At 55.3% G+C, this 106,982-nt stretch overlaps 3 protein-coding genes across 5 annotated transcripts; 1 reads left to right on the forward strand and 2 right to left on the reverse strand.

Moving 5' to 3' along the window:
• Positions 1-17,002: 17,002 nt before the first annotated feature.
• Positions 17,003-44,577, reverse strand: TIPARP (TCDD inducible poly(ADP-ribose) polymerase). 3 transcript variants are annotated; one of them, XM_036389078.2, is made up of 7 exons: positions 44,129-44,577; positions 43,239-43,379; positions 30,937-31,934; positions 21,824-21,992; positions 20,751-20,932; positions 17,846-18,121; positions 17,003-17,689 (listed from the first exon to the last, which is right to left on the reverse strand). In XM_036389078.2, the coding sequence occupies exons 3-7, from the start codon at positions 31,869-31,871 to the stop codon at positions 17,242-17,244; spliced, it is 2,010 nt and encodes a 669-aa protein (XP_036244971.1). In that variant the 5' UTR covers positions 31,872-31,934; positions 43,239-43,379; positions 44,129-44,577; the 3' UTR covers positions 17,003-17,241. The 3 variants fall into 3 exon arrangements, with proteins under 3 accessions (XP_036244971.1, XP_036244972.1, XP_036244970.1); XM_036389079.2 differs by having other exon boundaries at positions 43,239-43,382; XM_036389077.2 differs by lacking the exons at positions 43,239-43,379; positions 44,129-44,577 and adding an exon at positions 34,414-34,656.
• Positions 44,578-44,626: 49 nt separating this feature from the next.
• Positions 44,627-48,132, forward strand: SSR3 (signal sequence receptor subunit 3). The gene is made up of 5 exons (XM_036389131.2): positions 44,627-44,841; positions 45,820-45,946; positions 46,387-46,485; positions 46,978-47,109; positions 47,741-48,132. The coding sequence occupies exons 1-5, from the start codon at positions 44,703-44,705 to the stop codon at positions 47,805-47,807; spliced, it is 564 nt and encodes a 187-aa protein (XP_036245024.1). The 5' UTR covers positions 44,627-44,702; the 3' UTR covers positions 47,808-48,132.
• Positions 48,133-50,422: 2,290 nt separating this feature from the next.
• KCNAB1 (potassium voltage-gated channel subfamily A regulatory beta subunit 1) lies at positions 50,423-95,766 on the reverse strand. Its single transcript, XM_036388821.2, has 14 exons — positions 94,722-95,766; positions 74,468-74,511; positions 67,138-67,175; positions 65,447-65,526; positions 64,590-64,634; positions 63,410-63,454; positions 62,804-62,847; positions 60,391-60,477; positions 56,496-56,581; positions 54,768-54,888; positions 54,229-54,323; positions 53,242-53,362; positions 52,337-52,425; positions 50,423-51,799 (listed from the first exon to the last, which is right to left on the reverse strand). Exons 1-14 carry the CDS (start codon positions 94,937-94,939, stop codon positions 51,710-51,712), a joined length of 1,203 nt encoding a protein of 400 aa, XP_036244714.1. The 5' UTR covers positions 94,940-95,766; the 3' UTR covers positions 50,423-51,709.
• Between the last annotated feature and the right edge of the window lie 11,216 nt (positions 95,767-106,982).

Genomic DNA, 106,982 nt, shown 5'->3' on the forward strand with positions numbered 1-106,982 from the left:
GCACGCAGCAGGCAGGCAGGCAGGCAGGCAGGCAGGGAGGGAGGGAGGGACGGGGGAACGGAGGCTGCTGCATCCCGGCCCCCCCCGGCTGTGCCCGCTGAGGAGGGGCTGGAGGGGGCTTGGCCAGAGGAAGCTGAAGGGATCCGGTCTTGGGGATCCCGTGTTTGGAGGGGCTGAGGGGAGCTTGTCAGAGCGTTCTGAGAGCATGCAGTTATTGGCAGGGACTGAGGGGAGCCTGTGCTGGAGGAGCAGGTGAGGGGATCCAGTCCTGTGGAGATGGAGGCGATCCTGTGCTGCTTGGGGACCTGAAAGAGATGAACAAAGGGGTGCCTGTGGATGAGAAGATCCAGTCCCGGAGGGCTGAGGGGAGGCTATCGTAAAGGAAATAAAGGAAATCCTGTCTTTGGGGTCTGAGGGAAGGTTGCACAGAGGGAGCCTGTCCTTCGGGAAGGCTGAGGGGATGTCCAAGGGGATCCGGGGAGATCCTGTCCTGAGGTGTGGAGAACCTGGCAGAGCCATGCTGGGCCAGCCGGGATGCTCCCAGGCCAGAGCCCTGTGGGAAGCAGAGCACGGGAGAAGCACTCAGCTCTGTAGCAGCTGTTTCCTCCCGGCAGGAAGCCCCGACAAACCCCCACTCCTGACGGAGCCCACCGCCCGCTCCACACATCCGCGGTGGCTCCGGGGGCTGAGGGGGGCGGTCAGCCCTGCCCGAGGCCTCGAGCCGCGGCCGGGCCGGAGCATGGCCGTGCCCGTGGCACGGTGCCGCTGTTCGTGCCAGCCCCGGCGCCCGGCACCGCTCGGGATCAGGTTCCAGGCGGCGCGAGCAGCTCCAAGGACAAACGAGCGGGCAAGAACCGAGTGCGTGACACGCAGCAGTCATAAGGCAGCTATTTCCATTGTTTTCCGGCAGGCTTTGTACCTTCTCAAACACACGTGGAAAGCCTCCCGCTGCTTAGAAATCCCAGCCCAGAGGAGCAAAGTCCGTGCCAGTGTGCAGCTGGGGAAAAAGGAAATAAACATCAACACCCTCTTCGCACAAAGCAGGACCGGCCGAGGGGCTGGGAGGGTGAATAGGTGTGTCCACACCTGCAGCATTCTCTGGACAGTGAGAAATCCAACTTTTATCCCAGCCCTCTGGCTTTAGGCTGCCCTTACATTGGCTCGGTACAAGGAACGGTGCGGGGAAGCGCTTCTGCAGCATTGTCTGCAAACAGCTCCCTTCTCCTCTGGGAAGCTCCGGTTGTTTTCCTAGGGAGGAGCAGAGCTCGGTTATCGCTCCGTAGGTACACAGGGGATTTGGGGAGGAGCGGGGGGTCCCGTGCCGGGCCCGCAGCACGGAGCAGCCGTGCGGCAGGAGGGGTCAGGGGAAGGACAGGGCTCGCAAGGCAGTGAGGTTATTTATTCCCGGTGCTCCCTGCACATCGCGTTGGTTCCCCTTTTCCAGCGGTATTTGCTGGGTTTGTTTGGTTTGCTCCGTTTGCCCCCTCTTTGCAAATGTCACAAGGACGAGAGTGAGGGGAGAGGGGCCTCAGTGGGAGGATGTTTGGAGAAGGGATCTGAGCGCCAGGGCTACCTGGGAGTCAAGGTCAGGCAGGTCGCTCTGTGCTAAGAACAGAAACTCTGCAAAGCAGCAGGGAAATGATAAAATCAGGGAGAGCAGGATGGAGCGGGGTGCTGGTGGTGTGTGCTGGAGGGCAGAGGGGAGGGAATGGTCCCACTCCCCAGAGGCACCGATGTGGCCCCACAGCAGAGCAAGAGGAGCGTGCTGGTGGCAGTGGGACATGCGGGGCAGCACCGGCATCCCGAGGGATGTGCTCCTGCTGTGACATTGCCAAATCAAAGTCAAGCTCTTGTCTGCAAGAGCACACGAGGTGACTCAGAGAAAGAAACCATATGATTAAGCAGCAGCTGAGTGCCAGAAGTGAAGAGCTGTCAAGGGTAATATCAGGAGTGTGTGCGTGGAGGACAGTGGGTTTATTTGCCACGATAGGAAAGGATTTGAAAGGGAATACAAGACGCTTGTATTGAGTCTGACTTGGCAGCAAGAGGAGTTGGGAAGGGTGCCAGGAAAAGCGTCAGGGATACAGGGCTGGAGTGAGGAGGGAATGCAGAGCACAGAGGCAGCTCTGGCAGTCAGGAAGGGGCACGGAGGGGCAGAGGGCACAGACCAGTCAGCAGGATGGAATCTGGAGAGGGAATCAAAGAATCATTAGAGCTGGAAAAGATCCCCAGGACTATGGAATCCGCCCTTTGACTGACCAAATCCTGCACTGTCACCAGCTCAGAGCCCTGAGTGCCACATCAGTCATTCCTTGGACACCTCCCTGGGCAGCCCCTTGGAGTGCTGAGAAACCCTTTCCATGAACAAATTCACCTGATGTCTAACCTGAACCTCCTCTGTCACAGCTTGAGGCTGGTTCCTCTTCTTGAGTCAAAAGGTCCAAGCAAAAGCCCAACCCCTGGGAAAAGGTGCAGAGGGGTGGGAGGTTTTGTTCTCTATTTTTAAGGCATTCAAGGGCATAGCTGTAAGATCTCCTAATGCTCCTGGGTGACAATGATGGTGGCACTCCTGATGGCTCCTCAGGCAAAACAGAGCTGTTACCATGAGGGTGAGGTGCAGGACTCAGCAGTTTCCCAGGAGCCTGCCAGGGAACTCCCATGGGATGGCAGAAACCCCATCAATCTTCCCTGTTCCCCCCAGCCACCAGCAATCTGCTCTGTCCTAATTTAAACACAGGAGCTGGAGGGAGCGAAACGTTTCTACTGCTGCCTTAAAAAAAAAAAAAAAAAAACAAACCTGAAAATCCTGCCAAAACAGAAACTGCACACAAAGCCCTCCCCACTGACTGGAAGGGGACAAGGATGGATGAAACAAGACAGATGTTACAGCCTTGGTGAGCTACTGGAAGAAACACCGGGCAGTGATGAAGGAACTGTGGAGTCACTGTCAAACAGGAAAAGATAAAGAGAAAACAAAAGTGAAGGAAGCCAGGATGTTTAGAGGATGGAGCATCCCAAGGAGGATGGTGGGGCTCACTCGAATCCAGGGGGCAAGATCAGTATGTGTGCATCATTCTGAGATCCAGCATGCAAAAACAATCCCTGGGTCTCCCAGCCTAGAAGGAAAGCCTCCAAGGAATGAGAATACCCATACAAGTAAGGACTAGTGAGGACAGTCTTTGCAAGCCCTGAGACTGTGTTATGATATTTACTGGTGACACAGCTCTGGAGCTTTGTTTGGGCTCCTCTCCATCCCCTTATAAACCCTTTTAAACAGCAGCATGCAGTGCCTGGCAGGAGGTCAGGCTGCTCCTTCCTCCAGCTCACCTTAGTGCCCAGCTCCTGCTTTGGGATTGCCCTGCAGCGTCCTGGCACATCCTGACAGGAAAATGCAAATGTTGCATTTCCATGGCATGGCCTGACAATGTAAATTTATCTCCTACAAAGAGATAACCGCACGTGTGTGTTGGTTGCAGGCTGTTGCTACAACAGACTTGTTGAGAAGCAGCCCTACCCTTATATGTGCGGAACTGGGATGAAAATAAGGCGGGAGAGGATTTTTCTTGCTTTGCTTTAGAACCTGTTTGCTCATCTGTCAAACCCACTGACTTCAAAAGGAGCAAGGGCAAGACTGCAGCTAACATCCAAACAGAGATAATGTTTACTGAAGTGCAAAAATGATTATTTGTGCTCTCTGAAGGTAGATACTGGGGGAGGTGATGGCCAGAGGACGGCCCTCTGTACTGCCCTGACCAAGAGCTCGGGCCGTCGTGTCCTGAGGACACCGCGGTGACCCATGGCCCGATGCCATCTCAGCTGGCAGCTTGTGGAGCCTGGGGATGTGCTGGCTGCTTCCTGAGGGCTCTGCTGCAGAACTCTGCACAGACCCCTCAGCCTGGTTGTTCTGGGGCTCATCTAGCACTGCTCAGCATCACAAACTTTGCCCCCATTCCTGGGGATCTGTCAGCACGTGATGGTTTCCATAAGCTGTTTGCTATTTCAAAGTATCCTAAATAGTTTAAGGAAGGAGATTTTAGATTAAATTGCTTTAAAATCTTTAGGTTTCTTTGTGTTTTATCCCAAATAAAAGCTATTGAAGGACTTGGCACAGCTGCCAGTAGAAGGCCCAGAGCTGTTGATGTGTTTGGGATCAAGAGTGGGGACTCCCTGCCGGGGGTCCCTGAACTTTAAGGTCCCTTGCAGCCCAAGCAGCTGTGACTCAGTTGTCAGAGGCACACAGAGAGGTGTCCATGGCTCTGGGGAAAGCAACCCCTGTGTGTGACCCGTGAGAGGCAGGGGAGGCTTGTGAAATGGGCCAGTGTTTCCTGGTCACCATGGAGTCACCGAGGGAACAGGCAGATTTTCTTCCTGTTTACACAACATGGCACCAGCAGCTTTGTCCCCATCTCTGGTGGCCTGCAACCACCATTTGGAAGCTGTGGTGACACACCATGGTGATAACACACTGCCAGAGGGTTTCTGAAGAGGTCCCCAGCTCACACAGAACCCAGCCCTGCCACAGGATGCTGCAGTGCAGGAGGGCTGGGAGGAGATGCAGCCCCAGCCTGCAGCCACCAGGGCACGAGGGAGGGCACACCAAGGGTGGCCCAGATATGTCACAGGGAATTGTTCCTCAGGGAATGGCAACAACGACCTGCATCCAGTCTGTCCTGTGAGGGGCTGAGGGAGCTGGGAAGGGGCTCAGCCTGGAGAAAAGGGGGATCAGGGGGGACCTTGTTGCTCTGCACAGCTCCTGACAGGAGGGGACAGCCGGGGGGTCGGGCTGTGCTCCAGGGAACGGGGACAGGAGGAGAGGGAACGGCCTCAGGCTGGGCCAGGGGTGGACCCCAGGACGAGTTTGCCCATGGGAAGGGTTAAACTTTGGCAGGGGCTGTCCAGGGAGCTTTGGAGTGCCCATCCCTGGAGGTGTCCAGGGAAGGGCTGGAGGTGGCACTCGGTGCTCTGGGCTGGGGACAAGGTGGGGATCAGTCACAGGTTGGACTCAAAGCTGTGCGAGGGCTTTTCCAGCCTCAGGGATCCTGGGATCTCATCACTGTGTGCAAGACCAAGCCTTGCTGGGAGCTCAGGCTGGACCTGGGGTTCCTGCAGGGATTCAGGCTGCTGCCACACTCTGTGGGTCCATCCTAAAGTGCAGCAGCTGATGGCTTAAAGCCAAAGGTGCCACTCAGGACCCCACAGCCCCGTCACACCACACAGGGACAGCGCACTACAGAATTCACTGTTTTCTCATGGCACTGTAGTAAAGTAAAAGTGAATTCATTCCCAGGGCTTGCAGTGAGTGCTTTCGTGAGCCCCCATTTCACGGCAGAAAATTTCATTCCCAAAGAGTTTTGCTGTCGTGTGGCGATGGTGAGAAGTGACAGAGTCCCCAGCTGCACCAGCAGGCGCCACGCACGGGCTGTCACAGGGCATCAGTCACGGCTGCGCCACGGGAACCACACACAGCCAGCCCGGCATCCCACACTGCAGCCTCCCCTCACGAGCCATGGCTGTCCCCCTGCAGGACCCACAGTTGCACACACACCAAGCTCCCTGACCTTTACCTGCTGGCCTTTCCCCCAGGGCTGAGAGGAAGGGCCGTGGGTTGTTCTGCAAGGTGAGAGCCACATCCCCCAGCAGGATTTGGGGTGCCCAGTGCTGGGATCAGCTCACAACGTGTCCCACTGTGCCTGCACTCTCCCTTCTCCCATTCCTCACGGGAGGGCACCACACTGAGCCCCCCTTTCTGGGGAGGGAACCTCCCTTTCCAGACCGAGTCAAGATCTGACTCCAAGCCTGCAATTTTGGGAGCTCTGCAGTGTGTCACCTGCTGACCTGGGCTCAGTGCCTGCAGAACAAAAGCTCTCCCTGCTGCTGTTTGCTCTTTGCACAATATCCCTCTGAGTACACTTCCCATATCTGGGCCGATAGGGTGGGAGATACTCGCTGTAGTATCTTGCACTCACACAGGGAGGATCAGCACTTCCTGCCGGGGGTACAGCACTCCCCGCCCCGAGATTAAGGGCACATTCAATATTTATCGAGCTGTCACACCTTGAGGCCCTGTCAGGATTGAGCTCCACGGTACCTGGTGCTCTAAAACCCTGATAAGAGCCAGTCCCACTCCCCCCGTGCCATGTGTGTCCCTGCTCACCACCAATGTCACAGTGCCCCGAGCTGCCACACCGGTTATTTTAAGGATGGCAATGACTTCCACACAGGTGTCACCTTTCAGAACTCTCAAAAATAGAACTTTAGAAAGTGCTTCACGTAACCCTTACCCTGTAACACCTTCCCAGTGGAGGGGAAGGGACCAGCAACAGGACACAGGAGTTTTGGGAATTAACTTGGACCCAAAAAGAAGTGTAATTGGAGGTTATTTATACAGAGCCTTTTTCCTTCACAGACTGCACAGAAAGTGGATTGAACCATAGAATCCCAGAACCACTGGGGCTGGAAAAGCCCTTCAAGATCCCCATCCTGTCCCAGCCCAGAGCACTGAGTGCCATGCCAGGCCTTCCTTGGACACCTCGAGGGATGGTGAAATGATCAACTGGCAGAATAATCCTCATTTTACACTGAAAGAAAGGTTTGCTCAGACAGGCCAAGCCGAAAGAGCATCCAGATCTCTGGATTATAGAATCATGGAATGGTTTGGTTTGGGAGAGACATTCAAGTTCATCTCATTCCACCCTGCAGTGGGCAAGGACACCTTCCTCTATCCCAGGGTGCTCCAAACCCCATCCAACCTGGCCTTGGACACTTCAGGGATTGTTCCATTGATTTCAGCCCACTGGATCACAGCTTTCCTGCTTTGTAATAAATCTATGATCAACAACAGACAATTCTGTCAAGGTGGTGAGGGCAATCAGGCAGGACCGATCACTTATGTTTGCAAATGTGTGAAGCTCCCTGTGGAAGTGCCTTTTGCCAGTTCTTTATGGGATCAGAGCACAGTCCCGTCCCCAATTCCCTGAAAGGCAGCACTTCCCAGCTGTGTGTGTCCCCAGTGAATCAGAGGCAAATCCTGTCTCTGCTTCCCAGCTCAGCCTCCCCTGCTCCATGGCGCTCCAGAATGTGTCAGGACAGCAGCACAGCTGATCTGGCACGTCACCGCTGCTCAAGGAAATGAAAATAAATACAGATTTATGAAGGAAGGCCCATTTCTGGCACCAGGCACGGATTTCCTGGCTGACTGCTAATACCAAAGTGCAGATCCTCTCTTTTAAAAACCAGCCAGGGGAAATCTCAGCAGTTCATGCCACAGCATTAAAACACAGGGTTCTAAAAATAGCATTACAGAGCTGGACTGGAAACAGCAGTAAAAACGAGAAAGGAAACCTTGTCCTTTTGTGTGCTTGGTTTTTTGAAAGCAAGGATGTTAAATTCAACCCCAAGAGCTCATTTCAAAGCAACAGGGTTTGGAAGGTGAGCTGGCAATATCAAAATAGCTACTGCACAGGGGCATTTCTCTGTTTAAATCTTACATTTATTTAAGATTTCCAAAACTTGCCTCTCTAAAAAGGAGGGCGTTTCACAACCTCCATGTTCTCCATCACAGTTCTGTCATTCCTGCTCAACCACGTTCATTTATCCCGTGATCCTGATAAATAATCCACATGGATAGACTTGAAATTCAGCTATTTCACTCTTTGACCTGCAAATTCACATTCTGATACAACCCAGGTTCCTCATGCTGTTGCATTCCCTCAAATTCACGGGGAAAAGGGGAAAGAGGGAAGAATCTTTCCTGCCTGAGGGCCCCTTGGGAGACCACACAGGAAAACACATCTCATTATCCCACCATAACGTGGGAAAAATCAAGCATCCCCAGGCCAGGGAAGTGATGTCAGGGCCTGTAGGTTTCTCACAGCTGAATTAAATACACAACACCCACAAAAATCCCAGCTCAGTTGGATGGAGGATGGCTGGGACTCGCAGTTATCCCAGGAAATCAGCAATCCTTGCAGCACTGCTGAGCCAAGGAGATCCCCCGGGCCTGCCCCCGGCTGTGACTCCCTCCCTGGCAGGTTGGGAAAGCAAAGTTTGTGGGAATTTCTTGTGGTTTTCCCCTGGAAACAGAGTTTCTCAGGAATTAGGCTGAGCGGGAGGAAGAGGTCAGTGGGATATTTGTACAGCTGGCCGATCAGGTTGCCTTGGTATGGATTTTCCAGAGGTCTGGTAACTTATGGACCTGCCAATCTGTTCCCAAACCTGACTCGTTAAACTCACTCACTAAGCACTTCAGTATGGCAAGAGCCAGCATTGCTTTGCCATATCTTTTAGCATTCTTGCTAATCCATAAAACTTAGCAACTCAGCATGAAAACCACAGGAAGAAAGAGCTAACGAGGTCCTCCTGTAAGGGTCTGTTTCTACAACTCCCATTAATGTTAATTGGCCTTATAAGAGACACAGCAAAAGGAAAACAGACGCTGGAAGATGGAAAAAAATCAACCTATTTGTGCAGCCGGGTACTGATCCCCTTTCCACAGCCTTGCTCAGTCCAACAGCTACAGCTCTTCTGGCTTTACCCCCTCAAAAGCCTCGAGACACATTGCAGATGACCAGACTGCCAAAGACACTCAGTCACATTACTTATGCTGTCACAGCACATGACTTAATAGGAAAAGAAGAATAAAATCCAAACCCACAATGGTATCGGGGGAGCACTTGAATTTCAGCATGTATTTGATTTGTAAGTAAAGTTTAAATTCTGAAAAACCTGGTCTGGGGAAGGTGTCCCTGCCCAGGGCAGGGGAGAATGGGAGGGGCTTTAAGGTCCCTCCCAACCCAAACCAGGCAGGGTTTTTGATTCCATCAGCCCTCGAGGATGAGGAGATCAGGACAAAGCTGGGATGGAGGTGGCTGCAGGCAGTTGGTGCTCCCGAGGTGTCCCGGGCAGCGCTGGGGCCGGCGCCATCCCCCCAGCGCTGCCAGGGCAGTTCCAGCTCTGCTGGGTGGGGCTGCAGCCAAACCAGCCCTCAGCTGAAACTCGTTCCCATAACTATTCAAATAAAGCATTTCCATAACCACAACCAACAACTGCCAGCACTCTGTGAAGTGACAAAGAAAGGCTTTCTCAAATAAATTTTGCGAGAAGGAAGGTGAAAATGAGGGTGAGAGGTTTCGTTTGGGCCCGCGTGAAGCCAGCTTTTGTTAGCTGATGTTTGTCCTTGTGGGAATCATAGGCTGTGATCAGATGGAATATGTTGGGATTGTGCTGTGCAGGGCCAGGAGCTGGACTCGATGATCCTTGTGAGTCCCTTCCAGCTCAGGATGTTCTGTCATCCAGTAAAACCTGACACATGCCAAACCCGAGGCATCAAAAGCCTTCTACATGAAGCCCACAACAAAATGTCAGTCACAGACAAGGCACATTTAAAATAAATCCGGTTTAGAGTGGTTTTTTTTGTAATTACTGTAACTACACAGCAACCAGCAGCAATTCCTGTGCCCTCCCATCCCACCAGGATGCCAGCAATGGACCTGGCACTGAGCTACCACTCCTCAGCCTCCTGAAGGAGATCATTAAAATTCACTGCCAGTTAAAGCTCAGGCAGGGTGGAGGTGCCTGCCCAGCCCAGGGGGCTCAGGGATCACCAGCAGTGGCCCAGCCTCTCTCTCTCCCTCCCTCCTTCCCAACCCATCCCTTGCATCACTCCGTGTCCCGAGGCAGCATCTGCATTTTCCCACATGGGCCATTAAACTGAATAATGCACTGGTGTTTCCCGAGCAGAGGAGCTCCCCAGCAAAGTGCTGATTCTGGGAATTCTGGAGGGAGGAAGGGCTCTGGCAGGAGGAGGGGAAGAGCAAAGGGCCCTTCCCAGCCCTTCTAGAGGGGTGCCAGGCACACACAGCACACACATCTGTGCTCCTGGGCCCTCTCCAGCTGCGTTCTGGAGAATGCTAGACAGGAAATTGATGCCACAGGGCAAATATTCATTCTTCCCGACTTCCCTCCCAAAGCAAGCCCAGATTTGCCCTGGCTAGACTGGCTTCCTGCGGCCTCCCCGGAGCACCCCCGGCAGAAATGACGAAAATGTGTGTGAGGTGGAAAAACAAACAAACAACGGCCTGCCAGATGTTTGCAACACCGAGCCGGGAGCACGGAGCTCACAGGAGCAGCTGATGCTCACGCTGCACTTCCAAGCCAGGCTCCGAGAATCTGCCGAGCCCAGCCTTCCACCAAGCACCCCCATTCCCACTAAATCCTATCCCCAAGGGCCACATCTCAAACCCTTCCAGGGATGGTGGATGCCCCAGGCAGGAATGGGGGGTTTGGTGCTGCCTCCCTGAGAGCCAGGGAGATGAATCCTGCCTTTTCCCTGCTCACATCCCTGAGAGCCAGGGAGATGAATCCTGCCTTTTCCCTGCTCACATCCCTGAGAGCCAGGGTGATCAATCCTGCCTTTTCCCTGCTCACATCCCTGAGAGCCAGGGAGATGAATCCTGCCTTTTCCCTCTTACATCCCTGAGAGCCAGGGAGATGAATCCTGCCTTTTCCCTCTTGTATCCCTGAGAGCCAGGGAGATGAATCCTGCCTTTTCCCTGCTCACATCCCTGAGAGCCAGGGAGATGAATCCTGCCTTTTCCCTGCTCACATCCCTGAGAGCCAGGGAGATGAATCCTGCCTTTTCCCTGCTCACATCCCTGAGCGCCAGGGAGATGAATCCTGCCTTTTCCCTGCTCACATCCCTGAGAGCCAGGGAGATGAATCCTGCCTTTTCCCTCTTACATCCCTGAGAGCCAGGGTGATCAATCCTGCCTTTTCCCTGCTCACATCCCTGAGAGCCAGGGAGATGAATCCTGCCTTTTCCCTGCTCACATCCCTGAGAGCCAGGGAGATGAATCCTGCCTTTTCCCTCTTACATCCCTGAGAGCCAGGGTGATCAATCCTGCCTTTTCCCTGCTCACATCCTGGTGTGGGAGGTGATGAGGGTTTCGGAGGCACCACGGTGCCCCAATCTCCTCGGTGCCTCACCAGCTTCCCTGCCCCTGCCTGGCACACTCAGAGGAGCCCAGGCTGAGCTGTGTTTCCCAGGGCTGTGTTGTGACCGCCCGCGCCGAGGTTTGGGCCAGCCCGAGCCGTGCAGAGGTCGGGGAGAACAAACCCCGGCAGCGTTTGTACATCCCGTGCTGCTCTCGGCGGCGTTATCGCAGCCTTATCAGTGACAAACGAGGCATTGGAGCTGCCCAGCTGTGCTGCAGCCCCTCGGGAGGGCCGCAGGAGAGGGGCAGGACGCGGGGAAGAGCCGGGAGGAGCAGCCAGCGCTCAGCGCCGGGGATGGAGCGGGGCAGCTCCGTGCGATCCCAGCCAGCCCGGCCGGCCGCGGCCCCTGGAGCAGCAGCACGGACACGGATAAACCCCGAGATCAGCAGGAGCGAGCCAGGTCCCACAGCTCATCACCAGCCTGGCAGGACACCGACCCAGCCCCAGCTGCTCTGGGAATCCCATCCCAGCCAGGAATTCCCAATTCCCAATCTCCCACCCATCCCTGCCCTCTGGCACTGGCAGCCATTCCCTGGCTCCTGTCCCTCCGCAGCTCTCCTGGAGCCCCTTCAGGCCCTGCCAGGGGCTCTGAGCTCTCCCTGGAGCTGCTCCTGTCCAGGTGAGCCCCCCCAGCTCTGCCAGCCTGGCTCCAGCCCCCGGGGCATCTCCTTGGCCTCCTCTGGCCTGACCCCTGCAGCCCCAGGCCAGGACACACGGGGTGCCCTGAATGCAAACCAATATTCCTCCTTTCCCTGCTTTGCTGCCTGCAATAATTATTGCTGTTTGTGCACTACAACGGCCTCCAGAACGTGGTACAAATGTGGGCACTATAAACACTTGTGTGGTTTTATCAGGCAGTTCTGAAATGTGCTTCCCATGCCTAATGCTCTGGAAAATGGGCAGGAATGAGACAGAAAGCACCTGGAACATCTCTGTCAGCAGGAGACTTCTGAGCTCAGCAGATCCCAGCTGAGATTATCTGGAAGAGGCATCAGTGGGTGCCTTGGCCTCGGAGCTGCATCCGAGTGCAAGGCAGAGCCCTTTGCTCTGCCTGTGCAAACACCGAGTTCATGGGAAACAAACAGCAACTTGATTCCATAGTGGTATTTACTGCAGCACTTCCCTGTCCTGTCCTTCCTGTGACCCGGCCGAGGGGGTCTGGGGTGGCTCTCAATGAACACCCGGCCTGGGGGAGCAGCACGAGCAGGCCAGGCTGGACAGGGCTTGGGAAAACCTGCTCTGGAGGAGAGCTGAGGTGGAACAGCCAGGAACTGCCCCACCACTGGGGATGGACTAAGAGAGGGGCCCAGGCTCCAGGCTGGGCCATGAGCTGGGCAGCAGATCCATCCTCTACCATGGGTCACAGAACCACGGAATGGTTTGGGCTGGAAAGGACCTTAAATCCCATCCCATGCCCCCCTGCCATTGGGGACCCCTTCCACTGTCCCAGGCTGCTCCAAGCCCCCTCCAGCCTGGCCCTGGGCGCTGGCAGGGACGCAGGGGCAGCCCCAGGCTCTGTGGAGGATCTCGCCCAGGCTGGGCCCCTGTCCTGCCAGGAGCCCATCCCAGAGCAGCTGCAGCCCAGGCTCTGGATGGATCCTGCCCCGTGCAGCTGCAGAGGCCTGGGCGAGGCTGGCCCTGCTGAGCTGCAGAGGTACAGGGAGTGCACAGAGTGCACAGACAAACAAACCCCAGCGTGGATCAGCACATGGGAATGTGCTCCTCGTGCACGGGGAGAAGGCAGGAGATGATTTATCACGGGCTAATTACGCATAAGACAACTTGTACCCGGCTGGTTGGACGAGAGGGAGCCCAAAGAAAATTGAGGCAACAACAACCCTTGGGTCAACCTGACATTTGTTGTTGGGTCTGTGGGAAATTATTCTCATAAAAACAGACTTTGTAGCCATAAGAGAAAAATAAATATTAATGCAGAGGATGTGCTGCGGTGGTTGGATGGGGATGACACGGTGGGGATGGAGGAACCCCAGGGGCAGCCAGAGATGCTCCCTGTGTCCACCCCCCAGTTCTCACTCCTGTGTGAGAACCTCAGATTTGCACATCAAAAACTACAAATAAAAAGATCCCCGCCCCCAGGCTGGGCAGGGGTTTGGTGCTGGGATCACGAGGCTCTGGTGTGTTGTGCTCTGTGCCACCCATGACTCAGCCCCTCATGAGGGACCAAATTCCCCTCCAGCAGAAGGAAACCCAGGGCCAGGCTGTGCCCATCCTGCTGTGACACCGAGGCACCCTGGCCTTGTCTCACTCTGCTTCTCCCAGCAGAAAGCAAAGGGATTTTTTTTTCCAGGCAAAACTCTGGTGAGCTATGGGAGAGCCACAGAAATCCTATGGAAGTCCTGGCAGAGCCACCCAGCCCTGGCATCCTGCTCCCAAGAAACCTCTCACTGCACCCATTTATGGTCCCACTCATCTCCAGCCCCTCTCCCAGAGCCCCTGCCCCAAGCCTGGAGGTCACATACCCAGGCTGCAGCCCAGGAGCTGGGGTGTGTCATCCTGGGCCACCACAATCCTGCATTTAAGGGGGATTTTACCCCTCACAGGGACATTGCTGTGCTTGGAGGCTGTGCAGGATCTGGGCAGGCCCAGCCCTGCAGTTTCCCAGGGCTGGTTCAATGCAGCCCTGAAGGACCTGGTGTGACCTCAGAGCTGACCCTGCTTTGAGCAGGACGTTGGTCCAGACACCTCCCAAGGCTCCTTCACTCACAGGAACCTCCCCAGGAACCTTCCCCTCCTCTGCCTGCGCCTTCCTTGGAGCCACTTCCCCAAAGAGCCCTGCAGAGCTCTGCCCAGCAGCCCGGGAGGAGGGCACAGGAACATTTCCCACTCCAGGCTCATTCTCTGGTGAAATCCCGCGGCTGGACAGCCCCAGAGTCACCAGAACAAACCCCAGGCAGGGCAGAGCACTGTGTGTGCCCCTGGCCAGGGTGGCTGCCCCGGGAGCAGCGCTTGTGCCCTGTGGGCAGGGGCACAGTCTGGCTGCTCCTGTTTGTGCCCTGTGGGCAGGGGCACGGTCTGGCTGTTCTGTTTGTGCCCTGGGCAGGGGGCACGGTCTGGTCTGGCTGTTCTGTTTGTGCCCTGGGCAGGGGGCACGGTCTGGTCTGGCTGTTCCTGTTTGTGCCCTGTGGGCAGGGGGCACGGTCTGGCTGTTCCTGTTTGTGCCCTGGGCAGGGGGCACGGTCTGGCTGTTCTGTTTGTGCCCTGGGCCAGGGGCACGGTCTGGCTGCTCCTGTTTGTGCCCTGTGGGCAGGGGCACGGTCTGGTCTGGCTGTTCTGTTTATGCCCTGGGCAGGGGGCACGGTCTGGCTGTTCTGTTTGTGCCCTGTGGGCAGGGGCACGGTCTGGCTGTTCTGTTTGTGCCCTGGGCAGGGGGCACGGTCTGGTCTGGCTGTTCCTGAGCACCTTCGGGCTGCTGACACTCGAGAGGCTGCTCCAGGAACAGCTCCTGCCCTTCTGCCCAGCTCCCAGATCAGCTCCTGCTCAGGCTGTTCCTTCCTCCCGGCCTCTGGGGCACCTTTATCCCGCTGTCCAGAACAGGCTGTTTCCTGACACATCCCAGGCACGGCACTGACCGCGGCAGGGGTGACCTCACCCTTCACTGGCACCGCCCGGCTGTGCCTCCCTGACCCGGCAGTCCCCAGGTGCAGGGTCCCCTGGGGCACCCCCACACCCCACAGCCCCCCGGGGTACCCCACACCATCCCAGGCTCCTGGGGCACCCCCACACCCCACTACAGGAACAGAAGCACCGCTCATGGCCCAGCCAGCCCAGCCGGTCCCCGTCAGGGGCACCAGGTCCCCGATGGGCTTTTCCCAGCGCCGGCCTTGCCCAAAGGAGTGTCACCACCCCGGCAGTGACACAGCGAGATCCTTATCGCAAACACTCCTTTGTCACTTTGTCACCAGGTCCATCCTTCCCCCGGTGACAGCAGCGAAAGCAGGGCAGGGGCACGGCAGGACTGACCCCAGAGGGGCTGGGGGCTCCAGAGGCTGCCCGGGGTGGGACAGGGCAGGGGCTGGAGCGGGGCACTATTGCTCCATCCATGTCACCGCCCTTCGTCACCTGAACAGGCACGAACAGAGCGGGGACATCCCCTGGCAGAGCCGGGGTCGGGCCCGTTCCGTGTCAGGGTCCCTGTCAGGGGCAGGATTTGGGAACGGGCGATTTCTCAGGCCCTGCTCAGGTGTCCCTCGAGCAAACGGTGCCACGGCCGGCGCACGCGGGCCGCAATTAACAACTAACGTGATTAGGGGCACGCTCTGCCCCTGCCCAGGGAGCTGGGAGCGATCCCACAAATCCCCCATGGACCATGGGGGTCAGCAGCGCTCGCTGGCCGGGCCCTGCGGTGACGGTGACACCGGGACAGTGACACCGGGACACGGCTGTAGCCCCCATGCCCAGTCCCGGGACCATCCCCGGGCCAGGCTCAGGTGGCCCAGAAGGGAACCCCAGGCCGTGTCACCGAGGCGGAGCCGCCGTGGGCTCAGCCCTGCAGGGTGGCTCAGACACTCAGCACGTTGGCAAGGAAACACCATAAATATTTTCAGTGCATTGTCAGCGGCGCCTCCCGCCCCATCCCACAGCGCCAGGGAAGGTGGGAAGGGAAGGGAAGGGAAGGGAAGGGAAGGGAAGGGAAGGGAAGGGAAGGGAAGGGAAGGGAAGGTGGGGGCAGACCCTCCCAGGGAGTGTCCCCAGGCACTGCAGAGGAGAAGGACCCAGAAACGCAAAACCCCACGACAACATCCAAGGAAAAGCACTGCTGCCCGTGGGAAGTGGGAGAGGAGAGGGTGTCCCCACCCGGGGGGAGCAGCTGTGCCACCTCCCGCTCCCATCCTGCTCATGCCAGGCCCAGCCTTGAGCGAGGAACGACTCAGCACAACCCCACAGAACAGCAACCCTCGTTCCAAGGCTTTGGCTCTGAAGTCAACCCAAAATCTCCATTCTGGAGCCACCTCAGCCCAGTGCTGACCCCTTTGGAGCTGCACAGAGCCCCCAGTGCCACAGCTTGGGCACCTCCAGCCCGTCGGTGACTCCACCGTCCTGAGGCAGCCCCCAGCCCTCCTCCCTGGCCCCGGTACCTCTCTGCAGCCATCCCGTGGGGCCTGAGCCATGGGCAGGAGCAGCTCCACGCTGCCCATCCCTGCTGCAGCTCCCACCCTCCGGGCCGGCGTCTCCACCTCCCGTGGGCGCTGCCCACGCTGGGGTCACTGGATCCAGCTGGTGGTGCCTCCCCTTCTGCCCAGCTGCAGCTGATCCCAGGCAAGCAGGAGAGAAACCAGCTCTTGGTGCTGGTGGGAGCTGGGAATTCTCTCCCACGGCAAAACAGGTTTCCCTGAGGCCCCAGGAAGCCGACTGGAGCAGGGCACAGCTGAGTTTGGGGAGAGCCCCGGGACACAGAGCCTGAGGGTCCCTCCCCATCCCCTGAGCCCCACAGGAGCTCCCTGAAGGAGAGTGAGGGCTCCCAGCCACACCTGGGCTGCTGCAGGAGCTTCACAGGGACACACAATCCTTGGAAAAGGTCCCAGTGAGGACAGGGCACCTCAGGTACATCCAAACCACAGGCCTGGAGGTGAAAATTACAGAGTGGTTTGGGAGGGGAGGGACCTTGGAGCCCATCCTGCACCAGCCCCTGCACAGGCAGGGACACCAACAAGTGACAGACTGTGTGTCCCTGCTCCTGCTGGGAAGCCATCCCAGGTTTTAAACCCTCCTCCCAGACCATGGTATTCTCTTCCTGATTTTCCTTGCATTTAGAAAATGATCTATTTGTGTTGTCCTGTTCAATAATGCAAAGCATGAGGAGGGGGTAGTTTTGTGATCTCTCCCCCAGTCTCTCGGATATATGATAATAAGAAGTAGTGGTTGGGGAATGTCTTATTTAATATGCTTGGGATGAAATGTGGTTCTGAGTCCCTGGAAACAGCCACACTGAAATGCTGAGATCAGGGCGTGACAGGCACAGAACGCCACTGAAATGACAACCACAGGCACATTCTGAAACATGAATATTTACTAACATAAATAAACAGTGTTTTATAACAAAAGGCACAGATTTTCAACTATAAACAATGGAAAAATATGTACAATTTCCACATAGGGAATCAACCGGCAAGTGCACAGTTGGTCACCTCAGTGACCTTCCTTCCAAGTCATTCCACCAGTTAGGAAGTGTCCAGATTTTACCTCTCCCACACAAACTGAGAGGTTTGTGGCAGGGAGGAGCACAGGCCGTCAGATGGACACGGTGCTGCTGACCTCCTCATACTGGATGATGAAGTAGGGGTAGCTCTGGTCATCGTTGAAGATGACAAAGATCTGGGGCTCGAAGTAATTGTCCACGCAGGAGTCGTACAGGTCGCTGGTGATGCTGCCGGGCTCCACGGGCGGCGGCCTCCTCATGGTGTGGTTGCCCACCGTGTACCTGCCCGTGAGCACCTTGGCCAGGAACATGAAGTGCACGCCCTTGGGGGAGCGCTTGGAGAAGTTGTGGGAGTAGCTGGCCTTCCTGGCAAAGTAGCTGCCCTGGCCGAACATGGTGGCGTGCTTGCCGCACACGCGCGGGTCGAAGTTGTGCTTGCAGATCCCGTCCACCACGTCCTGGGACGTGCCGTGGAACAGGTGCCGCTCGTTCATGATCCTGTCCAGCCCTGACATCTTCTTGGACATGTACTCCTTTTTCCTGGAACACAAAATGGGAACGAACGTGAGCGTTTGCTGCAGGTCTCACCACGGTATCACCCTCTGGGAGAGCTCAGCTGTGAGAGGAGATGCAAATCCCTCTTATACAATTCCTCCTCTAGGAATATCCATTATTAAAGAACTGCAATTCTCTTACCTTTTATACTTCTCCCAAAGGAACTGGTTCTGCACTCGCAGGATTTTCAAAATCCTGTATTTGGTCTCTGGCACAGTCTTGTGGAACAGGTTGTAAATGGTTCTGTAGCTTTTGTCTTCCTTCAGAACAGGCACTTGGATGAAGTCCTGAGCTGGATCCATTCCAATCCAGGTCTCGGGGTAGAAGCTGGGACAGGTGACAGCAGCTGGGGACAGGTCGTGAGCGGCGGCGGGGTCGGAGCACGGCGAGGGCACGGCAGAGCTGCCACCCAGGGTCCTGGGGAGGGACAAAGGTTGTGCTCAGACACCCTCAGCAGCCTCCAGTCACCCCCAGTTCATCCCCAGCGGGGCTGAAAAGCCTCTGATAACCATGGGAATGTCCAAGGCCACGTTGGCCAGGGTTTGGAGCACCCTGGGACAATGGGAAGTGTCTGCCTGTGGCAGGGGGTGGCACTGGATGGGATTTAAGGCCCCTTCCCAAACAGGCAGATTCTCACTGCCATTTACACAGCCCGAGGTGGATTTGCATTTGCAGCTGGTTATTTTCCTGCCCCTCCTCTGGGAATGCTGCCTGGAGAACAGGCAGGGCCGAGGGAGGGAGCTGTGGCCAAGATGCCCCATGGATGCCAGGAAAAAGCCCTTGGGAAAACCAGCAAAGGAGACCAGCAGGACCCTGCTCCTACCCCTGCAGCTCTGTGCAATCCTCACACTCTGGCAGCTGCTGAACTGGGAGAAGTGCCCTTGGTGGTTCGTGTTCCCTGATCCCACCTGAGAGAGCAGCCCTTACTCAGCTGAGTAACTCCTCACTCCCTGGATTCTCCCCCCTGTGCCAAGGGGACCATTGGGACCGCGTGGCACCTGCAGGGCCCTGGCTCACACCAGCACAGCTCCTGCAGCTGCAGGAACACGTGGGGCCAGCTCCAAAGTCCACCAAGGAGGATTCTCCCAAAGCGTTTCTCTGGGAAAAGCTGCCAACCCTTCAGTGCCCTGGGGCAGGCAGCAGGAGAGAGCCTGGCTGCTGCCAGCCCAGGGTGGAGCTGCTCTCCAAACCCCACAGATGGCCAGAAACCAAATCAAGCCCAAGGAAAAGCGTTGGGAGGGGAAGTTTAGTGGAAAAAGGTCTATTTTTAAACCAACACATGGAAAGCTGTGACAGCCCTCCCACTTTTCAGGGCAGAAACACTCTCTGAGTGTTCTCTGGCTGTTCCCTCCTGCTCCAGGCCAAGGCCAGGATTCCCTTCATTTGCATGGATTTGACTCAACTCCAAGTTCTTCTCACTGGTTATTAACAGCTGAGCAGAAACCCAGAAACTTGTTCTACAAATTGCTAATAAAATAGCAATCCAATACCAAAGTGGGCATTTGTTTTTAATTTGGTGTTCCTCTTTGATGGGCAAATGGGTAAAAAAATATTCCTGTAGGGCCTCACTCACACTGGACTGGAAGAGCAAGCAGAGATTGCCAGTAAATTGTGGATTAATGAGGAAGAATCAAATCCAATAAAAATCCTGCAATCCCTTGTTGTACTTTGTTCAGTTCTTCTGACTGGTGTAAAATATTTATGTTATTTATTCTACAGGGGAAGCCATTAAAAAGTCAACATTTTTCATTCCTACTCAAGGATTCTTTTCCAATTCTAGAACAGATTTAAGCAGGTAGGAGGTGAGGGAAAGAACAAATCTCAGGTAGCATCATGTGGGAAGCGGAGGCAACACTGTCTCCTGAAGGATAGATCCAAGGATAGATCCCATAAATATTTAAAATACTCTTGTTCTTGCCAATAATCCATGATTTTAAGTGAGCTTTACAAGGCCTTTGGATAAATAAAATCAGAATGAAGTTTGGTACAGAACAGAATCTCAGATTTTAGCCTCTAGGTTTGGTAGCTGGCACAGACAGTTGTGGTCAATCCCTCACCAGTGTGGAGCCCTCAGGGTCCAAGAAAATTAGCTGGGAATTAGTTGGGAATTGCATAATTTTAGCAGTGGTAAAACAGGAGCCCTGAAATCCTCATTTTTCATTAGGATGAGAAGCAGGACTGCTCAAACCAGCAAGTCCACTGGTGTTTTACTGGCACCCTCCAGTTTCTCTCTTATAACCTGGGGTTTCCTTCCTGTAAAACCCTCAATCTAAAAAACCCTCAATCTAAAAACACCTCTCAGCCCACGTGTGCTGAGGCTGTGACCAAACCCCAGAGGGGTGAGGGCTCTGTGAGCACACCCAGTGCTCCCACTGAAGCAGCACGGGATGGTTTGGGATGGCAGGACCTCCAACCCCATCCAGAGCCACCCCCTGCCATGGCAGGGACACCTCCCACAGCCCAGGATGCTGGAAAATGGACGGGAATTGGGCAAAGCCAATGTTCCAACATCCACAAGGCACATTACACATTTAAACAAGGAGTTCTTCAGATAAATGTTCCTTTGGAAAGTGGCAGAAGGGGAAAAAGCTGCCAGCATGACCCAGATTTTGGGTTCTCGTTCCCATTTCCCACTCAACAGACCCTGCTCCATGTTACAGCCCAGAATTAAACTCCCCCATCCAGCCCCACGTGGAGCAGTGGGAATGGCCCAGTTTTGGGGATACTGCAGGAAGGGCAGTGGGAATGGCCCAATTTGGGGATACTGCAGGAAGGGCAGTGGGAATGGCCCAGTTTTGGGGATACTGCAGGAAGGGCAGTGGGAATGGCCCAATTTGGGGATACTGCAGGAAGGGCAGTGGGAATGGCTCAGTTTTGGGGATACTGCAGGAAAGGCAGTGGGAATGGCCCAATTTGGGGATACTGCAGGAAGGGCAGTGGGAATGGCCCAATTTGGGGATACTGCAGGAAGGGCAGTGGGAATGGCCCAGTTTTGGGGATACTGCAGGAAGGGCAGTGGGAATGGCCCAGTTTTGGGGATACCTACTGCAGGAAGGGCATGAGCAGCAGGCAGGAGCGCAGCAGGGGCCTCCTCTTGATCTCCCTGCGGAAGCAGGAGTTCTGCTGGAAGCCATCCTTGATGTTGAGGATGTACTGGTTGTGCCAGGTGATGAAGCGCACCTCGCGCAGCCCGCGGCAGCTCGCCTCCTCAATCAGCCTCACCACGGGCTGCAGGGGGAAACGGGGGGAAAAGAGAGGGGAAAAACGGGGGGAAAATGGGGGGGAAAATGGGGAAGAATGGGGGGAAAATGGGGGAAAAACAGGGGGGAAAAACGGGGGGAAAATGGGGAAAAAATGGGGGGAAAACCAGAGGGAAAACCAGAGGGAAAACCAGAAAAAACCAGGGGAAAACAGGGGAGAAAAGGAGGGAAAAACAGGAAGAAATGGGGGAGAAAGGGGGGAAAAGAGGGGAAAACGGGGAAGGAAAATGTACACATGAGAAACCACACGCTCCAAAATTCATATTCCTGTTCTACACTGCACAAACCCAGCTCTCCTCGCAGCTGAAACACCCTCACTGTGTTATTTGTGGTGTTTCTGCTCAGCTCTCTGCAGGTCTCACACTCAGGAGTTATTTCTGGGACTGCCAGCACTGATGAGGTTTCACTCCAAACATCAGCCCAAGGGCTGCACCCCACAGCTCGGGCAGTGCATGTCCTGCCTCAGCAGAGCTCTGGGGACAGGGAAATCAATTCAAAGCTGCCAAGGTCAATGGAGGTGCTGTTCTGAAGGCTGCAGAAGCTGTCCCACTGCCATAAAACCAAATCAGGCTCCAGAAGAGCTTCCCTGGTACTGCCACAAGCTGGTTTGTCCCCTGGAGGGACAGCCTGGCCAGCCCTGGTGTCTCTGATGCTTCCAGGGTAACTCAAGTCACAGGATCACAGACCCACAGCCCAGGCCAGCAGAGCTGTCCCTTCACTGCTTTCTCAGCTCAACACTGACTCCTCGTCCTCACAGGATCCCCAAATCTGCTCCCTGAGCAGCTGCAGAGGAACCAGGCTGAGCATGGATGTATCAGAGTGTGCTGCAGCCCAGCAGCAGGGCTGGGAAGGGCCATACCTCGGAGTACTCTCTCCAGCCAAAGTGGTCCCTGCAGAAGTACTTCCACACCGTGTAGCAGTTGGAGCTGGAGCTGGGGCAGGAGGCTGTGGACAGGCGCCGCATTTGGTCGAACTCTGCGCTTTCATAAAACTTCATAAGGTTCAGATCCACCCAGCACTCCTGGCCCCTGGGGAAAATGGGAGAAAGAGGCAATTCTCACCTTTTGTATGCCATTAAACACGTGGTTTTCAGCACAGAGGGACAAAACCTCAAACCCAGCAGATGTCTGAGGTGTAGAATCCCAAAATGGTTTGGGTTGGAGGGAGCCTAAATCTCATCCAGTGCCACCCCTGGGACACCTCCCACTGCCCCAGGTGCTCCCAGCCCCTGTGTCCAAGCTGGCCTTGGGCATTGCCAGGGATCCAGGGGCAGCCACAGCTGTGCCAGGGCCTGCCCACCCTCCCAGGGAACAATTCCTAATTCCCAATATCCCATCCAGCCCAGCCCTCAGGCAGTTTAAAGCCTTCCCCTTGTCCTGGCACTAAGTGCCCTTGTTAAAGGTCCCACAGAGACTGGAGAGGTGAGAACAGATTTCTGAAGAATTTCTCCTTACCAACTCACCAAATAAAGGTCTCTATTTATAAAATAAAGCAGTTCAGTGGAACTGTTTGCACAGCGAGAATGAGCACGTTGAACTTTCAGAAGAACAGGGCACACAACCCAAATTTGGTGCTGCAGAACAGCACAATTCAAAATAAAACCCCACAAGCTCTCAACAGCAGAATGTAACCCCAATAATAAGTTTCATTTTCTCTGTTCCCTAAATGTAAGAAATAACAGAAGGTGTAAACTTTGCAGGACACTGGACTGAGCAGGTTCCTTGACTGGCAAGTTTTAGTACTGATAGATGTTTTCAGACTGGTGCAGCCACAACAAGGATATTTGGGCTCTTCCTCCCATCCTTCTGCAGAACTGCAGCCCAGTCTGTGAATCCCCCGGGCTCTTTCCCCCCAGCAGGACAAACACTCTCCAGACATCACGTACACAGAGATGAGCACAGAAATCAGTTTGTGAGTGCTCTGGGAGGAGGATGTGTGGTTTGCAGCTCCTCTCCGAGTTCGGGAACGTGGCGCCAGTTACCGCAAACAGGTTCAGAAAAACAGAAACGCTGCGAGCAGCAGGGCCCAGCAGGAAATGAGAGCTGCTCCCAGCAGAACAGCTGTGAGACACAGCACGGCTCACGGCCCAGCTCCCTGCCTGCTGAAACTGCTGAGCTTCTCTCTCTGACTCAACCAGTTCCTCCCTGCACCAGCAACAGCCCGGCGGCCCCCGGGGCTGCAAAGGGCCCCCGAGGAGGCACGAGAAACGTTTGTGCTCAGGGCTGGGGGAGCCACGCTGAGCTCAGCCACTGCACAGGCACTGACACTGCTGCTGACACCAAGGCAGCAGATCTTATCTCCTCGGTGCACTTGATGGAAGCTGCAGGGGAAGGGCCCTCCCACAGACGGGCCCAGCTTTGGGTGGGGGGCTGAGTGTTCAAACTCCTGTATGAAACCAAACATCACTTAAAGGATATTGGTTTCAAAAGAATCATGGAAATCACAGATTTGGTTAAATTGGAAAAGCTCCCGCAGACCATTGAGTCAAACCATTCCCCCAGCAGTGCCAAGGCCACCACTGACCATGTCCCCAAGTGCCACCTCCCCAGGGCTGTCAAACCCCTCTAGGGATGGGGCTCCACCAGGCAGCCTGTGCCAGGGCTGGGCACCCAACCAAGGGTTTAATTTGGAAGCACAGGTACTGAAATAGCAACAGCAGAGCTCAGACAGCAGAGCCAATGTGCTGCCATGGAAAGGCACAGCAGGAGGAAAGGCCAGGAACGCTCCCAAGGGATGTTCAGCAGCAGCTCTTCCCAACACAGCAGTGGGAGCACAGCAGGAACCAGGACTGGGCTGTGCCAGGCACACAGGAACGTCTGCAGCAGGGCAAGAGCACAAACAACCCCCCTGAGCCTGATCTTATCAGGGCCTCTCAGTTCAAACCCCAGAGAGGGGCACCAGGGCCAGGGCAGCACGTGAGTTTCAGATTTTACTGCATCTGCCCTCTCATCAAGTCATGCTGCTCTCTGTGGTGACCCTGGGCCACGTGGGAGGTGACACCTCACACTGGGGAAAGATGCTGCAGACACATTTCCCTCTCAGCTCAAAGGCTCTGTCCTCAGGGGACAAAAGAACCCAAAAGCAGTGACTTTTCTGCTTTTCCTGTGTTTATTTTTTCAAGGCTGGAAACACTGTTTTCCCCTGCCTTTACAGTTGGTGACTGGGGTGCTTGCAAAAGCAATCTTCTGGAATTTTCACAGCCAGGGGGGCAGTTTGTGAACCTGAAACAACTGCTGACACACTGGCCTGCATATGTAGGTGTACATGTACAGCTTGGATGAATGCCTGGCAGGGGAAAAAAAATTAAAAAAAAAAAAAAAATAATGTTCCCCCCACTCTGGATCAGGAAGTCCTTGAGGCAGGGCTGCTGGAGGAGAAGAGGCTGTACCAGAAGTTGTTTGTTCTTCCCAGGAACCCACTCCTGGCCACTCCTGAACATGAGGTCCTGGGACAGGGGGGCTGGGGTGTAGGCATGGGTAAGCTCTCAAACTCCACAGCAATGAGGATGTCGAACACATCCCCCCCTGCCAAGGATTGCACAGGCACCCTATTTCCTAATTGCAACCCCAGCTGTTTGCAGGGCAGCACAAACAGAGTGTCCTGTGCTTGCTGGGCTCCAGGGCTCTGAGCTGCTCGGGATGTGGATGAGTTTGGGATGTGGATCTGTTTGGGATGTGGATGTGCTTGGGATGTGGATGTGCTTGGGATGTGGATCTGTTTGGGATGTGGATGTGTTTGGGATGTGGATGTGCTCAGGATGTGGATGTGCTCGGGATGTGGATCTGTTTGGGATGTGGATCTGTTTGGGATGTGGATCTGTTTGGGATGTGGATGTGCTCGGGATGTGGATCTGTTTGGGATGTGGATGTGCTCGGGACGTGGATGTGCTCGGGACGTGGATGTGCTCGGGATGTGGATGTGCTCGGGATGTGGATGTGCTCAGGATGTGGATGTGCTCGGGATGTGGATCTGTTTGGGATGTGGATGTGCTCGGGATGTGGATCTGTTTGGGATGTGGATCTGTTTGGGATGTGGATGTGCTCAGGATGTGGATGTGCTCGGGATGTGGATCTGTTTGGGATGTGGATGTGCTCGGGATGTGGATGTGCTCAGGATGTGGATCTGTTTGGGATGTGGATGTGCTCAGGATGTGGATCTGTTTGGGAGGGGTTGCTTTGTTTGTTTCATTGCTAAATCGGTGGAAGATGCTCCTGGCAGGGGTGGGACTCGATGACCTTTAAGGGTCCTTTCCAACCTAAACTGTTGGTGTTTTAGAGGAGCACAAGCACAGCTCTGAGAGGCTGCAGGGCTGGTACAGGCACGGAGCCTAAAGCTCACCCAGTGCCACAGGCAGGGACACTTCCCACTGTCCAGGGCTGCTCCAAGCTGGCTCTGGGCACTGCCAGGGACCCAGGGCCTGCCCACCCTGCCAGGGAGGAATTCCTTTCCAACATCCCACCTACCTCTGCCTTCTGGCAGTGGAAATTCATTCCCTTTGTCCTGTCATTCCAGGCTTTTCCTAAAAATGAATGCTCCCCATCACGCCTTCCAAAACCAACTTCCCCAAAGAAACCACTCCTGTGTACACATGACTACAGGAATCAGATTCCCAATTATTGCTCATCCTTCTGATTCAACAACTCGGAGCACCCAGCAGGAAGGAGCCTCCCGATCACTGCTCCTGCTGAGCACAGCATTGTCACAGCCCTTTTGTGTCCCTGGGTGCAGGCAGGGCACTCCTGTCACAGCACCCAGCCTGCTGCCCTACCTGGGAGCAGCTCCTGAGAGCAAGCCCTGATCTCCGTGTCAGGAGGGGCTGCTTTATGGCCAGGCCAGGCTGACCTCAGCCAGGTGACAGCTGTTGCCCAAAGTGCAATCTGTTTGTTGACAGGAAACAAGAGCAGGGATGGCAGCGATTGCCGCTCCTCGCGGCTCAGGGCCTCCCTGCCTTTGTACAGCTCCGAGCCAATTAGTTCCATTTCATATGGAAATGGTGCTGCCAAGTGCAGCAAAAAGGAACCCACACAGCACAAGGCAAACACTTCCAAAAGCACTTCAGGAGTTTCATTCGAGGCTCTGTGCCTCGCATTCCTGCTGGAAAGGAATGAAAAGCAGCTCCCAGCCACTCAGAGGGTGTAGCCAAGAACCTCCCCCAAACTCAGACACAGGGACTCTCAGCTGCTTTCCCATCTCCCTGTTATCACTAACACACGCCTTATCTCACACGCTGTGGCACTGTGTGGATGACACGGAAAACTCCTGAAATTGAACTGTTTGATGGGCCAAGGACCTGCAGAACTCCCCACACAGCTGCTGCCCCAGAGGCTGCGGCCTCTGCCCCATCCCTGGCAGTGGGAAGGTGGAAGGTGTCCCTGCCAGGACAGGGGTGGCACTGGCTGGGCTTTAAGGTCTTTTCCAAGCCAAAGCACACTGTGGTTCCATGATTCCATCCTGAAATGCCTCCACCGTGCTCTGTATGATTTTAACACGTCAGGCACATTCTGTCAGCACCAGAGGAGCAGCCATCCCACACACAGAGGAATGAAGGAAAACCAGTTTCCTGTACATTTTGTTGTGTCCATGCCTCTCCTTTCCCAGTCCCTTCACATGCCCCTGATAACTGCAGTGGAACACTCTGTATTTACAGAGTCATGGAATCACTGAGGTTGGAAAAGCCCTCCAAGAACACCGAGTCCAGCCCAGCCCAGAGCACCGAGTGTCACATTCATCATTCCTGGGACACCTCCAGGGATGGGCACTCCAAACCTCCCTGGACAGACCCTTCCTGTGCCTGGCCACCCAATCCAGGAGAAATTCCTGCTGATACCCGAGCTGAACCTTCCCAGGACAGCTCGAGTTTCCTCCTGTGCTGTCATTTCCTGACTTCACCCAAGGGCCAGGGGTGAGCACAGGGAGAACAGCTCCCAGCAGGACACGTCCCGCTGCAGAGCCACCTGCTTTTCCCCACTGCAGCCATTCCACTCTGGCCCCTCTCCCAGCAACAAGGAGCCATCCCATAAACTCACAGAAATTCAAAGGAATCCCATAAACTTACAGAAATTCGAAGGAAAATGGGAAAAGGAAAGAAATCAAAGCAACAGCAAGAAGCTGCTGTGTCAGGCGAGTGGGGAGCCCTTTTTGCCAAGAGGAAAAGTGGAATTTTCAGCCAAAGCAGGGGGAACTGATGGGTCAGGAACTGCAGAGTTGTTTTAAACAAATCCTGCTGTAATCTCTAATGCTGCTGCTTGTTTTGAAAAGCAATGTGTGCATGATGGGACAGGTGTGTGAGCGTGGGGAAACCTGCTCAGCTCCTCAGCCAAGTATTTCACCTTAGCAAAGAGCATCTTAAAATATCCCAACGTGGGCATCTCCTGCTGGAAAGCAGCACTTGGCACTGCTCTCTCTTTGCTGAAAGCTGGAACTTCTCCCAGGGCCTCTCCTCACATCCATGAAGAAAACTGAGTGCTCCTAAGTACTTTAACCTGCTTAAGCTGATGTTCCCCCATTTGTTTAGATAGCTTGGTATGTGGCTCGACATACTTGGCAGACTCAAGAATACAAAAAAACACATAAGTAATTTATGATTGTAGTTTGAGGCCAAACTGCAAGAAGCAGCTGAAGGAGTTGCATTACAAAGTAACTAAACAAGGTTTACCACTCCTCTGAGATCACATTCCCTTAGGTGAGAGGCAACAACTTAATGTGTATTTTACATTACTCATCTCAATAACTTATCTCCATCATTACTCATCCCAATAATTAAGAGGAAGGTAGGTTTATATAAATAGCTCCTTGAAGATCACCCTGATTTAGAGCTCATTCCCTAATTGAGCTGATGGCCAACACTTTGTGGAAGGGCCCAGCGCCCTGGGGGCAGCGGCGGTGCCAGGATCATTGCAGCCACCACACCCCAGAGCTGTGGGACACGGAGCAGCACAAACAGCAGCCTGGCTGGGCAGGCAGAGTGCTGAGCAGGCGTTTCCTCTGGCTGCCAGGGAGCAGACAGGCCTGCAAAGCCCGTCTGACCACGGCAGATTAATGGCTTTAACAAATAACGCTGTAACCATGGGACGCGGCGCTGGCGGGGCACGGGCACAGCTCCGGGCTGCCACTGCCAGGGCACACAGCTGGGGACACTGGGCACAGGGACACAGGGACACTGCCACCAGCCTGAGTACCACAGGGCATGGGCACAGCTCTGGGCTGCCACTGCCAGGGCACACAGCTGGGGACACAGCACAGGGACACAGCACAGGGACACTGCCACCAGCCTGAGTACCATGGGGCACGGGCACAGCTCCGGGCTGCCACTGCCAGGGCACACAGCTGGGGACACTGGGCACAGGGACACAGGGACACTGCCACCAGCCTGAGTACCACAGGGCATGGGCACAGCTCCGGGCTGCCACTGCCAGGGCACACAGCTGGGGACACTGGGCACAGGGACACAGTACAGGGACACTGGGCACAGGGACACTGCCACCAGCCTGAGTACCATGGGGCACGGGCACAGCTCCAGGCTGTCACTGCCAGGGGACACAGCTGGGGACACTGGGCACAGGGACACAGTACAGGGACACAGCACAGGGACACAGCACAGGGACACTGGGCACAGGGACACTGCCACCAGCCTGAGTGACCACCAGGCACCTGGGGCTCCCCACACCTTGCCAGGTGTTCCTCACAAGGTGATGTTGCATAAGAAGCAGCTGCCGATGATGCACACTAAAACATTGACCTCCCACCTCAAAACCTGGCTTAAAACCTTGGCAAGCCAAAGATCCAAGGAGGATTAGACTCAAAGCTTGAAATCAGAAGCTCTGGTCCTAAATAGAGCTTCACTCCAAAGGTCTCACTGACACATATCCAGCCATGTAGCTCTTCCAAGGTTGGAGGGGATGTTAAACATCAGCTGATCCCACCCCTGCCATGGCAGGGACACCTTCCAGGGATCCAGGGACAGTCACAGGCCCTGCCCACCCTCCAGTGAGGAATTTCTCCCCAACAGCCAGTGTGAATCCGCAGTTTGGCAGAACCCACTCAGCCCAGCAAGGCCAGGTCTGTATGCCAGGCTCTGAGGGCTGGGTCCCACGGGGCTGTGCCCAGCCCAGGCTGCTCCTGTCCCTTCCCTCACGCTCAGGGAACGTCCTGTCCCTGGCACACACCTGTCCCCAGCTGGATCAGACAGGCAGAAAGCCATGTGCCAGCAGCCCCAGCAGGCTGGGACCTGCACAGCCAGGGCAGGGAGATGTCACTGCACAGCAGCCTCCCAGCCCGGGGGTGACTAAGCCATGACCAAGCACTGTGTCCTTTCCCATCAATCATTCCCAAGTCCATCCTTTAGGACACAGAGCTCATGTGCATTGATGGATTCGGTGACACAACTTCTAAAAGAAAACCATTTGCTCATTGACACTGAATTCAAAGTTAAATCATTTAATGGGCTTGTTTCTGGCTGTGCTGTTTTGTTTTCAGAAATAATTTCTAACACTTGAGAAATAAAAGTTCCTCTGTTGTAAAATACAGTAAATTTTATCTGCTATGCACTTAGAAGATTTTTCAATTTTTATTAAAGACTGGCATATTTCTTCAAGACAATTCTATAAAATGTAGTTGTTCCCTACTACATACCCTACTTCATTTTCACTTCAGTGTGGGGCATCTATATTCTGATATTGCCATCACTAAAAAGGCCCTGGCACAGGATGCCTGGAGAAGCTGTGGCAGCCCCTGCATCCCTGGCAGTGCCCAAGGCTGGGCTGGACACTGGGAGCACCTGGGACAGTGGAAGGTGCCCATGGAAGGGTTGGCATTGTGTGATCTTTAAGGTCCCTTCCAACCCAAACCAGTCTATGACAAAGGCTGAATTCAGTGTCTAATCCAACATCAAATTAAGTGAAAGTAAAGACTCACGCTGACTTTAAGCACTAGATTTGGTCTGGCACCAAATGAGAAATCTCAGCTGAATAAAAGAAAATAAAATATTGAGAAAGTAGGGATATACTTCAGGAACTGAAAGGAAGAGGCAGTGAGCAGAACCCCCACGGGCTCAGGTGGCAAAGGCAGAGTGAAGTTTTCACTCCAGAAATGTCACTTTGAACTGGAGTTGTGCCAGCCTGGCAAACTTCTCCTCTCTTATCTGCCCTGCCACAACGTGCACCACACACTTCCTCCCAAAACAAAAAAAACCCAAACCAAACCAGTCTGCACCCTGCACTAACTGGACCCTGCAAACATCACTGTTCCCCACTGCTCCTCGGACTGGAACATGCAGAGGAGGAGCTGAAGAATGAGCTCTCGGGGTGCAGGAGCCCACACAGGTCACACAACCACATCAACCTAACAGCTGCTGGCTAATTTTAGAAAATGAGTCAATAAACAAGCTGTACAGGGAAAACAATAACTTCAATAACTGCTTTAACAGTGGAGATGATCAGCATTTCTGACCGTGTGGCTCAGGCTGCTCACAGGGAACGAGCTGGAACATCCCCATTTACTGACAGTGATGTGACCCTTCCCAAGGGCCCTGCAGAGCTCCCCTCTGCTTTAGCTGCTGGGGAGGGAAGGATGCAGGCTGTGCTCACAGTGACACACAGCAACTGCTCTGTCATCCCTGTCCCCAGCGCTGCCAGGGCTTTCATGCTGCCACTTTGTCCAACACAGAGGAAACACTAATTAGGAACGCCAAGAACAAGCACAGCATTCCACAACAGTCTCTGAATTCCTACTGAGCTGAAGCTTTCTTATTTCACACACTCCAAGTCCTCCAGCTTCAAAGAACACATTCCAGATGCTAAATTACAGTTTTACAAGTGTACAAAATTTTTTGTCCAGTTAAACTTGTTGGATATAAATCAAGAAACACCATGCCAGTGTTTATAACACGCTTGGACACAAGTATCAGGAAAAAAAAGGCACATCCTGTTATATTTCTGCACCCTTCCCAGCAAGGGAGTAGATTCAGTTACCTACCGATACTTGACTTTGATCTTGTCGTTGTCAGGGTTGCAGTAAAGCCTCTCCAGGTGCTCCTGGGAATCGTTGGTCACACTTTGCCACCTCTGGGTTGCTGTCCTCCTCACCTGCCAGTGATAGGGTAGCACCGTGTGATGCTTGGGACAATCACTGCCATAAACACAAGCGCCCTGGAGAAAATCCACACAGATTTCAATCCCGTCCTCCTGGTGGGTGTGATACTGCAGCTGGTTCAAGAGCTCAAACACCAGGTCAAGGGAAGCTTCTTCACTTTTGTCCTGGAATATCCCAGCACTGAATTTATTGCTCGGGGTCAAGTTGTATTGCATTGGACAGCTGTTCTCCTGGAGTAAGCCAGATGTGTAGCTTTCCAGAACCTTGTCAGGGAACAAAGGACAAGCTGCACCATCAGCAGCACTTGGGTGCAAAGGATGATCCTGGAATGATTCATTACCATTATCAGCAGCAGTTCCAGGAGTTTCTGGGGAGAAACCTTGCTCTCCTGACTGCACGTCCTGCTCAGGATGCCCAGGGGAAGGACGAGCTCCTGGCAGCTGACCCTGCACATCTGGAGCTGCTGGCATCAGCACAGTCACATTATTTTCTGTCTGAGGGCAAGAGGTACCGAGGTCCAGAGTCTTTTTCACAGCAGGTTCACATAAATCACCATGGCCCCCACGCTGGCCTCGGGGCACAAAGACCCTGTCCAAGGCCCCAGCTCCCAGCAGGCTGGTGAAGATGGGCCGCAGAGCCCGCAGAGTTTGTGTGTCCAGTCTCTTCTGCACTTGCTGCTTCTTCTTGAAGCAAGGCTTCACCGGGGGGATCTTATCAGCCAGCCTCACCTGGGGAGAAAAGTCCTCTGAAGGAGAGCACTTCATGGCTGGGCAGGGAACCTGGGGCACCACGCACGCCGGCTGCGGCTCGGTGTCCATCGGACACAGACTTTGCTCTCTCCAAATCACTTTCAAACGTCCCAGAGCCTCCCAGGAACCAACCTAGGGCAGAAAGGAAAACAAGACAGTTAATCTCTCTAATTGCTCATGGTTGACACGAACAAGATCACCCCTGGAGAGGATTTTGAGCCAGCAACAGCAAACTCCTCCCCTCGCTGTGACTGCGGGTAGCCCTTAGGCACGTAAAGCATGAAAACAGCTAAAGTCAGGCTAATTAATCCCAAACCCACACTCCTCCTCTCCCGGCACATGCAGGCTCTGAGACACTCCGGCACGCACACGCAGTCCCCCGAGGGTGGGCAGGAAAGGGGGATGGTCCGACGCCTCCTCCCTGTCAGGATGTTCCACAAACGGGAGCGCTTGGCTTCGTTCTATCCCACAAAAGAGAACACGACAGCGCTGATTCCTGTGCCTCCCTCACACACAGACCTGAGCAGCATGAGACACGTCCCCCGCCCGCATTTCAGACATTCCTGCACCGTTTCCTCTCCCACCGGAGGAGCAAACCTACACGTTCCCGTTCCACTGGCATGTGTCCTCCCTCGTGTCACCTCCCACGGCCCGGCGGAACCGAACCGCTGCCTGCGGAGAGCCACGGCCAACTTCCCACGGACTGCGCCGTGCGGCCCTGCCGGGGCTCCCGGGATCGCAGAGTACCCAGCCCGGCCCTACCGGAGCTCCCGGGATCGCAGAGTACCCAGCCCGGCCCTGCCGGGGCTCCCGGGATCGCTGAGTACCCAGCCCGGCCCTGCCGGGGCTCCCGGGATCGCTGAGTACCCAGCCCGGCCCTACCGGAGCTCCCGGGATCGCTGAGTACCCAGCCCGGCCCTGCCGGGGCTCCCGGGATCGCAGAGTACCCAGCCCGGCCCTGCCGGGGCTCCCGGGATCGCTGAGTACCCAGCCCGGCCCTGCCGGGGCTCCCGGGATCGCTGAGTACCCAGCCCGGCCCTGCCGGGGCTCCCGGGATCGCAGAGTACCCAGCCCGGCCCTACCGGGGCTCCTACCGGGGCTCCCGGGATCGCAGAGTACCCAGCCCGGCCCTACCGGGGCTCCCGGGATCGCCCCCAGCCCGGCCCTGCCGGGGCTCCCGGGATCGCAGAGTACCCAGCCCAGCTCTGCCGGGGCTCCCGGGATCGCCCCCAGCCCGGCCCTGCCGGGGCTCCCGGGATCGCTGAGTACCCAGCCCGGCCCTACCGGAGCTCCCGGGATCGCCCCCAGCCCGGCCCTACCGGAGCTCCCGGGATCGCCCCCAGCCCGGGATCGCTCCCAGCCCGGCCCTGTCCCTGTCCCTGTCCCCGCCCTGTGGCACCCGGCGTGACACACCGGCTCCTCTCGCCACGCTGGGCACCAGGAATTAAAACTGGGCAGGGAAGCAAACAGAAGGGTGATGGTTACTCAGGAACCGAGAAAGGCATCGCTTGCAAGCTGCAGAATTGTATTATTTTAAAGCACAAATAAGCAGTGTGTCTCGCACGTCACCAAAAGCAAGTGCTATGCCTTTTAATCAGGAATCCTGTAATATTTGATTATATCTAATTAAACCTTCTTCAATCTCGCATGCAGGCTCAATGCTCAGAGTGGAGCACATTAAGGATTACTTCCTGGATAAATGCATTCCGACCAAAGTTACTCCTCGCTTCAAAACAAAATCCAAAACTGCAGAGAAAATTTGGAAATAATCTCTTACTACTGATGATTTCCCCTGGAAAATTTCTCATTGAGCCTCTGTATTTTGGAACATTCATTTATAAGGCTTTTCCATTTCCCTGGGAAACAGCACGTCACAATTGCCAGGAAAAAGAAAAAAAAAAAGTTGTGCCTCTCCAGTTTTCCCATTTTTAGATTAAATTTAAAGCAACTGGTACATCTGTTTGGCATTTAACCCCAAAGTAATCGGCGTATCTTTTATTCTTCCACAGACACCAGGCAATTCCTCCAAACCACCAAAGGCACCTTCAGGTAACTCCAAAGGTTTAAAAATCCTCGACTCCGGAGAGAATGAGACGTTCCCGTAGTTGCAGCCCAGGTCTCCCTGCCCTGGCGAGGAGCGAGAGGATCCGCCAGGGCTCAAGGATCCCTGCATCGCCAAGGTGCTGAGCAAGTGACTTCTGATCTCCTTCAGCCATACCTTCGCTGCCATTTCAACATTCATATTCCTCGCTCGACCAGCATTTAAGTTTGGCTGCTATTTTTACAGCAGCGCCTCAGTGAGCAGAGCCGGATCCCCCAACGGCTCTAAAAATAAAGCGGCAGGAAGGACGAGGCTCAGCCCTGCCGCAGCAGCAGCAGCAGCAGCAGCAGCAGCGGGAGCGCTCCCGCAGCGATGCTCCCGCAGCCGCCGCTCTCTGGCCGGGGCTCGCTCCCCGAGCGCTCGCCATGGCACGCGAGCCGCGCCTCCTGCGCACTGAAAGCCGCTCCGCCGGTCGCACACGCTGCAACAACCAACAAAGGACGCGGAGCCCAGACACAGACCCTGAGCGCGGCCGAGCTGCCGGGCAGCCAGCCCGCAGCTGGGACCTACCGGCGCGGGCTCCCTCGGCGCTGCTCCCGCCTTCTGACCCAAATCCACGGTAACTCCAGAGCGAAATCACTTTTCAGGTGGGGGGGGGAGCTGCAATAAACGCGGCGGGCGGTGCCGGGACACCGTGCCCGCGGCCGGTGCGGGGTCAGCACCGCCGTGTCCGCACCGAGGGCCGCGTGCGGCCGCGCATCCCGCCCTGCCTCGCCCGGCTCCCCCGGCTCGCTCTGCCGCCCGTTTAAATAGCGCTGCCAAGGCAGCCGCGAGGGCAGCGCGGCCGGGGCGGAGCGCGGGCGGGCAGGGCCGGTTCCCCGCCCCGGGGCCGGTCCCCCCGCGGCGCCGGCCGGGCTGCAGCACGCCCCGCGCCGGTGTCAGCGGCCTGAACCGAAAGCGCCGCCCGAGGCCGTTCCCGAGAGCGATAGGACGGAGAGGCCCCTTCGCGTTTCGTTTATCACGCACCGAGCGTTTCGTTTCGGGCCGGCGGGGAGGGAGCGCTGTCCCCGAGCACGGCGCTGCGTGCGTGGGGCTCGCACGCGAGCCGGGGACGCGCCGTGTCAGCCCGGGCGCTCCAGTCACGCAGCACCGAGGAACACTCCGTCCTCACGGAAGGCGAGCACGGCTCCCTGAGCCTCCCCGCGCCGCCGAGCTCTCCTCTCCAGCCGCGCTAATTAATGAGTAAGAGACAACCAGGGAGCCCGTCCCAGAACAAAGTCACCCTGACTCACTCGGTGCACCCACACGCAGCCCCTGGCACGGCGCTGCCCCGATCGGGGCCGTGCTCCTGCCGGTGACACACTCCGGAAAAGCGAGCGTGGAGTGGAACTGGTTTCCCGGAGAGGCTCTGCCTGCCCCAGCCCGGAAAGTGCTCAAGGCCAGCTTGGAGGCGGCTTGGAGCAACCTGGGCTACGGGAGGTGTCCCTGCCCATGGCAGGGAGTGGAACGAGACCGGTTTTAAGGTCCCTTCCCAACCCAAGCCGCGCTGTAACAAGGCACTGGAGGCAGCTCTTGTTTGTTTACAGAGTGTTTTATAGGTGGGATTGGTTAAGAGCAGCCAGCCCCACTGTGTCCCAGCCGTGCCCGGGCTGTCGCCGTCTGGCTGTACGTGTGCGGGAGCACGGCCGGTTCAGCTGTCCGTGCCGGCCTGGCATGCTTCCCTGCTGAATCACCGCCTGCTCCCGGAGAAACCCCAGCGGGGCACGGCCAGCCGCTCACACGGACACCAGCCACAGCCGGCGCATCCACAGCGCTAATAACGGCCAGATAAGATAACTTGAAAAGGAGGCAGTAACTTCAGCGTGTAACACTGGTGTTGATGACACCTATTGTATCATCTGCCCGGAGAGCCTCTGACTCCCCATCCCTGGAAATGTCCAAGGCCAGGTGGGACAGGGCTTGGAGCAACCTGACCTTTGGAAGGTGTCCCTGCCCAGGGCAGGGGCTGGATCAAGATGAGCTTTAAGGTCCTTCCATCCCAAACCGCTCTGGGCTCCCTCCCACAACTCGTGTTCTTGTTTTCTTTCTAAAGCCAGTCTTTCATTCCTTGTGCCCAGTGACTTTATGAAATTACGCACACAGAAAACAAAGGCAGCTGGAAGGAAACTTGTTTTAAGGTGGCACAAACTGTACAGCACAGTTGGAAAATATTGCACAGCTGCATTTAGAGTGCAGGTAGGATATGCCATTTCCCCAACAAATTACAGAAATGGAGCTCCACAGAATCACAGACTTTCTGGGGTAGGGAAGGACCTTATAGCCCATCCAGTCGCACCTTCCACTGTCCCAGGCTGCTCCAAGCCCGGTCCAACCTGGCCTTGGACTTCCAGGGATGAGGCAGCCACAGCTTCTCCATGCCAGGGCCTCCCCACCCTCAGAGGGGAGAATTTGATCCAATCTAAACCTACTCTTTGTCAGTTTGAAGCCGTTCCCCCTTGTCCTGTCCCTCCATGTCCTTGTAAATAGTCCCTCTCCAATGCAGCTGGAGAGAGAATGACTCAAGAGAGGCTGAGTAAAGGTGGCATCTATATCTGCAGGAGCTGAAAACAAATTATCATCTATAAATTAATTGAGCTCTTGAGTGTCTGAAGCATCAGACAGAGCCTCCCAGTCTGTCTGGACTGGAGCGTTCCTGAGCAGGGTGACTGGGATGTGTCACATCCTCGTTCAGGGAGAAGGAGCTGCTCACACACACTTGTATTTATGTGCCACCACCAGAACAGAAATTACCACTTTGGAATGGCTCCCTTCACGCATGAGCTATAAATAAGAGGCACATATGGCTGATCTGCACAGTGGGATGGGCACAGCTCCCGCTGCACTGGGGCTGGGAGGATGGAACCAGGCAAAGACAGAGGCTGGAATAGCCATCCTTCCCCAAACAAATATATAATTAAAGGAAACACAGCACACCAGACCCTTGGACACCCATTTCTGAGGCCACCCAACACAAATATAGAAAGAAACTCTGACCACCATGAAAGCATGATCTCATCTTTAAATACATGTTTAAATCTTAAGCAAGAGAAAGAAAGATTTAATTATTTCTTTCAGATGGTAAACGGCCCCAGCTGAATACAGCAATTTACAACTCTGACTTGCAAATACAGGATAATCAGTATGCACACTTGGATTCGCTGATGAAAAGAGGGGAAACATCTGACTTAAATGTTTGTGATAAAACAACAAAGCTCTCAGGCTCCAACACATTTTTTTCTAATGACAGAACTCCTTTTCCACCTCAACTCTTGCACAATGAACATTCTTCACTTCCTAGAACACATCCCAGCACAGGAAAGTTCATTGTCCTTTCTAGCGTTTCACACAAGGCAACAAACAGCACCGTGCTGACAACTAACAAAGGGATCACAGAATGGTTTGGGTGACAAAGACCTTAAATCTCACCTCATTCCCACCCCATCCATGGCAGGGACACCTCCCACTGCCCCAGGGTGTTCCAAGCTCACTCCCTGGCCTTGGGCACTGCCAGGGATGCAGGGGCAGCCCCAGCTGCTCTGGGAATCCCATCCCAGCCAGGAATTCCCAATTCCCAATGTCCCACCCATCCCTGCCCTCTGGCACTGGGAGCCATTCCCTGGCTCCTGTCCCTCCATCCTTGTCCCCAGTCCCTCTGCAGCTCTCCTGGAGCCCCTTCAGGCCCTGCCAGGGGCTCTGAGCTCTCCCTGGAGCTGCTCCTGTCCAGGTGAGCCCCCCCAGCTCTGCCAGCCTGGCTCCAGAGGGGCTCCAGCCCCCGGGGCATCTCCTTGGCCTCCAGTGGCCTCTCTCCAGCACCTCCACATCCTCCTGATGGTGTTCCCCAGATCTGGGGGCAGCTCTGCAGGTGGGGTCTCACCTGAGTGGGGCAGAATTTCCCCTCCCCTGCTGCCCACGCTGGGGCTCAGCCCAGGGCATGGGGCAGGGAAGGTTCTGGGCCAGGTCAGGCCATGTGGAGCTCCCAAATTCAAATCCTCAGGGCAGCTCCCAATGCCTGGATTTGTGCTTTTTCATCCCAGTGCTTGATGGCAAATGGTAATGCCCTGCAAACACCACCCCAAGCTCTACCAGGGGAGGAGAGCACCCAGGGAAAGGAAAGGTCAAGGATGCAGACATTAATTCCAAGTTAACAGGAGGGACATTAATCCAAAGTGAACAGGAGGGACAAGGGAACCTGTGATGTGCTGGCTGTGTCTCTGTGCTGGGAAATGATGCCAGCCAGGTTTCACTGATGGGAAGGAAGGGGCAGGAGGGCAGCAGAGTTCATTCACAGCTGCACTCAGGAAGCCTTGGCTGGACTGACACCTACTGGGCTCACCCTGCTCTGGTCAGTCCTCAAGACAAGGAAGGCAGAAACGTCACAGTCAAAACATGTCAAGATGAGATTCTCTATTTATTAAATTCATTAATTAATTTCTATTCATGATAATGATTTTCTATTCATTCATTTGGTTCTGTTCATTCATTCTATTAATCTCCAGACCTTATCTGTTTATACCTGATAATCTAGAGCAGGTCAATGGAAGAAGGTGGTGCTAGTCTTTAAAATAAAAATTGTCTTGCTGGTTACATATTCACTGGGTGTTGGGGATTTTTTAGTAAACCTCATATTTTTCTTTTTTACACTGCTCAAAAGAAAAGTCCCAAAACTAGAGTGGTTCCAATTAATCAATGAAACCATTTGAATTCAGACCCAGCTTTTACATTTGCAGCTGGCAGTAACCAAAGTAATTAATTTGGTTTCAAGTTCTCCCTCTTTTAACATCTTGTACTAGTAATTAAAAGTTTTGAAAGCACAGCACGCTGTTTCTCCCACTGAATATCAAGTCTGGTAAAAACAGCATTTATCAGTCATGTATTGTGCATGAGTATCACCACACCTCTGGTTATTTCACTGTCAAATAATCTTATCTCAGGAAGTGGTTAGGATAGATGAATTTGGACAGGGAGCACGTGTTTCCGAGGTGGGCCCTTTTCCTGCAAATTTGTCAGGAGTTAATCATTTCTGCAGAGGTATTTTAGTGGCCCAGGCAGAGGAATGGACCCTGACCCTTGGCCATGAGCAGACACCACCTCTGTGCTTTCAGGATGTCAGCACAGCAGCACCATCCAGAGAGCTGGGTCACTCCTGACTATCTCATGGAACAAGAAATCATTTGGCACAGAGCTTGTTTCTCTTTCTGTTCTATCACTCACACTCAGGTCAGCAGTTTCTCCAGAACTCAGCCTTCTAGATAGAGTTTCCTTCTGCAGCTGGACCAGTCTGAGGGGAAAATTAATGATGTTTCCAAACTAAAACAATAATATTTAAAAAAAATCCCTACACTTTATTTTTAAAATGCATGTAGTGAGCACTTGCAGGGAATCAGGGACAGACTGAGACCAGGTGACACTGGACACCAGAAAGTACCAGACTGGAGGGACACTCTGGGACATTGAACTGATTTGCTGAAGCACCCACCCGATTTGGAAGTTGGTGTAAATACCCAAATTAATACATGAAATGAGTCAAAACATGGCCACAGTGGGGACAGGCTCATCTGGTTTAGATGGGATTTTGTTGAACTGCTGCACCCTCTCGTGGAAGTCTCTTAAATCCTTGTAAACCCTGGAAATTTATTCAAGGCCAAAGCAACACTTACCAATCCTTAACAAACTGATTCATAAAACACCACTGAACTTTTGAGACTTTTTAAGGATAATGATGATTCTGGACACTTCCCACGTGGATCCTGCCACCACGTGGGCAGTAGGGTATGGATGGCAGTGTTTTAGTCCTTCTCCTTTAGGCCAACTCCTTTTCAAACTAAACAAACTGGGAATGTTCCTTTACAATGCAGTGTTGGCCAGCCAAAAGCAAAATATTTTCTAAAATCACCAGCTAGTTCTACCTAGCACATAGACAGGTCACTATCTACATTCAAATAAATAATGTAATTAACACTTAGCTCCGTTTTACTAACAGGTAATTTACTACGTACATGCAAATAAAGTTCATTCTTCAACCCCAAATTCCATCAAATTAACAAAAGGATGCCTGGAAGGTAACAGCACTGGCCTGTTTTACATGTGACAACCAGCTAAGAGCTGCTGCTGGAGAAGCTGAAGGTGTGAATGAAGATCCCTGTAGATATCCCTGGAAAAGGTCAATCCTACAAGAGTAAAGGGAGAGGCCTTGTAAATTTGAATTCCTCCCAGGCTCTGCAGGAGTCAAACAGCAAGGAGGGAAACAGGACAGGAGTGTAAACACCTTAAACTGAGAATAACATAACTGAATGGACAAAATCAACGCTAAATCCAACAACACTTTTTCTTGTAAGATGAAGGAACTGAAGGACCAAAATGTGAGGCTCAGGGAGCAGCTGGGTGGGCCCAGGCTGCAGAACACCTAAATAAAACCAGCCCTAGGATGATGCAGAAACAGCCAAATGCCTGCTCTGCTCAGCAGCTGTTCTTGGAAACAGCCTGAAGCGCTGTGAGTAGGAGATGCTCTGCTCTGCAAATGAGAATCTGGATTTGGACATTTCTTTCCACAAGAGTTCTGTGTGGGAGCACACTAGAAATGCTTTATTCCTGGGATTCATCCATCTGTGTGTTGCTGGATCCAGCATTCCTGAAGGGTACAGGATACTGCCTTGCTGTGTTCATTCTGTTCATGACTTTTTATCTTTCCCATTTCCTAAAGTTTTTAAAATTAGGAAAAAAAAAAAACTTGGAAGGTTTTTTTTCTAACCAGGCTCAGGTTGAGCCACGATTGGTCAGCTGGATAACACAAATTTTCTGTGGATGCATAAATCCCCAACTGTTCCAGGAGATGAAGCAGTCAGTAACACCCCCTTCTATTCCCCCAGCCAAACATTCCTCACGTGGCACTTCAGCTTTAGCTCATGCTTCTTACTTTAGGTATTAGCACTGTAGGAGCACTCAGCACAAGGGTGCTCAGCTCTTCTGACCACACACCACAGGCCAAAATGTTCCTGTGGCTCAGGCCCAGGTGCTTGCCAAGCTGGAGGCTGCAGGAGTGGGGAAGGCTGGAGAAGACCCAGGTGGGAAGTGGCAGCAGCACCCCGAGCCCTCCATCCCACAGTGCTGAGGGATGGAGCACAGGCGTGGGCGGGTGCCAGGATGACACATCCTGCCTCAGCAATGCCATCTGCCTGCTCCCTCCCACTGCCAGGGATCCAGCCTGCTGAGCTGCACTAGGATCCTCACCTCACCCATCCCAGCGTGGCATCACACGCAGCCACTGCGGGGCTGCTGCCCAAGGGACACAAGCTCACTGTCCCCCATGGACATGGCTGCTTGACTGCCTTGGTGCTGTGGTTATTTTCCAAACAGTGCCTCTGATGCTGCTTTGCAAAAGTGGCCAGTTCCAAACTGTTCCCAGAATAAATGCTGAGCAAGGCTGAATCTATTCCTAGACATGATTTCATTCATGTGGTCCACAGGCACAAGAACCTTAAAAATGCTAAAGAAGGAAACTGGAGCAGATGAGACCATTTCAAGACATCAAAAAATGGGTCACATATGCTACACGCTGAGCTTCCCTCACTGACAGCAAATGCCACAGAAATCCAGCATTTCCCCAGATTTAAGAAATGATTGGCACCTCTTTGGGGGGCTACATTCCAGTGGAAAGTGTCCCTGCCCATGGCAGGGCTTGGAAGGAGATGAGCTTTAAGGTCCCCTCCAACACCAATCAGTCTGGGATTCTAAACCACATGGAGGGACTGATTTGTCTGGAAAATAACACAGATTATGGCTCCAATTTTAAACCTCAGACACCACAGAATGTTACAGGGAAAGCACAGCACACAGGAGAACTGGAAAGCCTCTCACTCACCCAGTTCTCACACACAGGGAGAAGCTGCTCAGCTCATGAGTGTCACGCTCATCCAAAGGAGGTTTTCCTTGGTATTTAAACAATTCCCCATCAGCTGATCCCAAACTCAGCACATTAATCCCTTCCTGCATCATAAATTGCAGTAATCTGACACAAAGGTGCTTTGACTCTATACACAGGTAAGTGGCAACAATAAAATAAACAAAGCAAATCCTGCCTGGAAATGTCACTGCCCTCGTTTAAATTTTCCAGCTTAGTCCACCTATAAATTTGGAGAAAAAGCAAGAGGAGTGAAGACAAATCCATGTATTTTCAGAATATTTATCACTGCTGCTGTGCTTCAGAAGAAATTTGATAAGAAACCTAATTGCTAAGTTACAAAGACAACAGCATTCATTTTCCTATTACCAAGAGAACTTTTGCTTCTTGGTCAAGGAGCCATTGCTCCTCTGACCTTGATGCCTCACATTTCCAACAGCTTCTGAATGAGGATGTAGCCAAGATACAAATGTAGGCACTTAAACAAAACCTGGAATTGCTTTATTTATTGTCAAATAAATAAAGTTGTGGCCCTGTGTATTTTTGGGAAAGCATCTGTGACACTCAGGGTATGAAGCTCTCACTGTACACAGAGTTCTGCCTGAGGCCACACTTTGCCAGTGGCAGGGGCTTTAAAAAAGCAAAGTGCTCATTTGTTTTTTCAAGAAAATCTTTCATCATTCCACTGCCTAAATCAATGTCCTGTTTCATCCCAATGGGGAGACAGATGGTCACTGGGCAGATTTCATTCCAAAATGACAGCATCCTTCCCATGTAAGCCAAACCAAGAACAAAAACACTTAATTGCATCCCACCACAACACAAAACAAATTTAGCCAGATGAGAGGAAGGAAGAAATCTGGGCAAGGGCAGAAATAATGACTAATCTAAATCTTGAAACCATCTTAAAGTTAATTTACCCCACAGTTTCCAACTACTTTATACAACTCCAAGCATGCTCTTTAATAAAAAAATCCATCATTGGCAGCATTGATTAATTACTGATGTTTTCTACTGGAATCACAGAGTGGTTTGGGTTGGGAGGGACCTTAAAGCCCATCCAGTTCCACCCCACAGCCATGGGCAGGGACATTGTGGGTTTAACCTGTTTTACAAATAAACCAGATCTCCACTCTTGCTGAAGAACCATCCTCAGCACACGTCTGGGGATGCCACCTGTGGGCAAACTGCCTTTCCCAGTTCCTGTGCATCCAGGAACTGCTGACAGCACTTCAGGAGAGGCTCATCCATCCCTGGCAGTGTCCAAGGCCAGGCTGGGCAGGGATGGTGGAAGCTGTCCCTGCCCATGGCAGGGCTGGCATGAGCTGAGCTCTAAAGCCCCTTCCAGCCCAGGCCATTCCACGATCCCGTGCTGAGGGGAGGGCTGGCTGCCTGCTGTGGCAGCAGGGGAGCTGCACACCTGCCCTCTGTGCACAGGGGTGGCCACAATGGTACTCACAGGTGCTGTTGCTGCTCCTCAGAGCTCCTGAGCTTCATCTGACGGGCTGGTGCCTCCGCAAACGCAGCCTGGGCATCCCTGCAGCAGACAGATTGCCCAGCATGGGGGAAGGCCTGGCTAGCAGAGGTGTAACTCCCATAGCTGCTGCAGATAACATGACATCAACAGATCCTGTTAGCACACTGCATCAACACACTCTCCGTCTGAAAATCTGCTCTGCTTGGTCCTGGGGATTTATTATGAGCTCAGAGTCCTACTGCACTCGAGTGTTGTATAAAGCTCTATCACAATGCATTCCTTCTGATCTTATTTAACCTCATTTAAATTTAATCTCATTTCCATGTAACATTTCCTCATGGCATGCACAGAAAGTGTTTTCTTGGAAGCAGAGAACGCTAGTAACTGGAGGGAAATAAATGGGGGAGATTACTTGAATTAAATTTTAGAGAAATACATGCTTTGCTAAATGAAGTTGACACCAAAACGTTAAAGAGATGAAGAGAATTGGCAGTCCAGGGGACAAGGAGTGCTGCAGCCAGCCCAGGCCATCGGGACAACGCCTGTACCCCACTGGCAAGTGCTCCCCATGATGCTGGACACTGATGTTCATCCCCAACACCTCTGCGGGCAATCTGTCACCACAAACTGCAGAGGGAGCGTTAAAAACAGTGAAAAACAGGGCACTCTGCACTGCCCCCCAAGCCGGGCTGGAGCTGTGCAGAGCAGCAATGGTTCTAAAAGCCTACAACAAGACAGAAACACGGCTGTGGGAGCTGCAGGGTGGGGTTTATCACAGCGGGGGAAAACACGAGAGAAAACAGGGCCCATTTCCAGTGCTTCCCAGCAGAGCTGAGACAGCCCGGAGGGATCCCGGCCCGCCGGGAACTCACCTGCCTCGGCCACGCGGGCAGAGGGGCTACATCGGGACGGGATGGGAACGGGATGGGAGCGGGATGGGATCGGGGTGGGACTGGCACAGGGATCGGGACGGGATCGGCACTAGGATGGGGATGGGATCGGGATGGAGATCGGACCTAAAATCGGGGCCGGGCTGAGGGAGGGGAGCGGGCCGGGCTCGGGGCCGGGCTGAGGGAGGGGATCGGACAGGATCGGGCCGGGCTCAGGGAGGGGAGCGGGCCGGGCTCGGGCCGGGCTGAGGGAGGGGAGCGGGCCGGGCTCGGGGCCGGGCTGAGGGAGGGGATCGGACAGGATCGGGCCGGGCTCGGGGCCGGGCTGAGGGAGGGGAGCGGGCCGGGCTCGGGGCCGGGCTGAGGGAGGGGATCGGGACAGGATCGGGGCCGGGCTCGGGGCCGGGCTGAGGGAGGGGATCGGGACAGGATCGGGGCCGGGCTGAGGCGGGGATCGGGCCGCGCTCCGGAAGCGCTCCCGGCCCGCCGGGCCCGCCCCGCCCCGTGGCGCCTGACCCGGAGCCGCTCGGCCGCGCTGACGCTGCCTTGTCCCGCCATGGCTCCCAAGGGCGGCCCCGGCGGCCGGCAGCAGTCCGAGGAGGATCTGCTGCTCCAGGACTTCAGCCGCAACCTCTCGGCCAAGTCCTCCGCGCTCTTCTTCGGCAACGCCTTCATCGTCTCCGCCATCCCTATCTGTGAGCGGGCGAGGGCGGGCGGCAGCCGTGAGGGGTGCTGAGGGGAGAGGGGGATCAGCAGCCATGGGGGGAGCAAAATACCCTGGGAGAGGGAGATCAGCAACCTTGGGGGGAGCAGAATACCGTGGAAGAGGGGGATCAGCAGCCCCAGAGGAGATCAAGAGGCTCAGGAGAGGGATCAGGGCTCCCCACTGCCCACCGCAGGCTCTGTCCCGCTGCCCGCGGCAGATCCCGGGGCCTCTGCTCCGAGCGAGCCCCGGCGGATCCTGGCTCCGGGCAGTGTCGGGTCCTGGTTCTGAGCGTGTGGGATCCTGGCTCCGGGCCGTATCGGATCCCAGCTCCGGCCGTGTCGGATCCTGGCTCCGGGCCGTATCGGGTCCCGGTTCCAGCCCTGTCGAGTGCTGGTTCCGAGCCGTGTCAGGTCCAAGTTCCGGCCCTATCGGATCCCGGTTCCGGCCGTGTTGGGTCTCAGTTCCGGCCGTGTCGCGTGCTGGTTCCAGTCCTGTCAGATCCCGGTTCTGAGTCCTGTCAGATCCCGGTTCCAGCCGTGTCGGGTCCCGGTTCCAGCCGTGTCGGTTCCCGGTTCCGAGCCGTGTCGGGTCCCGGTTCCAGCCGTGTCGGTTCCCGGTTCCGAGCCGTGTCGGGTCCCGGTTCCAGCCCTATCGGTTCCCGGTTCCGTGTTCGGTGCCGGTTCCGGCCGGCAGGGCAGCATCACTGACGTGTCGCCGCAGCAGCGCTGCCCGCAGGCTCGGCCGTGCTCTCACAGAGCCCCTTCCAGCCACGCGCAAAGCTCATTTCCCCCTTCCAAAGTACTTTCAATGCAGTTGAAAGAGCCCCGAGTGATTTTGGAGGAGTTGGCTTTGCTCAGCCAGAGACTGTGGAATTACAGAGCTCAGATCCTCTATGGGTCTCCAGTATGGGGCGTTTTTCTTGGAGAGAAACTGCTTCAAGTATCGTTGTTCTTTTTTTTTTTTTAAGGGCTTTATTGGAGAATATGGCATATGGATCTTGTTCAGTCTGCAGTCCTGTACAGCGTCATGACCCTCATCAGTACCTATCTCGTGGCTTTTGCATATAAAAACGTCAAGTTTGTCCTCAAACACAAGTAAGTTTGGTGCCTCTTTGAATTTATCATTTAATAATTGAACAAAACTGCCATTTACTACTGTAGTTTTTTATTAATGAGAATGCCTGAAATGTTACTCCAAAACATATTTTCCAAACTTATTTTTAGAAGTATCTCCTAATTGGTTTCTCTTGTTCTCTTGTAATTATAGTCAAATCTTGTCAGTTAAGAGTATGGTGAAATAGTAAATCCACCATCGTGCTCCCTGGGTATCACCACAAATTATGTTTAAATTATAAATTATTTTAGGTATTAGATGTGAATTATATTACTAATTCTTATCTCTTCACCTTGACAAAACTGTCGGGTATCTTGGCTAAGTTGTATTCTTCACTGTGCATAAAACTTCCTGTAATGCCAGGGCTGGGCTGTGGGGTTTTTTCCTGTCTGAAGTGTGACACGAGTGGTGGTACTTACAGAGTAGCCCAGAAAAGAGAAGATGCTGTTTCCAAGGAGGTGACTCGCAAGCTGTCTGAGGCGGACAACAGGAAGATGTCCCGCAAGGAAAAGGATGAAAGGTGATCTCTCTGTCCTCCTCCTCCTCCTCTCCCTTGTTGTAGGAGTGCCTTAAATGTCTTGGAGGCTCTGGGTGGGGCAGTAGGGACTGTGCTTGCACTGTTTTTCTGTATTCTGGGAAGCAGCAGCTGCAGGGTAGCTCGTGGTTCAGCTTTTGAGGTGAGTTGTCAAGGGAGGGTCTCAGATGCACTCGGTGTTAGAGGGAATCCCCACTGGGACTGTGCAGGAGGGGAGCTTGGGAGCCAAACTCTGTGTCTTCTGGAAAAACTACTGCACACTTCGTCATGTGGGTGTCCAGGATATCCCCATCCCTGGCAGTGCCCAAGGCCAGCCTGGACAGGGCTGGGAGCAGCCTGGGACAGTGGGAGGTGTCCCTGCCATGGCAGGGGTGGAGTGGGATGAGCTTGAAGGTCCCTCCAACCCAAACCATTCCAGGATTCTGTGATATCCATTGATTTAAATATATCTGAAATTTTATCTCCACTTGCTCCTAGGATTCTGTGGAAGAAAAATGAAGTTGCAGACTATGAAGCAACCACTTTCTCCATCTTCTACAACAACACCCTCTTTCTGGTGCTGGTTATCATCGCTTCCTTTTTCGTGCTGAAGAACTTCAACCCCACTGTGTATCCTTTATCCCCACCCTGGAACCCCCACAGCCCCGCTCCTGTCAGCTGTCACCACTGGCTGTGGTTGTCCTGTGGGCTGTGGCATTCCTCTCTTGGTACCTGCAGCTCATGGTTAGTACAGCAGCTGTTAGAATGTTGAAAACAAAATAAGAGTTTACCAAACTAAAGTCTTCCACTTAAAGTCCCTTAAAACATGAGATGTTTTCAGCATATTGCTTGGACAGTGTATAAGAATTCTCCTGGCTTTGCCATTTCCATTGTAATTTTGGAGTGAGGACACAGCTCAGTTTCCTGCAGACACTGTGTCAGTGTTGGGTGCCAGGAGCTCTTCCCTGACAGGATGCTTCAGCTCCAGTAGCTCACAAGTAAAATGTTTTGTTCCTGAAGGATATTAGTTTTGCCAACAGGGCAGCTAATTCAAGGTCTGTATTTATAAAACTTGTAAGAGAAAAGGCTGAACCTTATGGATGCCTTAATTCTGAATTTGAGTTCTGAAGCTGTGTTTGCAATATTCCAGTTTTAAAACTCCAGAGAAAGATCATTTTGATTCCTTCATTTTCATAAAACTCCTACCAAATGTTGTGTACCAAAGAAAGATCTTGACAATTCCTTAACCTGTTCCCTACAGAAACTACATCCTTTCTATCAGTGCTTCCTCAGGACTGATTGCTCTGCTGTCCACGGGATCCAAGTAGACACAAAACCCTCAGCAGTTCCTGAGAGAGGCTTCAGCTGCCATGAAAATGGCTAAGGGTGGAATAGGAATATTTTTGGTTTTTAGCATGAGGAAAACGTGGGGAGGGTTTGAATCCAAAATGGTTGAATTGTATTTACTTTTGGTATCTTTACATGGTATTTGATATTGGAGTTACTCAGTTTTTTTTTACTTAGCAAGGAGAGGGAGTGGGGTGTGTGAGCTGTGAGCAGACATCCTCTTTCTGCAGCTCCACCCTGGGGACAATCCATTTATCATTGTAACTTGAAAAGTTGTAATTAAAAGGAGCTTTTTTTGCCATTTGATTCCTTGTATTTTCACTCTTCATTTTTTAAAAACCAGGGATTTTCATGTCTAGGTTTGTCAACTCTTTCTGCTTCCAGAAGAGAGGAGACATCTACAAGCTAATATATTCCTTGGAAGCACTCCTCATTTCTGAGTAACATGGAGTCAGGACAAAACCTGAATCTCCTAGGAAAACACTTTTGAAGTGGTTTGAAAGCACTTTTTTTTCCATTAATCTTCAAAGTTGTAAATAAATAAAAAACCCTGCCAGTCTCCCTGCACAGCTTAAGAAAAATGCTTTAGCTGGCTCTTCATAATGGGTTTATCAGACAATCCTGTGCCTTATTTTCTGGCTACCACTGGAGCAGCTGTTCACTTAAATGCCAAACTCTACTGATACTAATGGAATTCTAGTTCCAGATCCTGCCATTACAGACTTGGGATCCTAAAGAGAGAAGAGAGAGAAAGTTTTTAATCAGATTTAATGTAACAATTACTCTGCTAATCTTGGCTTCAATAAGATTAAATGGAAAATAGAGTAAAATGGAGAGAATGTGATGAGCAGGAGACAGTAATGGCTCTATTTCTGACAAATTCAAGTACTTTTGCTCGTTTAATACTCTTTATTAACTGTTTTCTCTCAAAATACATGGATTTCTCTTTATCCCTTCTGCCTGACTATTCAGCACTGGAAGGACACATTCCCTAAACTTGCTGCCTGCCTTGGCCAGTTTCCCTTTCCTTGGCCTCCCTTCTTATAAGGGATATAATTGCTGGGTTTTAGCTGAGTATTTAGCTCACATAGAGCAGATTTTTAACAGCCCTCTCCAAAATCCAGAGCCCAGCTCAAAGCCAGGCTGGCTCCTCTGGGAGCAGCAGGACTTTGATGTTGCTGTTTCTGCTCTGTTGCTCTCAGAGCCCCCAGAGCTGAACTGAAAGCCTTGAACAGACAATGTTATACTCACTTTCCTGGCAGGGCTTTAGCAGGTGTATTCCCCAGGAAATCTGCTGTCTGCAGAGTGCTTGGAAGCAGCACTTTCTTCTGCCATTACTGTCGGCTCACTGAGTCTTTTATTACCAGCTTTTCATCTTCTCTTAAGGCTTTTTTGGTATTGACAGTTGCTGAGGCCTGGAGCTTAGCATGTCACAATTTTCCTGGAGAGGGAACATTGAGCACTGACAGCCTGAAACAAAAGCAGGTGGGTGGGTGGGGTGGGATGTATTCTGCAAAAAAAACTAATCTTGAGCTTTCACAGAAAAGTTTGGGACTTTTTTTTTGGTTGGCATTTGGATTTTTGTTCACTTTATCAGTTTGGGTTTTTTTGTTCTTTAAGAAGCAGTGTTTGGTTTTTCCCTTGCAATCCCCACTACAAGCTGCAATGATAAATAAAAAATTCATTATAAAACATTGAAATTATATTTCTCTAGTCTAATGCTGAGGGTTAACCTGAAGCAGGGCTGCTGCTCAGCCCCACATTGCCCTCAGAGCCTGTAAGGGACAATGCCATCTCCTCAATTAAAGTTGGGAATTGATCTAGTTTTAATACATTACTAGATTCCCAAGCACATGAGAAGGGGAAGAGAGAACATTAAATTATACCTCCAGGGGGAGGAAAAGGAATTAGTCTGTTACTGGGAGGATAATTATATTAAATTAATAAAGCTGTTAACTGTGAAATGGTTGAAGCTCTGTAAAAATTAACAGGAGTTAGTGGTAATGCAGCAGTGGGGATGTTCCCAGGGCAGGGCAAGGTGGGCTCCACCCCAGCTGGCTGGGACTGGCAGTGTCACCTGGGGAGGCTGGGGACAGCTGCACTGGGCTCCTTCCAGGCCAGATCACAGAACATGGCTTAGAAAGGAGCTTAAATCCCACCCAGCCCCACCCCTGCCACGGCAGGGACACCTCTCACTGCCCCAGGCTGCTCCAACCCCAATGTCCAACCCCAATGTCCAACCCCAATGTCCAACCCGGCTCTGGGCACTGCCAGGGATCCAGGGCCTGCCCACCCTCCCAGGGAGGAATTCCTTCCCAAAATCCCATCTGATCCAGGAACTCCAGAATCTCATCCATCCCTGTCAGGCCAGGACAGGCCAGACCTTACCTGGGACTGCTGTGCTCCTTGGGGACTGAGGGCCAGCAGCACCTTGGGGCCAGCCCAGCTCCCTGCTGTCCCTCCTGGGCACAGCTGGAACATTCTCTGGGCACAGCTGGAACATTCCCTGGGGAACATCACCCCCATCCTCAGCAGAAGGCCCTGCTGCTGGCCCAGAACAGCTCCAGTGTCAGTAACGGGTCTGCAGCTCTCAGGGTAGATGCACAAAATGCTTTTATTGTGTCCAAGCAGAATTCCAGTCAGACCGCATTTCTCATGTACAGCAGGAGTCATTTACACACACCACAGCTTCAAATACAGGAGGAGAGCACTCGGGTGTGGGGAGCTGCTCACCTAGCCCAGGTGAGTGCAGCAGGGGGGAGTACAAGGGTCCTACAAATACTGTACAGAGCTGAGTCCCAGCAGGGACGGGAGAAATACAGACTGCAATCAGAGGAGCATGGTACAGAGCAAATCCTTGGGAAGGTACAATGTGGGCTTGAGCTGGGCAAATCCAGATCTAAATTCTTCCTGTCAACTCCTGTAAATGCTCACAAAAATCTGTTTAAAATGTGTCTGCATTTACTTATCCCCGGTTCCAAAGCAAGTGGAAGCAGGTGTAGCCTTTTGGAGTACATACCTGATTGTTCCTGCAGCTCTTAGCAGCTATATATTGTATATATTTAGAGTATCTAGATCCTTAAAAGCTCCTGAATATTGAAATTTGCAGTAGCTCTGTCTACAAGCAGGCAGAAGTAGAGGCAGGTTTCTATAGATGCAAAACCCAATATTTAATCATGGCTTTCTTGTCTTAAGGTTTATGGAGAAGTAGAACTTTGCAGAGCTGTCGTGCTCAGTAACCTGACATGCGTGTTTGGGCTTCCTAGCACTGCTCCAGGAGCACTCCACAGCTGGAACAGCTGTAAAATTAGGAGCTGAACTATCTACTTGCTAACTAGTTCTCTGTCTCACAGCCTTTATTCAACTACAAAGAAATCCTAGAGCTTATATTCAGCATAAAAAAGCAATGTTTGAGCTTGCCCCTTCCATCTGTTAACCTGAAGAAACTTTATAGTTGAGATTTCCCAAACATGGTTTTATTAAAACCTGAAGTTGTATCTGGCTTTTCTTCATTGAAAAAATAGATCTGTACATCCTTCTTTAATTACCAAGTACCTGAAGGTTATAAATTATTTCTTTTTTTTTTTTTTTTTGCTTTACAAGTGTTTGTCACAGCACAAGCATGAGGTGCAAAGAGTAAAGTAAAAATTAATGAACTCGGTCAAGAAGGTAAGAAAATACAAGGTTATTCCTGGTTAGAAGAGAGATCAACTGTGCTTTTAAATTCACTGCAGAGTAGTAGCAAGAGCACACATCTCGAAGGATCCAGTGACAGTAGACACCGAGCAGCAAGTGCTGAATGATTCTCATGAGAGTAATTCAGGGCTGTACTGGAGTACAGAGCACTTCTAAACCATGCAGTCCAGGAAATTCATGCATTGCATTAGGATCTGTAGTCCTTCTTGCTGTAGGGCTTGTTGCCCAGGATATTATCTATTTCATTTACAATATGGGATGTCATCTTTGGAAGGACCTGGGGTGGAAGAAAGCGATGCTTAATTGAGATAGTTCCAAAATGAAACCTAGATTTTATCAAAGTACATTTCCTCTGGGCTTTTTGTGTGACAGATATTAAGCATTCATCTAATAACTTTCTCCCTTAAAAGAAAAACCTCTGGAGGATCTTTACTCAGTGAGAGAATCACAGCAAAGCCTCTCAGCTTTGTGTGTGGAATGTTGCTCGGCTGCACTGGGACACGAGCTGGTGGCAAGGACTGCAGAGGCAGAGGCAGCTCTGACTGGGGAAAAACAACAGGGAATAATTAAGGAAGGTGCAGGTGACATGTGGCAGCACAGAATCTGTCACAACATGCCCTGGACTCACTCGCATTTTCAGGTGCATGACAGCTGCTGATGCTGTCACTGGACATGTCTGCAATGCCCCAAAAGGTGCTAAGCCATGGTGACAGCAGGGATGGGCCTGATGAGGGTGCATGAATGGAGCTGAGAGACAGAACCCTGTGCTGAGAGAAGGGGGGTGCTGAGGTCTGGGGTGTCTCCCTGCACTCACCTGGATGGCTCCGAGGTTCTCAATCAGCTGCTCGGGGTTGGAGGATCCCAGGAGGACAGAGCTCACCCCCTCATTCCTCAGGCACCATGCTGGGAACAAAGGCACAAGGTGGTCAGGACACAGGGGGGCTCACAGGGCCTTGCTGCAGTCCCTGGTGTTTGACAGAGCCTCTGTCTCTTCTTGGCAATAATCTCATTCTCTGTCTCAGCTTTGCTCCTCTGGCACTATCCAGAGGAAGATGCACAGATCAAATATCAAACCCCATAAATCTTCCAGGATCCTGAGCCTGCTCCCTGCCCCAGCACTTCTCTGGCTGTGGGGTTTGGATTTTCCCCATCACAAGGACTCACTGCAGGGATGTTGAACCAGGGATCACCTTTCTGACAGACATGTGGTATTTTACAGCCTCAGCTCTCAGCAGCATGGAGAGAATTATTAGAAAAAAACCCCAGATCTCAATTAGAACAGCATTATCTTGCCTGCCAGCCCAGCACCATAAAGGTGATGGCTTCATGGAGGGGGGGATATCCAGGGGAACAGGGAGGTGGGACCCCTGGGGATGCCCAGGACACTCTGACCCTGTCAGTCACGGCCTGGTGCTGCTGCTGGAAACAATCCTGTTTTAATTAATTCTTACCCAGAGCAGCTGTGGCTGCCCCTGCATCCCTGGGAGTGTCCCAGGCCAGGCTGGACAGCTTTGGAGCAACTTGAGCTAGTGGAACCCCATGGCAGGGGCTGGAACAAAATGGGCTTTAAATTCCTTTCTACCCCAAACCCCTGCGGGATCAATAATTTTTGACACATTTTAAACAACAAACACATCTCCAGCTGCAGGCCCAGCCCAAACCACGGTGGAAAGGGAGCAGATTTCCTGTGTTAGCCTTTGGCAGCTGTGAGGCACCCACCAACAGCCAGCTGTGGCAGTGTGCAGCCCAGGCGCTCGGCGATGGGGGACAGGTCCTTCAGCTTCCCCTGCTGCTTCCTGCCCTCCTCGCTGATGATCTTCTCCTTCAGCCACTGGTAGCACTGCAGGGCAATCACAGCACATCAGGCTGTCAGCTTTCAGCCTCCAAAGTGGGGAGTTTAAGGCGATTTGTAATTATAATCTATAAATAGCAGCACTTGGTCCAGCCCAGAAGGTCGTGGGGCTGAGTAACACAAAGCTGGGCTACCCAAAGCAATTAGGGCAGGACCAGAATGTCTCCTGTTGTCCTCAGCTCTCTGGCTTTATTCTCACTACAGAACCTGGAATCTCCCCAGTTTTCTTTTTGGATCCCATAACTCTCAATAAGAATAAAATCAGGATAATTGTGGAGATTCCACAATTAGTTGTGGCGACACCAGAATCCCAAAACCTGTTAGAGAGGGCAGCAGCCCATGGGTGTTCAGTGGGCTTGTCCTTGGCCTGGGGGTCTCTGGGGGCATCCTGGGGGGCTGAGCACCCCCATGGCCCAGGCTGGTACCCAGGGAAACGATGTCCAAGCCTGTTGGACCTACGTGGTTCAGGGGGCTGCAAGTGGCAGCAGCTGCATCCATTCAGGCTTGGACTCTGTGACCTTGGAGGTCCTTTCCAACCTTAAAATTCCAGGGTTAACATCAGTGAGGAGCCTGGAGCCCCACAGAGCCCCTGGCTCGTGGTGATGTCCCACAGGGCAGGGTGGGGACAGCAGCCCCCTGCAGCCCCCAGACCTGCCCCAAGCCCCCTGAGCTCCCTGCGTGGGGAGCCTGGGCTGGCTCTAACCCAGATTCTGCTGCTCTTTGGAGTGTGGTTGCCAGAGAAACCAAGCTGATCCATGCAAGCAGAGCGCTCCTTCTCACGAGGGAGCCCTTTCCCCTTTGTTGTTTTCCTGCCCTGACAAAAGCAGCACAACTCAAAGGTGCCCCAGAAATACCTTGAGTGAAGCCCTTGAGCTTTCAGGGACCCCGTTGCCATATTTCCCTGAGATGATCCCACAGGCCAGGGGAGACCACGTCATTGCTCCCACCCCTGCAGAGAGAACAGAAAAAGGGCTTTGAGGGGAGTGGGACAGATCAGAGCTGTAGCAAAAATACAGCTTCCACTCAAAACCTAAAGCAAGAGCAAACTGGTGGCTGCTTGTTTCTGCTGCCACGGGCAGCAACGCTCAGCTGACCCTGCTGATGTGCTGCTGATGCCCTGAAGGATTTATTTCACTTAATGAACCACATGAATCTCAGAGGGCAAGGAGCAGCCAAGCCAATTAATACTTAATATGTTCATTAACGTACTTTAGTTATTAACAGATAATATTAAGCAATCCATCAGAGGCACAGTAAGCTGGTTTTTCTTTTGGGTCACTATAAGATAGAGACTTGGCTTTGTCACAGGTCCCACCTGCAGGCCCTGGCCATCTTGCCCTCCATTTCTCTCTGGGAATGCCCCAGCCAGAAGGCCCAGCAGGCTCAGCCTCACCGATTTTGTGGTAGAGCTCTGGCAGCTGCACCTCCACCTTCTCCCTCTGGAACAGATGGTACTCGGCCTGCTCACACACGGGGGGGATCATGTTGAACTGCCTGGCCACAGAGTAGGCTTCCTGCAGAGGGCAACCAGGGAGAAAACCCTTCAGAAAATGGAAACGTCTGCAGGACACGCCAGGCCATGTTCTAGGAGGGTACAGGAGATGGCCAAGGCCAGGGCAAGTGGCACCAGAAGGATGCTGCAATGCTGGCATCTCCTGGACTCACAGCCTGGTTTGGGACATTAGAGCCCATCTCATTCCACCCCCTGCCATGGGTGATATCAAACTGAAGGGCTTGCCTTCAGTCAAACCAAAGTGACACAAACCCAAACAAACCACCCAAACCCCCACACGTCAGCCCATCTTCTCCTAATTAGCACTGGGCTCATTCTGGGACAGCCTTTTAAATTACTTGAGGTGGAAAGCCTGGATGGAGAGGAACCCAGTGTGCCCCGGGTTACCATGCCATGACCTCTGTGGCCCTCACCATCACCTCCATGCTCCTCCATGACCTCCACACGCCTCACCATGATCTCCATGGCCCACCATGACCCCCAAGCTCCTCACCATGACCCCCAGGCAGGCTCCTCACCATGATCTCCATGGCCCACCATGACCCTCACCATGATCTCTATGGCCCCCAGGCCCCTCACCATGATCTCCATGGCCCCACCATGACCCTCACCATGATCTCTATGGCCCCCAGGCCCCTCACCATGATCTCCATGGCCCCACCATGACCCTCACCATGATCTCCACGGCCCCACCATGACCCTCACCATGATCTCCATGGCCCCCAGACCCCTCACCATGATCTCCATGGCCCCACCATGACCCTCACCATGATCTCTATGGCCCCCAGGCCCCTCACCATGATCTCCATGGCCCACCATGACCCTCACCATGATCTCCACGGCCCCACCATGACCCTCACCATGATCTCCATGGCCCCCAGACCCCTCACCATGATCTCCATGGCCCCACCATGACCCTCACCATGATCTCTATGGCCCCCAGGCCCCTCACCATGATCTCCATGGCCCCACCATGACCCTCACCATGATCTCCATGGCCCCACCATGACCCTCACCATGATCTCCATGGCCCCCAGGCCCCTCACCATGATCTCCATGGCCCCACCATGACCCTCACCATGATCTCTATGGCCCCCAGGCCCCTCACCATGATCTCCATGGCCCCACCATGACCCTCACCATGATCTCCATGGCCCCCAGGCCCCTCACCATGATCTCCATGGCCCCACCATGACCCTCACCATGATCTCTATGGCCCCCAGGCCCCTCACCATGATCTCCATGGCCCCACCATGACCCTCACCATGATCTCCATGGCCCCACCATGACCCTCACCATGATCTCCATGGCCCCACCATGACCCTCACCATGATCTCTATGGCCCCCAGACCCCTCACCATGATCTCCATGGCCCCAGCATGACCCTCACCATGATCTCTATGGCCCCCAGACCCCTCACCATGATCTCCATGGCCCCAGCATGACCCTCACCATGATCTCCACGGCCCACCATGACCCTCACCATGATCTCCATGGCCCACCATGACCCTCACCATGATCTCCATGGCCCACCATGACCCTCACCATGATCTCCATGGCCCACCATGACCCTCACCATGATCTCCATGGCCCCACCATGACCCTCACCATGATCTCCATGGCGCTCCAGCGGGACGTGCCCCAGTACATGGCCATGCCCTGGTTGATCACATGTGTCATCGCCCGCACGATTTCTGAAGGAGAGCAAAGCACAAAAAGGAGTGTGAGAAGGGCCCAGAGGCCACATTTCCACCAAGCCCACTCCCAAACACCCCACACTGACAGTCCTGAGCACACTCCTGCTCTGCTCTCCTGCCCAGGGGTGGCTGGAAAAGCATTTTCAGTGCAAACATCGAGACACTGACCCTGCAGCTGGGTAAAAACTGCTTTTCCCACCTGGCTCCTGCCTTCCACGGCCTTAGGAGGACATCTCCTCCTAAACGGAACACAAGAGGGCAGCACAGTGGAAAAATAAACTTCAAAATAAATTCCTTTTTCTTTTTTTTAAATTTGCTTCCTGAAAGCACATATCTGGGTCTGCCTCTCTTTACCAGGGACAAAGCTGCAAGAATGGCTGATTGAACCTGACTCCACCGAGGGCCCTGTCACCCTCAGGTGTCACCTCTGCACCACAGCAGTGCCCTGGTCCCCATTGCTGCTCTCTGGGATGTGGAAGCTTCCAAGGCCACACACACCAGGACAGGATCTTGAATTTCACCCCTCAGACCTCCCTGCCTGCCTGGGGGGTGAAAAAACCCTCGAGAACTTGAGTTTAAAGGAATCCCAGACTGGGTTGGGTTGGAAGGGATGTTAAAACTCACCCAGTGCCACCCTGTCCTGGGCAGGGACACCTCCCACTGTCCCAGGCTGCTCCAGGCCCTGTCCAGCCTGGCCTTGGGCACTGCCAGGGATCCAGGGGCAGCCCCAGCTGCTCTGGGCACCTGTGCCAGGGATTTCCCCATCTCCCAGGGGAATTCCCAATATCCCATCTCCATCCCTGCCCTGTGTCACAGTCCCCATGAGCAGCCAAGCCCTGCCCTGGCTGTGGTGACAAACTCTGTTTCTGACAGGGCTGCAGCAGGGACACGACCACTGCCCACAGAATGGGGAAATGAGCTGAGCTCACATGGGAAGTGACAGAAAGCAGCTGCTGCCTGTGGCACCCCATGGTCAGTGGGCACTGCACCCACCCCAGCAGCTCTGAGCACCCAAACCCCTCTGAGGGGCTGCCCTGGAGCCTGCAGTGCCCAGAGCACCCTGAGGATGAGGGGCAAGGTGAGGGCTGCAGGCACTGCTGCCCCGAGCCCACCAGGGCTCTGCCCTCTCACCCTGCTTATGGCAGGGGAGCAGGAGCCTGGCACAGAGCAGCTCCAGTGCCAGCCTGGGCACTGCTGGGACCCTCCTGCAGGCTCCAGGCATAACCCACAGGGCTGCTCTGACACACAGACCTGCCTCAGACCCAAACACAAACCCGCTTTATCCGAGGCAATGAGGGAAAGAAATAAAAACCCCAGAGGGCGTTAAAGCCAGCACTGACGTGTAAAGGAAACTTCCAGGTCTTCCTGAAAAACACCAATTCATTTCAGTGAAGTGTAAATATAGAATCAAAGACTGGTTGATTCTAAGGTCCTGGTAAAGGACCTTAAAGATCTTCTTCTTCCAACCCTTGCTGTGAGCAGGGACACCTTCCACCTGACCAGGGCTCCAGAATTCAATTATGAGCAATTGCAAGCTGCTCCATCTGAATATTTAATTAAAATTTGTTTTTCATTTCCTACCACCATCAGCCTAAGCCTGTAAGTGATCCTTCCCTTCCTCCCTCCCTCCCTCCTCAGCAGCTTCTCCCTGGGTTTAGTTTTCTATTTTTGCCCTGCCACCATTTCAGAGTTTTGGAAAACATTTCGTCACACGCCTCTTACACATCTCAGCCTGGGGTTGTTTTCACTTCTCCAGCCTCTACTCCTTTCAAAAAAACTCCTAAGTCAACTCAGAAACTGTATATAAATATATTTATACACATACATCTCCTTGTTGAGAGAGCCAGGGGACAGCAATGGGATTTGGGAAGGGCACAGGCCCACATCTCTTGTCCTGCCAGCTGGATGCCCAAATGGCAGCACTCAAGAACAGGAATTGTTTTTTTTTTTAAGATAAATCAATGCTTCAAATCCCAACACCAGCCCCTGGCACCATAACAATAATAACTCTGGGGTAGGATAAAGTTCCCTGGTAGGAACCTTGCCACCTTCCCTCCCTGTGTGGCTGCTGGGCACGCGTGGGCACCTGGCTCTGTGACACTGGGGACACACCAGGGACGCTCCTCTCCCCTGCTGGAGGAGCCCCTTGGGATGAAGGACAAGCCCTGCCTGCCCACTGTGGGGCGAGATCTTCATCCCAAGGAACAGAGCACACAGGAGTTGTGGAGAGGACGGAGCCATGCCACCGGCCATGCCCTGAGCAGGGACAGGGCTGGCAGAGGGTGGCAGGGAACTCACACACAGCTGAGCCAGCCCCAGGGAGGGTGGGCAGCCCTCAGCCCCAGCCTGGGCCTGGGGCACAGGGGGCACAGCCAGACCCCCGTGCCATGAGCTGCCCAAGGTGCTCCCCTCCAGCTGCTCCCTGCCTCCAACACCCCCTGCTTTTACTATTTTAATTTGCTCAGAGACCTTTAAGAACATGAAATACATTTGGGGGTTAGGTTAAGCAGCTTTGCCAGGTGCCCTGAGGCCCAAGTGAGTGCCAGCACAGAAATCCCCATGGATGCTCATCTGCTCCTTCCCCAGGGCAGGAGCAGAGCCTGGGCAGAGGGATCTGCTCTGGCTGGTCTCACAGAAGGATCTGGAGAAGCAGCAGGCAGGGAAAACAAACAGGACATTCAGGTTTTGGTTTGGTTTGGCTGTGCCCCCCTGCTCACACCGTGCTGGCTGCTCCAGCCTGACCCAGAGGTGCTGCCACGAGTAGGGAACAATTCAAGGTCACCTCCTCCTTCAGGAGGGGCTGCCCCACCCCTGGCAGAGCCCAGGCCAGGCTGGACAGGCCTTGGAGCAGCCTGGGACAGTGGCAGGGAGTGGGATGAGCTCCAAGGCGCCTTGCATGGCTCCCTGTGGGAGAAGCTGAGGCGTGTGTGGTGCTGAGCAGGATGGAGTGGCTCAGCAAGCAGCACTGACAGATGGCCCAGCAGATGCTCTGGGATGGAAGTGCCTTAGTGGGTGAGCCATAAAAAAGGCAGGAAGAAGATGGGAAGTATCTCCAGCGTGCCATTCATAAGAGAAATGTCCCTTTTTTCACCCTGCTCAAGCCTCAGCCAGTGCCAGGGCCTGTGCCTGGTGCCAGGGCTGGCGCTGGGGTGTGGGAGCAGCTGTGCCCTGGGCAGGGGAGCCCCTCCACGCTGCTCAGAGACAGCAGAGCGAGCACAGAGGGCACAGCTCCCTCCCAGACACAACACAGAGTCTGCCCTGACCTCAGCAGCTCCTGGGGAAGCTCCTGAAACCCCAGGCTGGTCCCTGACCCACCCTGGGTGGCACAGCCCCACATCCAGCAAAGTGCCAGCACTCCTGACACGGAGCTCCAGCCCTGTTTGATTCCCATGGATCATCCACCGCAGCTCCTGTGCCACCTGCCATGGACACCTGCCTCAAATCCAGCCACAAATCCTCTTTGTCTGAAGGAACTGGGAAAGGAAATACTCCAAACATTGAAGCCACTCCTGGGACAGAAAGGAAACTTCCATTTCCTTCCAAAATACACAAATTCACGTCATGGCAGGGTAGACATAGAAACCCTAAATAGGTTGGGAGGGACCTTAAAGGACACTTAATTCCAGCCCTCTGCCATGGGCAGGGACCCCTTCCATGGACCTGGCTACCACAATGAGATATTTCACATTTAAACTGCCCCACCTGAACAACTGATTACAAATTGCCTTTCCTGCCCTCCTCAGTGCCAGCCCTTAGGCCAGAGCAGGCACTGAGGGTTAACCCTTCGCAGTGCAGCTCCCACCAACCTTCCATGGGGGTGTTGTTGTCCGGCCGGTTGGCAAAGACCACGTCCACATATTCCAGCTGCAGCCTCTGGAGAGAAGCCTTCAGCCCTGGGCATGGGAGAGCAGAGACAAGGACAGGCAGGGTCAGAGGGAGGCAGGGAACAGACCCAAAACGGGATCAGACACAGCTGGCTGTGTTTAAATACATGTATTTTTATATAGGCACACATTTATAGAGATACACACAGAGGGGTGCTGAATGATGCTGTCCCACGTCCCTGCAGCCATCTGGAGAGGAAAGCACCAGTGTGGCCCCACAGAGAGCCCCTCCTTGCCCAGGAATGTGCTTTATTCAGAGCTCCAGGGTTCGTGCTGACCAGCCCTGGTTACAGAGCTGTCCCTGTCAGCCTGGCAGAGGCCCTGCTTCAGCGCCCTGCAGGGAATCCAGTCTGCATTGTGCCACAGAGCCTCTCCTGCTCCAGCCCCAGCTCCTGAGGCCAGGGGACACTGCAGGGCTGCAGCCCCAGAGGGCAGGGGATGGCCATGGGCAGCAGGTAAAGCATCAACCTGCCAGGTGAGCTGTGCCCACCCACGCTGCACAGGGACCTGGGCACAGCAAGCCCCAGCCCTCTGCAGCTCAGTCCATAAATGTCCAGGTTTTCAGAGCCTTCCTGTGAGGATCTGATGGGAGATGGCATCAAACCCTGCAGATATATTTATATATCCATGTATGAGTGTATGAGAGAGGGCGAGCAGAGGATGGGCATTTTATCCAGCTCAAAATTCAGCAAACATTTCCAGCCTGCTCTATTTTGACTCATTCTTCATGAACATTCATAAAAACATTTTGTTCTTGGGAAGATTTGTAGAAAATAACTGTTCAAAATCCTCTTCTCTCTCTCACGCACACAGATATATATATATATATATAAAAATATATAAAAATATAAAATATCTCTCATTGACCTTAACGCTGTTTGCTGGGTGTTCTGTGAAATTATTCCAACTCCTGCCAGTGCTTTTCTGTCATTTCATGAAGCAGCTCCACAAGAAATGGGAAAGGATGGGTCTGGAGTGCCTGTGACACATCTGCCACCTCCCTGAGCTCCTTCAGTGCCACCGCCTCACTGAAGCTTATTCAGATGAAAATCCAACAAAATGTTGCTACAAGAAAAGCTTTCTCCAGCATTACCTTACTGGGCAAGTCCCAGGATCCTGCAAACACTCCAAGATCAAACTCTGCAGGGAATTCTGGATAAAACTTGCCAGGAGCAGGAAGGAGGAGGATGGAGGGAGCCAAAGCTGCACCCCAGGCAGGGGCTGCTGACCCCACCCATCCCACCTGAGCCGGGCACTGCCCTGGGGCTCCCATTTCCCAGGTGTGCAGCACAGAAAGGAGGAGCTGTGCCCAGAGGATGCCATCCCTGAGCCCCAGCAGCGGGTTCTGCACATCCCCTGGGCAGGAGGCACAAATGGGGCACACAGCCAGGGAGCTGGGGCAGAAATCCTCCCCTGGGGCCGGCACTGCCCTGCTGGGGGCTGGCACTGCCCTGCAATGCCCCTCCACAGCATTCCCCTGCCCAGGAGCGGCAGGATGCTCCTGCTCCAGAGCCCAGGCTGGCTCCTCGCACAGGGACAATGTCACAGGAGGTGACCCTCAGGTCCCCAGGCACGGTTCTGTTCCTGGCACTGCTCTCCCTGTGCTGTGAGCTGAGCCCGCAGAGCCAGCTCTGGGTCCAGCCCAGCACACACAGCCAAGGCTTTGCTGTGGACAAACACAACACAGAGTTCCTGCTGTCCCCTCCCTGCAGGGACACAGCCACAGGGACAAGGCAGAGTTGCAGGGAAAGGGGATGGGGAGCAGGGACTGGGGTCAGGAACCCCAGGATGGGATGGGGAGCAGGGATTGGGAGCAGGAACCCCAGAGGGGAGCAGGGATTGGGGTCAGGAACCCCAGGAGGGGATGGAGTGTGAGGGAAGGAGCAGCAGAACAGAGCCCTTGAGGAGCAGCAGCACCAGGAGCAGAGCTCAGCTGTGCCAGCTGGGGCCTGGCAGCCCTCCAGAGGCTATTTCTGCAGGCTGACATCATGCCACATCCTCATCCTCATCCCTCCCAGCTCCAAAGGCAGCCCAGGCACCCCTGGCCACGTCTGGCCCCATGGGGAAGGGCTGGGGTGTGCAGAGAGCTCCCCAAAGCCAGCAGGCCCCAGGGAGTGAGGGGGCTGCCAGTGCAGTCCATTCACTGACACTTTCTGAGGGGAGCCAAAACAATCCTTGGGTGCATTTTGGACATTTCAGGATGAGTTTGGGAACTGCTCTGAATTGGGACTGGCACAGGGGCAGTGGGATCAAACAGCCCCAGCTGTTTGAGAGCACTGGGATCAGGTGCACAGAGCCCAGCAGGGCAGCCCCAGCCCCAGCCCAGCCCAGGTACCTTCTATGATGTGTTTCCTGGAAAGGCCTCGCTCTGTCTCTGCTCTGCAAGGGAAAAACAGCAACAGCTGGGAGAGGTGCCAAGAGCCTGGGAGCACTGAGCTGTGCTCTGATTTAAACATCCCCAAAGTTACAGAATCCCAGACTGATTGGGCTGGGAGGGACCTTAAATCCCATCCATCCCACCCCAGCCATGGCAGGGACACCTCCCACTGTCCCAGGTGCTCCAGCCCCAGTGTCCAGCCTGGCCTTGGGCACTGCCAGGGATCCAGGGGCAGCCCCAGCTGCTCTGGGAATCCCATCCCAGCCAGGAATTCCCAATTCCCAATCTCCCACCCATCCCTGCCCTCTGGCACTGGGAGCCATTCCCTGGCTCCTGTCCCTCCATCCTTGTCCCCAGTCCCTCTGCAGCTCTCCTGGAGCCCCTTCAGGCCCTGAGCTCTCCCTGGAGTTCCTCCTCTCCAGGTGAGAAACTCCAACTCCTTAAAACACTTGGTAAAATAAACAGAAATGCAATGACAGCAGCAAAGCACCCCAGGTGCCATTAACCTCCCCTGGCTGCAGGGCTGGGCCAGCAAAGCCCAGGACAAGTGACTGTCACACTTACTTGCCACCCCAGTACAGCTTTGTGGTTATCACCAAACTGGACCTCCTGCAAAAAGAACAGGAAAGTTAATATAATTTCTTTAAAATAATAATAATAATAACAACAGCAACAATGTAGATGCTGCCCATCAGCAACTTGTAAAACCTGGGTGCAGGGTTTCTGCTGGGGATGCTCAAACAGCCAAGAGCAGCTGTGAAATGTTGAGGAGACTGACTCCAGTGTTGGTTTGGGGGGAATTCCCTGCAAATGGAACTCTGGCAGACAGGGAGACCCCAGGAATCACCAGGTGCCTCAGGGAATGGCACCACTGTGCTCAGGGCATTGTCTCTCTCCAGTGGGGTAAGCTGCACAGGAATCCAGGCTTTAGCTCCTTCAGAAGATGGAAAGTGAAGGAGGTGTTTTGGTAAAATATGCCCATAAACAGTCAGGGCACGAGGAAATGGAATGAAGTCAGGGGAAGTTTGGATTGGACATTGGGATAGAAACCAAATGGAATCCAAGTGAGGTGACCAAAACCCCCAGACATTTGTAATCACTGAGTAAGCAGCACCCAGCCCTCTCTCCAGGGGCTTCAGTGCTGTTCCCTCCTGCCATCCTGCCCTGTGCCTCTCACTGCCAGGCAGCACTCCCAGAGCTGTTAAACTCCAGTGTGAGACATCTGAATTAATCTGTAAACTCTACACCATATTAAATCAAAGATTTATCATCCTCCAGCTACCTTGCTGCATAACCAGACATGTACAACACAATTTCCCCAGCTTTTATTGGACTTCATTTTATTTCCTCCACATCACCCAGAGTATTTCTTACCAAGTAATCGCTCACCCCTCTAATCCCCTAGGCTGGGTGTGGAGAGAGCCCTGCTAGAGCCCCCTTCAGCTGAACCTGCCTAGGACACACACAGGGGAGGCCTTTGAGGATTATGCAAACCCCTTAAAACCCACAAGATATGCTAATGTGCATCCTTTAAACGAGGTGTCAGCCCCTCCCGGGCTGGCAGGGCTCTGCATCCCTTACCCCAGCAGGCATGAGGTACCACAGCCACCCTCCCACCCAGGAGGGCATGGACAGCCCCGAGGGGTGGGATACCCCAAATCCCAGGGGAGGTGTGGCTGCTCCTGTGGGACCAGGGCAGCCAAGGAGGGAAATCCCCCAAGTCAGAGGGAGTGCCATACTGTACCTCCAGCCCTTCTTCTTCAGGATGTTGCCCAGGATCACCTCGGCCCTGTGCAGGAAGAGCCCGGTGTGAGGGGGGCAGGGGATGCTCAGTGCCCCCAGCCAGCCTGGCTGCAGCTGCCCTGCCCTCCCCTGGTGACAGTGACCCCGAGCTGGGACAGATCCATCCAGCACAGAGCCTCTTGTCCCCCGGTGCCCCTTCCCAGGCCCCTGGTGCCTGGGGCTGGGCTGGTCCCTCAGCAGGACACGCTGTCCCAGCCCAGCTGGGAGCCCTGTTGGTCACCCCAGGCCCATTTAGCACGGGTGGTGTCCCCCACCCCACGGTGGCTCAGAGAGCAGCCAGAGTGGCTCCCCCCGGGATTCCTGCCGGGATCTGTCCCAGCCCCAGGCACCCAGCAGCACTGGGATCCACAGTGATCTCCCATTTGTTCAGGGGGTTTCTCTCCCTGTGCCAACACTGGTGGTGCTCTCCAGCCTTTGCTGGGTACAAGAGGCTTCAGGTAAATTATCTGGGTTTCTTTGACGGGTACCCCAAATACAAAGGTTCTCCCGTCCCACTCAGGGACAAAGAGGCTTTCCAAGCATGGCCAGAGCCCAGGGAAGGCAGGTGCAGCTCTGCCAGCCCTTCTGGGCACACCTGCCCAGCTGTGGCTCTGTCCCAGCCCTTTCCGGGCACACCTGCCCAGCTGTGGCTCTGTCCCAGCCCTTTCCGGGCACACCTGCCCAGGTGTGGCTCTGTCCCAGCCCTTTCCGGGCACACCTGCCCAGGTGTGGCTCTGTCCCAGCCCTTTCCGGGCACACCTGCCCAGCTGTGGCTCTGTCCCAGCCCTTTCCGGGCACACCCTGCCCCCGGGCACTCACTTGCCGGCCGCGTACACCTCGGCCGTGTCGAAGAGGTTCACGCCGCTCTCGTAGGCGATGGTCATCAGCTGCTCGGCCACCTGGGGAGCACGGGGGACAGCGGGTGACACCACACCCAGCAGGGAAAGCCCCACAGCGGGACAAGCCCAGCCGGGCTGTGACGGCCCCTGCCCAGGAACACCCTCGGCAGGGCACCAGGGAGGGATTGAGGGACACCAAAACACGGATTTACACCAACTCCCCCCGGAGCCAGCCCGGCAGGAACTCCCCTCCTCCCGCAGGAGCTTCCCACCAGGAAGGCAGCCAGGAATTGAACAGGGCTACAGGAGATGCTCTGCAGGGTTTAACACAGAATTTGGGGGGTTAACATTCCTCTGGCTGCCTGCCAGCCTTCCTGCAGCTCCCCAGAGATGCCGTGGGGTGGGGAAATGCCTGAGGGTCATTTGTGGAGCCCAGAGGAGTCCTGGGGCTCCTGCTGCCCCCGGGAGGATGAAGGCTCAGGCTCAGCATCCCGAGGAGGGCAGCCCCAAGGACAGGGCTGTGCTTCTGTCCCCATTTTCCACGGAATTTGTCCTGCTTTGCACGGAATTATGGTGAGCAAGGGGGGCAGGAAGACCAGAGAGCAAAGTGGACATCAAAACTGGCCTTGACTGAGCACCACCTGACTGGTCATCATCCCACAGTGCCATGACATGGGACCAAAGCCGGGGCAGCCACCGGGACCAAAGCCGGGGGATCCATGGGACCAAAGCCGGGGATCCATGGGACCAAAGCCGGGGGATCCATGGGACCAAAGCCGGGGGAGCCATGGGACCAAAGCCGGGGATCCATGGGACCAAAGCCGGGGGAGCCACCGGGACCAAAGCCGGGGGAGCCATGGGACCAAAGATGGGGATCCATGGGACCAAAGATGGGGGATCCATGGGACCAAAGATGGGGGATCCATGGGACCAAAGCCGGGGATCCACGGGACCAAAACCGGGGGAGCCACCGGGACCAAAGCCGGGGGAGCCACCGGGACCAAAGCCGGGGGAGCCACCGGGACCAAAGCCGGGGGATCACCCGGAGAAGCAGTGACACCCTGACAGATGGAGTGAATTTAAAGGAAAATCCCTTGGAATGGAGGCCCCTGGGCTCTTTTCCTCACGCCAGAGTTGTTTTGGGGTTGTTCCACGTCCCAGGGGCAGGCAGCTGCTGGCCCTGGGCGCTCACATCTGTGACACCTGGGCTGCAGAGGAGCCCACATGCAGCCCAGGCTCCGGGGGTGATTCCCTGCATCAGGAGCCATCTGCTCCAGGGAAAAGCACGGGGCAAACCTGAGCTTGTTTGCAGCTGTTTCAACTTATTATGTCAAAGATAAATCACCTTGGTAAGGCCAGCCATGGCTGTATTTAGGACTGTTGTCCATTATGTCCACACACAAAAATAGTTCCCAACTCCACTGCAGGAGCCCAGGGGAAGGAGGGGACATTGCTGGGGACAGCACAGGACAGGAGATGGCCCTGAGGGGTGGATGGGGCTTGTGAGAGTCCATCTCTGGAAAGGTCAGGCTCATCAGGGGCTTGTGGCAGAGCTCTGTGTAGTGACTCCCTGCTGTCTCTCCATGCAGGAAGGCTCCAGGAGCCACAATTTAATTTAAAAATGAAATTAACCCCTCCCCCCCCAGAGTGTGGTTTGTTCCATGCACTCACCTCATCTGAGATCTGACCTCCAAATGTGACCCAGGTCCCTGGAAAAAGCAAAATCATCTGTTACTGCAAGAGGGTTTCCACATCAAAAATGAGACTTCACCAGAATTCCCTTTGGGATTAAATGGGTTTTAGATGGGGTGAGCTGGCTCAGGGGGGGTGCAGCCCCGAGAGAGCTCCTGCAGCCAGGCAGGACAGGGCACCTGCTCCCAGGTGGGACTGGCACAGGCAGCTGCCCAGGGCAGCACCCAGGGGATGCTGTGGTGCCAAGACACAGAGCTGGATTCGAATCATGGGATGGTTTGGGTTGGAGTGACCTCAAAATCCATCCAGTGCCACCCCTGCCATGGCAGGGACACCTCCCACTGTCCCAGGGTGTTCCCAGCCCTGTCCAAGCTGGCCTGGGACCCTTCCAGGCCCTGAAATCTGAAGCCCTTTCCAAGTCAGAAATCATTTTCCAAAGCTTCAATTTGACAAATTGGAAAAAATCTGTGATGCTGCCACCGCACATCATTTGAGGAATGAAACTCTCCTTAAATATGTACTTCAGCATTTAGCATCCTGAAAGTCAAAATTAGAATTAAAAAAAAAAAAAAAAAAAAAAGACATTAAAAAGAGAAATATTTCTTCTGACAGGAAAGATTTCCAACCCAAAGTGACTTTTCCCTGGGAGCTTTTCCATGAAGCCAATGTGCAGTGCCAGCCCAGCCCAAGGGCACTGCCTTCCCTAGGCTGGCTCCTAAAGCTGCTGCAGTTTAGGCTCCGTTGCTGACTCTGGTCTATTATTAGGAAAACTTGGGGCATTATCTCTTTATGATCATTGCTTAATAAAAAAAAATAATTTAAAAAAATGGTGGAAGCAGCATGTGGATTTAACCAGATCATAAATCAGTTTGGGTTGGAAGGGACCTTTAAAGGTCAGCTGGTCCAACCCCAAGGAATTCCCATAGGAACAGGGTTTCTGTATCTAGATTTTGCATGCATGTACTCCTTTTAGGAATACAGCTCTCCCCAGGCAGCGGGCTGAGGCCGCGGGGAGCTGGGCAAGCAGCAGGTCACAGGTGCCCAGACACCCCTGCTGCCCTGGGCTCTGCAGGCTGTGCCAGCAGCCCTGGGCCTCCTGCCAGCCTGGCCCAAGGTCCCTCTGAGCCCAGCACAGCCCCTCCTCACCCCTGCAGAGCCCCGCAGAACCCCAGAGGCCAAACTCAGCCATTCTCTGGATGGATGGGGCAGAGCTCACGTGGCCTCACAACTGCCCAGAACTGAGAGCTCTGACTGACAGAGGGGCTCAGCTGGGAAACCCAGGGAGATTTCCCCAGCCCTGAGGTGTCCCAGGCCAGGCTGCACAGGGCTGGAGCAGTGGGAGGTGCCCCTGCCAGGGCAGGGTGGCACTGGGGGACCCCCTCCCACCGCACCTGAGACGCAGGGATGGAGCAGGACGGGGACTGCAGGGCCAGGGCTGAGCTCTGATGCTGCCAAGGGACAGGAATTGCAGCTCCCCTGCCTGCCTGCACTTGAGAAGATGCAAAAGCTGCTCCCAGACCCTCATCAAAGAGGGATGGGGTCCCTGGGTGCCAGGACATGAACCCCGAGCAGGGGTGGAAGGGCTGGGGTGGCTTTGATCAGCCCTGCTCAGAACACAGCCCCTCCTCATCTCTGGCAGCAGCAGCTCGCTCCCTTTCCCTCAGAAAAAGGCCAATCTGAATTTTTTTAATACGTCAGGTTTCTCTCAGTGCAAATAAAGCTATTTAAAGATGCACAAAGTGTGAGTTCAAACTGCAACTCCTGACTTCCTGCAGAACAACCCGAGCTGGAAAAGCCGAGTTTGCCACAGAACAGAGATGAAATGGAAACTAAACAAATGAGCAAAGAGCACACATTTTCTGGCTAATTTTATATTTTCTTTAGCTCTGTAAGGACAACAATAATGGGACAGGAGTACCCCTGCTGCACCTTGCTGGCTACAGAGCTCAGGAGAGGTATTTTCTCTGATTATTGGAGTTTAAATGCTCTGGTCCTGCACAACAAAGATAAAACTGAAACCTGTTTTCATTTTATCTTTAAGCTTCTTCATGCAGATAAAAAAATAACCAAATGAAGCCTGATTTCCATGTTAAAGCTTCAGAGGTGTTATTTTTACAGGAATACATTAAAATGTGTTTGTACCAAAAAATGGGTTGAGACTGTTTATCTCAAAGTGATTTTTTTTTCCCTTTTGCATAAGCAGCACACAGGTGCACAGGTGAGAAGGAAGAGGATTATTCATCCTCCCCACAGAGTGCACATCCTCTCAGAATCCACCTTGTGACACAAAGCACATCCCACTGAGTGACAATGTGCTCGGGGCACAGGGAGAGCTCGAATCAGAACAACAGGCACCTGAAAGCCCCTGAAATGCAAGGAATAAATGTCTGTGCTGCTGGGCAGCCCTGCCTGAGCCCCCCAGCCCCAGCTGGGCACAGCAGCACCAGCAGGAGCACACGGGTGGGGATTCCAAGGGGGTTTCCCCCCATTATTATCACAAAGACCAGGCAGGGATGTGAGTTTGGGCTCAGCAGGGTGAGCTGGGGAAGCGGAGGGCTCTGCTCCAGGAGCAGGGAAGGCACCCCCATCCAGGCAGAGGCACAGGCTGCTCCCCTCCCTCTGCACATTAAAAAAGGCAAAAAAAACAACAAGGAGCATTTGGCATTTCAAACAACAGCCAAGGATGATTCACAACCTCAGCCAACACACTCATTTGGGAAGAAAAATATTCTGGAGAAAGACATATATTTTTTTAAATTGCTCCTTTCCCCTGTCCAAGTGAGTGTCTCTCTCTCACCCAGCCCAGCTCATGGTTTGGAAAGGCATCCCCTGCCCCAGGGCAGACAGAATTCCACCACTGCCCCTTGCCCATCACCTTCCTCCCTCCTGCCTAGAAAGGTTTTCCAAGTGGATTTCCTCACCCTCAAGGTGAATTCCTGCCCAAGGCCCAGCCTTGGCTCCCACTGCAGCCCAGCAGGGCGTGGTGCCAAAGCAGAGCCCACCTGAGCAGTGTCACAGCCCCAGTGTCACCTGTGCAGGAGCAGGGCTGAGCCCCAGCCCCTGCTGCTGCTGGCAGGGACGGTGCCTGTGCCAAACCTCACCCCAGAGCAAGCACCAAGGGGACAGCAGCACCTGTCTGTCTGCCCCCTCTGGGCTCACAAAACACCATTTCTGCAGCCAGCTGTCACCTTCTGTCCATGGGACTGGGATGGCAGCTTTGCCCTGCTCCTTTCCCTGCAGCCAGGGCCCATCCCCTCTCTGGAGGTCAAGGTTTTCTCAAAACCTGCAGGAGCCCACAGGCAGGGTCCCCCTGAGCTGCACAGATGAAAACCATGGCCTGGCTTTCCCTGGAATCACAAGCACATTTTGGATCCAGCACCAAGCAAAGAGCCTGGCAGCAGCCCAGGGCCAGGCTGGCAGGTCCCTGAAAGGCTCACCTGGAGCAAACTCAGCCAGGCAGGAGGGCAAAGCTCAGCCCAAACTCAGCCAGGCAGGAGGGCAAAGCTCAGCCCAAACTCAGCCAGGCAGGAGGGCAAAGCTCAGCCCAAACTCAGCCAGGCAGGAGGGCAAAGCTCAGCCCAGACTCAGCCAGGCAGGAGGGCAAAGCTCAGCCCGGGCAGGAGCAGGACCCAGCACTGGGCTGTTCCCAGGGAAGCTCAGCCTGGCTGAGCAGGCCCAGCTCCACGGGAGCTCAGTGCCCCAGGAATGATGCTCAGCTCTGCTCTGAGGGGCTCAGGGCCCTCCCTCGTTCCCCTGAGCCAGGAGGAGCAGGGTGCCACCAAAGGGTCCCTGCCCACCTCGGATCTCTGTCCCCCTTCACCTTCTCCTGCACTTCCCATCCCGCAGGATGAAGCACACTCCCACCTTGCTGGGATTTTGCAAGGCTTTTGAGGAAGACTGCTGAGCCTTCAGAAACTTCAGTGAGCCCTAAATTCGATTGTCATGCTGCAGAGAACATAGGGAAACACATTTATCTTTTGGGGAGCTGCAAGAGAGAAGGCATTTAGGAAAGTCAGATAAAGCAGAGGTGGGAGCAGAGGATGTGCAGAGGGGCAGGAGGGACAAGGGGGAGGGTTTTAAACTGAAAGAGAGGAGATTTGGATCAGATATTGGGGAGAAATCCTTCCCTGGCAGGGTGGGAAGCCTGGCACAGCTGGGGCTGCCCCTGGATCCCTGGCAGTGCCCAAGGCCAGGCTGGACACTGGGGCTGGGAGCCCCTGGGACAGTGGGAGGTGTCTCTGCCATGGCAGGGAGAGACCAGGATGAGCTTTAAGTTCCCTCCAACCCAACCCAAGCAGCCAAAAGAAAAGGTGCTGTGCAGCAGGAGGAACACCTGCCCACCCCAGGGAATGTGGAATTCTGGATTTCAGGCTCCCAGCTCCCCTTCTCTCCCTGCACAGGGCAGGGGCCCAGGGCTCCCTGTGCTGGAGCAGGAGGAGGTGCCCAGCAGCCCCCCCAGCCCCTGCACAGCTGCACTCACAAAGGCTCAGTATATTTAGATGCTGCTGCAGTTCCACTTGAAATCAAAGAAAAGCTCTGCAAAACTGTTTTTGCTTTTTTTTTTTCTTTTCCTGCTGCTGCTTCCTTCCCGTGGCTTTCTCCTCCACCACAGCAGCAGCACCTGGGGAAGCTGTGAGGCTGGTAAATAAAACTGATAAATAAAGCCTCTGCACAGACCAGACGAGTCCCTTCCAAGGCTGAGGCTATTTTAACCAGAAGAGCTCTTGGCAGAACGGGCCCTGCTTGTCCCACTTGTGCTACAGGGTGACTTTCACAATTCCCTCCAGTGTGAGCCCCGATCCCAAAGGGCTGAGAGCTGCCCTGGGAGGATCCCTGGCAGGGGTGATCAGGCAGAGCCCCCCAGGTCCTCACCTGCCCCAAGGCAGCAGCACCTCCTCACCCTGGCAATGCTCACCTGGGCAGGTGACCCCTGGAACTTACCCCAAACTCCCTCTGCTCTCACAGCTTGTGCTCTACCACACTCCTGGTTTCCAAAAAACGGCCCCAAGGCCTTATTTTCTGTCTGAACAGCCTGAGCAGAATAATCACAGAATCATGGAATGGTTTGGGCTGGAAGGGCCTTAAAGCCCATCCCATTCCACCCCTCTGTTGGGCAGGGACATTGCCCACTAGACCAGGTTGCTCTGACCTAATAATAATAATAGAATTGTTAAATAATAATATTATTATTATAACTGGACTTCTCAAAGAAAATTCCAGTAACTCCCAAGCCAAATTGCACCCAGGATGGAAATTTCCTGATGACTAAAGCCAAGCATGCCATAGGTTGTGAGTCTACAGACAGCAGTGTTTCCCTGAAGTGTTTCACAGGTTTAAAGCTTGCTGCAGACTCCTTGGATCTGTGGGTACATCAATTGATTTAAATACTCTGAGTAAGTGTAGAATGAACCTTGCCATCTTAGATTGGTAATTAGCTTAGATTCATAATTAAGCGCCTGTTGTGCTTATAGCAAATCCTTTGAGTCACTTTATAAATGTTAAATTAGTCAACTGATTAAGCCCTGCTATTGTGGTGTTGATGGAGCATTGCTAAACCCCCCAGGCCTGAGGCACTGATCATTCTGAAGCTGAGCCTGGTGCTGGGGCTGCTCTGAACCCCAGGGCTCCAGGGGAGGCTCTCCCTCCTGCTCTGCACCCCTCCTCCTGTGGCCAGCATCCACTCCAACCACTGCACACTGATTTCAACCTGACTTGAACCTGATTTCCCTCCACATGCTCTGCCTAGGTAGCAACAAACCAAAACGTGCCATCAAACTGCACAATTTGATCAATTCACACTCAGCCTGGGCCCGCTGCTACCTTTCTCAGCCATTCTTTAGGGAACCTGAGGTGGTGCCTTCACCTCCCTGCAGAGCACTGTGACCCCCAGGCAGCAGGAACAGGGCTGGAGGGGCTGTGCTGGGGCAGAGCCCCCATCCCTGGGCTGCTGCAGGGTCCTGGTGCCCAGCCTGGCACTGCGGGAGGAGCTCAGAGCACAGCTCACCCTGCTCCTCCTCCTGCAGGGCTGGGTGTCCATCACAGCTCAGTCTGTGTCCAGGGGCTGCACTTCAGAGCATTGCTCTGAGTAAAGGCAGCAGGAGCTGAGCAGAGCCCTTCCCCAGGAAACAGCACACGGGGTGGGGGATGAACCATTGGTGTGGAATTGTGGGCTCTGGAGCCAGGGGAAAACAGGGCACACAGGGCATGGCAGCCATGGGAGGGGACAGAGCTCTGCCCTAGCCCAGGCTGGCCCCTGGAGCTCCTGGGGACACTCCATGGGATGGGATGGGATCCAAGGGATGGGATGGGATCCATGGGATGGGACTGAGCTCTGCCCCAGCCCAGGCTGGCCCTTGGGGTTCCTGGGGACACTCCATGGGATGGGATGGGATCCATGGGATGGGACTGAGCTCTGCCCCAGCCCAGGCCGGCCCTTGGGGTTCCTGGGGACACTCCATGGGATGGGATGGGATCCAAGGGATGGGACACAGCTCTGCCCCAGCCCAGGCTGGCCCTGGCCCTCAGGGCTCCTGGGGACACTCCATGGGATGGGATGGGATCCATGGGATGGGATGGGATCCATGGGATGGGATGGGATCCATGGGAGGACACTGAGCTCTGCCCCAGCCCAGGCTGGCCCTTGGGGTTCCTGGGGACACTCCATGGGATGGGATGGGATCCAAGGGATGGGATGGGACACAGCTCTGCCCCAGCCCAGGCTGGCCCTCGGGGCTCCTGGGGACACTCCATGGGATGGGATGGGATCCAAGGGATGGGATGGGATGGGATCCATGGGATGGGTCTGAGGTCTGCCCCAGCCCAGGCTGGCCCTTGGGGTTCCTGGGGACACTCCATGGGATGGGATTGGATCCATGGGATGGGATGGGATCCATGGGAGGACACTGAGCTCTGCCCCTGCCCAGGCTGGCCCTGGCCCTTGGGGCTCCTGGGGACACTCCATGGGATGGAATGGGATCCATGGGATGGGATGGGATCCATGGGATAGGATGGGATCCATGGGAGGACACTGAGCTCTGCCCCAGCCCAGGCTGGCCCTGGCCCTCGGGGCTCCTGGGGACACTCCATGGGATGGGATTGGATCCATGGGATGGGATGGGATGGGATCCATGGGAGGACACTGAGCTCTGTCCCAGCCCAGGCTGGCCCTGGCCCTCGGGGCTCCTGGGGACACTCCACGGGATCCCTGCAGGCTGCTCCTCCCTGGGACTGGGCACACCCCAGGGTTTTACAGCACAAACCCTCCCACAGCTCCCCCAGAGGGCCGAGCACAGAGGCCAGAGGTACTCACCCAACCCCAGGCATGACACTCTCAGCCCAGACTTGCCAAGGTTTCTGGAAGGAAAAGAAAATAATTAGAGACTGCAGTTCAGCCCTTGAGGGACACACAACATAACCCCATGGAGAGCCAGCAGCTGGAGGGGACAAGCCACAGCTTTTGCCCAAAGGTGGGTTTTCCTCCAAAAGGGGCACATCTCCCATGGTGGGCACCCAGGCTGGGGAAGGGTGGATGTGCTGCCATCCTCCTCCTCCTCCCTGAGTGCTCAGGGCTGCCAATAAACCCAAACCCTTCCAGCCCTTGGACAGCACAGCCAGGCTGTGACCTGTGCTTCCAGCCCGTCCCATTTTCCACACTGGATTTCCTGGCTGGTTCAGGTTTTCATTCCTACAGCACCATTTCTCTGAGGAGCATCCTGGGGTGGCAGGAGGACCAGCCCAGCACCAGCCCGACCCTGGGGCAGGACTGCCCACCCTCCCACCACTCCAGAACCCCTTAACACACTGCTGCACCCAAAATTCAGTGCTGCTAATGGGGATTTCAGCTGCTGGGAGACACAGGAACCTGACCTGCAGGTCTGTTTGAAAAGCTGCAGCTACATCTCCAGCCCCATGAGCCCCCAGGCTCACAGCACAGCTAGGGCAGGCACTGACCTCTTTTTTTGTCTGTGTGTTCTATTTTTTCTTCTTTATTCCTTTTCTAGTTTTCCTTCCTTTTTTCCCTTTTCTTTTTTTTTTTTTTTTTCCCATCTTTTGAGTGCAAACACAGCTGGAGCCTGCCCACCAGCAGCACAAATCCTCCCCATCCTCCCCAGCACGTCTGGAACCCTTGGGAGGTTCAAAGGCAAAGCCCCAGAGCTGCAGCACTGAGGGCAGGAATCCCACACTCCCAGACCCATGGGATGGGGATTTCTGCATTCCTTCTGGACACAGACCACCCACCCCAAAACACCCCTTGGAGTCAAGTGCTGCTGCTCATTCCCTCACAGCTTCCAATTATTTTATAGGTTTTTAATCCTATTTCTCACCAACCTGATCTTTGCTGTTCAAAGTCTGTGGGCACAGCTCAGCCATGAACTCCTCTCTCCACATAAATATAAATACACATCTACACATGCACCCTTTATATATATTTGCACATATATATATATATATATTTTACATACCCTCTTTGCACACATGCCCTTCAGCTCTATGCATATACAGATCCTTTATGTGTAACCTTTTATGGAAATACCCACATATACCCTTTAAATCTCTATATCCATGGGCACACCCTTTATATAAACCCCTTTTTATATTTACACACAGAGATATTCCCAGTACCTATGTGCAAACGCAGATCCTCTCCATACACCCCTGTATATATCCCTAGATAAGTCCATTTGTAGGAACACACAGTGTGAGTGCATTTCTGAGCTGTTTCCCTGCATTTACAGGACTCACCACCCCTGGCAGTGGGATCAGCCCAGCCCCCAGTGATGGTCCTGTCCTTCCCCACAGCTCCCCTGTGCCACCACGCCAGGGCTGCTCCCTCCCCCTCCAGGCAGCTTTTGGGGTAAAACACACCAGGTTTGCTCCAGGGAGCAACACCCAGCTCTGTGAGGAGCCTGCCCAGCCAACAAATGCGGGCAGAAATGCTGTGTTTGGATTTCCAGAGCTCTGCCATTTGCTCAGCACACACCTGACCCGGATATTTGGGAAATTGATGCTGGAAATGCCAAATCCCCGCAGGGCCAGGTCCCTGTGCAAAGGGAGCTGGGAGGTGCTGGGCAGGGGGATTGCTGAGCCCATGGGCCAGCCTGGAGACACCCCCAGGTGTGCAGAGAGGCCCCAGCAGCACAGGGAGCTGGTCACACTGGGGGAACTGGCCCCAGCCCTGGGGCTGTGTAAGAGCTCACTGAGCCCAGCCCTGGTTCCTCCTGCAGGGCAGGAATTTGTCATTCAAGACCTGCTTCTCCTCTGCCTCCCAAAGCAGAAGAAACAAACCCACACAAACCCACCACGCAAATACTCACATATATCTCCATCTACACCCGTTCTGCAGCAGCCAGGAGGATGCAGATGGAGATAGAGCAGACAGACAGACAGACAGACACACAGACACGTGCCTGAAGCTGCACAATTGCCAAGTACAATCAATGGGCTGTCTCCAAGTAACGGGGCAGTAAAAGCTCTTTGTGCTTGCCTTGCACTTATTCTGGGCTCGGGGACAATGAGGCAGCTCCATGCCTGCAGCTGAACTGGCAGCAGCCCCACAGCTCCCCGAGGGTGGCTGTGCTGGGTGCAGGGCCTGGGAGGTGCTGGGAATGGGGATGGGAACAAATCCCAGCCCATCAGGACCATCTGCTCTGGCTGTGCACAGCTGAGCATCCTCCTGGGAAGCTGCTGGGTGCCTGTGCCAGTGAGCTCAGGGTGCTCACCTGGAGCTGCTGGGCTCAAGGGGCTCCAGGAGAGCTGGAGAAGAGGGAATGGCTTCCCATTAGTGGGAATAGTGGGTTAGTGGAATATTGGGAAGTAATTCCTCTCTGTGAGAGAGCAGCTATTAGAGAGGACAAAGCAGGAGCCTCTGGTCTCTGAGGATCAGTTTGCCTGGCCAAAGCAGCTGATTGAAAGTCAGCTCTGATCCATCCTCTCCTGTTTTCCATTAGCACAGCCATCGTGCTGCTGCTGCCGAGAGCCCCCTGTGCTTTGTGATGGCTCTGCTGCCACAGATCAGTGCCCAGCACACAGAGAGCACAGGGTTTATCTGTGCTGGGCCCCAGCCCTGCAGCCACCCTGCTCCCACCCCCAGGCTGGAACTGCCTCCTTTTCCTTGCCTTAACCCCAAATTTGCACCACAAGCCAGGCCTGGAGGTGCTCAGCACCTCAGCTTGGAGTTCTTTTAAAGCCAGAGCCCAAAGCCAAGCAGCATCACGCTGCTGTGCTGCCCAAAGCTGGGCTCCAGCTGAGCCAAGCCTGGCCCTGCAGAGGCCTCACAGGGGGATGGGGCAGGGAAAGGGGCAGCAAGGAGAGGTTTTGGGGCAGAGCATGGCACAGCCCCTCTCGGTGCCCTCAGTGGAGCTGTACAAACCTCCTGAGGCCACCAAAACCTCCAAGGCAGGACAGCTGCAACCACCTCAGCCCACAGAGCCTCTCAGGGCAATGCTTTATTCTGGGGAGAGAAGGGACACCCCAGGCCTTCTGCTGTTTGTAGCTCTAAGATGCATTTTAACTTCACTTCAAGCCTTTCCAGCCTCCTTCCCCAGGGAGCAGCCTTGGGACAGGTGAGCACAATGGCTGTGCTGGTACCTGGCACTGACCAGGGGACAGCCAAGGACAAGGGGACCTCAGCCCCCCAGAGCCCTGCTCCCCAGGCCCAGTTTAACCGGGCCCCTCCGCTCCCCCAGGCCCGGTTTAACCGGGCCCCTCCGCTCCCCCAGGCCCGGTTCAACCGGGCCCCTCCGCTCCCCCAGGCCCGGTTCAACCGGGCCCCTCCGCTCCCCCAGGCCCGGTTCAACCGGGCCCCTCCGCTCCCCCAGGCCCGGTTCAACCGGGCCCCTCCGCTCCCCCAGGCCCGGTTCAGCTGGGCCCCTCCGCTCCCCCAGGCCCGGTTCAGCCGGGCCCTGCTGTGCTGGCAGCACCCAAGGGTGCCATTTCCCTGCCCAGCAGCAGCCTGGGCTGGCAGCAGGTCCCTGCAGCACAGCCTGGCGAGCAGAGCCAGCTCTGAGTCACAGCAAACACAGCCTGGAGCCTGGCACGCTGCTGGAAACGCCCCGGGGCACCCAGCAGGGCTGGCATCTCCCTGGATTAGGCTTTTCCTCACCCCTGAGGGATCCTGGCAGGCTGGGCAGGAGCCCTGCAGGGAGCCAGGGCAGCATCCCCAGGAGCTGTGCCAAGCCCACAGAGGCAGGTGCCAGGCAGGGAAAAGGCTGGTGAGGAGCTGTGAGCCCAGCCCGGGTGGCACCTCCCTGCTGACAGGATCCCCAGGGTGGCACAGCCCCAGGGCTGGTCACCCCCTCTGCCAGGGACAATGCCAGTCATGCTGCTCCTTCCTCATCCTCACCCACAGCAGGGCCTCCATGCCCACTGCCTGCTGGGGTTTCTTGTTCCCTGGGATGAGCTCAGGGTTTTGCCCCAGGTGGGCACCAGCTCTGCAGCTGGAGGGGCCATTCCAGCTGCACAGAGACCTGGAGAGCCCTGGCCAGGCTGCAGCAGAGGGCAGAGCCCTCGCTGGCAGCAGGGATCACATCTGGGCTCGCAGGCTCTGACCCACCCTGCCTGTGACTCAGTCCCAGCACACACACAGCTCCTCAGCCCCCGTGGGGACCACAGCTGGCCCCCACAGAAACACCACAGCCCAAAGCCACCCCAGCCCTCCCCACACTGCAGAAATGCTGCTCAGAACAGACACTTTGGCTCTGCTTTAGAGCTGGAAAAGCCCAAGTTAATTGTTTTGTTAAATGCAGGGGGCTCAGGGGCTGACACCACCCTGTGCAGGACACAGAGGCACCAGATCCAGCCCTGAGCTGCAAAACCCTCCAGCTCCTCAAATCTGGGGGAAAAGCCATCATTTTGCTTGTCAGCCACCTAACTGCGAGGAGATGATGGGCAAAACCAAGAAAATCCTACAGAGATGCACCCAGTCGGGAGTGCTGGGTGAGGGGGGGCCCATTCTGTGGCCAAAGAAAGCACCAGGGTCCAACATGCACACCAAAGGGCAAGGTGACCATTTGTGGCTTCAGGAGCCCTGAGGGTCAACATCAGAAAGTCAAATGTGGCACAAAGGGAAAGGGAGAACTAACATCCTGCAGCAGCACAGAGGTATCTGGGATAAAACCTGACAGCAAAAAGACAGGGGGAAATATCACAGGTTTCCAAGAGTCTTTTAACTGAAGTCAACATTACACACATAATCCAATCTTCAACCAGGGCCACATTACAAGGAAAAATCCCCTGGGATTTGGTTTCACCCTCCCTTGCTCCTGGGAAGTGGATGCTGCACAGAATCCTGCCTTAAACCAGCAGTGCCCAGCCTAAACCTCCCTCAGCACAGGGCAGCAGCGAGGACTGAGCGTGACATGGAAAATTCCCAGGCCTCCTTGTGCCTTTCCCTCACCCCATGCCTCCTTCATGCTTTTCATGGGAGTTTGGAGCGGAATTATTCCCTGGGAAGGGCAAGTGCTGAGTGGGCAGGCAGCGCTGAAGGAGAACGAAAGGAATTGTAATGTATATATGTACATAGAGATGTGGTATGAGCCCGGAGCAGAGAGCTCCCAGGGGAGCAGGCACAGGATCCTGGGGAGCCAGGAGAAAGGAGAACTGGAGAGCAGGGCTGTGGGAGGAGGAGGCTCAGCTCTGGCAGACAGATTGAGGCTTTAGGAGAAAAACCCAGCGTGGTGACATCTGTGTGACCACCCACTGCTGAGGCCACAGGGACAGCAGAGCCCTGCAGGGAACACGGGCACTGCAGAGGGGACACAGCCAAGAGGCTCTTCAGCCAGAGAAAAGAGAGAAATCAGGGGTGAAACATCCCTGCAAAGCACCCGTGCCACAGAAAACAATTGTAATTGTGGGGCTGTAATTAACTCTGGAGCAGGGGAATGGTGAGAGCCCAGCAGGGGCACCGAGTGCTCTGCAATGGCTGGGGGAGCTGGGAGGAGCGCCAGGGGCTGTCCCTGTCCCTGCAGAGCCACCTCCATCCTCCCAAACACAGCCCAGCCCCAGGCAAACCCCTCAGCCAGCAGCAGGGAAGGGCAAGTCCCCTCCTTGGGATGCCTCACCATCCATCTCCAATTCCCCTCCTTGGGATGCCTCACCATCCATCTCCAATTCCCCTCCTTGGGATGCCTCACCACCCATCTCCAATTCCCTTCCTTGGGAAACCCTCACCATCCATCTCCAATTCCCCTCCTTGGGAAACCCTCACCACCCATCTCCCAGTTCCCTTCCTCAGGAAACCCTCACCACCCATCTCCCAGTTCCCTTCCTCAGGAAACCCTCACCACCCATCTCCCAATTCCCTTCCTCGGGAAACCCTCACCACCCATCTCCAATTCCCCTCCTTGGGAAACCCTCACCACCCATCTCCAATTCCCCTCCTTGGGAAACCCTCACCATCCATCTCCAATTCACCTCCTTGGGATGCCTCACCACCCATCTCCAATTCCCTTCCTTGGGAAACCCTCACCATCCATCTCCAATTCCCCTCCTTGGGAAACCCTCACCACCCATCTCCCAATTCCCTTCCTCAGGAAACCCTCACCACCCATCTCCCAATTCCCTTCCTCAGGAAACTCTCACCATCCATCTCCCAATTCCCCTCCTTGAGAAACCCTCACCATCCATCTCCCAATTCCCTTCCTCGGAAACTCTCACCACCCATCTCCCAATTCCCTTCCTTGGGAAACCTTCACCACTCATCTCCCAATTCCCCTCCTTGGGAAACCCTCACCATCCATCTCCAATTCCCCTCCTTGGGATGCCTGACCATCCATCTCCAATTCCCCTCCTCAGGAAACCCTCACCATCCATCTCCAATTCCCCTCCTTGGGAAACCCTCACCACCCATCTCCCAATTCCCTTCCTCGGAAACTCTCACCACCCATCTCCCAATTCCCCTCCTTGGAAACCTTCACCATCCATCTCCCAATTCCCCTCCTTGGGATGCCTCACCATCCATCTCCCAATTCCCCTCCTCAGGAAACTCTCACCATCCATCTCCGAATTCCCCCTCCTCGGGAAAGCCTCCCCACCCATGTGCCACACCCACCGTGCATCAGCCCAGCTCCTGCAGGGCACACAGAGCTGGAGCAGCAGCACAAACCCCACACAGGCACACAACCAACACCCACCCCCTTCCCTGGCAGAGATTTATGGCCTGAGACACTTGTGCTGCTTAATTACCTCGTTAACCTACAACGGTTCCTGTGTCCTTCAGGGACAGAGCAATTACAGCACAACACATTCCCAGGTGGGGATTTGCTTCCCTTCACTGTTTGGAGCAGGGACAGTTTGGGTTTGGCCTGTCCAATTAACACCACCCAAATCAGCCCAAACCTTCCCTTCCCCTGCAGCATTCCCAGCTGGAAGGGATCAGAATAACCATCCTAGCTGCTTGTTTATCTGTGTATCCATCCATCCATCCATCCATCCATTGATTTATCTATCCATTCATCCACCTTCCTTCCTTCCTTCCTTCCTTCCTTCCTTCCTTCCTTCCTTCCTTCCTTCCTTCCTTCCTATCCATTCATCCATCTATTGATTTATCTATCCATCCATCCCCCCTTCTTTCTATCTATCTATTAATCCATCCACCCATCTCCCATTTATTCACCCACCCGTCTATCAGAAATGAGACAGAAAAGGAGAGGCTTTTCCCCCTATGCAAAACCAGAAGTTTTAAATAAAATCTCTGCAATAACACATACAATGACTAAAACATTTCTGAGTCCACACCCACAGAAGAACCTCCAGGCTTGGGAGAGCTCCACAGAATTCACATAAAGCTGCTTTTGGCTCCTTCCAAGCCTGGTTTCATTGCCCTGTGTCTGTGCCTGTGCCCACAGCAGCCAAACTCTACCAAAATAAAACCTGAGGGGATGGTCCCATCACAGGAACCCGGGGGCAGGTGACCCCCAGGGGACCCCTCACACACCCCCTTGCAGGTGGGGGATACAGCCAAACTGGGGAAGTCATGGCACAGCTTTCCTGATATAAACTGCACAGAGTTTGTCTTATTGCTACAAAAACATGAAAAAAAAAAACAGTAAAAAAGTCACTGCTCCTGACGCTGGTGGTGGGAAAACAACGTTGCTTAGAAACATCCCCATCAGGGCTCCAGAACCGCTCCTTTCTGTGCAGAAAATGAATAAAATATGTAATTTATTCCCTGAAAAAAGAGACTGTTTCAAGAGACACCAAATCCTGATGAAAGCAGAGACCCTCCCCACTCCCTCTCCCGCTGCAGCTTGTCTGGTGTCCCTCATTTGTCACCTGTGGAGTGGGGACAATGATGACACCTGGCTTGGCCTTGACCCCAGCTCCATCCCTGGCTCCTGCAGGGGAAAATAACAGAATGCCAGAATGGTTTGGGTTGGAGGGACCTTAAATCCCCTCCAGTGCCACCCCTGCCATGGCAGGGACACCTTCCACTGTCCCGGGTGCTCCCAGCCCCAGTGTCCAGCCTGGCCTTGGGCACTGCCAATTTCTCTGGGCAGCCTGTGCCAGGGCTTCCCCACCCTCTGAGCAAAGAATTTCTCCCCAGCATCTAATTTAAATCTCCCCTCCTTTCGTTTCAACTGTTCCCCCGTGTCCCATCACTGCCTGTGTCTAAAGTCGCTCTCCCTGCACGTCCTGGAAGATGCTCAGCAGGTGCTGACACCTCGGGTACATCCATTTGTCACCATCCACAGGAGTCAGGCTCGCAGGGAGCCGAGGCTGGGCCCCACGGAGGTGCTAATTGTCGCCGTTAATTAACTGGGGTGCTTTCCTGCTTTCCTTTCCTCCGCTCCCTTGGCTCCCAAAGCCCTGCGGCTCTCGGGCCGTCAGCAGCTGTCCCCGGGCCGGGCTCCGGTGGCAGGAGCTTGTCTCTGCGTGCCGTGGGTGGCAGGAGAGGCAAATAAAGCTTTCTGTGTCACGTCGGGAACAAAACACTTCCCAAGGCACACAGCAGCTCGCCTGGACTGCCACCCGTGCCGCGGGGATTGCAGCGACAGAGCAGCAGCTCTGGGCTGGCCTGGGATTGCAAACCCCGAGCTCTGGGCTGGCCCGGGACTGCAGTGATGGAGCCACAGCTCTGGGCTGGCCCGGGACTGCAAACCCCGAGCTCTGGGCTGGCCCGGGATTGCAGTGATGGAGCCACAGCTCTGGGCTGGCCCGGGATTGCAGTGATGGAGCCACAGCTCTGGGCTGGCCCGGGACTGCAAACCCTGAGTTTTGCCTTGGGATTGCAAACCCCGAGCTCTGGGCTGGCCCGGGACTGCAGTGATGGAGCCACAGCTCTGGGCTGGCCCGGGACTGCAAACCCCGAGCTCTGGGCTGGCCCGGGACTGCAAACCCCTCTGCTGCACGGATGGGGGTGATGAGCACCCCGGGCAGGGACAAAGCACAGCGTTCCCACTGCTCTGGGGGTGCTGCAGAAAGCGCTCACTGCTGGGTTCGGCGAGGATGGGGTTAAAGCCGTCAATAATGCAAAATAAAAAGGGTGGGGTGGAGCAAACCCTGCTGGGCAGCTTTGCTTGCTCTGGCACAGCCCAGCTGCCTGCTTGTGCCTTGGAAATATCCCCTGCTCCTAAATGGGACCTGTCTCACCCCAACAGGACCCAAACTGCCCCGTCCCATCCACGGAGACAGCCCAGCTGAGAGGGGCCCTCCTGTCCCCACAGTGCCACCTGTGCCTGCAGTGCCACCTCAACCCCACAGTGCCACCTTGATCCCCACAGTGCCACCTGTCCCCACAGTGCCACCTCATCCCCACAGTGCCACCTTGATCCCCGCAGTACCACCTGTGCCCACAGTGCCACCTCATCCCCACAGTGCCACCTGTCCCCACAGTGCCACCAGTCCCCCACAGCATCACCTCATCCCCACAGTGCCACCTCCTCCCCACAGCAGCCCGTGGCCCTGGCACCTTTGTGCGCCCAGAGCAAGGCACCACATCCAGGCAAGGTTCCCTGTGTGGACAGAGGTGAGGACAGCTCCAGGCCACAAAGCTGCAGCACAGACACAGAACCAGAATCACAGAATGTCCTGAGCTGGAAGGGACCCACAGGGATCACCCAGTCCCAGCCCTGCCCTGCACAGCCACCCCAGCAATCCCACCTGTGCATCCCTGACAGCGTTGCTCTGGCTTGATGAAGTTTGGATGTTTATGCAGAGCACCAATTTCAGGGATTTTTTAGCTCTGTTCCCAACTGATGAGCAGCACAGATAAACACACAAAGCTGCAGCAGCTGGACCAGTGTAGGTGGCCCAAGTTGTGCAAGCTGAAAACACAGATTTCTGCTCTTCTTGAGCACGTGCATCCTTCACTTTGCTCTGGCACTCAATCTGACACCTGCACTGAGTGACTGCGCTCGTGTTTGCTGCTCTGCACACTGCTGTGTGATCTCCTACCTGTTACAGAAACGAGAGGGAGCTGGATGTGGGTCTCGTGCTGCAGTGGCAGTGCAGGGGGGAGCCCCTGGAGCAGCGCTGCCTCCCTGCTGGCAGGGCAGGATCACAGAACCCCAGAATGGCTTGGGGCGGGAGGGACCCTAACGATTGTCCCATTGCACTCTGCCAGGGGCAGGGACCCCTTCCAGTGTCCCAGGCTGCTCCAAGCCCTGTCCAGCCCAGCCTGGGGCACTTCCAGCCCGTGCCCATCCCAGGTGTTCCTCTGTGCATCCTCCTTGGCACACAGGCCCCGCTGCAGGCAGAACAGGGATGTTCAGGGCTGGGTCAGCGACACAAACCAGGGAACTGCTCCTCGTGCAGGAGCTGCAGAGACAAGACAGGGCCGTGCTGACGGGCTGGGAAGGCACTGGGGGAGGCAGGAGGAGGCTCCCGAGCAGTGGGCACCCAGCTGGGCACCCAGCCCAGGCACGGATGGCACAGGGGACGAGCAGGTGCCTGAAGGGCACCCAGCCCCCGTTCCCTGGCTCCCTCCTCACTTCCCAACTCCCCTCCCAGCTCTCAGGGCCACGGGCTGTGTGGGTGGGTGCCTCAGCTGCAATTCCCCAGCGCTTCCCTGGGCTCAGTGCTCGCACAAGTTGCAGATGACGCATTAAATGTAGATAAGGCAGAGGAGATGGCCCCGAGCCCGCGGCCACCGAGCCCGCCCAGAGCTGTGCCCGGCTGCCCGGGGACCCCCAGAGTTGTGGGGCCACCGGGGATGTCGGGGTGGGGGTTTCATGGGAACAGCTCCTGCCCAGGGCCCTTCCCAGCGCATCCCAGCGCATCCCAGCGCATCCCAGCGCATCCCAGCACATCCCAGCGCATCCCAGCACATCCCAGCACATCCCAGCGCAGCGCATCCCAGCGCATCCCAGCGCATCCCAGCACATCCCAGCACATCCCAGCACATCCCAGCACATCCCAGCACATCCCAGCCCAGCGCATCCCAGCGCATCCCAGCGCATCCCAGCACATCCCAGCACATCCCAGCACATCCCAGCCCATCCCAGCGCATCCCAGTCCATCCCAGTACATCTCCAGTACATCTCCAGTACATGCCAGAGCCCATCCCAGCACACTCCAGCACATCCCATCCCATCCCATCCCATCCCAGCCCAGCCCACGGCACTGCCCCCGCTGCTCTTTGTCACCGGCCCGACCCCGGCTGCGAGGGATAAAAACCCTCTTTGTCATTCTGCAGCGAGGTTTTTAAAGTGCAGGGTTTCAGGTGGCTGAGGGGATTACGTGATCCGTGCAAAACACCCTTGATGGAATCGAGTTACTGCCAGAAATAAGGGGAGCAGGGAGAGCTCCATCCCGTCCCGTCCGTGCGAGGGGTGATCGCTGTCCCTGCTGTCCCCAGCGTCCCCTGGGGTCCCCAGCCCTGCTGGGGATGGACACAGAGCCCTGGGACACGCCCTGCCCTGCCCGCTGACTGCATCCCAAGTTCTGGAAATCAGCATCCGAGTCATGCCTGCGTGCAGGGGGCACAGCCACCAAACCCCTCAGGGCTGGAAGCAGAAATGCCACCTGCCCTCCTTTCCATGCCACCTCACACCCAGAGAGACAAACTAAAACCGGGAAAAGCCTCTCAGGGGTTGCCTTCCCCATCCCCTGGCCCACCGTGGGAAGCATCAGTCACCGAGCTGAAGTGGGTGATCAGCTGGAAGTGAGAACCAGGAACTTTCTCTGTAGTCAATAGAGGCTGATTCTGACACAACCCCGGGGCTGGGGAAGGGATCTGAGCAGCCCCAGGGGAACTCTGGGCTCTCAGCACAGCTCCATCCCATTGGCATCCAGCAGCACCCTCAGGGATGGCCCAGGAAGGGGACACTCCCCTTTGGAGGGACAATTTATCCTCACCAATATATTTAGGTAAAGGTGATTTGCAGGAGTTGTTACAAAAACAAGCAGTCTGAGGTAGGGGAACCACTGGGGAAAATAATGGAATTTATGTTTTAACTACTGCACGGGACTTTTGGTTTTTAACAGAGAAAATAAATGTTTGGAAAGATTCGAAGAATTGCTGAACAAGGGCCTGGAGGGACAGGGTAGGAGGGAATGGCTTCCCCTGGCCAGAGAGCAGGGATGGATGGAATATTGGGAAAAAATCACCACGTTGGACAGGGCTTGGAGCAAGCTGGGAGAGTGGGAGGTGTCCCTGCCCATGGCAGCCCTTCCAACCCAGCCCACTGTGGGCTGCTTTGATGGCTTGAGAAGCAGCTGCAGCAGTTTCCCAGCCAGCACAGCTGAAGATGCTTTTCTGTGTCAGTTTTTATGGTGAATTCAATGCCAAAAGGAAAATATAGGTATGCCATAGAACTTTTATGACTTCATCCTCAAAATATCTCCAGAGCAGCTTGTTTACATGAAGGGCACGTTTCCCTGGTGGCTCAGGAGCTCTGAGGGCAGATCCAGAGCCCAGCCCAGCCCTCCTGCCCTGCACCCTCTGTGCACTGACAGCACCCCCTGTGCTGTGGGCCCTGCACAGGCTCTCATACCAATCCTGAATTTTGTAACCAAAACCTAGGATAAGCCTGCTCCGGCTTCCCTCTTGAGCAGCTGCCAGGGACAGGGCACCAGGACTTCAAAGGGGGCATCCAGGAGCTTCAGGACCTTATTTTCCATAAGCTTCCTGCTTCTCCTGCTCCTCACACCCCGTGTCCCAGTGATTGTTTCTGTTCTGGGCAGAGCTTTGCCAATAAACATCTCCCAAAACTCGTTACAGAGCCCTGAAGGAGCACAGGGCCAGCCCAGGCAGGGATCAGGACACCAGGCCCTGCTCCCCTCCTGTCTGAGCTGGGTTTATGGTGCTACAAAAATAGTTTGAGAAACAATTCAAATTCATTTGGATGCTTCGAGGAGCAAGTCCCACCCAGGGCATTTTCCTTTCCTCAAAGACAATTAATTTCTTAACAAACACATTCTACAGAAGGCATTCTGTAGCCTTAGTCTGAAATAAAAATAAGCACGCTCAAAATTCCAATTGGATTTTGCCAAAGCAGCCAGGCTAAAATAATACATTTGAAATGTCTTAAACTGTGCGCTTCCCAAGTAATTAAATTACAGCCTTCCTGCACGACGGCTCCTCTCCCATCCATTTAAGCATTAGATTAAAGCTGTCAGGCAGCCTTTAGATGGAAAATACCAGGCTGCAGGGAAGGAGGGTGGAGCAGCTGGGTTTGAGCAGCTGTGGGGCAGGACCTGGCCCAGCCTTGGAGGTGCCCCATGCAGGGGACAGCCACCCACTGCCACTGCCACTGCCACTGCCACTGCCCAGACAGGGGACAAGGGGCTGGGGACACACGAGGGGCACTGCTGGGACAGCCACTCGTGGGGCATGGGGACAGAGAGCTGCAGGTGATGGGGACAGCGCCCGTGGGTGACAGGGAGAGTCATCCATGGGTGACAGGGACATCCAACCGTGTGTGACAGTGACACCCACCCACGTGTGACAGGGACATCCAACCGTGTGTGACAGTGACACCCACCCACGGGTGACAGTGACACCCACCCACGGGTGACAGGGACACCCAGGGGTGGCAGGGAAACCCGGGGATGGCAGGGACACCCACTCACAGGCGATAGGGACACCCACCCACGGGTGACAGTGGCACCCACCCATGGGTGACAAGGGGTGACAGGGACACCCAGGGGTGGCAGGGACACCCAGCCATGCCCTTGTCCTGCCCGTGCCCCCCGGCCGTGGGCGGCTCCACGGCGCAGCCCCCACAGCCCCAGTGCATTATTTAAAATATTCCTCCAATCCCATCATTTTCCTCATGCAGAGCTGAGCCGTGGGAACCCTGCCCTGGAACCCTGCCCTGCTCTCCCGAGCTCCCCTCGGGATCACAGCGGTGCCCGGTGCCCACAGTGCCACCCACAGGATGGGCAGGGCTGTCCCCAGGGCTGTCCCCAGGGCCACGCCGGGCTGGGAACGGGCAGGGCAGGGACAGCCAGGAAGGGCAGGGACACCCAGGAAGGGCAGGGACACCCAGGAAGGGCAGGGCAGGCACTGCCCAGCAGAGCCAGCTTAGCTTCCCCTGGCACCTGGAGGAGGAGATCCACCTGCAGTGCTCACACCAGCACAGGCACCTGCAAAGGCCCCGTTTGCCAGGGAATTGTGGAATTGCTGAGGTTGGGAAGAGCTGGGGAATGGCAAAGCCAGCCCCAAGGCAGCAGTGCCAGGCACAGGGGCCCTGCCCAGCCCCGGGCACTGCCCTGGGTTTGGAGGGGAGCTGGTGGATGAATGTGTGTCCAAAGCTCACCTTGCAGTGTGAGGAGAGCAGAGAAATCCAGACCCCTCCAAACCCCAGGCTCACCTGGGAGCTGCGAACTCCCGGGAGCCCCTGGGAAGGTGAAGGCAGCACAAATCAGCAGATTTTGTTTACTCAATGGTTCCTTTTCCTTCCCCTCTGAGTTATTCCTGCCTCCTTTGTAGCCATGATAAGCTACAGTCCTAGGGGGAAAAGCATTGTGAATTCAGCGTAAATCCATTCTGTTCACTGGATTAATCTTAATTTGCAGCAGGAAAATGAAGATCAGACGATGAGCCATAAAAGTCAGCCTGATGAGGAGAGTACTGAAACAATATGGAACTCGATACCAAAATAATTGTGCCATTTGCATGCGAGAGTTTAAAACTGCTCGTAATTGCAGCAAGACTTAAATAAACCACAATTTCCTAAATATGTGAGGTAGTTATTATGGTTAATGCTTGGAAAATGAAACGCAGGGAAAAGACACGGCTCTTGGAACGCTGCTAAGAAATACCTGCTTCCACTGACACCCCTTGGCAAGCACAAGACTTAGCCCAGAATTCCCAGAGGAATTCCGCAGCCCAAGGTGACCCGTGTGCGTGTCCCAGCCCGTCGGGCGGGGCTGCTCTGGGCTCCCGGCAGGGAGTGGGGGCCCGGGGTGCTCTGCAGGGCACCCCAGCGCCAGGCGCTGGGCGATGCCACAGCGGGAATTGGCATTTTAACAAAAGCCCTTCAGCTCCAGCCGCGGGGCGCGCTCGGAGCGGGGAAGGCCGGCGGAGGCCGGGGGTGCTCGGTCCCTCAGACACAGCCGGGGCTCCGCAGGGCTCCCATCCCTCCTCCTCCTCCGCCAGCGCTCGGCAGCTGCGCCGGGAACCCCTCCAGGAAGGGCTCGGGGATGTTCCGCGCAATCACAGAATCATCGCAGCCTAGGAAGGGACTCCAAAGCCCTCCCAGTGCCACCCCTGCCATCCACCCCAAGCTTCCGCCGCCCCGGGCTGCTCCAGCCTGGCCTTGGGCACTGCAGGGATCCAGGGGCAGCCCCCTGTGCCAGGGCCTCCCCCCTCACAGAGAACAATTCCTTCAAAAAACCTTCTCTAAATCTCTCCTCTTTCCCAGGGGATGAGGAAGAAAGCAAACTTTACTTCTCAAGGTTTATCTGCCCAGATCACCTTTACGTAATTCCAATGTCAGCAGCTTTTGTTCCGCAGATCCTTCCCTGTACCTTCACCATCCCCACACGCTCAGCTGCCCTCAGATTTGCAAACAATGCTGGGGAGGGACACAGCCCTTTTCTGCCCTCCCTTCTGCTTTATTCCCTTGTTCTTCAGCTCTTATCTTACAAACGTTAGTAACACCTCTCCAATGAGGGGAGATTCTCACCCCTTTGGGTAGGAAGGATGGGTCTCCCCTCGGGGGATGGTGCCCGGCCTCTCCTCACCCTGCCCAGGCTCCCCGGAACATGAACTCCACCACTTCGCCTTTGCAGATAAAATTTTTTGTTTAGGCTCGCGCCGCAGTTAATGGTCAAAGTTGCCTCCATCAATTATGGATGAGCACAAATAGATAGTTGTGCTCTGTAAATTGGGCCCCTCGTGCCCATGCGCGGGCAGGGCTCGGCAAAAAGGGTTATTTGTGAACTGCTGATGGCCCCAAATCCCGGACACATCCCAGCACAGCCCAGCTCCCAGCACATCCCAGCACAGCCCAGCTCCCAGCACATCCCAGCTCCAGACACATCTCAGCACATCCCAGCTCTCATCACATCTCAGCTCCGGGCACATCCCAGCTCCAGGCACATTCCAGTTCCCATCACATCCCAGCTCCGGGCACACCCTGGGCACAGAGCAGGCTCCTGGGTACATGGAGTGCTCTGGGCAAGGCTTGCAGTGCTGCAGCTGCGATGGATAGGGGTGGCATCAAAGAATATGGGAATTCTAGAATGGTTTGGGCCGCGCAGGACCTTAAAGACCCTTGCCAAGGTATCCGCAGCCTCATTGTAAGAACTTCTTGCAGAGGTGTGATGGGAAGTCTGAGAGCAGGCAGGCCGGTGCCAGTCTCACTTGGAGAAGTTGTTCCTGCGGTAGCAGCACCACGTCTCAAACAGCCCCCAGCACCAGCAGCGGGGCTGGATCCATTTTACTGAGAAGAATTTTAAGGAAGGTAGGGCAAATTAGGAGAGAGCAGAGGCGGGGCAGTGACCTGTGGCTGGCCCAAAGCAGGGGGAGAGCCGGGCTGCCGTCCCTGCTCCCGCCTTGCATCACCTCGGGAGCAAAGGCTCATCCTTTGTCTCCGGCAGCGGTGCGGCAGATTGCAATTTCCCAAGCCGAGCGCTGCAACCGCATCCTTTTCAAAGAAAGGCTTGAAGTGATCCCAGATATTCCCCCCGAGCATCCGGGCCGGCTCCCCAGCGGGACTGAACTGGAGCATTACAAAGGATAAAGGAGAGCAGCCCTGTGCCCGTTCGCCTGGCGCAGGAGGAGGCAGCGAGGCTGTGCCCGGCGGGGACAGCGGGGGCGATGCCTGGGAGCCCCTGTCCGGCTCTGCCACAGCCGGCCGGGGAGGAGGCCAAGCGCAGAGCTCGTTTTGCGAAGGCAGAGCCGAGGTTTGCTCAGGTGAGCGCCGCGGGGACGCACCTGAGCCCTCGTACTTGCAGCTGTTCCCCGGCGGATGAACGCGTTTATTCCCGTAAACTTTTGCCTTTCGTATTGCAATTCGCTCCCCGAGCTGGAGCGGGGCCAGAAACATGTCACCCGGTGAGAAGCCCCCGAGCTGGCTCCTCTCCCGCCCCCAGCCCTGTCACAGGCGTAGTCGCTGTCTCCCCCTTTTACATAATGGCAGCGGATGGGGAGCGCTGGCCCGGGGGAGGCGGCCGGGCCCGGAGCATCCCGGAGCGGAGCGGGGCTCGGGGCAGCCCTGCCGGGGGCGCCGGGGGCGGCTCTCGGTATTTTTAGCGTCAATCGAGGGCCAGCCTGGCTGGGGTGGCGTTTGGAGCAGCCCGCGCTGCAGAGCTCAGCATCAAGGACGTAATTCAGGCAGAAAATGAATTGGGAAGGACTTCAGCTTCAAAATGTGAGGGAGCTGAGGAGTTCGCAGAATTATGGTTGCAGCCGCTGGGAAAAGCCTTTGGCTCTGAATTCCCCTCGGGCTGAGGAACGGGTCCCAAGGTGAGCACGGAATTCCAGCTCCACTGGCACCTCCCCACCCAAAGGTTCCCGAGACTGGCAGGGCACAGCTCAGCCCGAGGGTTACTCAGCCATTCCTCCAAATTCCCCTGAGCTGCTTCTCCTGGGGAGAAATCAGCTCTGCACACGCAGAGATCCGCGAGCAGAAACAGAGATTAGTCATAAAGATAAAACCTCAGCCTTGTCGCCAACGAGCTGCTATTCCTGGTGCAGCTCCCGGGTCTGGGGCAGACGGAGCGCCGGGGCTGTGAGAACTCCGGTGGGACAAGCCACCCTCACTCCCAAACCTCATCCAGGAATAGGGCAGAAAGCACTCCCGAAGGCCCCACTCTGGAGGCTGCAGGAGCAAAGATTTCGATTCTCCGGGGTGTTGGTGCCCTGGGAGAGGGCGGGGAGCCCGGGGAAATCAGGAGATAAGTGCTGGCAATTGACACAAAGTGTCCCTGCAGCCAGCGAGCGTGGCTTGGGAGCAGGTGCTGTCTCTGAGGGACACCATCAAAGACTCGGCTCCCACAGAGGGGGAAACTGAGGCATGATGGGGCTGCCAGAGGGGTCAGGGGTCACAGGAGCTGCTGGCTGCCGCTGCTCCACTGGGAAGGTGATTAAAGGACAAGTTACACTGATCTTGCATGTTCTGCCTTTGGGCAAGGCCCTCTGCCATGCCCCAAGCACTGCCCTCCCCATGGCCTGGGAACTGGGATTCCCCTGAACACTGGCCCTGCCAGGATCCCCCTGGATGGGCACTGGCCCTGCCAGGACCCCCCCGGACACTGCCCCTGCCAGGATCCCCCTGGATGGGCACTGCCCCTGCCAGGATCCCCTTGGATGGACACTGTCCCTGCCAGGACCCCCCTGGATGGGCATTGCCCCTGCCAGGATCCCCTTGGATGGGCACTGGCCCTGCCAGGATCCCCCTGGATGGGCATTGCCCCTGCCAGGATCCCCTTGGATGGGCATTGCCCCTGCCAGGATCACCCTGGATGGGCATTGCCCCTGCCAGGATCCCCCTGGATGGGCACTGCCCCTGCCAGGATCCCCTTGGATGGGCACTGGCCCTGCCAGGATCCCCCTGGATGGACACTGCCCCTGCCAGGATCCCCTTGGATGGACACTGCCTCTGCCAGGATCCCCCTGGATGGGCACTGCCCCTGCCAGGACCCCCCTAGATGGGCACTGCCCCTGCCAGGATCCCCTTGGATAGGCACTGCCCCTGCCAAGATCCCCCTGGATGGGCATTGCCCCTGCCAGGATCCCCTTGGATGGACACTGCCCCTGCCAGGATCCCCCTGGATGGACACTGCCCCTGCCAGGATCCCCTTGGACACTGCCCCTGCCAGGATCCCCTTGGATGGGTACTGTTCCTGCCCTGCCACCCCAGCCCCTGCCCAGCTGGGAGCTGGCTCCAGGAACATTTACTAACCAGCAGCTCTGCCCTGGCCACGGGCTCACTGAGCATTTCTGCTGCCAGCACCAGGGCAGGAGGGTGCCACGTCCCTGCTGGAAGTTGGTCATGGCTGAAGGACAGGGACAAGCAGCTGGAAAGGCTGGGCTTCCACTGGGGCAAAGCCTCCTTGTCATTGACCAACCATCCAAGAAACCACAGAAAATGACATCTGAGCACCCCATCCACGCTGCTTCCAAGCCCTGCAGCTCCTGGAGAGTGAGCACGGGCATTTCCCAGGCTGCCGGATCCCCCTGCCCTGGCTGCACCACGCCTGGGTCCGGGAGTGGCTGCCGAGCCCTGAGTGCCTTTGCAGCTGTCCCAGGACCCCAAAGCCAGCATTACCACAAAACTGCAGCCTGCAGCTCCCCTGGGCAGCTCTGGAGCCCTGGCTGGTGTCCCACGGGCTGGGAGCTGGCAGGACAAAGCTGCCTGGAGCCCCACGCCCCTCAGCCTGCCCTGGAGCCCTCCTGCGCCAGCTGCCTCCCCAGCAGCAGCTCCACCTCGGGCACGGGGTGCAGAGATCCCAGGCTGTGCCCTTGTTCCCCCACTGGTGGCTGGAAGGGACACCCTGGACAGGCAAAAGCCAGCCCCAAAGGCACACAAATCCTTCTCACTCACAGCCAAAGGCAGGACAGAGGAGCTGATCAGCTTCCCACACTCAGCACCTCAGACCCAACTCACAGCCATTCTTCATTTTTGCTGCCTAGGCTAGGAGAAATAAAAACCTGTGAGAAGCAGGAGGCATTCCATAAGAATGCCCGAGATTTTGTTTTCTGCATTTGCCTAAAATTGGCTTTGATCTCATCTTGCCCGAGTGCAGCGGGTGAGAAGTCGGTGAGCCGCCCCCGCGGTGGGCCGATACCCACGGCACACGCCTCTGCTCCACACAGCACACTGCGAACCAACTTTCCCTGCCCGGCCCCAGGCATGCCTGGCTAATTGATTCTTCTGCTCATTAGCACCAGTATTAGTTACACTGAACACTTCATAGGAACCATCTTAGCACCACTGTCACAAATTCACGGCGTTGCACAGAATCTCCCCGAGCAAGTCGGTTTTGGGTACAAAACCACAAATGCATATGCCTGCAAAAACATAGACACCCCAAAGCTTCCCAGTTATGCCCGAGTTCAAAAATCTATTAATAACCTGAGGAGAGAGCTCCTCTGCAAAACCAGGTGCATCCAGGCAGGCAAAGTACAGAGCTATTACACTGCAAGGGAACAAAGACCGAGACCGTGCCCATACCTATATTTCATGCCCGTTTGCTTTGCGGTGGATTCTTTTAATGAAATGTGGTGCTGCGGGGTAAATGTCCCCAAACTGCGAGCGATAATAGCCACTGTCCGGAATTTTGCCCGGGCTGCATTCACTACGTTCGGGGTCGTGGTGTTCTGCTTGCTGATGAGCCTGTCTTCACCATTTCTCTTCAAGTTGTGGTCCGTGCAGGCGATGGACACTTGCATCGCGCCCGCGGCGCCCCGGCCGGCTGGCGGGGGGACCCCCGGCGCCCCACGGGCTCAGCTGCCCGGCACGGCCGGCAAAGCGCGGAGCTGGGACCCCCCGAGCGCCGGGGGCTCCGGGAGAGCCGCGCTGGGTGCCCCCGCTGCCGCCGGCCCCGGAACGCGAACTTGCGGCGGCGGCGACCGCGGGAGCGGCTCGGGGCTCGCTCCGGGCTCTCGGCGGCTCAGGCGCTGCTGCTGCTCAGCCAGAAGCATCCATCCAGTCAGGTGCTCCCGGAGCGCCGCTCCTTCATGCTGATCGCTCCGCAGCCGCTCTGCCTCGCTGCGGGCTCCCGGCCGCTGCTTTTAAATCACCGCGAGCATCCTGCGAGTGCTGGACCGCCGAGCGCTGAGCAGGCACAGCCGAGCCCCGAACCTCGCCGCGCGTCCCTAAGGAGCGGCAGCATCCATCGGTGTCCGTCCGTCCTTCCTTCCTTCCTTCGCCCAGGCGCAGCAGCGCTACCTCCCACCCATGGCAGCCCGCCGAGCGCTGGCAGCGGCTCCGCAGCGGCGCCGGGATCCCCCGCCAGAGCCTGCGGGAAGGATGGCAAGGATGGCAGCGATGGGGAGGATGCGAGCGACGGGCCTCCTTTGTGCTCGCAGGGAAGGCAGGCGTTCAGGCAGATCCGCCCGCAAAAATCGCTGCCGGCATCGCTCAGCGAGGTCTTCCAGAGCGGGCAGCAACCCGCTGTTAAAATGGGTTAATTATGGGGGAAAGGAAAAAAAAAAATAGGGGGAGGGGGAGGAAAATGGCTGTGCTCCGGTGTGTGAGGCAGTTAACACGTTAATGCCGTGCTCCCGGAGCCGCCGCCCGCAGCCCCCGAATGGCAGCAGGGCCGGGGTTAATCCCGCTCCCCCAGCATCGCCAGCGGAACGAGCCGCAGCGCAAGGCTTGGAGGCAAAACATCCCCATCCCTCAGCAGATCAAAGCATCCCCATCCCATCCCCATCCCATCCCATCCCCGGCCGGGGCTGCCCTCCCAGCCCGGCACTGCCCTGTGTCACCCCTCCCGGGCGCTGGCTTTGGGCACCGAGGGCACCCCGAGGCCGTGGAGGGTGGGCAGGTTTGGGGGTCCCCGGGACCCCCGTGCATCACTGTCACTGTCACCAGCAGAGTGCCCTGCGCAGGGACGGGCAGTGCGTGTCCCTGGTGCAGCCCCACAGCAGAGGGTGCCCGTGGGCGGCAGGGCAGGGTCACCCTGGCCACGGGAAATGGTCCAGAGGGGCTCCCCAGACCCCACCCTGCCCCAGGCTGCCCGGGGGGCTGGAGCTGGGGGCACCCCCGGAGCTCCTGGTGCCCACCCCGCTCACTGCCAGGCCCCTGACCCTCCCCTCGGGGTGGGAGCAGCTCCCAGGCCGGACCCCCCTGCTGGACCCGCCCGAGCACCCAGGGCTGGAGCAGGAGCGGTGGCAGAGCGAGCTGGGGGTGCTGGGGGGCGGTCACAACCCGGTTCGAGCCCAGGGTGACAGAGCTTTGCCCTGCCCTGCAGCAGGGGCACACCACGGCGTGTGTCCCCTCCACCCTGCTGAGGAGGGGGCGTGTGACAGCGGCTGGGGGGACGCTGGCAGCCAGCCAGGGCCACCCACCAGCCCTGACAGGGCCAGCTCCTTTGCATGGCTCATTAACAGGTACCCAGCACATCCCTTTGGGGCTGGAGAGCATTAAATCCCGACAAAGACAGTTGCCGTGTGATATTTCACCAGAGAGGATTAACAGTTAATCATGCAGCAGAGCCACGAACTCCCAGCTCTGAGTGGTCTCCCTGGAGTCACCCTCAGGCAGGGTTTGGGGGGAGCAGGACCCCTGGGAGAGTTTCCAGACCCCTCACCGGTGAGCCAGTACTGAAGGGCACCAGTAAACCCAGCAGAGTGGGGCATTGTGGGGCACAAGCCTTGGGTCACTGAGCCCAGGGTGCCCCTCACAGCCTGAGGGTTCCCCTGGCACTGGGGCTGCAGCTGGGGCACTGCTGGCAGCACCCACTGGGTTTTGGAGCCCAGCTGTGTTTCAGAGCCCAGAGCAGGACTGACAAACTGGAACATTCCCCTCCCTGTTGGCCTCACGCCCCCTGGCTGGGCTGGGGCGTTCTGGCTGTTCTGCCTCTGTCCTGCACGTCCTGGAGAGTTCCCACTGCCCCAGAGCTGCCATGTGCTGTGACTCCGTGCTGGGGATGAGCCCAGGTCACTGCACCCGGGTCCCCACTGCCAGGGCTGCCCATGGCCAGAGGTGCCAGGGGAGGGGACAGAAAGGGACAGTCACATCTGCACTGGCACATCCCACAGAGCACCTCACCTCAAGCTGCTTAGCTTTGGAGGGGTTACAGTCTCTCCACAGAAGATGTATTTAAATATGGGATTTATTTCATTTCCTGAGCAAGATAATCACTTCTAGAGTGAAACGTTGGAGTCACATAATTCTGCCTGATGAAAACCCTGAGCTTATGGAAGAGGAGGTACGTGACAACCCTGGCAGAGGACTCAGCCACGAGCCGAGCCCGGGCTCCCTGTGACACCTCAGCGCCACCAAATCACTGTGACAACGTGCCCATGCAATTCCCCCTGAGCGAGACAGCGAGCACTCATTAAATGACTTGCTCAAAATGCTTCATCAAGCAAATGTGGTTTAACACGGCTGCCTGTGACCACCCTGTGACCCCCCAGCCCAGCCCTGGGGCCAAATCCAGAGCCAGCAGGGCCAGGGCAGCAGGGCCAGGGCAGCAGGGGCTGCCTGGGGCTCTGCACAAACCCTTCCATGGCCCCAGGGCCGTCCCCTGCAGGGGCAGGGTGATGTACACGCCACGGTGAGCAGGATGGAAACCCCCAAAAGGGAATAAATGCTTTGTGCAGCCACAGCGGGGTCCGTGCAGAGCTGGAGGGGCTGTGGGGCAGGGCTCAGAGCGGGGCTGAGGGAGGAGCCCTTCCCTTCCCTTCCCTTCCCTTCCCTTCCCTTCCCTTCCCTTCCCTTCCCTTCCCTTCCCTTCCCTTCCCTTCCCTTCCCTTCCCTTCCCTTCCCTTCCCTTCCCTTCCCTTCCCTTCCCTTCCCTTCCCTTCAGGGCCAGAGCTCCAGGGCCAGTTGGCAGCACGGCTCTGGCTGCATCCAGAGGCAGGAGGATGCTTCTGCAGCCCAAAATATGAACATGAATCAAGGTCCTGCAGTCTGGGCTGGGTGAAACCTCGTGAGCTGCTGCAGCCCTGGCCCAGCACGGCTGGAGCTGAGCACGCTGATTGCTCCTTCCTTTTTTAAATTTTACCTTATAGTGGAGCTCCTTTGAAATAGGATGCCAAGTCTGGCTGCAGATTCTGCTTCTCGTGGCTGCAGTCACAGGCTAAATTATTTACCCTCCCTGCCATGGCAGGGTGTTGGGATTGGGTGGGCTTTAGGGCCCCCTCCAGCCACAGCAGCCTGTGATTCAAGCAATCCAGGTCACAGTAACGATGCCAACCCAGCCTGCCTAAGTTCTTTCACTGAAATTCTTCTATATTGAGAAAGGACAACAACTGAATTTAGCAGCAAACCTGCAGCAGTGCCTATGACAGAGGTGGTGGCTGCCCCTGGATCCCTGGAAGTGTCCCAGGCCAGGTTGGAGCAACCTGGGATAATGAAAGGTGTCCTTGCCCATGGCAGGGGGTGGAACAAGGTGCACAACAAGGTCTCCTCCAACCCAGACCATTGTGGGACTCTGTGATCAATGTTAGAGACATTCTCTCTGCTCCCAGGGCTGGAGGCAGCCCCAGGACCAGGCAGATGCAGCAGGATGGAACAGTCAGTGCTTCCAGGCTGGGGACACATCAAAAATATGGTTTCAGCCTTCATGAGGAGAGCTTTAACCACACTGGACATTTAGACAGATGCTCAGTGAGAGTTTGCATGCAGACCTCGGGAGATGGCATGGCAGCACTGAAAATGCTGCTGGCAGTGCCATGGGGGCAGGATCCTACTCCAAAATCTGAGCCCTTGGAGCTTTTCCACCCCAAAAAAGGCCTTTCTTTACTTTATCCAACAGCCCAGAGCTGGCCACATTCTGTCCAGGCCCCCAGAGCCACATTCCCCAAAGCCAGTGCAGAAACTGTGGGCAGCAGCCTCTCTCCAGGAGTGGGAGAACGATCCCACATCCCTGATTTCCAGACGCCAGGAGTGGGAGAACGATCCCACATCCCTGATTTCCAGACACCCAGAGTGGGAGAACGATCCCACATCCCTGATTTCCAGACACCCGGAGTGGGTTCCCGAGAACGATCCCAAATCCCTGATTTCCAGACACCAGAGGTGGGAGAACGATCCCAAATCCCTGATTTCCAGACCCCAGGAGCCCAAGAACGATCCCAAACCCGATTTCCAGCCTGCCCCCGTCACTGCCGCAGGACAGCTCAGGGCAGTCCCGGTCCCAGTGCCAGTGGGAGCTCCCTGGGGCCGCAAGGACGGCGGTGACAGCGGTGACAGCGGTGACAGCGGTGACAGCCCCAGCCCGTGCCCGTCTCTCCTGCCCGGAGCCGCTGGGCTCGGTTTCCCGCAGGGAGAGTTCCGGGATGCCGGGGACCCTTCCGTGCCCTGCGAGGCTGGCACGGGCGGGCTGAGCTGCCCCCGGAGCAGGGCAGGCAGCTCCCGGCGGGTTTCCCGGGGCTCGTCCCGGTTCCGAGGCAGGGCCAGCCCCCGCTCCGGCGCTCGGAGCCCTTCGGGTGCAGCCGGCCCCGCCGGGAATGGCTCTTTTGGCTCTTTTTGATAACGCTGCTGGAAGCTGCGCGGGGAAATGAGCTGCAGAACAAAAGCCCGGCGCTTATCGAGCCCACAGCCATCACATTTCCGCTGCTTTCACATCAAAAACTCCATTTGCATTTGTAATTGCACTTGAGGAAAACTGATCCAAATTCCCATTAAACGGTTTTTAGTTAAAAGGCGTCGTTCTGGCAGGGTCTGAGCCAGGCTGGGGGTAGTGCCCCAGCGGGTTCCTCTGGTGACACACGGGATTGTCACCTGCGGGACCCGCGGCAGCTCCGGGGGCTGCACCGAGCCTGAGAGTGCGACAGCTCCGAGGGCTGCATCCACAGGGATGGACCCAACCCGGGAGTGTGACAGCTCCGAGGGCTCCATCCATGGGGATGGACCCAACCCGGGAGTGTGACAGCTCCGAGAGCTGCATCCACGGGGATGGACCAAACCCAGGAGTGTGACAGGTCCCAGGGCTGCATCCACAGGGATGGACCCAACCTGGGAGTGTGACAGCTCCGAGGGCTCCACCAAACCTGGGAGTGTGACAGCCTCGAGGGCTCCATCCATGGAGATGGACCCAACCTGGGAGTGTGACAGCTCCGAGGGCTCCATCCATGGAGATGGACCCAACCTGGGAGTGTGACAGCTCCGAGGGCTCCATCGGGCCGGGATGGACCCAACCCGGGAGTGTGACAGCTCCAAGGGCTCCATCCATGGAGATGGACCCAACCCAGGAGTGCGACAGCTCCGAGGGCTCCATCCATGGAGATGGACCCAACCCAGGAGTGCGACAGCTCCGAGGGCTCCATCCACGGGGATGGACCCAACCTGGGAGTGTGACAGCTCCGAGGGCTCCATCCACGGGGATGGACCCAACCTGGGAGTGTGACAGCTCCGAGGGCTGCATCCACAGGGATGGACCCAACCCGGGAGTGTGACAGCTCCGAGGGCTCCACCAAACCTGGGAGTGCGACAGCTCCGAGGGCTGCTCGCTGCCCTGCCAGCACTCGGGATAAGGCTGGGATCAATCCAGCAGCACAGCTGTGGCTGTCCCTGCATCCCTGGCAGTGCCCAGGCCAGGCTGGACACCGGGATTTGAAGCAGCCTGGGACAGTGGGAGGTGTCCCTGCCATGGCAGGGGTGGCCCTGATGGGCTCCAAGGTCCCTCCCAACCCAAACCAGGCTGGAACTCTGTGCTGCTCTAAATCCAAACTCCCATCCCATCCCCAACTCCCCCAGGGCCCAAGGCCAGCCCCACCCTGGGTGCGGGGGCACCCCCGGCCCAAGGGAGCCCCGAGGAGCTTTGGCAACATTAAATAAAGAATCTCTGGATGCACAGGAAGGAGTCAGCCCTGGGAGGCAGCGCGGAGCTCTCCGTGTCTGACATGGAGGGTGGGACTCATCAGAGCCCAATCCAATTAATGGGCTGCTTGGAGACAACACCCCCCCAGGTGCCTGCTGCCCATGAGCTGCTGAGCCCTGCTCCTAAGCAGGTAATTCAATTTTTCCATGCTATCTATTCCATTTCTCAGCTGACTGCAAGCCAGTGCCTCACATGAAGGGCTCCAGAAGTCACCATTATATTAATGTATCGTGCTACACTGAGCACTTAATGGTCTTTAAGGTCCCTTCCAGCTCAAGCCACGCTGTGATTCTGTGGTATCAGAACACTCGGAGCTGCATGAAGCTCCACAGCACAGTACAAGAGGGTTTTGTGTTTTATTCCCCCTGGGAGCCCTGACGTGGTATCCAGGCACTGAGCATGCATGCCAGGCCTGCAGCAGAGCAGCAGCAGCACCCTCGGGCACTCAGGGCTGTTGTGCCAGCTCGAGGCCAAGAAATGATTTTCCCTTCTGCCACACTCGTGTTCTACCCTGGGCATACACAAAATGCACAATTTCCCCGCGTGTTTCGCATCACCTGATGGATAAATGTATTCCAAATAAAGCCCAGCCCAAGCTGTGTTCTTGCAGCTTGGCTGTGCTCGTTGAATAGCAGATTTCAGGCAATTATGAACATTGCTGTGTTATCCACACACGTCAGATCTCACCCGAGCATTGCTTGTAACAGCTTAGAGCTCCAAATTAACTTGTTTGGAGAAGGGCTGCTGAGGAGCAGGGTTTGGATCTGGGTAACAAACACACACAGCTCCAGCTGCACGCTCTGGGACACACTGGAGCACACTGAGAGCAATTATGGAGCAGAAATTTCTGATTCTGTGACATTAACTGGCAGAGGGGCAGCACAAAGATCAGCTACATCATACTGTGCTGTTGGGAAACTCTTTTCCAATGAACACCCCATCAAAAAACCTTCCCCCTCTTCTGGAATCCCTCAGCTTTCACCTCCTCCTACAGCCAAAGGAGGGACTTGGCCCCTCTGAGCAACTCAGAGAAAGCCAAGTGTCTCCATCAGTCATTATCTTATATAAGTCACCCCTGCATAATAAGCACTATTAAAAATACCACCTTCCCAAATTGCATTTTTCAAAGAAGAATTTTAAGTCTTCTCCTGAGAGCCTCCCTTTCAGCTGCAGCAGCATTTCTAATTATTAACGTGAGTGTCACAGGCTGTGAATCCCATCAGCTGCACACGAGCCCTTGCTCCCTGCTCCTCACCCCCCCAGCATCCCCACAGAACCAGGCATCTGCTGGAATTAATCACCCAGGGGAATTAGCAGCCACCCAGGACAATGGTTTGTGCTGAAACCCAGCAGATTACCAGGGAACCATCCTCAGCCCCGTTAATTTTAATGGATCCTTTTCCCTCTGCCAGGCTCCTCTTTGGGAGAGGGATTGGCAAAACCTGCTGTGTCAGCACTTCCCTGCCTCCCAGTTACCAGCCCACACTGCTGGTTGAAAATCAGCATTTCAGGAGCTCTGGATGTGCTTTTCACCTGGGCAGGTGCAGGCACAGCACTCTGCTGCCAGCCAGGAGCCTGGGGTGACTCTTTAGCTCCCGAGTTTTCCTTTGCTCTCTTCACTTCCAGAATCCTCTGCAAAGGCTTTTCATATTTTTTAATGCTCTTTTTGGCCCACGAGGCAAGAGCACCATGTACCTGAGAGCAGCACAATGTCATGGAATTATTTGGGCTGGAAGGGCCCTCAAATCCCCTCCAGTGTCACCTTGCCAAAGGGACACCTTTCCCTGCTCCAGGTGCTCCAAACCCCAACGTCCATCCCTGGGCACTGCCAGGCATGCAGGGGCAGTGTCGTTTTAGCAAATCAAGTGCATCACTTCAGGTGACCTCCAGCCACTGCCAAGCACGTCCAAGCCAAGGATTTCTGCATTTCCCAGGCCGGGCAAGTGGTCCCTGATCTCTGGGCACATCCCAAACATTGAACAACCACTTTTGCACTGGAAAGGCGCCCATTTAATTAACAAAAAGATTTGCAAGAGGATCATTACTTACTGCCAAATGCATAACCGCTCATTAGGCCCTCGGGGGAAATGAATAATTGCTCCTGCAATCTACAGATTGTGTCTTTCTCTGCGGTGAAAAACGGTTCCCTCTCCCCAGCTGGGGTGGGACACTGAGGCCGGGGAGAGCCCCCAGCCCAGCAGCAGCTGGGTCACAGGGAGCAGCTCCCCCAGCAGCCTCTGTCCCCCCGGACCCTCCGAGGATCCCCGTGTTCTCCACAAAGACCTCTGGAAAAAGCAGCAGCCGTGCCCTTGGAGTGATGGAAACACTGTGCTGGCTTCTGGAGCCTTTCTGGCACAGGGGTGAAGCCAGCAACCGTGAAAATACACTGAAAACAGGGAGGAGAAGTCTTATCAGGCAGTGACAGGTCTGCACAGGAGGTTTGTCCATGGCAAAGCTGCCTCTCATCCAGGCTCCCCCTCCCCACAGCAGGGCAGAGGCAGAAGCAGAGGAGTGCTCCACTGAGCACCCAGAGAGCAGTGCAAACACACCTCAGCTGAGTGCTCTGGCTGCCTTGGACTGCAAAAAACCAAATTCTGGCTCAAAGAGGGGTGCAAAGAGCAGGCACGGCTGGCACCAAGGCTGGTGACACAGGCCCTGCTGTCCCCTGGCACTGAGCCCTGCCAGGGCCTGCATTTATCATCACTCCTAAAGGAGGCAGCCTTGAAATAAAGCTGCAAGCCACGGGAGGAGGTTTTGCTCCCAGATTTGCTCAGCGCTTTGTGTCGGCACGGCATCCGGCAGCATCCCTTCCTCAGCACATCCCAAAGTCAGCCCAAAGACGCCAGACAAAACCTCTTTTAGCCAGGACCACGTGGCTGGGCTCCATCCCAGGGTGCAGCCTTCAAACCTGTCTATAAATACACCCAGGAACATCCCAAATTCCAGAGTCAGCCCCGTGCAGGAGCGGCTGCAGCAGCAGCAGCAGGAGGAGGCTGAGCAGGAGCTCCCGGCCAGCATCCGGGATGGAGCAGCTCCTGCCGGCCCAGCCCGGCCAGCCAGACCCCCACGGGTGCAGCAGGGCTGGGGGAAAGCAGCAAAAGTGGGGAAAAGCAGCAAAAAAAGTGCAAATTCCTGCTGGGCAGCAGCCGGAGCAGCCGAGGGTCGGCTGGGATCTACTGCGGCAGTGGGGAATGGGGAGGGTAAAATGGCAAAATCTGCTTTGTTTTCCCCAAAACCCGAGCACCTACAGCATGGGAACTTCCCTCAGGAAGGTGGGAATGGCCCTGGAAGCAGCAGCACACTGAGCCTGAGCATGGCTCTGTGAGGACTTTAGGGAATCATCTTGGAATGGTTTGGGTTGGAAGGGACCTTAAAGCTCATCCCTGGGCAGGGAGAGAACCCTACAAAAATAACACAAACCCCAAGGAACTGAGATCATCAGGAAGAAGGCCAGACGTGGGGAAGTGTCCTGTCACCACTGCACCAGGTAGCTGCTGTGTACTTTGAACAGGCTAAAAAAGAGTAAAAAACCACTTAGGATGCCTGGCAGGGACTGCTTAAAAAAAGGACACAGCTGGGTGCAGCTCCATGGATCAATCTGCACAGGAAGTAGGGGAAACATTAAGGCTGGGAGATATATCCCAATAAATATAATGCAGCAGCACTCAGAGCAGATGAGGACAGGATTACAGGGCAGGATTACAGGACCCCATCAAGAGCCCTCCTATATTTTGCCATCTAAAGATTAGATATTTTAAAGCTTCAATGCACAAAATGGGCCTCGCTGAGGAAGCCTGGAAGAGCAGCTATGGCAAAGGGATTAATCCCAAATTCCCCTCTTCTGGGGTAGCTCTGCAGGGGTGTAAGCTCGGGGTTAAATCTCCCCTTGGTGTTCAGCACCTGGGATGGAGAAGCAGCCTTGGCTGATACCTGGTAACGCCCTCAGCCTGCTGGAGTTCCAGCACCCCACAGCACATCCTGTGCCAGGGAGCTCCCCAGTTCCATTACAGAGCCTGGGAAAGCTCTCCTGTGCTCAAACCTGTCGTACAAAACCTCCTTTGCTCCCCCTGCCCCAGTTCCTGTGCTGTGGGACACGGTGAGTGGCTGGCTGCAGGCTGTTCCTGATTTAAACACATCTGTAATCCCTGTCCATCATCTTTCCCTAAGCCAAAAGCCTGTTTAATCTCCCAGGGCAGGACAATCCCATCCCTCAGACCCCCTGCCAGAGCCCAGGTGGCTGAATCCCCCTGGGATGGGATGGGCAGCACTGGCCAAGGACTTGGTGACAGCTCCTCACAGCTCCCACTGCAGGAAAGGGAGAAGGAAACAGGAAGAGGGAAAATGGTGAAGGAGAAAAGGAGAAAGGAAAGGGAACATCCCCCAAAGGGCTGCCTGCTGGCCAGTCTGCATCAGAGTTCCACAATCCTCAATTGCCAGGTTTTAATTCGTTGTTTAACCAACAAAAGCAACAGAAGGAGTGTCACAGACATCTTTCATGAAAAATCCTTCCCTTGGGATTGTTCCTCCTGAGAAGCTGAGAGGCCTCAGGAACAAAATGTACCCAATGGTTATCTGCTGCTGTGGAATGCAACAGGTGCATCTGGGATTGGGCTCATGTGGTTGTTTCTGATTAATGGCCAATCACAGCCCAGCTGGCTTGGACTTTCCAAGACAGAGCCTTTGTTATCATTCTTTTCTATTCTATTCTTAGCTTAGCCAGTCTTCTGATGAAACCTTTTCTTCTATTCTTTTAGTATAGTTTTAATGTAATATACATCATAAAATAATAAATCAAGACTTCTGGAACATGGAGCCAGATGCTCATCTCTCCCCTCATGCTCAGACCGCTGTGAACAGGGTCACAAAGGAGGACAGTGCTCCCTTGGGATGGGCTGCAGGAGCTCAGGGTGTCCCAGGACCCCCAGGAGGCTGTGGGCTTGCCAGGGGTGTCTGTGCTGTGGGAAGGAAGGGCTCTCCCTCCTGGAGCAGAGCCTCAGCTAGCAAACAGATGGAGCAGGAGTGCAGCCCCCAGCCCAGCTGCAGCAGGGTTAACCCAGCACTGCCTGGGGCCCGTGACCTCCATAAATGCTTTCCAGCCCAGCATTTGCCAGCAGCATGCTCGGCAAGGGCTGCCTGGGTGCTCTTGCAGACACATCCTCCTCCCCTCTAAGATTTCCCCCCAGGCCCTGAGCAGCTGCCCGAGCTCACAGACCCTGCTGGAATCAGGAGGGAGCAGAACCCTGGGAGGTTCCACAGCCAGAGCCTCAGCCCAGCAAAGTGCATGGGGAGGAGCTGTGCAGTGAACAAGCACCTCCCTGGGTAACAAAACACCAAATTTGCTTTGTGAATGGTGTTTCATCTGAGGGAAACCCTGTTGTCACCAGAAACGAGCCAAGCTCAGGCACTGCTGCACTTTGGGCTCTTCTGTGACAGCAGAGCTGTGCTGCACTGGCTGAAGCAATGAAAGGGAGAAGAGCTGCTCAGCCTGCAAATGAACCAGCTTACAAGTGTTCAGTAAGTGTTTCTTGTTCACAATTCATTACTTCCCACGTGTAATTGAATAAATCCTAATAAAAAAGGAGCTGCTACTGTGCTGGCTTCAGACTGGACCCCCAGAGAGCTGAAAACACATCCAGGAGGCAGAAGAAGAAAATGCCCAAGCTCACAGTGAGATAGAAGAGTCCCTGTACTTCTGGAACAGAAATACCCTGTGGGAGCAGCAGGTGGGAGCTGCTGGAGCATCCCTGGCCAGCCCCTGTCCCACAGGATAAATCTCAGTAAGTTACAGCTGCTTCTGTCAGCTGTGAGAAATGTGAACACTTACAATGGAGCAGGGGCTCCAATCCATCAGCTTCAGCACAAATTGAGCACATGCTTTATTTGCCCACGACTGATGGCTCTGCTGAACGAGGGAACTCCACTGCCTACGCCAGGAAACA

This window comes from Molothrus ater, chromosome 10 (assembly GCF_012460135.2).
Source record: "Molothrus ater isolate BHLD 08-10-18 breed brown headed cowbird chromosome 10, BPBGC_Mater_1.1, whole genome shotgun sequence".
NCBI classification, from domain to species: Eukaryota; Metazoa; Chordata; class Aves; order Passeriformes; family Icteridae; genus Molothrus; species Molothrus ater.

What these genes read in the sequence shown, in the direction of transcription:
- SSR3 (XM_036389131.2), top strand. Translation starts at nt 44,703, where the DNA reads ATGGCTCCCAAGGGCGGCCCCGGCGGCCGGCAGCAGTCCGAGGAGGAT. An exon ending in CGCAAGGAAAAGGATGAAAG is followed by an intron (nt 46,486 to 46,977) that starts GTGATCTCTCTG and finishes ACTTGCTCCTAG; the next exon opens with GATTCTGTGGAAGAAAAATG. An exon ending in AAGAACTTCAACCCCACTGT is followed by an intron (nt 47,110 to 47,740) that starts GTATCCTTTATC and finishes TGTTCCCTACAG; the next exon opens with AAACTACATCCTTTCTATCA.
- KCNAB1 (XM_036388821.2), bottom strand. Translation starts at nt 94,939, where the DNA reads ATGCAAGTGTCCATCGCCTGCACGGACCACAACTTGAAGAGAAATGGT. An exon ending in GAGGTGTACGCGGCCGGCAA is followed by an intron (nt 64,635 to 65,446) that starts GTGAGTGCCCGG and finishes CTTCCTGCACAG; the next exon opens with GGCCGAGGTGATCCTGGGCA. An exon ending in AGAACCTCGGAGCCATCCAG is followed by an intron (nt 51,800 to 52,336) that starts GTGAGTGCAGGG and finishes CTTCCACCCCAG; the next exon opens with GTCCTTCCAAAGATGACATC.
- TIPARP (XM_036389078.2), bottom strand. Translation starts at nt 31,871, where the DNA reads ATGGACACCGAGCCGCAGCCGGCGTGCGTGGTGCCCCAGGTTCCCTGC. An exon ending in AAGATCAAAGTCAAGTATCG is followed by an intron (nt 21,993 to 30,936) that starts GTAGGTAACTGA and finishes CATTTTCCCCAG; the next exon opens with GGGCCAGGAGTGCTGGGTGG. An exon ending in CTGCTCATGCCCTTCCTGCA is followed by an intron (nt 18,122 to 20,750) that starts GTAGGTATCCCC and finishes GTCCCTCCCCAG; the next exon opens with GACCCTGGGTGGCAGCTCTG.